At 56.3% G+C, this 139,606-nt stretch overlaps 3 protein-coding genes across 4 annotated transcripts; 1 reads left to right on the top strand and 2 right to left on the bottom strand.

Moving 5' to 3' along the window:
- The first annotated feature begins 54,833 nt into the window (after positions 1-54,833).
- Positions 54,834-108,497, top strand: TBXA2R (thromboxane A2 receptor). Its single transcript, XM_030540712.1, has 3 exons — positions 54,834-55,309; positions 98,814-99,828; positions 108,138-108,497. Exons 2-3 carry the CDS (start codon positions 99,007-99,009, stop codon positions 108,405-108,407), a joined length of 1,092 nt encoding a protein of 363 aa, XP_030396572.1. The 5' UTR covers positions 54,834-55,309; positions 98,814-99,006; the 3' UTR covers positions 108,408-108,497.
- A 2,761-nt stretch (positions 108,498-111,258) lies between these two features.
- Positions 111,259-123,097, bottom strand: GIPC3 (GIPC PDZ domain containing family member 3). The gene is made up of 6 exons (XM_030540259.1): positions 120,140-123,097; positions 118,164-118,349; positions 116,355-116,535; positions 113,521-113,633; positions 112,492-112,573; positions 111,259-111,741 (listed from the first exon to the last, which is right to left on the bottom strand). The coding sequence occupies exons 1-6, from the start codon at positions 120,371-120,373 to the stop codon at positions 111,590-111,592; spliced, it is 948 nt and encodes a 315-aa protein (XP_030396119.1). The 5' UTR covers positions 120,374-123,097; the 3' UTR covers positions 111,259-111,589.
- Positions 123,090-138,745, bottom strand: HMG20B (high mobility group 20B). 2 transcript variants are annotated; one of them, XM_030540257.1, is made up of 10 exons: positions 138,682-138,745; positions 136,701-136,803; positions 131,571-131,676; positions 130,937-131,140; positions 130,354-130,474; positions 130,136-130,188; positions 129,243-129,321; positions 128,372-128,587; positions 127,582-127,714; positions 123,090-126,516 (listed from the first exon to the last, which is right to left on the bottom strand). In XM_030540257.1, exons 2-10 carry the CDS (start codon positions 136,736-136,738, stop codon positions 126,504-126,506), a joined length of 963 nt encoding a protein of 320 aa, XP_030396117.1. In that variant the 5' UTR covers positions 136,739-136,803; positions 138,682-138,745; the 3' UTR covers positions 123,090-126,503. The 2 variants fall into 2 exon arrangements, with proteins under 2 accessions (XP_030396117.1, XP_030396116.1); XM_030540256.1 differs by lacking the exon at positions 138,682-138,745 and adding an exon at positions 136,951-137,753.
- Between the last annotated feature and the right edge of the window lie 861 nt (positions 138,746-139,606).

Below are 139,606 nucleotides of genomic sequence, written 5' to 3'. Positions count from 1 at the left end.
CACAAGCTTTTGGGGGGCTAAAACCCACTGCATCAGATGCACACAGTGGAAAATACAGTAGGAAGATATATATACACAGAGAACATGAAACAATGGGTGTTGCCATACCAACTATAACGAGAGTAATCAGTTAAGGTGGGCTATTATCAGCAGGAGAAAAAAACTTTTGTAGTGATAATCAGGATGGCCCATTTCCAACACTTGACAAGAAGGTGCGAGTAACAGTGTGTGTGTGGGAAAATTAGCATGGGGAAATAGGTTTTACTTTGTGTAATGACCCATCCACTCCCAGGCTTTATTCAAGCCTAATTTAATGGTGTCCAGTTTGCAAATTAATTCCAATTCTGCGGTTTCTCGTTGGAGTCTGTTTTTGAAGTTTTTTTGTTGGGAGTATTGCGACTTTTAGGTCTGTTATTGAGTGACCAGGGAGGCTGAAGTGTTCTCTGACTGGTTTTTGAATGTTATAATTCTTTTGCATAGAGACTGTCCGGTTTGGCCAATGTACATGGCAGAGGGGCATTGCTGGCACATGATGGCATATATCATATGTGCAGGTGAACGAGTCCCTGATGGCATGTTTGATGTGATTAGGTCCTATGATGGCATCCCCTGAATAGATATGTGGACAGAGTTGGCAACGGGCTTTGTTGCAAGGATAGGTTCCTGGATTACTGTTTTTGTTGCGTGGTGTGTGGTTGTTGGTGAGTATTTGCTTCAGGTTGGGGGGCTGTCTGTAAGCAAGGACTGTCTTGTCTCCCAAGATCTGTGAGAGTGAGGGATTGTCCTTCAGGATAGGTTGTAGATCCTTGATGATGCGCTGGAGAGGTTTTAGTTGTGGGCTGAAGGTGACGGCTAGTGGTGTTCAGTTACTTTCTTTGTTGGGCCTGTCCTGCAGTAGGTGACTTCTGGGTATTCTTCTGGCTCTGTCAATCTGTTTTTTCACTTCAGCAGGTGGGTATTGTAGTTTTAAGAATGCTTGATAGAGATCTTGTAGATGTTTGTCTCTGTCTGAGGGGTTGGAGCAAATGCAGTTGTATCTTAGAGTTTGGCTGTAGGCAATGGATCATGTGGTGTGGTCTGGATGAAAGCTGGAGGCATATAGGTAAGTATAGCTGTCGGTAGGTTTCTGGTATAGGGTGGTGTTTATGTGACCATCACTTATTAGCACTGTAGTGTCCAGGAAGTGGATCTCTTGTGTGGACTGAGGTTGATGGTGGGATGGAAATTGTTGAAATCATGGTGGAATTCCTCAAGAACTTCTTTTCCATGGGTCCAGATGATGAAGATGTCATCAATGTAGCGCAAATAGAGTAGGGGCGTTAGGGGACGAGAGCTGAGGAAGTGTTGTTCTAAGTCAGCCATAAAAATGTTGGTGTCCTGTGGGGCCATACGGGCACCCATAGCAGCATGTATAAGAATAACACGAGGAAGAGAAAAATCTGCAGCCAAAATGGGTGTCAGAGTCAATACAAAGAGAGAGACTTCAATACATATCTCCATTGATTCACAAAGGAGACTGACAAAGAAACCTGTATCTCACTACAGAAGAATTTAATAGGATGTTAGAGGAACATATATAAACCACTGCAGTTTTGCCAGCTCCAAGCATTCAGAAATCAACATTTTGGACTCTTACCATAAACATAGCCTATATTTTTGAAGAAAAAAGTGTTTTACTTTACACTGAATTGGTTGGAATAATGCCAGGCCTGCATATCCCGGCTCCATCTTTTCAAGCTTTCATCTTGACAGAGAGGTCGGCAGCATACAGCAATCTGGTGATGGATGTAAGGTGCTCAGCTCCTTGAGAGCTTGGGCCCTTTGGAAAATGGACCTTAGCAGCATGGTGGGGGCACCTCGGTTTGTTGTGTGGTCCCCAAATGCCCCCAAGCCACATGCCCAAGAGGGTTTAGAGTAGTGGTTCTCAAACTTTTGCATTGGTGACCCCTTTCACACAGCAAACCTCTGAGTGCGACACCTTTACATTAAAAACACTTTAAAAATATTTAACACTATTACAAATGTTGGTGGCGAAGCACGGCTTAGGGGTGGGGTTGACAGCTCACAGCCTCCCACATAATAACCTCGTGACCCCCGAGGGGCCATGAGAACCCCTCGTTTAGAGCCCCACTTGCTTCCCGCTAGGCCCAAGGTGCTTGGCTCCCTCCCATGCACTTTGGGGAGGCAGGAATTTACCACAGAAATCAGCGCTGCACTCGGATATAATACCAGCAACTTTCCTTGGGCGAGGACACAGGCCAGGATTAGTAAGAGGGACCCTTCAGCAACACACACAGCACCCCCTCAACAGTGCAATGCACGGAGCCCCCAGTCCTTCAGAGAACTACCACTGACCCATTATGAGTTCATATTGCCCCATCTCAGCCTCGGTCCTGTAGGCCTATTACAGGCATCTCGTCCCTCTCACCAGGATCCCTGGTGCATGGGTGCACGGGAGCTCCCAGTCTCTACCGTATCACAGGCCTCCATTGCTATGGCCACCACTCCAGGCAAGCCTCCCAGGCAAGCCCTGGGCCACTTTCCCAGCCTGGCTGCAGCCCCCTATGCTGCTTCTCCCTAGGCCTGTCCCTAGCCCATCTCCAAGCTACCTTTGGGTCTGTTTGTTCCAGCCTCAGCCACGGGGCACCTCTTTCCAATCCTACTTCTACGCCCACTGGCTGATAAAGTGGCCTCCAGCCAGCCCCCAGCCCCACTTCAAAAGTGCTAAACTTCTACTCTAGATGTGCATCCTCCTCCTCCAACCAAAAGCAGGGAGTGAGGGATGGGATTTCCTCCCAGCCCTCTGGCCAATAGCTGCGTAGGGCCCGCTCTGTTTGCTCACCCCTTAATCAATTATCTGGGCTTTGGGCGGGTAGGCCTGGCCTGTTTCAGACTGACTCCCTCCCCCCCCCGGCAGCCTGCAGAGCACGCAGTAGTGCTCCTAGCACCCCCCCTTGTGCACTATGGCTAAAACTCTCAGCTAGAGCTAGTGATTTGAGGCACTGCGGTTTCAGGGGGCCCAACTTGAGGCACTTTAAAGGGGCCCGATTTTTAGAAGTCCAAAACAACCATAGCTGAATTCATTGGTGCTGCTGATGCTTAGTGGCTCTGGAAAAATGAGGCACCTTTAAAATGTCCCAACTTGGGCACCCAGACCCTGGGGCACCCCAAATAACAGCCATTTCTGAATGTTTGGGCCCACAATAATAGGGAATGGCTGTGCAGGCAGCTTGACTTGTGGAGCAATGGGCAGGAGTGACCAACAGTGTCCTATACGCCACAAACTCCATTGAATAAGTGCAGGAGAGGACTCTGAGGTTCCCCAGGAATGGGGAAAATAAATGTAAAATAGATTAAATATGCTGTAGCATTAACCCCTCTCTAGGGTGACCAGATGTCCCGATTTTATAGGGACAGTCCCGATACTTGGGGCTTTGTCTTATCTAGGCACCTATTACCTCCCACCTCCGTCCCGATTTTTCACACTTGCTGTCTGGTCACCCTACCCCTCTCAGACCCATGTGCTCTCCCATCCCTTGCTCTCCAGAAAGAAGCGTGGGAATTGCCATAACGGACTAGACACATGGACCAGCCAGCCCTGTCTCTGACAATGTCCAGCAACAGATGTTCCAGAGGGGGATTGGTCCTGCTTTGAGCAGGGGGTTGGACTAGATGACCTCCTGAGGTCCCTTCCAACCCTGATATTCTATGACAGTGCAAGAATCCACACAGTATATAGCTGGGAGGCAATAAAATCCTCCCCATGATGTTCCTACCCTAACCACTAACAGAGATTGCCTTTAAAACAGGAGGGTTTATCTCCTGTCCTATACTCTGTTACTATTAACTATTATAACTCTGGAAAGTCTTGTTAACCACATAGATGCCTCATCACTCTTTGAACCTTGCTAAATTCTTGGCCAGCAGGACATCCTGCCAGGAGGAGTGAGCTCTGCAGGGTAGTCACACCTTGTGTGAAAACATATTTCCCTCCTCTATCAGTTCTGAATTTGCCACTTCCCAATGCAACTGAATCTCCCCTTCTTCTGGAGCAGGGAGATACTGAGATTAGAAGCTCCCGTTCTCCCTGCTCTAGACCAGGAGTTTTCAACCGGTGGTCCTGGGACCCTGAGGGTGCCTAAGATTTCTAAATATCAGTGGGGTAGCCGTGTTAGTCTGTATTCACAAAAACAACAAGGAGTCTGGTGGCACCTTCAAGACTAACATTTATTTGGGCATAGGCTTTTGTGGGTAAAAACCCACTTCTTCAGCTGCCAGAATAAATATGTAACCCTTTTGGGGTTTAGAGAGCAGGCCTCTTTAAATCTTTTTCCCATGGGGGAGGGAGAGAGTAAGAAAAAGGGAGGGAAACTCCAGGGGGTGGGGCTGGAGCTCCAGGCGAGATGGGGAGCAGCCTGCAGGCCCTGGCAAAGGAAGCAAGAGGGAACCTGCCTGAAGCCTGGGAAGGGCAGGGTGGCCGATTGGGGACAGCCCAGGACAGGAGCCAGGAGCAGCACTGTGCTGGGTGGAATTGCCCAGGAAGGACAGACCGGAGCTGGACCCAGTATCACGCCTGCCCAGAGCTGCGTGGGGCTCCGAGTTCTGGGGCTGGTGACTCTGCACTGGGCACAAGGAGGGAGGCTGTAGCTAGTTAAGTGGGGAGGGGGTCGCTCTGGGTGGCTTTGCAGAGAGCGGCAGGAGAGGGCACCGGAGGGGTTTGCTGGGGGAAGTTCCCTGGCACAGAAGACGACCAGGAGCACCCAAGACTCACCACTGGACTGGAACTTTGCTCAGGCTTCCTGAACTCTGTGTGCAGACACACTGCTCAGTGTCTGTCCTTCCAGACTGTGCTACCACTGGGCCCGTGGGGCCTTGGTTTGGATGCAGCCCTGTTCTACTGCTCCCCCATCTTCCCCCCTGTTGTATTTCTCCTCTCATCCCTCTGTAAATAAATATCTCCCTTTGTTATATCCATTGTACTTTTCCTGTGGGTGGGTATGTTCACTCGGGGGGGTTGGAAACAGGTGCCCCTGGGTAGAAGGGATTTCTCCTGTTGCATTCCTGTGCGTGCCTTCTCTTGGCCAGAGCTGCCTGCAGAGCAGACTCCATCTTAGCCATGAGGGTGCTAAAGTTACAAATATACTGATACATGAAGAGAAGGGAGTTACCTTACAACTGGAGAACCAGTGTTGACAGGGTGGATGTGGTCCACTCCCAATAACTGTGCTCTCCAGCAAATCATCAACAATCTACAACCTATCCTGGAAAACAATCTCTCACTCTCATAGATCTTGGGGGACAGGCCAGTCCTTGCTTACAGACAGCCCCCCAACCTGAAGCAAATACTCACCAGCAACTACACACCACATCACAGAAACACTAACCCAGGAACCAATCCCTGTAACAAGCCCCGTTGCCTACTCTAGCGACACCATCAGAGGACCCAACCACATCAGCCACACCATCAGGGGCTCATTCACCTGCATATCTACCAATGTGATACATGCCATCATGTGCCAGCAATGCCCCTCTGCCATGTACATTGGCCAAACCGGACAGTCCCTACGTACAAGAATAAATGGACACAAATCAGACATCAGGAATGGTAACATACAAAAGCCAGTAGGTGAACACTTCGATTTCCCTGGCCATTCTATAACAGATTTTAAAGCAGCCATTTTTCAGAAAAAAAACCTTCAAAAACAGACTTCAAAGAGAAACTGCAGAGCTACAGTTCATTTGCAAATCTAACACCATTAATTTGGGTTTGAATAGGGACTGGGAGTAGCTGTCTCATTACAAAAGCAATTTTCCCTCTCTTGGGATTGACACCATCTCGTCAATTATTTGGAGTCTCTCCACACATGGGAGAAACTGAGGTACAGAGAGGTCAGATGGCAAGTGAGAGAGCGAGAGATAGAAAAAAAACACAACCCTGCTCCAACCCCTAGATCCCACTCCCTTCCCAGAACCAGGAGAGAACCCAGGAGCCCTGGCTTCCAGCCTCCCCAGCTAAAAAAGTATACCCCACTCTCCTCCCTGAGCTGGGAACAAAACCAAGGAATCCTGGTTCCATGTCCCCTGCTCTCTGGAAGGGAACTGCCTTGGCAGTGCAGCCTCCCTGCACTAGATAGCACTGGGCTCCCTCTGATTTGGCTCCAGCCCTGGGGGAAGGAGCCCAACTGAGCGGCCGGGGCCGGCTAGCTGACCTTTTCATAGCCAATGGCAATTGAAGAGGGGCATGTTGACTGAGGCAAGCTTGGCGATATTCATGTCCTTCATGGCCATCAGGAGGATCTGAAAGCCACTGGGAGAGCCAGCGGAGCCAGGCACTCTCGGGGTGCTGGGGATCCTCCCCCCGCCAGCTGGCACACTGACTGTATCACTCCCCACTGCCCAACAACCGACAAAACTCCCCTCCAGCATCCCGACACCGCCTGGCACAGTCCCCGGTCTCCCCAAGTGCAGGATCCCGGGGGTACCTCACCTCTTCGCCGTTGATGTCGAGGTGCACCCTGTGCTGCTTCTCAGCGTAGCGGAGCAGCGACGTCAGCGCCCGCAGGCCAAAGTCGTAGTGGTCCTGCTTGGACAGCTGCTGCACTGCCGGCGAGTACAGCGTGTAGATCTTCTCAGCCAGGAGCTGGGACAAGAGCGGAGCCCATCAGCGGGGGAAGAGGCAGCCAGGGGCATACTGGCTCCATTTCAGGGGGCTAGGGAACCAGGCTTCAGAGGTGGCATCTCGCTAAGAGCCCTGGAACCCCCAGCTTATCCCAGGCTGCAGTGCACTAGACTGGGAGCAGTCCGCCAGCCGGGAAAGGCTCTGAGCCAGCCAGTCTTGCCCTGGGGCCAGATCGGAGCCCGTGCCACCCAGATGGGAAAGGTCCCTGTCAAGGTTCCTCCCCCACTCTGAACTTTAGGGTACAGATGCGGGGACCTGCATGGACACTTCTAAGCTTAATTACTAGCTTAGATCTGGTAACACTGCCACCAGCCAGAAATTTCAGTGTCTGGAACACTTCCTGTCCCCCAAAACCTTCCCCTCCCTGGGCAGCCTTGAGAGGCTTTTTCACCAAGTTCCTGGTGAACACCGATCCAACCCCTTGGATCTTAACACAAGGAGAATTTAACCATCCCCCCCCTTTCCCCCACCAATTCCTGGTGAGTCCAGCTCCAATCCCCTTGGATCTTAAAACAAAGAAAAATTTATCAGGTTCTTAAAAAGAAGGCTTTTAATTAAAGAAAGAAAGGTAAAAATCATCTCTGTAAAATCAGGATGGAAAATACTTTACAGGGTAATCAGATTCATATAGCCCAGAGGAAACCCCCTCTAGCCTTAGGTTCAAAGTTACAGCAAACAGAGGTAAAATCCTCTCAGCAAAAAGGAACATTTACAAGTTGAGAAAACAAGAATAAGACTAACACTCCTTGCCTGGCTGTTACTTACAAGTTTGAAACATGAGAGACTGATTCAGAAAGATTTGGAGAGCCTGGATTGACGTCTGGTCCCTCTTAGTCCCCAGAGCGAACAACCCCCAAAACAAAGAGCACAAACAAAAGACTTCACCCCACCGAGATTTGAAAGTATCTTGTCCCCTTATTGGTCCTCTGGTCAGGTGTCAGCCAGGTTTACTGAGCTTCTTAACCCAGGTAAAAGAGGCATTAACCCTAAACTATCTGTTTATGACAGCCCCGTGTCCCATTCTCTGACCCAGCCAGACCCACTGACCAGACCACGAGTACTCCCAGCCAGGGTGACTCTCTGAGCCCCCGCGGCCCCAGGCCTGTGAGTACCTTACGGTTGCTGAACCCTTCTCTGAAGAGGACGATCTCTGCGATAAGCGTGGAGTTTGGCACCACCATGGAGTTGGGACAGAATATGGACTTGAGTTGTCGGGCAGCTCTGCCCCATGGCACCCAGCAGCACATTAGCCCTGGCCACCTGCCATCTCCCACAGCCCCGCTCTCTCAGCTGGAGCTCTGACCAGAGCGTGACAAGCCCCGCGGCCCCGCTCTCCTGGCTGGAGCTCTGGCCAGAGTGCGACAAGCCCCACGGCCCCGGCTGGAGCTCTGGCCGGAGCGCGACAAGCCCCGCGCTCTCCTGGCTGGAGCTCTGGCCGGAGTGTGACAAGCCCCACCGCCCTGGCTGGAGCTCTGGCCGGAGCGCGACAAGCCCCGTGCTCTCCTGGCTGGAGCTCCGGGCCCTTTAAATAGCTCCCAGAGCCCTGGGGTAGCAGGGGACTCTGGGGGCTATTTAAAGGGCCAGGGCTCCAGCTGCCTCTGCCACCCCGGTCCTTTAAATAGCCGCCGGAGCCCCGCCGCCCCCATGCATTCCCCAGGGCTCTCACAGCTATTTAAAAGGTCCTGGGATAGCAGGGGGCTTGGGGGCTTTTTAAAGGGCCAGGGCTCCAGCTGCCTCTGCTGCACCCCCTGCCCTGCCTGCACCAGTCCCGCCCCCCGCTGCCTGCAGCCAACTCTGCACCCCCTGCCCACAGCCAGCCCCTACCAAACCCCCTGCCCTGTCTCCAGCCAACCCCTGCCACACACCCCTGCCCGAACCAGCCCTGCACTGCCCACCCTGCCCTGTCTCCAGCCAACCCCTGCTGCACCCCCCTGCGTGAAGCCAGCCAGTCCCATACTCCTGTCTCCAGTCCTGCCAACCCCTGCTGCACCCCCCTATGGCCCTGCCTGAAGCCAGCCCGCCCCAGACTCCCCTGTCTCCAGCCAGCCCCGCACCCCTTGCCCTGCCTGCAGCCAGACCCTACCTCCAGTCAGCCCCTGCCCTGCCTCGAACCAGCCCCATGTCCACTGCTGCCCTGCAGTTCCCAGGTCAGTAAGCTGCACACCTGCTTCAATGAGGGGGGCAGGAAGCAGCGGGAACCCACACATGTGCACGCCCCCAGGGAGTGGCGGGGACCCACACATGTGAAACGGCAGTCATTAATAACCAATCAACAGCATATATGATGCAATGTACATAATATACAATTTTATAATTTATATAATTATGGAAAGTAAATAATACATGGAAGAAATGAAAGGCTTTTTTTTTACACTTTTTTCTTTTTAAGTCATCCCTGCCAGGGCCCCGCAGAAAGTGTTCAAATTGGGCCCCGCACTTCCTAAAGCGGCCCTGTGCGGTTGAACTCGTCAAAGCAGCCCCAGGCTCCTGTCTGTGGGACAAGGGCAGAAAGGTGAGGGTGTGGGCTGTAACAGACAGGTTCCTCCCATTCACACATGCTCTACATGGACGATTGGCAGGCATGCGGCCATGGCCATCCAGTTCTTTGCAATTGTCCGACCAGACTCAAGTGTGCTTTGTGTCTGTTTTGGTTGGGTTCGATTTACCTGCACCATGAATAAAGCTAGGACTCCTGGGTTCTGTTCCCAAGTTTATATGCTTCTAATACAATTCTGCCATCTCCTGACCCTAAATCCACCATCTTCCCAGAGCATCCTTTCAGCAGTGACATTATACTCTCAACTTGCTTGGCACTTGATGGTACATATGGCACCATATGGCATATGAGTGGCTTTCCCAGCTCTGTGAGAGGAATGGGATCTAGTGGTTAGAACATGGGGGGCCAGCAGCCAGGGCTCCTGGGTTCTGTCCCCAGCTCTGGGAGAGAAGTGGGGTCTAGTGCAGGCCCCAGCCCTGGGAAGCGCCCATGTGCTCTGGAGCCAGCTCAGTGGCCTGTCCTGCATCTCTGACTCCTTACCTGAGCCAGGCCCGAGTACGTGCTCCCCATGGATTTATAATCCAGGCCTTCGGAGCAGTTCAGTATAATCACATACAAGCGCAGGGCCTTACCCAGGTCTTTCACAGTCGCTGTTTTCCCTGTGCCGGCAGGGCCTTTGGGAGATCCTGCCCAGTGGAGATGAAGGGCTGTGGTCAGAGTTATGTAGCACCTGGAAAGAGAGAGGGGAGACCACACATCAATCTCCCTGCTTTCCCTCCCTGCCCCCCGGGCCATCTGCCACTGGGATCTCCTCTCTCCATCCTTCTGGTGTCCACTCTGCTCTTCTCCTGCCCATCCAGCCCCTCTGCCTCTGGAAACAGGCCTAAGCTGAAGCCATGTAAGTGCACTGCCAGTAGCTCAGCACTTAGTCCCCAGCTCTGCTGTAGCCCTTTCCTCAGGAGATCTCAAAGCACGTGGCCTCATCAGTTTCACTGTCAGGAATCAAGCGATCACCTTAGAACCATAGAATATCAGGGTTGGAAGGGACCTCAGGAGGTATCTAGTCCAACCCCCTGCTCAGAGCAGGACCAACACCAACTAAATCATCCCAGCCAGGGCTTTGTCTAGCCTGACCTTAAAAACCTCTAAGGAAGGAGATTCCACCACCTCCCTAGGGAACCCATTCCAGTGCTTCACCACCCTCCTAGTGAAATAGTGTTTCCTAATATCCAACCTAGACCTCCCCCACTGCAACTTGAGACCATTGCTCCTTGTTCTGTCATCTGCCACCACTGAGAACAGCCGAACTCTATCCTCTTTGGAACCCCCTTTCAGGTAGTTGAAGGCTGCTATCAAATCTCCCCTCACTCTTCTCTTCTGCAGACTAAGTAAGTCCAGTTCCCTCAGCCTCTTCTCGTAAGTCATGGGCTCCAGCCCCCTGATCATTTTCATTGCCCTTCGCTGGACTCTCTCCAATTTGTCCACATCCCTTCTGTAGTGGGGGGACCAAAACTGGACACAATACTCCAGGTGTGGCCTCACCAGTGCCGAATAGAGGGGAATAATCACGTCCCTCGATCTGCTGGCAATGCTCCTAGTAATACAGCCCAATATGCCGTTAGCCTTCTTGGCAACAAGGGCAAACTGCTGACTCATATCCAGCTTCTCATCCACTGTAATCCCCAGGTCCCTTTCTGCAATTGAGGGAGTTGAGGTTACGCTTATATGGGCATATTCAGTGGAGACTGGGGAGTTATATCACTGTCTGGGCAGCTGGAACTCACACATAGCAGCCCGGTGCCAGCCAGTGCAGGGGGGTCTGGGACACGGGCACCAGTCTGCTAGGGACTGGAATAAGACAGAGCCATCCCATAGTCTGAGTGCTTCTGAGCCGCTCGCTGTCTGCAGCAGCAGAGACTAGAGGAGCAGGTGTGGGGCCTGCTCCCCCCGGCCTCTCCAGCCCAGCACCTCCCACCTGCTGCAGCTGACGCAGCCTCTGGGCTGACCCATCAGCGGGAGCCGGTCCCTCAGCACCCCGGCCCTGCCCGCTGCTGGTGATGGGTTGGGGCCTGGAGCAGTGGAGGCAGCTTGGCTTCCAAGCTACCCCACTAAGCACCTGCCCCTTTGCCTCCACAAGCTGCGCTGGAACCGGGCCTGTGAACCGATGGGCCTGTGACCAACAAGGGGCTGAGTGTCTCCAGGGAGGCCCCCTTAGTCAGACTGTGGGTTTGTGGGTATTCAGCAGGAGCAGGGCCATCACCAGCCCCCAGCGCCTGGGCTGGGAAGGGCCATAGCAGGACCTGGGAGCTGGCAGGGAGGCGGGAGAGCAATGGCTGCAAGTGCAGCCTGCAGTAAATCCACCCATGCAGCCCAGGATTTACTGCACCAGGTTAATGGTCACTTCCCCACTGGGCGCCCTGCTGCACCTCGTGGACCATCTGGTCCGCCTTCTGGACGGCTGAGTTGTGAGGGCAGAGCCTTTCCTGGCAGGACTGACTGGGAGCAGTGTGCCCGGCGCGGGGCGTCGGGCATGGGGCAGCCCTTCCCTCCTCGGGGGCTCTGGCTGCAGCCGGCCTGTGGGGCTGGGCCTGGTGCAGAGGGCACAAGGAGCCCATGGACTGAGTCCCTGGCTGCAGCAGCCGCATTGGTGTCAGTCTGGGTAAGAGCTAGGCCTGCTTCCCATCCTCCCCTGCTAAGCAGCCACGCAGAGCCATGCTCTACCTATGAGCCAGGAGCTGGAGGAGACATGAGGGCCCGGCAGGTCCCATCCCTCAAGCCCAAGACAGCTCACTTCCTTATTAGGTAAGGGCAGCCCCTCTGCCTGAAGAGAGGTGATGGTGCCTTGGCTGATCCCCTTGGCGCAGGAGGATTTATGTGCCGTTCTCCTGTTCAGGGGCCGTCCCAGCTGGAGGCCCAGTTCTGCTCCCGACTTCGCTCGCCAGCAAACTCCGCGTGCGCCAGAGGCAGCTCAACACGCTCTGGAAAACAGGGCCTGAATTCTGTGCCCAGGCCCCACAGACTCTGCAGCCCCAGTGCGGCAAATTCAAACCAGCACCCAATGTGCTGCCAGCCTGTGGGACTCTCTGCCACCAGCTGGGGTAAGCCCAAGGGCTCAGGCTGCAGAAAAGCTCTGGACATGTCTCTGGCTAACGCGACCATCCAGAGTTATAGCAGTGAATGTTAACAAATAAACAAGAGTTGCTGGAGGGTTAGAAACTCTCCTGCTTCAGGGCACGAGCTGATGGTTGCCATGAGGGTCAGGAAGGAATGTCCTCTGGAGGCAGGATGCCCCATCCATGCAGGGCTCCTCTGAAAGCAGCTGGTGCTGGTCACTCAGAGCCAGGATGTGCCCCGGACCTAGTCTGGCCAGTCCCACATTCCTGTGGCAGGTGGAAAGTCTGTAGCAGACACAGCTGAGTGAAGAGCGGGAGCCTTTGGGGGAATTAAGTGAGGAAAACGCTGCACCCCAGGGCCCTTGACTTGATGTTTCCCCACGGTATCACTTGTCAAGGTGCTACAGCTGCTTGTGCTGACAGCTTGGAGCTGCAGCCCAGGCGTCTGCGGGGGGAGGCTGGAGATGCTGGCAGGTGAGTACCCACAAAGCCCACAGTCTGACAAGGGGGCCTCCCTGGAGATGCTCAGCCCCTTGCCAGCTCTGCAATCATATCAGCCAACTCCTTTAGCACCCTCGGGTGCAGCGCATCCGGCCCCATGGACTTGTGCTCATCCAGCTTTTCTAAATAGTCCTTAACCTGTTCTTTCACCACTGAGGGCTGGTCACCTCCTCCCCATGCTCTGCTGCCCAGTGCAGCAGTCTGGGAGCTGACCTTGTTCGTGAAGACAGAGGCAAAAAAAAGCATTGAGTACATTAGCTTTGAACTTTGGGCATAAGCACCTCATGGGGTGCATGGGGCAATTCACCTTCTCCCTGCTGCAGACTCAGGCAGCTGCACCATGTGGCTTTATGCCTAGTTCACAGTTTGAGGGTTATGTTTGGTGGCTTTCCCAGCCTGCAAGAATTGTTATATTTAAAAAAATGTCCCTGTCCCAAATTGAGCTAAAAAAATCAAAATCTCTTTATTTTCTTTAAACAAACTGAAATTTTGACCCCAAAACCCTAGAGTGAGACTTTTCATATTGTAAGCGGCAACATGGGATATTGCGGCAATTTTGAAATTTGTTGCTGAAAGGATTTTGAGTCAGGAAATTCGTTCAAACCAACCCTTCCCTGCAAGCAGTTTTGGTTTTGACAAATCGGCATTTTCTGGTGAAAAAACATTTTGTTAGAAATCTCACCTGCTTTATTTGCAGCCATGATCTGTGTGTGTGTGTGTGTGTGTGTCCCGCAAATTCCACCCTCTGTAGCAAGCAGCTGCTGGGCTATAGAAGACATGGGCTTTGCTGTCTGCTCCTCCACTCTTGCTCATGGTCTCAGCTGTAATGAATAGAGGGGATTCTGTACTGAGGTTGCTGGGCAGAGGCAGACCCTGGGTTCTCTCTGTCCCTCCAGCTACCAGCCTGTGCTGCCCAGTGTCCCTGCCGCTTATCACCCGATGCACTCAGGGCAGGAGCCAGTGACCACACCCGTCCATTCTGCTACCTGGAGCAGATGCATGAGAGACTGCTGAGCAGGAGTGGGGGGTGTGGATTCTGCTGAGAGATGAAAACTGGGGCTCTGAAGATTGTCTTGGGGCACCAGCTTTTCACCATGTGTCACGGAGTCCCCGGGCGATGCTCTGGAACTGCTCCCCACCAAGCCAGTCAGGACTTTGGGGAGCCTCCTCTCTCTTGGAGCAGACTTGTTCAGGGCAAGAAGCTCACACAGCTTCACCTCCTGGGTCTCTCCTTGGAGCATTCAGCATCCTCTGCCCCTCCGCGTGCTTCCCACAGCGAGTCCACCCCAGTGGGGTCCTGGGGAAGCCACCAGGTTCTGCACCCCCACCTTGCAGTCAGACGTGACTCTCAGCCAGCCAGTAACACAGAGGTTTATTCGATGACAGGAACAGGGTCTAAAACAGAGCTTGTAGATACAGCGAACCGGACCCCTCGGCTGGGTCCATTCTGGGGGGCAGTGAGCCAGACCCCTAGGTCTGCCCTCCACACTTGACCCCAGCCAGCTCCAGACTAACAACCCCTCCCAGCCCCTCCTCTCTCCTCAGCCCCTTTCCTGGGCCAGGAGGTCACCTGATCCCTTTGTCTCCAACACCTTCAACTGGCACCTTTGCAGAGGAGGGGCCCAGGCCATCAGTTGCTAGGAGACAGAGTGCCAGGCATTTAGGTGCACTGGCCCTTTGCTCTGCCAGATACTTAAGAACTGCCATGGGGACACTGAGGCACCAATACAGTATTCAGAGAAAACATTAAGAACTTTCCCAGTTCGTCACACCATGGTTCTGGGCACATTGCCTCACGGGGTTTCTTGTGCTGAAGGTCAGCCATGCATCACCTACTTGGCCCACGAGGAGATCATCCTAACCCACCTCTCCCTGAAACGCCCTTTCAGTGAGCACAGCCTGGAGCTGGGAGGTTGCTCAGGTTGTATTTCAGTCTAGCAGCTCCAGGGTTGATTATCTTACCATGTGTTTACAAGGGCTAGCCCGATGTGTCTACACCTGCAGCGCTGCACCGGTGCAACTGTGTTGCTGTAGCGCTTAGTGAAGAGAGGTGGTAGCTATGACGAAGGGAGAAGCCCTCACATTAACGTAGCGCTGTCTACACCAGAGGTTAGATCACAGTGTAGTTACGTCTCCATAAGTTTGTAGTGGAGACTATTCACATATAGTGTCTGTTCTGTGGCAGCGCCTAGACGAGGCTGGATTTGCCCTTGCTTGGGAATAGATAAAAGATCTTTCAATTTATAGATGGAAAATGCCCATTAGGTCCCATCTTGTTCATCTGCCAGCTCAGGAGGGTCCCCTACTATAGTTATCAGCATCTCGTCTAGTTTTAAATGAGGCTTCTCCTAGTACCCTTAGGAGCTCGTTCATACAGCGGGTCGGAAAACAGAGCTCCCCTTCCACAGAGATTCCATTATTTCTGAATTTCCTTTTGTCCCAAATCAGAACAAAAAGTTGAAATTTACCATGAAATGAAAATTTCAAAATATTTAGTTTTGGAAACATGCCAATGACCTGATTGAAATGTTTCATTTCAGTAAGATCAAAACATTTTCTTTTGACTTTTGTGTTATTTGTATTTTATAACATAATATTAAAGGTCAAACATTTTGACAAAAATGAAACATTTGGACCTTGTCAAAATGCTTTGGTTTGAATATTTCCTTTTGAAAATGTTGACCAAATTGATATGTTGCTGTGAAACTTTCTCACACTGAATTGGTGTTTCCTAATGGAAAAACTGCTCCATCAAAAATTGTTCAGCCAGTTCTAATTTTTACAGACATTTTTCCTCAGTTTACCTCTCCGATCGCCTCCCTTACTGCTGATTATAACACTTTCTTTATTAACATAATGAATCTCTCGCCCAGTGGGACACTGATTCCTTGTTGCAACTGATGATCTAACTTGCACCTGTATCCCAGTTTGGCTTTGCGTGGAGGTGGAGCTGTGCTGAGAACATCTTTGGTTAGTCTGGCATTGGGATATGTTGCTCCTTGGAAACTTTTGTGGGTGTAAAAAATGTTTTAAAGGAAATGCAGGTGCCATAAAACAACATATAATGGGGTGACAAGAGGAGGTGCTGGGGGCCACCTCAGGGCAATTGGTCACACCTGTACTGGCTTGTAAATTCAAAATGCCTTGAGGGGGAAACAATCAACCCTAATTCTTTGTACTGAATCACAAGCTCCTAAGCTCCATTCAGTCCTCTGAGACCCAGGAGGAGCAGTGCCCGACCTTTAACGCCCAGCTGAGGGGCCAAGGGCCTTCGGTATGGAACACAGAGCCACCGGGGGATGTGCCCATGGCAGGGCTGCCCCAGCTATTACCAGCAGGCTAATGGATTAGCCAAGGTCACAGATTGAGGCAAGAGGAGACCCAGGAATGTAGCCCAGGAGCTCAGGGGCCAGCGCGGTGCTAACCACTAGCCCATCCTGTGAGGCTGAGAGAGCTGCTGAGCGTAACCCCAAAAGCCACATTGCTGGGGGCGCTGTGAGCAGCTTAAACCCCCATCTGCGGCTAGAGAAAGGCCCTCCCCTGTAGACTCAAGCCAGAGCCCCACCCCTGGGGCCCTTCCCTCTAGCCCACCTGGCCCCTGAGTTTGCCCTCCAGCACCTGCCTAGGTAGCCACCGCCCGGGCACAGCAGACCTCCCTTGCTACATTCCCCTGGGTCTCGCTGCCCGGTGCAGTTAGTGCAGGGGACTCTCCCCACGGCCCCCTTCCCCCTCAGGGCTGCGGCATGCCCCAGTCCCAGGCTCCCTAGGCTCTGAGAGAGCTCCTATCTCCTGGCACTATACTGGGCCACGATGCCCTCAGGAGCCAGTGCCCTCGCTCCTTCCCCCACCCCGCCAGAGGGCCCGGGCAGGCTCCAGCGTGGAGTGGGGTGAGGCTGCAGGGAGGCCTGCTCAGCAGCTGGGATCTGCACTTGGCTCTCTGGCCAGCTGCAGGCAGGGGAGGGATCTCTGCGCAAGGCCCCTTCTTGGGCTCTTTCCTGCTGGCTCCCGAGAGAGTCTGAATCATCTTTGGTTCCCAGCCAATGAAAAGACAATGGCGCAAGCAGGAATGAACCGAGCATCCTCCCTGCGTCTCCTCCAGCACACATTCCTCCACCCCATACCCAGTCCTCAACACCCTCTCCCTCCACACAGGCCAGGACGTGTAGACGGGCCACAGAGGCCCTGCCAGAGGGGCTGTTTCAGAGCAAGCTGGTGCTGAGGACCCCTTATAAATCAAGGGCGCAGAGTGGGCCTAGAGAATGAGGTGTCATCCCAAAGGGCTCAAAGCACTGCACAGATCCACTGTATTGTACTGCTTGAAAGACTGCTGGCTCTGGGGTGGAGCACAGCCCCTTTAACACCACACAGCAATGCTGCCTGGTCGCTCCATGCTCAGCTCTGCACACTCTCTTCTTTCATTCTGGTTAGGCCAAGCCAGCCTCCAGCTGTTACTCCAGCAGCACCTTCCCATGGGTTTTAGCCCCGATCGCAAGCCTGGGCCTGCGGGCCCTGAATTGAACAGTCGTGCTGTGTTCGTCAGGACCAAACCTTAAATTCCAGCATCTTGCCTGGGTAGCATAAAGAGGGCTCTGCAGCCGAGCAAGCTCCTGCAACCTGCTGGACTCTGGCCCTTTTGCAGTCAGGCTCTAAGAGAGTGTTAAAAACTGACCAAAGGAAATGCTTTTCCACATGACAGAATTGCCCTGCGGAGCTCCCTGCCACAGGAAGTCGCTAGGGCCAAGAAGGTAGCAAGATTCCAAATGGGACTGGATGTTTCTATGGACAGTGAGAACATCCAGAGTCACCATAGTCAATGACAACATGTCGGAGGGATATAAAAGCTGCTTTGGGGCATAAGCTGTTCGCCTAGTACCAGTGATCAGGATGAGCCCGAATGACCCTCTCAGCTAGGGTGAACGACCCCCAGCATAGGGGCGGTGTCAGGCCAGGGACAGGGCATGATGAGGCTAGGGAGGGGCAGTTGGTGCCACTCTGCAAATTCTCAGCTGGTGTGTTCCTTAGGGTGCCATCACTAGCCCCCTTAAGCTAAGTAATTTACACTAGGGCCAGAGCCAGGCAGCTGTAACCTGGCTGAGGGTAACCAGAGCCCATTGTCAGATCTTGGTGCAGGAGAGAATGTCTCCCCTCCCCATTTTAATTAGAGCTTTACCAGTATGATCAGGCCCTTGTTCTGCAAATACTTTGGTATCTGCTGGGAGGAAAGGCTGCTCTAAGTCTCTGTCTGGGCCACCATGGACTGTCACAGCGTTTCAGTGGGTCACAACTGAGAATAGTAAATTCAGGACAAGCTGCTGAGAAACAGGCCTGTCGTAAACAGATGGTTAAGGGTTAATGTCTCTTTTACCTGTAAAAGGTTAAGAAGCTCAGTGAACCTGGATGACACCTGACCAGAGGACCAATGGGGCAGGGCCGCCCAGAGGATTCCGGGGGCCTGGGGCCATCGGAGGCAGGCGGCTCCGGTGGACCTCCCATAGGCGTGCATGCGGAGGGTCCGCTGGTCCCGCGGCTCCGGTGGAGCATCCGCAGGCATGCCTGCAGGAGGTCCACCGGAGCCGCAGGACCGGCAAGCGGCAGGGCGCCCCCCGTGCGGCGAAATTCTAGAGCCGGCCCTGTTCGGCGGTGGGGGGCCCTTCCGTTCTGGGACCCGCCGCCGAAGTACCCCGAAGACCCGTGGCGGGGGCCCTCCGCTGGCGAATTACCGCCGAAGCGGGACCCGCCGCCGAAGTGCAGCCCGCTCTTCAGTGGTAATTCGGTGGCGAGGGACCCCCGCCGCGGGTCTTCAGGGCACTTCGGCGGCGGGTCCCGGAACGGAAGGGCCCCCCACCGCTGAATTACTGCCAAAGACCGGGTTGCACTTCAGTGGCAGGTCCCGCTTTGGTGGTAATGCGATGGCAGGGGGTCCTTCCACCCCGGAGCAGAAGGACCCCCCCGCCGGCAAAGACCGGGAGCGGAAGAAGCTCCAGGGCCCGGCCCCACAAGAGTTTTCTGGGCCCCCTGGAGCAAGTGAAGGACCCTGTTCCAGGGGCCCCGAAAAACTCTCGTGGGGGCCCCTGCAGAGCCCGGGGCCTGGGGCAAATTGACCCTCTTGCCCCCACCCTCTGGGCGGCCCTGCAATGGGGGGACAAGATACTTTCAAATCTTGGTGGAGGGAAGTCTTTGTTTGTGCTGTTGTTTTTGTTCTTTGTTCTCTCTTGGAGCTAAGAGGGGCCAGACGTGCAACCAGATCTTTCTCCAATCTTTCTGAAACAGTCTCTCATGTTCAAAATAGTAAGTACTAGATAGAAGGCGGATTAGTCTTTATGGCTGTTTTCTTTATTTGCAAATGTGTATTTTGCTGGAAGGATATTTTACCTCTGTTTGCTGTAACTTGTAATTTAAGCTAGGGAGGATGGAGTTCCTCTAGTCTATATAAGCTGAAGACCCTGTAAACATTTTCCATCTTGATTTTACAGAGATAATTTTTATTTTTTCTTTCTTTAATTAAAAGCTTTCTTTTTTCAGAACCTGATTGATTTTTTCCTTGTGTAAAACTCAAGGGGATTGGGTCTGAACTCACCAGGGAGTGGTGGGGGGAGAGAAGGGAGGGGAAAGGTTAATTCCTCTCTGTTTCAGGATCCAAGGAGTTTGAATCAGCGTGTCTCTCAGGGAAAGTATGGGAGGGGGAAAGGGGGGGGGAAGGTTAATTCCTCTCTGTTTTAGGATCCAAGGAGTTTGGATCAGTGTATCTCTCAGGGAAAGTCTGGAAGGGGGAAAGGAGGGTGAATGGTTTATTTCTCTCTGTTTTAAGACCCAAGGGATTTGGGTCTTGGGTTCCTCAGGGAAGGTTTTTGGGGGACAGGAAATGTACCAAAACACTATAATTTTGGTTGGTGGCAGCGCTATCAGATCTAAGCTAGGAATTAAGTTTAGAAGGGTACATGCAGGTCCCCACTTTCTGGACGCTAAAGTTCAAAGTGGGAATAATACCTTGACAAGGCCAGACACACCTCAAAGCTGGTGGTTATTCTCTTATAAGATATCCCACACCAGGCAGCAACAAAAGTAAACGTCTCCCTCACCACACTGGCTAACAAGAAGTCAGCAATGCAGCCTCCTTAGGTTTTCCAGTCCTGGATTCAACACCCAGACACTAGGACTTAATGACGAGCGGTTCTTTAAAGCCACCTTCAACAAACAACATAGTTCCTCTGAGCTGAAAGGACCAGCCATGTTCCCAGGTCAATATATTAACTCTGATCTTACCCAATAATCATGCTGTTGCCGATCCTTTAGCATTTATTAGCTGAAGGTTTATTTATAAAAAGAAAGAAAGGTGAGAGTTACAATGGGTTAAAGGAATCAAATACATACAAACAATTGCACAATTCTTGGATCAGGTTTGGAGCAGCGATGGAATAAACTGCTGGCTAAAGTCAAGTCTCTGGTTGGTCCCAAACTGGAAGGTCCTCAGCCCCCTGGTTAGAATGTGCCCATTGGTGTAAGTGCAGAGGTTAGTGCAGGAAAGAAGCAAAAATGGAGATGCCTCAAGGGCCTTTTATAGCTTCTGCCATGTGGAGGGAAACAAACCCCTGAGCACAATGTGTGGAAAACGACAGGCACAAGATGGAGTTTAATGTCACATGATCTAGTCACATGCCCTTGCATGAGTCATAACAGGGGCCGTTACCCGTATTCTAGTTAGGTGGGGATACGCTTTCATGGCCCGTTGTGTTTGTTGACGGGCCATCACTCGAATACTCCATTCACAATGTGCTGGCTAGACTCCTTGTAAACTGCCTGCTGGGCGGTACCACAGGGGCAAACACATTTGAAATACAGGTACATAGTCAATATTCATAATGTCACATACAAAAATGATCCATGCATACAAATAGGATAATCGTATTCAGCAGACCACAGCTTTCCACTGACACCTCACATGACATAGAACAGCGTTTCTCAAACTGGGGTCCGCAGACCCCTGGGAGTCCGCGAGGCTGCTGCAGGGGGTCCATGGGCCCCGCTGATCAACTCCTCCCCCTCCCTCCTGTTCCCTGCATGCAGGAGGCACTGGGAGGGAGGGGGAGGAGTTGGGATGGGGTGCGCTCAGGGGAGGGGGTAGAATCACGTCTGGGGCCACCAGCCCCACTGATCAACCCCTCCTCTTCCCTCCCAGCGCCTCCTGCACGCTAGGGAACATCTGTTTGGTGGCGTGCAGGAGGCACTGGGAGGGAGGAGGAGGAGTGGGGACGGGGTGCGCTCAGGGGAGGGGGCGGAAAGAGGCAGGGAAGAGGAGGGACAAGGATGGAGCCAGGGCAGGAAGAAGTGGGGTGGGGCCTTGGGGAAAGGGGTGAAGTAGGGGCAGGGTCTGGGGCTGAGTGGGGGAGTTGGGGCTCCGTGAAAAATTTTAAATCAAAATGGGGATTGCTAAAGTTTGCAGCTCGCTGATCAGGGGCGGCTCCAGGTCCCAGCACGCCAAGCGCGTGCTTGCGGCAGCATGCCACGGGGGACGCTCTGCCGGTCGCCAGTGCCACCTCCCGCAGGCTTGCCTGCGGAGGGTCCGCTGGTCCCGTGGCTCCACCGAAGCTGCAGGACCAGTGGACCCTCCGCAGACAGGCCTGCGGGAGGTCCACCGGAGCCATGGGACCGGCGACTGGCAGAGCGCCCCCAGCAGCTTGCCGCCATGCTTGGGGCGGCAAAATGTCTAGAGCCGCCCCTGTCGCTGATGTATGAGATTTGTTGCCATTATACACAATGGTGGCAACAATGATCTACAGGGTCATATTTTAATCATATAACGTCACAGCAATCATTGAGATCATCTGGTCTGACCTGTCTAGCCCAGGCCAGAGACCTGCCCCCAGATCATTCCTGGAGCTGGGCTTTTCAGTCATCCAGTCTTGACTGAAACAATGGTCAGTGAAGGAGAATCTGTTCCAGGGGTTAATTACCCTCTTGTCTTGTTCTGCGTGTGTACAGCGCATGGCACCACGGGGTCCGGCTCCATGCCCGGGGCTCAGCGGTGCCACTGCAGGATAAATAACTACTAATAAAGGCACTTTGGGAGTGCAACTGATGATTATCCCTGTCCCTAAAGGCTCAGCCAGCCAATCGCTGCACTCCCTAAGGCTCTGTCCCAGTGTCTCTCTCTGGCTGCTTGTTTGTTAAAACCATGGAGAGGCCATCGAATCGCACAGCTCAGGGCAGCAGGGTTATTTCTGGCCTGCGGAGCAGACCATTGCCTGCATTTCTGTACTGGGGGGCGGGGCGTAAGCTGGGCCTGTGGTTTGTAGGTCAGAGGGAAAGAGCCAAATGAAACTGCACATCACAAACCAAACTCCCACTTGTTGCACAGAGCATTGCAGCTGTGCAGAGCCCGGAGCCCGGCCTGCGTCCTGACAGGGCTGCTGCGGGCCTGTGGGGTGGGAAGCGAGTGCTCCTCCCAGGAGATCCCACAGGCTGGGGCCTATCTGGCTGGATTCTGGAGATGTGTCCAGGTTCAGGGGCCCAGCACTTCAGCACCTGGATCTAAAGGGCTTCACAAAGGGGGTAAGAACCTGGTCCCCATTTTGGGGGTGACGGAAACAGAGGCACCGAGAGAGCAGGGGGAAGGGACCCACCCAGGCAACCCCGCAAGTCAATGGCAATGGGGTGGAATAGGCCCCAGGACAGCTGCTAGCAGAGGGAGGGATGGAGCACTGTGGAGGCTGGAGTAGCAGCACATGTTTTACCCCTCATGTGGGCGCTGTGGCAAATCAGGGTCTCCAGGCAGTGGACGCTGCTGCCCAGCCGAACACGTACACAGCACTATAGCTGGAGCCCAGACCCCTGCCTGCGTGAGCTAGAGGCAGATCTCCTTTAGCCACAGCACTCGTAGGACTTATAACTCGGGGCGGGGGGTGAGCACACTTCCAGGGCTGCTGAGACGCAGGCCACGACCAGCTAGCGGCTGCGGGAAGGTGGGGCCCGGCATTATTGGCAACACAGCTCAAGCTCTTTCCCGCTGAGGATTTCCAAGTGTTTTATAATTATCCATTGATTGAGCCTCCCCCTAGACCCGTGAGCCATGTCAGAGCCCTCTTCCCACGTTACAGCTGGGGAAACCGAGGCATGGAGCAGCGCACTGACTTGACCAAGGTCAGCCAGCTGGTCAGTGTCAGCGGCAGGGCTAGAATCAATGGCCTGCGTCTGGGTTGCTCGGCCCTCTGTGCAGTCATTGGCAGCAGTACAAAGGGAGGGCCAAAGGGGTGTAGAGCCCTCCCCAGTCAGACATGGAGCATTTCCAGCCACTTTGCCCTGGCGGAAGTGACAGCCCGGGGGAGCCAGTCTCTAGCAGAGAGTCCCTGAGGGTACGTCTACGCTACCTGCCGGATCGGTCTGTCGGGGATCGCTCTGCCGTTGAGTCTGGAACTCCAACGTGGCGAGAGGCAGAAGCGGAGTCAACGGGGGAGCAGCAGCGATCGACTCGCCGCCATCCTCACGGCCAGGTAAATCGCCCTAAGATACGCTGACTTCAGCTCCGCTATTTGGAGGTGGGAGGTTATACCAGGGGGAGAAAAGAACCAGGCTTAGCAACAAATGAGAACAAATGGCTAGCAGCTAATTGTCCCAGGAGCAGGGCTGAGAGATTCCTCCATTCCCTAAAGCTGCAAGCCTCCTGTCTGTGCTGCAATGGACATAGAGGCTGCCTCCCCCGTGTCCAGGAGCTCACTCCTACGCGGGCGGATGGAGGCCGTATGTACTGCCCTGCTGTTCTGTAAGGGCCTGGGAATTACCCTTATGAAAACCTGTTTCTGGTCTGAGGTCACCCAGGCTACGTAAACGTGCTGGGAGCCAGGCAGCAGACAGCAGCTCCTTCCCGCCCCCCCGTGCCAGGGCTCAGCCAGCAGCCACTGGAAATCCCAGTGCTCACAGATTCATAGAGAGCAAGGCCAGACGGGACCATTCGCTCCTTGGGTCTGTGCTCCTAGCACAGGCCAGGAGATTCCCCCTCAGCTCTCCCATGTGGGAAACTGCTGCCCAAAGCCCGTCTAGACAGAGGGCTCAGCAGAGAGACTGGGCAGGGCACCAGATCCTGGGAACCTGACCAAATCCAGGAATCGGGCTCCTGGCAGGATCCAGGGAGCTGAGGGGGCCCCGACACAGGAGACACGAAGTTACTAAGTTACCCGCTGTGAAATGCCAGTGATTGCACTAACTGTCTCCTATGGCCCCAAGAGCCTCCAGCTGGAGGAGGCTTTGATCTGACAGTCAAGGGGCGCAGGCGGGAACAGGGAGGCAGAAGTTTCAGGAGTCAGGAGGGACCCAGAGTTTTTTCAGGGGTGCAGAAGGGACCCAAAGTTCTGATGGATCCAGGCCTTTCATAATTCTTCCTCCCAAGCCGGGCGCAGACTGGATCCAATCTGCAGGGCCCCAAACTCATTATCAGATAAGGGAGGTTCGGCGAGGGCTGTGAGCCAGGGACCACTGATGCCCACTGGCAAAGGGCGTGGGTCCATCTGGGTTACAGGGGTCCCCTGGGTCTGGGGTGTAGCTCACCAAAGAGTGTCATGCTGAATGCCTGTGTCACACCAGGCTCATGAGAACTGGGACACGTCTGTGCAGTGAATACGTGCGGCGTTCCGATTCCATACTGAAAACTCGGTTCTTAAAGCCTATGAGATGGGGCTGGTCACCAGAGGGTGATAAACAGATTCCTGGCAGGCAGGAGTGTGCACGGGGTGGGGTGGGGTGGGGAAAGAGGGGCACAGCCCCCCACCCCCCTGTAATCCATGGGGGCATGGAACTCCTCTGGCCGCGGGGCTGCGGCGGGGAGGGCGAGCTCCTCTGGCCACGGGGCTGCGGCAGGGCAAGTGAGCTCCTCTGGCCACGGGGCTGCGGCAGGGCAAGTGAGCTCCTCTGGCCACGGGGCTGCGGCGGGGAGGGCGAGCTCCTCTGGCCACGGGGCTGCGGCAGGGCAAGTGAGCTCCTCTGGCCACGGGGCTGCGGCGGGGAGGGCGAGCTCCTCTGGCCACGGGGCTGCGGCGGGGAGGGCGAGCTCCTCTGGCCACGGGGCTGCGGCGGGGAGGCCGAGCTCCTCTGGCCACGGGGCTGCGGCGGGGAGGGCGAGCTCCTCTGGCCACGGGGCTGCGGCGGGGAGGGCGAGCTCCTCTGGCCACGGGGCTGCGGCGGGGAGAGCGAGCTCCTCTGGCCACGGGGCTGCGGCGGGGAAAGCGAGCTCCTCTGGCCATGGGGCTGCGGCGGGGAGGGCGAGCTCCTCTGGCCAAGGGGCTGCAGCAGGGAAAGCGAGCTCCTCTGGCCACGGGGCTGTGGCGGGGAGAGCGAGCTTCTCTGGCCACGGGGCTGCGGTGGGGAGAGCGAGCTCCTCTGGCCACGGGGCTGCGGCGGGGAAAGCGAGCTCCTCTGGCCACGGGGCTGCGGCGGGGAAAGCGAGCTCCTCCGGCCACGGGGCTGCGGCGGGGAGGGCGAGCTCCTCTGGCCACGGGGCTGCGGCGGGGAGAGCGAGCTCCTCTGGCCACGGGGCTGTGGCGGGGAAAGCGAGCTCCTCTGGCCACGGGGCTGCGGTGGGGAGAGGCGAGCTCCTCTGGCCACGGGGCTGCGGCGGGGAGAGCGAGCTCCTCTGGCCACGGGGCTGCAGCAGGGAAAGCGAGCTCCTCTGGCCACGGGGCTGCGGCGGGGAGGGCGAGCTCCTCTGGCCACAGGGCTGTGGCGGGGAGAGCGAGCTCCTCTGGCCACGGGGCTGCGGCGGGGAGAGCGAGCTCCTCTGGCTGAGGGGCTGCAGCAGGGGTACAGAATGGGCCGCTCCAAAAGCCTTCAAGTGTTTATTCCTGCGCACGCCCTTGGGCAGGCAGGAGCCGCTCAGTTCCCTGGATGGCTGCTTGCAGGCTGCGTGTCAGACTGCACATTGGACACCTATTTACTATCCGAGCAAAATGCTGATCAAGTGATTGGGGTCGCTCCAGGGACGATTCTCAACAAACCCAGCGGCGGGGGCTGGGGCGGTTCCCCCATTAACAAGTGAAAACAATGATGGTTTTTGCATGGAGACAGCCAGTTCACTACGGGACGAGCTGCCAGCTGCCTGGCTCACCACGGGCAATGTGGCTGTTTAACGGTGGTACCGAACCGCTGGGTGAACCAGGCTCTTGAACTGCGGGGAGCTGATTTACTGTGAAACCCTTGTTTCTATTGATTCTGCTCGGATCTGTGCTCTGTGTTAAACGAAGGTCGGCCTGCCATGGGCCTGGTCCTTTGGGAGGAGCGGCTCTGGGAGCCCTGCCTGTGTCCGGAGGCCTGGGGTGCGGGGTGCTCCAGGGGACACTTGGGAATCGGCGTGAGCGCGGGGCCTGAAGCCCATGGCCGGTGGAATCGGGGAGCTGATCCCCAGCAGGCACAGCTGAGGCTGCCTAGCACTCAGGGCGGGTGGGTGCAAGGTGCCCCCAGCACTGGGCACCCTTTGCATGCCCCAGACTGTGATGGAGTAGGGGCTGTCTGTGTGGGGGATGGGAAAGCTGGGGAGGACTTTAGGTGAGGGACAGGTGCTCAGCCTGTAACCTGAGCCAGGTAGGGGGGAGGGGTGTCAGCACCTTTACCCGGGAAGCTGGACAAAGGAAGGGGCCGGCTGGAGGGGGTGGAGTTTTAGTTTCGGTTTTGGGCTGGGTGGTTGGAATTCAGGGTATCCTAGGCTGGGATCCAAGTACCCTGAACCCCCAGAAGGACTCGACTGAGGGGTCCTGGTTGTGCCTCCAAGCTCTGCCGTAGCCTGTGTTCCTGTTGTCCAATAAACCTTCTGTTTTACTGGCTGGCTGAGAGTCACTCTGAGTCCCAGGAAGATGGGTGCAGGACCAGACTCCCCCACACTTTGTAACAACTGGTGTTAGCGGTGGGATCTACTGTACCCAGTGGATGACGCTTCCTGTAGTAAGTGACTGGGGAGCAGCAAAACGAAGGGGAATTGACGGGGACCAGGTGGGCTGAAGAGACAGAGAGCGACGTTTTCAGGAGGCGATTAACCCCTGGGAGTGTGTGACCAGAGCAAAGGACTTTGCAGTAACAGGGTCCCCCGGGGGGATTGCAGGAGCAGTCCCAGGGGCGGAGGAGTCTGCAGCTCAACCCTGGCAGAGAGGGGGTGACCTGGAAAAAGGGCTGGTGCACGAGGAGTCTCCTGGAACCGGTGGGAAGCTGAGAGCACAGGACGTTGAGTGGCCAGCAGGAAGATGTATGCTAAGCACCTTAAGAAAGACCTGGTGGAGCTGTGCAAGCAGAGGGGGCTGTGCATTGGGAGGTCCACCAAAGAACAGCTAATTGCCCAGCTGGAGGAGAAGGATCGCTTGGGTGAACAGAGCTCGGTCCCTGAGGGAAGCCGCCCAGGGGATGCAGCGTGGGCCCCGGGGCCTGACATGGCTGGGAGGGGCCAGACTGCTGCCGGGGACACCCCGAGACCCTGTCCCCTATACCTAGGGGAGGGGTTGGGGGAAGGCCAGTGAATACCGAGGGCACCCTGACCCCGGCGGCCAGCAGGGGATCGTCCTGACGGAGCTCCCCGTCCCTGGAACGGGGCAGATGGAATATGACAGGGAGCTGAGACGGGAAGAGCTCGAGTTAAGGAGGCAAGAACTGAAGGAGCGGGAGAACCAGTGTAAACATGAGGAGAACCGGCATAAACATGAGGAGAACCAGCGCCAGCATGAGCTGGAACTGGCCCGGCTGAGAAGCAGCGAGGCCCTGGCTGCAGTGAGTGAGGGGGGAGCCAAGCCTACAAAGAGCTTTGTTAAGCACTTCCTGGCCCGGCATAAGGAGGTGGAGGACATAGATACCTTCCTGACGGCCTTTGAGAATGCCTGCGAGCTGCACAGGGTTGACCCTGCAGACAGGATCCCATTTCTCACCCCCTTAATGGACTCCACAGCCGTGGAGGTGTACAGCCGACTGAAAGGGGCGGAGGCAGGGGACTACGAACTGTTCAAACAGGCCCTGCTCCACGAGTTTGGGCTGACTCCTGAGATGTACTGGAAAAAGTTCCAGAGTCAGCGTAAAACCCCTGAGGTTACATACCTACAACTGATCAACCGGGCGCAGGGGTATGCCCGGAAGTGGACAGCTGGGGCCCAAACTAAAGAGGACCTGCTTGACCTATTCATACTGAAGCACCTGTACGAGCAGTGCCTGTCCGACCTGAGGCTGTGGTTGATGGACCAGAAGCCGGAGAACCCGCAGCACGCAGGCCAGCTGGCCGACCAATTTGTTGACAGTCGGGTAGAGGATAACAGGGAGGAGTCTCGAAGGAGCAGGCCTGCCTCAACACAGAGGGAGAGTCACCATGGGACCTCCCAGCGGGGGCCTATGGAGAACTCCCACCAAAGGGGAACATCCAGTGTTAGGTCCATCCGACCCACTCAAGGGGACCCATGAGACAAGGGCTGCTATCACTGTGGCCAACGAGGCCACATATGGGCCCAGTGCCCCAAGCTCAGGGACAGACCGAGCAGACTCAACCCGCAGAGGGTTGACTGGGTAAAGACCCAGTCAGATGAGGGGCAACATTCCCAGGAAAGGGAGGCTGGCAGCGTACCACCTGTGAAGGAGGGAAGAGGTCCCAAGGTCAGCTCCTCTGGGGGGCTGGATGCTCCAGGCTCCGGGTTTGTGGTTTACCGGGTGGGCGCGGGACTGCCCATCCGGAGAGAGTGCCTGGTTTCCCTGGAGGTAGATGGGAGGGAGATCACTGGGTACTGGGACACGGGCGAAGAGGTGATGCTGGCCCAGCCCGAGGTGGTGGCCTCAGATCAGATGGTGCCTGACACGTACCTGACCCTGATGGGCGTGGGCGGGGCCCCATTCAAGGTGCCCATGATGAGGGTACACCTGAAGTGGGGGGCCAAGGAGGGCCCCAAGGACGTGGGGGTACACCCACATTTGCCCACGGAGGTGTTAATGGGAGGGGACCTTGAGGACTGGCCAAGTAACACCCGGTCGTGACTCGTAGTCAGAGTCGGCAAGGGGCACTGCGCCCTGACAATGGGGAAGGAACTCTGCCCGAGGCGCAGGACCCTAACCTGGTGGGGAGGGAACACCCAGGGACACAGCTCAGAGAGGCTGCAGAGAGGCTCAGAGAGGCTGCGGCCTCAGACCCATCCAGCAAGAGAGAACAGGTCCCCATCCCTGTCCCAGCTGCTGAGTTCCAGGCTGAGTTGCAGAAAGATCCCTCCTTGCGGAAGCCCAGGGACCGGGCTGACCTCAGTGCGGTACAGACCATGAGGAGAGGTTGCAAGGAGAGGTTCCTGTGGAAGAAGGGGTTCCTATACCGAGAATGGGCTCCCCCAGGGGAAGTAGAGTCATGGGGGATCAGGAGGCAGCTGGTGGTTCCCCAGAAGTTTTGCCACAAGCTGCTGTACCTGGCCCATGACATCCCTCTCACAGGGCACCAGGGAATCCAACGCACCAGGCAGAGGCTGCTACAGAACTTCTACTGGCCTGGTGTCTTTACCCATGTTCGACAGTACTGCCAATCCTGTGACCCCTGCCAGAGGGTGGGAAAGGCCCGGGACAAGGGGAAAGTGGCTTTGAGGCCTTTACCCATCATAGAAGAAACTTTCCAGAAGGTGGCCATGGACATAGTGGGACATCTCAGCAAGACGACCCGGTCAGGGAAAAAATATATTCTGATGGTGGTAGATTTCGCCACTCACTACCCCGAAGCAGTGGCCTTGTCCTCTGTCGAAGCAGACACCGGAGCAGATGTGCTGCTGACCATTTTCAGCAGGGTGGGGTTCTGCAAGGAAGTCTTAATGGGCTAGGGGTCCAACTTCATGTCGGCCCTGCTCCGGTCCTTATGGCAGAAATGTGGGATCCAGCACAACTGGGCCTCAGCATATCACCCTCAGTCCAACGGGACGCTGAAGATGATGCTAAAAACATTTATGAACCAGCACCCGCAGGACTGGGACAAGTGCTTACCTCACTTGCTGTTCGCGTACAGGGAGGTACCCCAGGAATCTACTGGGTTTTTGCCTTTCGAACTGTTGTATGGAAGGCGGGTAAGGGGGCCCCTAGACCTGCTGAGAGACGAATCAGAGGGGAAGGCCACTCCCGAGGGAGAGTCGGTGGTGGAGTATGTCCTGACCTTCCGGGAAAGACTGGCCGAGCTCATGGGCCTGGCCAGGGAGAATCTGGCCCAAGCCCAGAGGAAGCAGAAAGTCTGGTATGACCGCATGGCGCGGGCCCGCGCCTTCGCCACCGGGGATCAGGTGATGGTTCTCATCCCCGTGAGGAAAAACAAACTCCAGGCTGCCTGGGAAGGGCCCTTCAAGGTTATCAAGCAACTAAATGAGGTAAACTATGTGGTGGAGCTGTCAAACCGGGCACATCACTGTTGGGTGTACCATGTGAACATGATGAAACCATACTATGACAGGGGGAATGTGGTGTTGGCCGTGTGTGGACATTGGGAGGAGCAGGGAGTTGACCCCTTAGTGGATCTATTCCCTGGGACAAAAGCTGGTTCCCCCCTGGAGGCGATTCCCCTCTCTGATCAGCTGACCCTGGCCCAGCACACTGAGATCAGAGGGATGCTGCATCCGTACCGACAGCTGTTTTCCAACCAGCCTGGACGCACTAATTTGACTGACCCTGCCCTTCAGCCTCAAGGGAGCGCCGGCCACCTTCCAGCGCCTGGTGGATCAGCTACTGCGGGGGATGGAGAGTTTTGCCGTGGCGTATATTGATGACATCTGCGTCTTTTGCCGGACCTGGGAGAACCACGTGTCCCAGGTTAAACAAGTGCTGGACCGACTCCGGGAGGCTGGGTTAACTGTAAAGGCTGAGAAGTGCAAGGTGGGGATGGCTGAAGTATCTTACCTGGGCCATCGGGTGGGGAGCGGCTGCCTGAAGCCGGAACCAGCCAAGGTGGAGGTGATCAGAGACTGGCCTGCTCCCCAAACCAAAAAGCAGGTCCAGGCCTTTATTGGGATGGCGGGGTACTATCGAAGGTTCGTGCCCCACTTTAGTGCCATAGCCGCCCCCCTCACTGAGCTGTGCAAAAAGGGGAAGCCAGAAAGGTGGTCTGGACCGAGCAGTGCCAGCAGGCTCTCCGGGCGCTGAAGGAGGCTCTGGTTAGTGGCCCAGTTCTGGCAAACCCAGATTTTGACAAGCCCTTTATGGTGTTCACTGACGCCTCAGACGCGGGACTTGGGGCAGTGTTAATGCAGGAGGATGAAAAGGGAGAGAGACACCCCATCACGTACCTGAGCAAAAAGTTGCTACCCCAGGAGCAGAACTATGCGGCCATCGAGAAGGAATACCTGGCCATGGTGTGGGCCCTTAAGAAACTGGAGCCATATCTCTTTGGGCGACACTTCACCGTGTACACTGACCACTCTCCCCTGACCTGGCTGCACCAGATGAAAAGAGCCAACGCCAAGCTCCTGAGGTGGAGCCTGCTCCTGCAGGACTATGACATGGACGTGGTCCATGTGAAGGGAAGTGCCAACCTGACAGCGGACGCATTGTCCTGGAGGGTGGGGCTCTGAACTTCCCCAGGTCGCTAGGCAGAGTGACCCTGCTCAGTTCAGTCTCGAAGTGGGGCGAGATGTGATGGAGTAGGGGCTATCTGTGTGGGGGATGGGAGAGCTGGGAAGGACTTTAGGTGAGGGACAGGTGCTCAGCCTGTAACCTGAGCCAGGTAGGGGGGAGGGGTGTCAGCACCTTTTACCCGGGGAAGCTGGACAAAGGAAGGGGCCGGCTGGAGGGGGTGGAGTTTTAGTTTCGGTTTTGGGCTGGGTGGTTGGAATTCAGGGTATCCTAGGCTGGGATCCAAGCACCCTGAACACCCAGAAGGACTCGATTGAGGGGTCCTCGTTGTGCCTCCAAGCTCTGACGTAGCCTGTGTTCCTATTGTCCAATAAACCTTCTGTTTTACTGGCTGGCTGAGAGTCACTGTGGGTCCCAGGAAGAGGGGTGCAGGGCCGGACTCCCCCACACTCCGTGACACAGACACATTCGGGAAGCAGCTGAGTCTGCTGAGATCAAGCTCCCGGCTGCGTCTCATTAACCCAAGCTGGAGCCAAAATGCCAGCGAGGCACGGAGCTGGGGCAGCCAGGGGGCAGGACCCAGGGGCCACAGGGCAAAGCAATAAAGGCGCCTGCGTTATAAGGGTGGGAGGCTATGCCCCAGAGCCCTTCATGCCAACCACCACGGGGCAGCGATGGGGGGAAGGCTGAGGGGAGGGGGCAGTGATAGGGGTGGGGGAGCCCAAGGGGGCAGCGATGGGGGCAGGGCTGAGGGGAGGGGAGGAGGGGGGGAGGAGCCCAAGGGGGCAGTGATGGGGAGAGGGCTGGGGGGGGAGGGGTGGAGGAGCCCAAGGGGGCAGCAATGGGAGGAGGGCTGAGGGGAGGGAGCACTGATTGGAGTGGGGGAGCCCAAGGGGGCAGTGATAGGGGGAGAGCTGAGGTGAGGAGGCAATGATAGGAGTGGGGGAGCCCAAAGGGGCAGCGATGTTAGGAGGGCTAAGGGCAGGGGGCAGCAATGGGAGTTGGGGGAGCCCCAAGGGGGCAGCGATGGAGGAGGGGTGAAGGGAGGGGGCAATGATAGGGCTGGGGGAGCCCAAGGGGGCAGTGATGGGAGGAGGGCTGAGGGGAGGGGAGCAGCGCTGGCGGTTGGATGAACCCCTCAGCCCCTACCCCTATCACCAGAACCATCCCAGGCTCCCTTGCTGCTTTCTGGGACCAGGAGTAACCAAATCAGGGCTAAGTGTGTCTGGCAATTTCCTGTCCCTAGGCTCTGATTACAGGCCCCTCTACAGAGCTGAAAGGCTGGTAAGTTAATCAGAGAGTCTCCGAAGTTCTTTGCTCTCTTCCATCCCTGCAGCTGCTGCCCCACCACTCTCCGCGGGCGCAGATGCCTTGCAGGGGGCTGACACACTGCGCGCATGGGACAGTGCTTGTGGGAGCTGTTTAACATTCCTGCTGCTGCATTTCCCACGACTTTGGGAACTCCATGGAGCAAGGACAGCCCTGCCGAGCCCCTGGGTATGGACATGGGCTGCTAGGCCTGGCCACTGCCTTGCTGCTATCTGTACGTCTGCCTGTGCTGGGACTTACGCCTCCCAGCTGCTGCGTACACGTCCGCGCAGAGACAAGGGGCTGGGCAGAGACTGCAGTCAGTGTCCCCAGGCCAATGGCCAGTGTGTTACATACCATGAACCTCTTAAAGGTACAGTTCCCCACACCTCCCATTTCCAGAGGGTCTATGAGCAGCTCCCAAATCCCTCCACTAAAAGTTCCCTTAGGGCCAGTGCCAAGGAGCGTTCTGACTAGCACCGCATGGCTGCAAGGTCCGTGTCCTCTACTGATCCCTGCTCCTCAGCGGGTACCTGACAGCCTAGCGGAGGGAGAGGGTGTCACGGAGTCCCCGGGTGATGCTCTGGAACAGCTCCTCACCAAGCCAGTCAGGACTTTGGGGAGCCTCCTCTCCCTTGGAGCAGACTTGTTCAGGGTAAGAAGCTCACACGGCTTCACCTCCTGGGTCTCTCCTTGGAGCATTCAGCATCCTCTGCCCCTCCATGCACTTCCCACAGCGAGCCTGCCCCAGCGGGGTCCTGAGGAAGCCACAGGGTCCCGCTGTCACAGAGTGTGGGGGAGTCCGGCCCTGCACCCCTTTTCCTGGGACTTACAGTGACTCTCAGCCAGCCAGTAAAACAAGGTTTATTGGACAACAGGAATGCAGGTTACAGTAGAGCTTGCAGGCACAGTCAGGACCCCTCAATCGAGTCCTTCTGGGGGTTCAGGGAGCTTGGATCCCAGCTTAGGATACCCTGAATTCCAACCACCCAGCCTCAAAACGAAACTAAAACTCCACCCCCTCCAGCCAGCCCCTTCCTTTGTCCAGCTTCCCGGGTAAAAGGTGCTGACACTCCTCCCCCCCACCAGGCTCAGGTTACAGGCTGAGCACCTGTCCCTCACCTAAAGTCCTTCCCGGCTCTCCCATCCCCCACACAGACAGCCCCTACTCCATTACATCTCTCCCCCCTTCGAGACTGAACTGAGCGGGGTCCAGTGACCTGGGGAAGTTCAGGGCCCCCTCTCCAGGACAACGCATCCGCTATCAGGTTGGCACTTCCCTTCACATGGACCACGTCCATGTCATAGTCCTGCAGGAGCAGGCTCCACCTCAGGAGCTTGGCGTTGGCTCCTTTCATCTGGTGCAGCCAGGTCAGGGGAGAGTGGTCGGTGTACACGGTGAAGTGTCGCCCAAAGAGATATGGCTCTAGCTTCTTAAGGGCGCACACCATGGCCAGGCATTGCTTCTCGATGGCTGCGTAATTCTGCTCCCGGGGTAGCAATTTCTTGCTCAGGTACATGATGGGGTGTCTCTCCCCCTTTTCATCCTCCTGCAGTAACACCGCCCCAAGTTCCGCATCTGAGGCGTCGGTGAACACCATAAAGGGCTTGTCAAAATCTGGGTTTGCCAGAACTGGGCCACTAACCAGAGCCTCCTTCAGCGCCCGGAGAGTCTGCTGGCACTGCTCAGTCCAGATCACCTTGTCTGGCTTCCCCTTTTTGCACAGCTCAGTGAGGGGGGCGGCTATGGCGCTAAAGTGGGGCACGAACCTTCGATAGTACCGCGCCATCCCAATAAAGGCCTGGACCTGCTTTTTGGTTTGGGGAGCAGGCCAGTCTCTGATCACCTCCACCCTGGCTGGTTCCGGCTTCAGGCAGCCGCTTCCCACCCGATGGCCCAGGTAAGATACTTCAGCCATCCCCACCTTGCACTTCTCAGCCTTTACTGTTAACCCAGCCTTTCGGAGTCGGTCTAGGACTTGTTTAACCTGGGACATGTGGTCCTCCCAGGTCTGGCTGAAGACGCAGATGTCGTCAATATACGCCACGGCAAAACTCTCCATCCCCCTCAGTAACTGATCTACCAGGCGCTGGAAGGTGGCCGGCGCTCCCTTGAGGCCGAAGGGCAGGGTCAGAAACTCGTAGAGCCCCAGAGGGGTGATAAAGACCGATTTCAGCCTGGCCTCTGCATCCAGCAGCACTTGCCAGTAGCCCTCTGTAAGATCCATGGTGGTGAGGTACCGAGCACCTCCCAGCTTGTCTAGGAGCTCGTCAGGCCTGGGCATGGGGTAGGCATCAGATACGGTGATGGCATTGAGCTTTCGATAGTCCACACAGAACCGGACCGACCCATCCTTTTTGGGGACCAGCACCACTGGCGAGGCCCAAGGGCTGGAAGACGACTGGATCACCCCCATGACCTCCCTTTCTAGGTCCCGGGCAGTTTTCCCGGTGACCCGAAAAGGGGAGCATCTTATAGGGGGATGTGATCCGGTCTCCACCCGGTGGACAGTCAAATTAGTGCGTCCAGGCTGGTTGGAAAACAGCTGTCGGTACAGATGCAGCACCCCCCTGATCTCAGCGTGCTGGGCCAGGGTCAGCTGATCAGAGAGGGGAGTTGCCTCCAGGGGGAAGCCAGCCTTTGTCCCAGGGAATAGATCCACTAAAGGGTCATCTCCCTTGTCACGGAGTCACCGGGCGATGCTCTGGAACTGCTCCCCACCAAGCCAGTCAGGACTCTGGGGAGCCTCCTCTTCCTTGGAGCAGATTTGTTCAGGGCAAGAAGCTCACACAGCTTCACCTCCTGGGTCTCTCCTTGGAGCATTCAGCATCCTCTGCCCCTCCGTGCGCTTCCCACAGCGAGTCCACCCCAGCGGGGTCCTGGGGAAGCCACCGGGTTCTGCACCCCCACTTTGCAGTCAGACGTGACTCAGCCAGCCAGTAACACAGAGGTTTATTCGATGATAGGAACAGGGTCTAAAACAGAGCTTGTAGATACAGCGAACCGGACCCCTTGGCCGGGTCCATTCTGGGGGGTCAGTGAGCCAGACCCCCACATCTGCCCTCCACCCTTGCCCCAGCCAGCTCCAGACTAACAACCCCTCCCAGCCCCTCCTCTCTGCTCAGCTCCTTTCCCGGGCCAGGAGGTCAGGGCCGACTTTAGGCCTATTCCCCAATTCCCCCGAATCAGGCCCCGCGCCTAAGAGGTCCCCGCGCCCAGTGAGAATCCCATCCCTGGCTAGAGGCGCCTTTTTAATTTTTACTCACCTGGTGGCCCTTTGAGTCTTCAGCGGCACTTCAGCGGCAAGTCCTTCACTCTCTGCGGGTCTTCGATGGTACTTCAGCAACAGGTCCTTCGCTTACTCTGGGTCTTTGGTGACACTTCGGCAGCGGGTCCTTCAGTGCTGCTGAAGACCTGGAGTGAGTGAAGGACCGACCGCCGAAGTGCCACCAAAGATGCAGAGCACCGCCCAGTGAATACAAGCCCCACGAGGTTTTTTTACATGTGTTTTTTTTTTAAAGTCATCTCTGCCAGGGCCCCGTGGAAACTGTTTGAATTGGGCCCCACACTTCCTAAAGCCGGCCCCGCAGGAGGTCACCTGATCTCTTTGTTCTCCAGCACCTTCAGTTGGCACCTTTGCAGAGGAGGGGCCCAGGCCATCAGGTGCTAGGAGACAGTGCCAGGCATTTAGGTGCACTGGCCCTTTGCTCTGTAGCAATCACACACCCTTATTCCACCACGTAGATACTTAAGAACTGCCATGGGGGACACTGAGGCACCAACACAGTATTCAGAGCAAACATTAAGAACATTCCCAGTTCGCCACAGAGGGTAGGGCTAGGGCAGGTGGCTGCAGAGATCATCCTGGGGCTAGAAGACCAAAAACATCAAGACACTTGATCACAGCCTTGGATAAGCCAAAAGACTACTCACACTTGATCTGAGCTCACAGAGCTGAGAAGAGATGTAATGTGCTTGGGTAATGTGAAGGCTTTGCCTGAGCTCTACTCTGATTAACCCATTACCACCAGACATATCAATATGGTGCCTGTTAAATGGACCAAGAGCTGGCTGACATATAGCTCTCTGACAGTAGCTGTCAGCAGGGAATTGTCACTCCGACTGTGAGCTCTTAGGGGGTGGGGACCATCTTTCTGTGCTGTGTCTGTACGGCACCTCCGGAGTTCTGGTCACTGACTGGGGCTCCTAGTGCTACCGCAATACCAATAATAATTACTAATCAGTGACTTGGGGCCGGGGGGGAGGGGATGTTCTCTAGGGTTCCAATGGGAGAAAATCCCAGGTACTGAAGGGCTTTTCCATCTAGCAGAGGGGCAGAACAAGAAGCTGCTGCCGGATAGATTCCAACTGGGATTAGGGCATAAATGTTTAGCAGGGAGGGTGATCAATCTCCCCAGGGCTGTGGTGGACTCCCCCACCTTCTGGAGGTGCTGTAGCCAGACACAAACTGGGCTCAGCACAGGGTGCCGTGGAAGGGCCTGCGTGATACAAGAGGTCAGATGGGCTGAGTTCTGCCTTTCCCAGCTCTGAATTGGCAGGGGACCATGGAAATACAGTGAGGGGAAAATCCCGGCCTCATGTCCTGCAGGTCCAGCTAGCCCTGTTCCACTCTGTTGCCTTCAGCTCAGTTAGATGAGAGATGAACTCAGCCCTCGGTTCTCTAGCCCCCTGGCAGCCAGTGGAGTCACCCCAGGGACATCCTATGAGGCAGGCAAGATTTGGGGTGAGAATTTTTCCCCTTCCCCTCGCAGGCCTGTGAAGACAGGATGACTCTAGAGCTAAGTCAGGGGTCTCCGTGACGTAGGGTGGCCCCCCCATCTGGTTTTCACCAGGACAGTCCGGGTTTCGGCTTGTGTGGATGGGTGCCCAAGCCCTGATGGCCATTTTATTTGCTCTGTGGAAAAGGTGGCAAGGCCTAAGTGGAAGGGAGGAGGTAGTGCAGCAGCAGCTGCCTCCGGGCCAGGCTGTTCCTATGCCTCAGGGTGGCACCTGGCCCTGCACAGCCGCAGGTGGTGGGCAAGCTGGCCTCTGTTGTGCTGGTGATCAATGGAGGCGGGGCTTTGGGAAGAGGTGTGGCAGGGGCGGGGCCTTGGAAAGAGGCATGGCAGGGGCGGGGCCTTGGGAAGAGGTGTGGCAGGAGCGGGGGCTTGGGGGAAGAGGTGAGGCAGGGGCGTGGCCTTGGGGAAAGAGGTGGGGCAGGGGCGGGGCCTTGGAAAGAGGCGTGGCAGGGGCGGGGCCTTGGGAAGAGGTGTGGCAGGGGTGGGGCCTTGGGAAGAGGTGTGGCAGGGGTGGGGCCTTGAGGGAAGAGGTGGAGCAGGGGCGGGGCCTTGGGGGAAGAGGTGAGGCAGGGGCGGGGTCTTGGGGAAAGAGGTGTGACAGGGGTGGGGCCTTGGAAAGAGGCGTGGCAGGGGCGGGGCCTTAGAAAGAGGCATGGCAGAGGCGGGGCTTGGGGAAAGAGGTGGGGCAGAGGCAGGGCCTTGGGGGAAGAGGCAGGGCAGGGGGACCAGTTACCAACCATTAGATGGGTGGCGACCCTACAGCGACTGGACACACAGAGATGGTCTCCTAAGTTCTGAGAAAAGTGAGGCCTCAGGACAGTGCTCTCATGTGAGCCTGTCCATGCATCTCTCAGTTCCTCGCGTGGGGTCGGCACCTGCTCAGCGCCCTTCGCCTGCCTCATTGCCTGCTCCCTTGCTCTGGTTCTGGTTGGTTTACACACTGTCACGGAGTCACCAGGCGATGCTCTGGAACTGCTCCCCACCAAGCCAGTCAGGACTTTGGGGAGCCTCCTCTCCCTTGGAGCAGACTTGTTCAGGGCAAGAAGCTCACACGGCTTCACCTCCTGGGTCTCTCCTTGGAGCATTCAGCATCCTCTGCCCCTCCATGCGCTTCCCACAGCGAGCCCGCCTCAGTGGGGTCCTGGGGAAGCCACAGGGTCCTGCACCCCCACTTTGCAGTCAGATGTAACTTTCAGCCAGCCAGTAACACAGAGGTTTATTCGATGACAGGAACAGGGTCTAAAACAGAGCTTGAAGGTACAGAGAACCGGACCCCTCGGCCGGGTCCATTCTGGGGGGCAGTGAGCCAGACCCCCACATCTGCCCTCCACCCTTGACCCCAGCCAGCTCCAGACTAACAACCCCTCCCAGCCCCTCCTCTCTGCTCAGCCCCTTTCCCGGGCCAGGATGTCACCTGATCCCTTTGTCTCCAACACCTTCAGCTGGCACCTTTGCAGGGGAGGGGCCCAGGCCATCAGTTGCCAGGAGACAGAGTGTCAGGCATTTAGGTGCACTGTCCCTTTGCTCTGCCAGATACTTAAGAACTGCCATGGGGACACTGAGGCACCAACACAGTATTCAGAGAAAACATTAAGAACATTCCCAGTTCGTCACACACACCCATTCAGTTCTGGATGTGCCAGGCCAATTCCAGGCCTTCTGGCTGCCTGGCTGCTCCCTGGCTGGGTGAACCTGGCTCTTGGCATCCCTCTTTTCTCACCCACATGGAAGCCAATAAGGCATCAGAATGGGAAGCGTTAATCTGGTCATTTCCGCCCCCCCCCCCTTTGCAGTTCTACACTCCGCCAGAGTCTCACTGACACAGAAATGCCCAGACACCCACGTATGCACCCACCTACACACACACATAGGTCAGGGAAAGTGTGGGACCCATACTGAACAGAGGAGGCAACCTAATGACAGATGTGGAAAAAGTTGAAGTACTCAATGCTTTTTCTGCTTTGGTCTTCACAGACAAGGTCAGCTCCCAGACTGCTGCACTGGGCAGCACAGTATGGTGAGGAGGTGAGCAGCCCTCAGTGGTGAAAGACCAGGTTAAGGACTGTTTAGAAAAGCTGGACATGCACAAGCCCATGGGGCCGGATTAAGTGCATCCAAGTGTGCTGTGGGAGTTGGCTGATGTGATTGCAGAGCCATTGGCCATTATCTTTGAAAATGCCATTATTGTAGCAATCGAGGGAGGTCCGGGATGATTGGAAAAAGGCAAATGTGTGGTGCCCATCTTTAAAAAAAGGAAGAAGGAGAATTTGGGGAACTACAGACCAGTCAGCCTCAGCTCTGTCCCAGGAAAAATCATGGAGCAGGTCCTCAAGGAATCCATTTTGAAGCACTTGGAGGAGAGGAAGGTGATCAGGAACTGTCAGCATGGATTCACCAAGGACAAATCATGCCTGACCAACCTGATTACTTTCTATGACAAGATAACTGGCTCTGTGGATGAGGGGAAAGCGGTGGATGTGATATGCCTTGACTTTAGCAAAGCTTTTGATACGGTCTCCCACAGTATTCTTGCCAGCAAGTTAAAGACGTATGGATTGGATGAATGGACTATAAGGTGAATAGAAAGCTGGCTAAATCGTCGGGCTCACAGGTAGTGATCAATGGCTCGATGTCTGGTTGGCAGCCGGTATCAAGCGGAGTGCTCCAGGAGTCAGTCCTGAGGTTGGTTTTGTTCAACATTAATCTGGATGATGGGATGGATTGCACCCTCAGCAAGTATGCAGATGACACTAAGCTGCTGGGAGAGATAGATACACTGGATGATAGGGATAGGGTCCAGAGTAACCTAGAAAAATTGGAGGACTGGACCAAAAGAAATCTGATCAGGTTCAACAAGGACGAGTGCAGAGTCCTGCACTTAGGACGGAAGAATCCCATGCACTGCTACAGGCTGGGGACCGAATGGCTTGGAAGCAGTTCTGCAGAAAAGGACCTGGGGATTACAATGAATGAGAAGCTGGATATGAGTCAACAGTGTGCCCTTGTTACTAAGAAGGCTAACGGCATATTGAGCTGTATTAATAGGAGCATTGGCAGCAGATCGAGGGAAGTGATTATTCCCCTCTATTCGGCACCGGTGAGGCCACACCTGGAGTGTTGTGTCCAGTTTTGGGCCCCCCACTACAGAAAGAATGAGGAAAAATTAGAGGGAGTCCAACTAAGGGCAACAAAAATGATTAAAGGGTTGGAGCACATGACTTATGAGGAGAGGCTGAGGGAACAGGTCTTATTAGTCTGTAGAAGAGAAGAGTGAGGGGGGGATTTGATAGCAGCCTTCAGCTACCTGAAGGGGGGTTCCAAAGAGGATGGAGCTCGGCTGTTCTCAGAGGTGGCAGATGACAGATCAAGGAGCAATGGTGTTAAGTTGCAGTGGGGGAGGTCTAGGTTGGACATTAGGAAACACTATTTCACTAGGAGGGTGGTGAAGCAGTGGAATGGATTACTTAGGGAGATGGTGGAATCTCCTTCCTTAGAGGTATTTAAGGTCAGGTTTGACAAAGCCCTGGCTGGGATGATTTAGTTGGGGTTGGTCCTACTTTGAGCAGGGGATTTGACTACATGACCTCCTGAGGTCTCTTCCAACCCTGATATTCTATGATTCTATGTATCCACTCAGGGCTACACACAGATATACACACACCCATGTATGCACCCCCCTACACACAAATACACACACAGACTCACATACACATCCACCCAGGGCTACACACACAAACACACACACACACACACGTATCCACCCAGGGCTACACGCAAATACACATACACCCACGTGTGCAATCTTGGCTACACATGGCACCTTGTTCAGAACTGGATGCTCTCTCCTCCCCCACCTGCCTCTGGAGATTCCTCTCTGAAGCAGGCATCCTAAGAGGCTGCTGCAAACTCCTCTGCCATGGGGTAACAACCCCATTCCAGACAGCAGCATGAGCCTCACTCCCCCTTTCGCCCTGTGCACAAGGGCGAGCTGGCACTGCTGGAGCCAGCGTCCCCAGTACACTGTCTACACTGGCACCGGCTTCCTCCTGGTCCAGCCAGAAACTCTCCAAAGGCCCCGAATCGTGATTCTCACAGGCCTTTCCTGCAGGATGGGGAGCAGCCTCCTGGGCTGTTCTGGAACCTAGGCCAGATGCTGCTCTGGGGCGTAAGGTTAACGAGGAACCTTACCATGCCACCAAGCCGAGTGAAGGTAGTGCCATGCACAGAGCCAGTCCGCTCCCTGCCCAGGGTTGGAGTCCTGGAGCGAGTAGGATGTGGGTGCGGTGAGCAGCATGGGGCCGAATCCCCTTGTCAGCTGTGTGCAGTGTATCTGATTGCTCTTGTATCCCCTCTGAGCTCCACCACTCGCCCTGGGAGCTGCCTATTCGCTCCTCTGGCCCCCTTCACTCTCCCCACAGTCCTCTCCGGGCCTCTCAGCTCTCCCCTACCAGCTTCTCTGGGCCACCCAGTCTCCCCAATGCCTCCTTTGGGTGTGTCTGCCTGGGGACCTTCCGCTCACCCTTCGGCTGGGCCAGCTTCATGCCCTGGAGTAAGAGCTGGATCCCTTCCAGTCTCTTCCGAAACAACCTTTTCATCTCGCTAGACTTGACTGCGGATGGGAGGCTCACCAGGGAGCAGCTGGCTCCAGGGCCTGGTGCCAGGATCTCTTCCATCACCATTAGCGAATGATGCTGGGAATCATTATACACACAGGCTTTGGCTCTAAAACGCTCCTGCTTGGAAACCATTTTTCTGTTTCCAGTTTCAGTGTTTGCAGAGTGACTGTGAGGATCTGAGGGGGTGTGTGCAGGGGGGGGGGCAGTTTCCATATTGTCCTCAGGCAGCATGGAGCGTTCAGAGAAGTTGGAAGAATAGGAATGATGTGTCACACAGACACTAACACAGAGGTCGGCCACCTTTCAGAAGTGCTGTGCCGAGGCTTCATTTATTCACCCTGGTTTAAGGTTTCTCGTGTCAGTCATACATTTTAATGCTTTTAAAAGGTCTCTTTCTATATGTCTATAATAAATAACTAAACTGTTATTGTATGTAAAGTAAATAGGTTTTCTAAATGTTTAAGAAGCTTCATTTAAAATGCAGAGCCCCCTGGGCCAGCGGCTAGGCCCTGGGCAGTGTGAGTGCCACTGAAAATCAGCTTGTGTGCCATAGGTTGCCTCCCCTGTGCTAACACCACCAGCATTATGAGGATCTCAAAGCAACTTACAGGCACCAGCCCTAGCAGGGTCCCAGTCCCCCAGCAAGGTGGGGAAATAGTATCATACAGGCAACATCCCATGATCACACACAGACCCTCAACTCTCTAGCGCCTCCTCTGGGCACTCGACCATAGTCCCCTCCCCAGGCCTCCGCAGAATGCAGAAAGCCTGACTTGTGGTCCTCTGTCCTCATCACCAGTCACCTCCCTCTCCCTGAGCAGAGGCCTAGAACCCAGCATGCCCGCTCCTAGGCCTGGCCTCGTCCCTAGGTTACACATCATCCTGGTTACAAAACTGACCCGCTTTCAAAGTGATCATTCCTAGCTGCCCTCTCAGTCTGAGCTTCAAAGGAAATCTGCCCAATACCCTCAAAGGTCAGCCTGGGAGCTTCAGTTCCTACCTCTACGAGGCACTAAAACCATGGACTCAAGAGAGACCCTGCTCCTAGGCGCGTTACAACAACTGGGAGCACACCCTGCTGCCCGCTGCCTTCATTGCCCACTTCACTGGAAGGGTCTCCTATACATGGGTGAACCCCTCATGCTCAACAACTGTTCCCCCCTTGTATTTAAGTCATGGTGGGCGTTTGCTATAGAGGACCAGACCGGGGGGGATGAGGCTTTCCCCAGGCAACTAACAGAAGTTACTAGATCACCGGCCCTGGTTCTCATGGGGGACTTCAATCACCCTGACATCTGCTGGGAGAGCGATACAGCAGTGCACAGACAATCCAGGACGTTTTTGGAGAGTGTTCGGGACAACTTCCTGGTACAAGTACTGGAGGAACCAACTAGGGGCCGTGCTCCTCTTGACCTGCTGTTTACAAACAGGGAAGAATTGGTAGGGGAAGTAGAAGTGGGTGGCAACCTGGGCAGCAGTGACTATGAGATGGTCGAGTTCAGGATCCTGACAAAAGGAAGAAAGGAGAGCAGCAGAATACGGACCCTGGACTTCAGAAAAGCAGACTTGGACTCCCTCAGGGAACTGATGGGCAGGATCCCGTGGGAGGCTAATATGAGCGGGGAAGGAGTCCAGGAGAGTTGGCTGTATTTTAAAGAAGCCTTATTGAGGGTGCAGGAACAAACCAACCCGATGTGCAGAAAGAATAGCAAATCTGGCAGGCGACCAGCTTGGCTAAACAGAGAAATCTTCGGTGAGCTTAAACACAAAAAGGAATTTTACAAGAAGTGGAAATTTGGACAGATGACTAGGGAGGAATATAAAAATATTGCTCGAGCTTGCAGGGGTGTAATCAGGAAGGCCAAGGCACAATTGGAGTTGAAACTAGCAAGGGATGTGAAGGGAAACAAGAAGGGTTTCTACAGGTATGTTAGCAACAAGAAGAAAGTCAAGGAAAGTGTGGGACCTTTATTGAATGGGGGAGGGAACCTAGTGACAGATGATGTGGAAACAGCTGAAGTACTCAATGCTTTTTTTGCCTCAGTCTTCACAGACAAGGTCAGTTCCCAGACTGCTGCACTGGGCAGCACAGTATGGTGAGGAGGTGAGCAGCCCTCTGTGGTGAAAGACCAGGTTAAGGACTATTTAGAAAAGCTGGACATGCACAAGCCCATGGGGCTGGATGCACTGCATGCGAGGGTGCTGAGGGAGTTGGCTGATGTTGGAGCAGGTCCTCAAGGAATCCATTTTGAAGCACTTGGGTAGGGGAAGGTGATCAGGAACAGTCAGCATGGATTCACCAAGGGCAAGTCATAGCCACAGGGGCGGCTCTAGGTATTTTGCTGCCCCAAGCATGGCAGGCAGGCTGCCTTCGGCGGCTTGCCTGCGGGAGGACCCCGGTCCCGTGGATTCGGCGGCAACCTGCAGGAAGTCCGCCGAAGCCGTGGGACCAGTGGACCCTCCGCAGGCATGCCGACAAAGGCAACCTGCCAGCTACCCTTGTGGTGACCGGCAGAGCACCCCCTGTGGCTTGCTGCCCCAAGCATGCGCTTGGCGTGCTGGTGCCTGGAGCCGCCCCTGCATGCTTGACCAACCTAATTGCCTTCTGTGATGAGATAACTGGCTCTGTGGATATGGGGAAAGCAGTGGATGTGATATACCTTGACTTTAGCAAAGCTTTTGATACGGTCTCCCACAGTATTCTTGCCAGCAAGTTAAAGAACTATGGGCTGGATGAATGGACTATAAGGTGGATAGAAAGCTGGCTAGATTGTCGGGCTTAGCGGGTAGTGATCAACAGCTCCATGTCTAGTTGGCAGCCGGTATCAAGCGGAGTGCCCCAGGGTTTAGTCCTGTGGCTGGTTTTGTTTAACATCTTTATTAAAGATCTGGAGGACGGGATGCATTGCACCCTCAGCAAGTTCGCAGATGACACTAGGCTGGGGGGAAAGGTAGATATTCTGGCGGGTAGAGATAGGATCCGGAGTGACCTAGACAAATTAGAGGATTGGGCCAAAAGAATCTGATGAGGTTCAACAAGGACAAGTGCAGAGTCCTGCACTTAAGATGGAAGAATCCCATGCACTGCTACAAGCTGGGGACCGACTGACTAAGCAGCAGTTCTGCAGAAAACGACCTGGGGATTACAGTGGACGAGAAGCTGGATGTGAGTCAGCAGTGTGCCCTTGTTGCCAAGAAGGCTAATGGCATTTTGGGCTGCATTAGTAGGAGCATTGCCAGCAGATCGAGGGAAGTGATTTTTCCCCTCTATTCAGCACTGGTGAGGGCCACACCTGGAGTATTGTGTCCAGTTTTGGTTCTCCCACCACAGAAGGGATGTGGACAAATTGGAGAGGGGCCAGGGGTAGGCAACCTATGGCAGGCGTGCCGAAGGCAGCACACGGAGCTGATTTTCAGGGGCACTCACACTGCCCAGGTCCTGGCCACCAGTCCGGGTGGCTCTTCATTTTAATTTAATTTTAAATGAAGCTTCTAAGCATTTAAAAACCCTTATTTACTTTACATACAACAATAGTTTAATTATTTTTATAAACTTATAGACAGAGACCTTCTAAAAATGTTAAAGTATATTACTGGCACGTGAAACCTTAAATTAGAGTGAATAAATGAAGACTCGGCCCAGCACTTCTGAAAGGTTGCTGGCCCCTAATCTAGGCTGTTCTCAGTGGAGGCAGGTGACAGAACAAGGAGCAATGGTCTCAAGTTGCAGTGGGGGAGGTCTAGGTTGGATATTAGGAAACACTATTTCACTAGGAGGGTGGTGAAGCCCTGGCTGGGATGATTTAGTTGGGGTTGGTCCTACTTTGACTAGGTGACCTCCTCACGTCTCTTCCAACCCTAATCTTGTATGATTCCATGATTCTATGTTGGCTCTGGGTTAAAGCCGCTACTGGGGAGGCTCGTTGGAGTCAGCATCTCAGTCTTTCAGGAACCCAGGAATTACTCTTCTGTCTTGGTTCTGGGCTCCCTATGGCTTGTCGCTGCAGACACGAGAGTGGCCAAAGGGGAGGGAGATGTGATGAATGAAGCAAGGAGTGATGAATGAACAGAGCCTGTGGGGGGCAGAGACACCTCTTTGACTTCACTAGAGTTTCTGGAGTGAATCTGAGAGGATTCCAGGCTAGACTCCTCTGCTGGATTTGCCAAGGGAAGCGAATGGTCTGAGACCTTGCATGGGCGGGAGCTGATCCTGGGCCCCCCTGGGCAGGATTTCAGCCCTGAGCATCCAGGATCATCTTGCGAGGGTCTCAAGTCCTGGTGGGTGCTAGGGTTTGGACTCCCTGGGTACGCATTCCAAAGTGACGAGTGAGTTCGGGGGACGCAACCTGAGATGCCCTCAAGGGACCTTAGCACCCGCGTAGAGGGAATCAGGCTCCTTTAAAGGGTGGCAAGTTGGGCCCCCAAAACCACTAGTCGCCTTGGGAACCTGGGCTACTCTGTCTGGACTCCAAACCCACTGCGCTCCCATTCACCCCACCCTGAAGCCAGTTTCCCCAGCTGTGGCAGTCAGCTCCTTATTTGTGCCTTCGCCCACTGGGAGCTGGGCCCTCCCGCAGTTCATTGATGCCCAGGCCAGATGGGACCAGCCTGTCCTTCTGGGTTCCCCAGGCCGCCCGCTCATTCCTTGGCTTGCCCAGGGCTCGTGCTGAGCTGGAGCGTATTTTTGTGAGTGAGTCCTTACGTAAGGATCCCAAATGATGGCGAATTCCCCACCTGCCTCGTTCCCATGGGCTAATCATCCTCCCACGTGAAACAGTCCTCGGATTTCTAGTCTCAACTGATATAGCGTCAGTTTCTAGCCCCTGGATCTCACTCGGCCTTTGTCTGCTTCATTAAGGACCCTCTGCTCTCAGAGATCTTCCCCCAGGTAGGAGCTTAACCTCCTCCCAGCCCAGGAAATAGCGTGTGTATCTTCAGCCTCCCACCGTGAGGCAGGTTCTCCAGACCCCAAATTGTTCTTGTAGCTCTTCTGAACCTTCCCTGGTTTTCCACTCCTTCTCCTCCCTTTCAGAAAGGATGGATTTCAATGGTTTTTAATTAGACAGCTGAATTCTACACTGCCCAGTGACTGAGCCACCCAGCGTGTCCACAGTTCTTCTCCTCCTTTGGCTCTGCTCATCTGCCTCTCTGCAAGGCTCCCTCTGCCCTGCAGTCTCATCATTTAGAGAGGCTGAGTCAGCTGGGCCAGCAGGCATGGGGACAAGCCTGGTTCTGGAGCCAGGCCTGGATGTGGTCTGAGTGGCCAAGCAAGTCTCTCGATGTACGAGGGCGTGTTCAGGGACAAATGTGTCCTTGGCTCTGCCAGGGCCTGCTGACATGCAACACATTTCCCGGCCATTAGCCAAAGCAGCCCAGCAGCTCCCAGAGCCCAGCTGGATCTGCCTAGGATCCCATCAGGGGCCTTGTTTGTTGCAAACTGAACCCGTGGGCTTGGGGTGTGTGAGAATGAGCACTGGGGAATTGTTGGAGTCGACCCTGAGTGAGGGGCTCTTCCTGATGTGTCTGGTCCTACAATCCCCGCAGAGGAGACCACCCTCTCGGCCTGCTCGCCTGTCCCGAGGACAGCAGGGTCAGCCCACGCAGAATGGTGCTTGGCACCGCCCATCGGATTGTGCTCAGAGGTCAGCTTTGTCCCCCATGGGCATAGAGAGGTGAAGCCACAGAGCTGGGACTAGGGCTCGGATTGTCTAGCAGCCCTGCTCCCGTCTCTCAGCCACAGGGCTGCTTGGCCGTTCTCCAGTGAGCCCAAGGGGCAGGTGGCCGGTGGTGAGTAACAGGTGCACTGAGAACTTCCCATTTCACTGCACCCATGCGGGCACCTCCCTGCTAGCTGCTTCTGCTCCGGCCCGGCTGCAGCAGCCAAGGGAGAGCAGCTGGGAGTGAATGCACCAGCCCAGGGGGTCGCAGGCTGGGAGCACTGCAGGGGACCTGGGACAGACAAGACTTGATGGGAGCAGAGATACCAGGCAGGGATGAGACCAAACTGCGGGGCGAGGGAGTGGTGAGCACTGGGCTAGCCTGGGGGAAGGGGGCAGGCGACGTGAGAAGGGGTGAGTGAGAGAGCTCGGCCTGACACTGGGGACAGAGCTGGCCAGGGGTTCGAGCCCCGACCCAGGGGCTGTGAGTTGCTAGTGTCCTGCCAGCTGCCACAGCATCACAGGCTGCACTGTTCACACGGCCCCTGCTCAGAAGTAACATTTCCAGAGGGGGCTGGGCGCCTTCAAAGCAAGGCAGATCAAAGGGGGCCCATCCATCTGCGCCGGATGCCTTGGCTGCTTCTAGTGGCTGGTTTCTGGCGGGGGGCTGCAGAGCGTCAGACCTGACAGCTAGGGAATGAGCGGAAACACCCGGGTTGCTAGGCTAGGCCAGATAAACAGGCGCAGCATCCAAAGCAGAGTGACCTAGGAGTGCGGGTTGGGCTGCATCTCCGTCAGCATCAGCCCCCCGGGCGCTGCGACTGCGTTGGGAGTCCCACGCTGCGAAGGGTCAGGGCTCGGTTGGGAGGGTGCCATGGAAAAGCTTGCAGGGGGGCGGAGCTGCAGTAGGCACCCTCCTAACTTTGAGCCAGTGGCATTAGGGGGCGCTGTGGAGTCATTGGCTGTGGAGTATTGCCCAGTCCCGGTCATTAAAGAGCCCAGAACAGCAATATTACGCTGGGGTCCTGGCCAAGTTCCCTCCAGCCTTCCTGTGCACAATCCCCCTGCAGTTTCACTAGCATGCACTACTCTGCAGTTCCTGGCTTAAGCTGTGATGCTGCTGTTCAGCAGCTGACAAGTCCCACCCCAGAGGCAGCTGCATGTCAGTGGTAGGCGCTGTGATTCACCTGGTTTATAAAACCCCTGGGGGAGGGTGACGTTTGCTAAAAAATTGGATGCTGTCACTCTAAATCTCGTAGCTAAGGTTGTTATTTGCATTACCCGCACCCTCGGCACGAACAGTTGTGTTTGGGTCTTCAGGCTGCTCACAACAGCCCCGGCCTAAGGGGGTGAGGAACACTCGGTCCACAAGCCCCGCAGGAGCCCAGACAGTCAGCGCGTTCTCCAGAGAGAACTCATTCCATACTGTGTGGCCCGCTCCGAGCTGCACTGGCCAGCTGGGCCTGTGGGGCCTTCCTGGCCATCTTTAACTGGCCCCAGGGGTTAGCGCGCTCGCTTGGGACGTGGGACACCTGGGTTCATGTCTCTGTTTCATTGCAGACTCTCTGGATGACCTTGGCCAAACCACTCCTGATTTCAGTTCCCCAGTTACACAATGGCCCTGCCCTGCTTCAGGTGCTCATGGGGTGTGCTCATATTACAGACCCAAGCACCCACAGGAATGGAGGCCAAATAAATACGAGTGCAAACCTATTTTCCTTGCCCCTGGTAGTGGCAGCAGCTCAGGCCTGCCTGCTCCCTAGAGTTGAGAGCACCCAGATCTTCACTGTGCTGGCCCCAGGGTGCTGCCATCCTGCAACCCCTCCACGGGGAATGTGAGTGTCAGGGCCCAGGTCAGCTGCCTGGGCCTTGCGCAAGGGGGCTAGAAATAGCAGTGAATGTTCCCATTCGGGCTGGAGCCGGGCTCTGAGACCCTCCCCTCTCGCCAGATTGCAAAGGCCAAGCTCCAGCCCAAGCAGGCAGGGCTACACTGCTGTTCTAGCCCCGTAGTGCCACCTGACCGGGCTCTGAACCTCACTGCCAGGGGTTTCTTCTCTTGCAGTGCAGACAAACACCGGGTCATTTGCTCAGAATCCAGTCCCTGGGCTTTTGGACCCAGGGGAAAGTGGTGCAATGCAAGGTATGATAATGGAGGCGAGTGTGTATGCACGCCACCACTTGCTAATGGACGGGACCAGGACTGCTGGACTGTGTGTCACAGATCCTGCACAGCTAAGGGGGATTCTCCGTGAGCCCAGCTAGCTGGGACCTGTGCTTTTGGAGCAGGAGGATCTGAGCTGTGTTTGAGCTGCTGGGAAGACGCAAACAGCCACAGGGTGTGTGGAAAATTCCCAAGCCTGGAATGCCCCAGCTGCAGTGGCTTTCTGCCAGGGCGGTGAGAGCAGAGGGACTCTGATCGGAAAGCCCCCAGGTGCATCCCAGAAGCGCCCTGCTCCATGCCGCGGTGGGTGCAATGTGCAGTGAACGTGGCCAGCAGATGGTGGCTCGGTTTCATCTGAGTGCCCTGGCTTGGGCGGAGCCATGCCTGTGGGTAGTGCGGCTCTCTCCTGGGAAGAGAGCACCCTCCCTCCCTTTGGGAAAGCAGCGTTTATAACTGCCTGGCTCCTCTGGGAGTCACTGCCCGGCCAGGAGAGGCAAGGAGCAGCTACAGGCCTCGCGTATAGTCCCAGTCCCAGGCACTCCTGGCCGCTGGGCATTATGTTGCCCTCCGGTGCAGCTTGGCCCCTGACCCCAGGACGTGCTGACCAATGGTCAGTCGTTCCCTGCTCAGCTTGGCTTGGGGCTTCCCAGCTGCAGTGACCTGGCTGCTGACACTCCGGCTGGCCGAGTCATCCATCTGTCATCCGCGGGCGGCCTGGCCCCAGCCCGCAGGGACCGTGGGGTTGGACAGTGCTAGGGGTGGACACCCCTGCCCCATGGCAATGGAATTCACCACATCGTAAACAAGTGACTAACCCAGATTAAGATGCCCAGTGCTACTCCCTGTCGAGTTCAGAAGAGGGAAAATGGGGGGAGGGCGGAGGCGGGGAGGGAAGGTTACAGCGAAGTGATGGTGAATTATAAATACGAGGGTGAGATTAGATACAGTGTTAATCTGCCTACTGGGCCATCGTCCAGCGTCTCCCTAGTCACCCGCCTTTCTGTCCAGGCTGATCTAGCCAGCTGCCCATCTGACACACTGCCCAGCGAGCTGCTCGTATCTATTCCCTCGCCCACCCAGCCTCCAGACAGGGGAGCGCTGGGACTGTGGCAGCCCTGAAGAGCTGGGCTCTCTCCCCAGCTGGCTGGGTGACCTGGGGCAGATCAGTGTCTCAGGCCTGCTCAGTGTGTAGAACTTAGCTGGACATAACGCCGGTGCCCCGGGGTGTGAAACGCCCGCACCCCTCAGCATTGCCGGCCTAACCCAGTGTCAGCACGGCCAGGCTGACGGCCGCGTCCTTCCCTTGCTCAGGGAGGTGGGGTTACTTCCTCTGCCAGGGCCCTGCTCCGTGAGGCACTCGGGTGCTAGTGGGCTCCCACCTGCCACCCAGTCACCCCCTAGCAGGGCCAGAACTAGAAGCTCAACTCGGGCAGGGGACAGGCGGAGCTCCGGAGTCCTGACTGCATCTCTGCGTGTATTTAAACCGAGCGCAGGAAATTGTCCACGCAGCTGGGATCCCCCTGCTTAGGGCTGCTTCCCTGGCGGTGCTCCTGCTGCCTGCCCCGGGGTCTGCCCTCTGGCCTGTCGCTGGATACCGGGGTCTCCTGGGATCTGACCCAGCCCGGTCACTAGGTCGTCCTGGATGTGCCGTCATTACACATGGGGATACCTTGGAGCTCTGCCACCGTAACCTGGTCGTGCAGACAAGCAGCATCGCCAGCGATAAAAGCGACATGTCTCATTGTCTGAGTTTTTGTAAAACTCAGTTAATTCCTGTTTGTTAAGTGTTTGGAGATCCTTGAGTAGCAACAGGCAGGGCCGGTGCAACCATTTAGGCGACCTAGGTGGTCGCATAGGGCGCTAGGATTCGGGGGGAGCCATTTTCTTCGGCAGCAACCGCGGTGGCCGGATCTTTGGGCGCCTCGGTAGCCGCTGGCATTTAAGGGGAAGGAGCTGGGGCAGGGGAGCGCGGGGAGGGCCGCCTGCAGCAAGTAAGGGGGGGGCGACATGCAGGGGAACGCCCCGCCCCAGCTCACCCCTACTCCGTGCACAAGCACCCCGAGCACGCCATGGCTGCTTCACTTCTCCCGCCTCCCGGGCTTGCGGTGCCTAAGCTGATTGGCACTGGGAGGCGGGAGAAGTGAAGCAGCCATGGCGTGCTCGGGGTGCTCGTGCGCGGAGCAGGGGTGAACTAGGGCGGGGGGGTGCCTCAAGGCAGAGGGTGGGGGATGGGGAGCTGCTGCGGGGGGAGGGGAGCCTCAGGGCAGGGGCTTGGGACCTGGTGTGGGGTGTGTGTAGAGTCTGGGGGGGCTGAGGGTGGGGGTGGGGGTGTGTAGGTGTGTGTGGGGGTGGGCGCAAGGTGGAAGTTTTGCCTAGGGCACGAAACATCCTTGCACCAGCCCTGGCAACAGGCAGGCAATGTATTTATATAACAACACCCAGAGCTTGTGTGTGTGTGTGTGTGTAGGTGTGTGTGGGGTGGCATAGGGTGTGTGTGTGGGTGGTGTGGGGTGTGTGTGTGTGAGTGGAATGTGTGTGGAGCATGTGGGTGTGTGTGTAGGGTCTGGGGGGGCTGTGCGTGTGTGTAGGTGTGGGACGATAGCATGGGTGTGGGGGGGTCTGGTGGGGGGGTGAGAATGTGTAGGTGTGGGGGTGAGGGGTGTGCATGGACTGTGGGGGGCTGGAGTGTGTGTAGGGGGTGTGGGGGCTGCTCGTGTGTGTATGGGTGGGTGTGTGGCGTGGGGCTAGGGGGCGTGAGGGTGGTGGTGTGTAGGTGTGGTGTATGTGTGTGGGTAAGTGGGGTGTGTGCATATGAGTGGGGTGTGCGTGGAGTGTGTGTGTGTAGGGTGTGGGGGGGCTGGGGTGTGTGTGTAGGTGTGGAGTGTGTGTGAGTGTGTTTGGATGGGGGAGTCTGGCTGTCCAGACACACACATGTGCAATGTGAGTTTGGGGTGTGTGGGATGTGCACATGGGGGGGTATGTGTGTGTGTAAGGTGTGGGTGGGGTGGGGGTGTGTAGGTGTGTGTGGTTGGGTGGGGGTGTCTGACTGGCCACACACACGTGTAATGTGAGTTTGGGGTGTGTGGGGTATGTGTAGGGTCTGGGGGGGGGCTGAGAGTGGGGGTGTGTAGGTGTGGGGTGTGTGGGGTGTGTGTGTGTGGTTGGCTGGGGGTGTCTGGCTGGCCACACACACATGTGTAATGTGAGTTTGGGGTGTGGGGTGTGTGTGTAGGGTCTGTGGGGGGGGTGGGGGTGGGGATGTGTAGGTGTGTGTGGGGGTGTGGTTGGGTGAGGGTGTCTGGCTGGCCACACACACATGTGCAATGTGAGTTTGGGGTGTGTGAAGTGTGTGTAGGGTCTGGGGGGGCTGAGAGTGAGGGTGTGTAGGTGTGGGGTGGGTGGGGGAGTGTGTGGTTGGGTGGGGGTGTCTGGCTGGCCACACACACATGTGCAATGTGAGTTTGGGGTGTGTGAAGTGTGTGTAGGGTCTAGGGGGGCTGAGGGTGTAGGTGTGGGTGGGGGGGGGGGGGTGTGGGGTTGGGTGGGGGTGTCTGCCCTGCCACACACACACACACGTGCAATGTGAGTTTGGGGTGTGTGTAGGGTCTAGGGGGACTGGGGGTGGGGGTGTGTATGTGTGGGAGGGTGTGTGGTTGGGTGGAGGTGTCTGGCCTGCCACACACACACACATGTGCAATGTGAGTTTGGGGTGTGGACACACCGTGGCTCAGAAGCCAGACAGTTCTGTCCCCAGACATGGCCATTCCGAACAGCTTCAGCTGAGCCTCCAACCAGCGACCCCCGTTAAATTAATGCCGATTGCAAAGTGATAGGAGTGCCGGGGACCAAGGCTCTGTCCCGTGCCCCCAGGGGAATACTCTGGGGAGGGGGCTTGCCCAAGACCAGGTTGCTGGGATTGGAATGTAGCCCTGCAGCCCCGCTCTAACCATTCAAACCACACAGCCTCACTCGCTGCAAGAGACAGCCTCTGTGCCAACCTGTGATCCTGCTCGTTTATCAGCGATGTCACCTGCACTACCAGGGCCATCTCTGCCCAGCCTGCTGCCTTCCCTGGGGAGACCTTGACTGTTGCCTTCACTGCCTTAGAAAGTCAGGGTGCCAGGGCTCGCCTGCTGCGGAACACGCTCAGGCGACAGCGTGAGGAGTTTCTGGCTGATAAATTTAGCTCTAGGCAAACGCTCTGTGTCCTTGTTCCCACGCAGCTATAGCAATGGGGACAGCGGTATTCAGGGTGCTTGACCCAGCTAGAAGATCCCGAGGACAGAGACTCCAACCCCACCCGGAACCTGTCTCTTCTCCATCGGCATAGAATCCATTCTGATGTCACTGAACGTCCTGGGCTGTGCAGCGCCTCATACAGAGCGACCTCTCTTCTCCCAGGGAATTAATCACAGCGCCAACTGCTTGTGCAGAAGGGTGGCTGCGTAATTCATGATCCTTAACTCGCTGAAGTCATTGGTAAAACTCCCCGTGACTTCAGTGTGAGCAGGAGCAGGCCTTTGCTCATTTGTTTTCAACGGGGCAGGACGTGGGGGACAGGAACCAGGACTCCTGGGTTCTGTTCTCACCCTCTGCCAGGACTCACTTTGTGACTTCAGACAAGTCACCTGGGGCCCAATTCGGCAGCCTGTGATCATCTGAGTGATCCTTACTCAAGAGTTGCAGAATCAGGCCCTCAGCTGCTCTGTGCCTCAGCTTCCCCTCTGCCCAATGGGTTTAAGGATACTTCCCCATCCCATTGAGGGAGGGGGTCTGAGTGATTGGTAAGTGCTTTGAGATTCCTGGCGCTTTGGAAAGCAGTACTTCGCTATGATACCTTGGTTCCTTAACTGCTTTCACCAGCTGTTTTTGCTGGGGGATGGTGAGGGGAAATGAACGCCTCTCTTCCGTTCTGCAGGATGAGGCTCTGCAGTCTATGTAGTGCACTCTGTTTCCATCCCACCCCCTCCTGTGCTGCAGATGGGCAACTATTTATGGTCTTGTGATGCCTTTCTGAGTCATTTCCCAGCTCCTTGCCCCCCAGGACCCTCCACTAGGGTCTGCCCAGGGGTCTGGGGTCCTTTTTCCTGTAGGCGGTGGCATGTCACCACTGTGGGACAGCCCCAAGAGTGTGCCTGAGCCTTCCCATGCACCTCCCTGCTTGGTCCACAGCTTCAGTTCCCATCCTCGGCTCCATCGCTGACCCCTGACCCTCGTCTGCCTCGCTCGCTGGCTCAGGGGAAGGAGCCAAGATAGCGGTTAAAAAGCTGCAGCCTCTCTTGGTCTGTCTCTCCTCCCCTCTGCACAGTCATTTCTCCCCCCCCACATCTGTGCTTCCATCAGCTGGGAAAGAGGTTCTTCAGCCAGCCACCCGCCAAGCAGGAGCACTTCTCCTTCATTGCACCGCACCCCTTCTTTCCAGGGATCCCCCTAGGACCTAGCACTGCCAAAGGTAAGTGGAAAATATAATTGATTGGCACAGCGCGTTGCAAACGAAAAAGGGCTTCGTTTAAAAAGAAACTTTAATTGTGAGTTACAGCCATGGCGTGTTAATTTCACTCAGCATAGAAGTTAACAACAGATGTTTGTGGGGGGGGGGGGAAATACAGATAGAAACCAAGTCTGTGTGAGATTAGAGACTGAACCCAAGTGTGTAGGCAACCCCTGCCTGGCATCCCTTCCTCACCAGCTATAAAGATCTTCCACTTTTCCCTTTTATGGAAAAGATACAAAATAAATAGGAATTCAGTCTCTTTCCATCACTGCCCGCCTGGCTATCAGCAGCATGGCTCTGTCAGAGGCTGGGATGAAGTGACTGGGTTTGGGGGAAGTGGCTTGTGACCAGCCCGCCTGGGCTGTGTGTGTAGCTGGTCTCTTGCAAGCTAACCACAGCTGTAGCTGTCTGTCTGTAGCTGAATTAAAGATGGGCTCAGGAGCATGGTTTGTGTCTGGAGCCAATTCCAGACTTCCACCGAGTTCTGATGTGCTTTGTTCTGGCCCCTCTCTCCACGGAATCGAACAACTGAAGAGGAAAAGGCCTATTCAGGGTTATTCCCTATGACACGTTCCCTTAAGCTTTGCCAGCCTTTGTTATAAAAGTCCCGTCACTCCAAATCCACAGTGATCACAACCGCAGGACATACGTCCTGGTATCAAGTCTGAATTTCCCTTCACTTAACTTCAGCCTGCAGCCCTGAGCATGAGCTGATCCCCCTCCAGCCTCAGCGCTTACAACCTTCAAATACTTGCAGGCTGTTATCATGTCCCTTGGAGTCGTCTCTTAGCCAAACCATAAACATTTTGCTTTTGTAATCTCCCATCGGCTGTCAGCCCTCCAGCCCCAGAAGGAGTTTTGCTGTTCTCCTCTGTGCTTGCCCCTGGATCTAGGCAGCAAGATGCCCTTGGTCAAGAGAGTGGAGACTTTCTCTCTGGTTCTGAGGTCGGCAGCCACCAGCCGAGCGGAGCGAAAGGGGCTGGTTTGTACCAGTGGAAGCTGGCGACCCAGTGCAGGCTTTGAAATGCCAAGGTGGCTCATTGCAGGCAGGCACTTGGCTATGCCCCATGGAGGACGATGCACGGAGGGTTCCCGGGGGAGGTTGGTGTGGCTGCTGTCTGTAATGGGCTTCGATGCGATCCGGCTGGTTGAAGGCCATGGAGCCTGTGGGGCCAAGTGCTGCCCTTGGGTGTATCCCCGGGATGAGCAGGATTTGGCTCAGACCGATGCACGAGAGCAGGACATCAGCTGCTCTGGCTGGCTGACAAGGGGCAGCGAGTGCTGTGCTGCTCTGAGCCCACAGGGCTGGTTCACCCACACAGCCCAGTGTGCTCGCCCGTGTGCGTGGCTTCTCTCTGATGTACCTCTCAGGACGGAGCCGCGGGCTGTGGAGGGAGAGATGGCCCAGGCTAGCGGGAAGCCAGATCCCAGCATGTGTCAGATGCTGCAATGGCCAGGGCTAAAGGACCCCAGAGATGAGTCCAAATCAAAGCCCCAAGCCAGGCTCCTGCTGCTTGTACGGCAGGTTTGGCACTCGGCAGTTCAGAGACAGGCTGCACAAGAACCTGGGGCCGAACCCTCTGGGGTCTGTGGTTTGGTCCCTCCCTGTTCAGCACATGGCCCCCAAACGCTGGTTCTGTCTCCTGCCCTGGCCAGGCAGCTCCTGCTGAGGCTGTACCATGCTGGGCTGTCACGGCTGGTGTGGACTCCTCTTGGGAGCAGGACGCCAGCCCACAGGTAGGGGAGGGGATGTCAAGTTGGTCATGCCTTTGTGCCTTTATTTTTCGCTTGGCAGTGGAGGGCAGTGGTCAGAGCAGGAATGCTTTGGGGGGTGTCTCCTTCCCCTCTGGTGAGACCCCTGCCAGTGCCTTCCCTCCCCATAGCGAGTGCCCACGTCCTACTCCCCTCTTAGCCACCAGGGCCCAAAGACACGGCCAGGCCAGGAGCCCACGAGACATTTCCCCAGGGCTGGTGGAGGAACTGCCCCCAGGCCCAGGCCGACCTGCAGAGAGCTGGGGACAGAGAGCTCTATGGAGCTCCATCATGGGCATCTACCTGGCGCTGGCTGGCCAAGCCCTGCATCAGCGAGGGCAACTGAGAGAAGGGGCCAGCCCACCCCAGCCTCTCCCCGGCTTGACTTGCTGCTCCTTAGCTAGGACCTTTGCAGGGGCCGGGGTCAGATTCTCCTGTTGGCCTGGAGCACGTGCACCGGCTCCGCTCCCCCTTTGTACCTGTGGAAACGAGAGCAGAATCCGGCCCAAGATGTGCTGTCCCTTGAGGTCGTCTGCCTGTGGGGCCTCCTGAAGTCACCAGGGTGCTCAGCAACATTGCAAGGGACAATGAGGCACAAGAGAAACCAGAGACATGAGAGGAACGTCCAGAGATCCCGGCAGCACATGCGCACGTTCACGCTCACACTCGCTCTCTGGGCTTTTCTGTCGGTCGGTGCCCATCCACATAGTAGCTGAGTGCCAGTGGAGCCAGTAGAACTGTGGCACGAGGTGTCCAGTGCACCCGACCGACGCCTTTATTGGAAGAAAAGCGATTTAGAAAAGCCCACAGTGGCTGATAAAACAAACCTGAGTCTGTCAAAGCCAAAGGCATCAACACCAGCTGCAGCAGCGCAGTGAAAATTCACCCTGGCTCTGTGTTTTATTGATATTAGAAAAACAGGGAGCCCCTGCGGCAAAGCGCCCACACCTCTGCGCTGGGCTGCCGAGCCAGAGAGTCACACTCTGCCCTCGGGGATCCTGTTTCTGCAACGGGCTCTGCGCAGGTGGAGCCTCGTGTCCGTGGCAGGGATCCGACGCCAAGAGCCGGGCAGGGTTCGCATTGTCTCTGCCAGCCCGCAATGAAACACAGCTTAGGGCAGCCTGTGAGGTCTCACCTGCAACGGATCTGTTCTTGCTGCTGGCAGTTTGCACGGACTGCATTACAACGAGCTCCGGGGTGCGTGTGTGTGTGTCCTAGTAACCCCAGCTAACCAGGCAGAACCAGGCCTTTGCGATAGCTTCCAATTACAAGTCATAACAACAATCCTTCCAAATACGTCCCCAGGCCCTTTGCAGGGGCTGTCTGGAGGCTGGCCCCAGGGCAATGCAACGATGGGTTGGGGCATGGAGCTCCATTGGGGCACTGCAGGGCTGAGCGGTTCTACTCTAGCCAAGGTCCCTGTGGGGGCCATGGGGCCTGCTCCGCCACCTCCTCACCCAGCCTGCAGGAGCTGGTTCTCATTCCGTACTCAGGTCCATGTGGAGCTGAGCCGGGTGAGGATCTGCCATGGTGCAGCCAGCAGGGTGCAGGGAATGACTCTGTCGGCATGCAAAGGGACAGCAGGGGAGTGAGACAGCTCCCACGGGGGCAGGGCTGGCCTACCCCACGCAGGGTTACGCGTCCCCCTTGTCACTGTCGGGTCTAGAGCCAAGGACTGGCTGTTCTGAAGCACAGGGCCCTCTCTGCCATGGGGCTCGGCGTCAGGCCCAGGTTTTCCGCCTCCCAGTGTCACCCCTGGGGCCTCAGCTCCCGGTCTGTGAAATGGGGCTACGGATCCTGTCTCCACCTGGCCGGGCTGTTGAGCGTGTCAGCAGTTTGGGGGCAGGGCTGTGTGCTCGTGCGGTGCTGTACCAGGTGGCTCGAGGGGCTGGGACTAGCCAGCCCTGACCACTCAAGAGGCACGCCTGGGGAGTCCCCAGAATGGGCAGCAGGTGGGTGCCCAGGAAGTTGGCAGAGAGTCTTCACAAAGTGAGGAAAGTCTCCTGCAGGGAAGCTGCAGACCAGGGGCTGCCCCACGCAGGGAGGTTGGGGAGGAGGAAGGGAAACCTTGTCTTGTGAAGCCTTGGGAATGGATTTGTGACTCTTGTTTGCAGTTAATTTGATATTAAAAGCCTAGTCCCCAAGGAGGGGTATTTTTGACCAAGGGAAGTGTTATTTAAACAATCCAAGAAGGGAAACCGAGGCTGGCTGCTGGTAGTGTGACCTGTGGCTATGATGGGGTGCATGGGCCGCGGCCGACTCCATTTCCAAGTGCCCAGCACAACGGAATTTGAGTCTCCACTGGGGCACATACCAAGGTTGCTATCGTGAGCCATGGCTACACTGCTACTGGGTACGCAGCCGGGGGGCAGGCGGGTTTGTACCTGGGCATCTAACCCCCAGTGCTGCTGCCACACTGCTCCCTGGAACTGCTAGCAGGAGCAGAGCTAGCGTGTGTCCGGCTCCCTGTGCTGGGGATGGCACGTCCTGGTAGGCAGAGGGAGACTGGACCAGGTCGACACTTAAATGTTTTGCCAGCTGAAAAACCTCCCAGTCCTAACTGACATGGCGCTGCTGGAAAAGCCCTGGTGGGGCCTCAGTTACATTTGCTGGGATCACTTGTTCTGTTTGGGCACTGGGATAAACCGTGCCACAGATGCCCTCTTGCTGTGTCTCCACTGCAGGGTTTGCCAGGATAGCACTGGGCCCTGTCTAGTGCAGACAAGGCTCTGTAAACACCTGAACTAAACATCCCAGCTCATTGCATGGCCTCTGTGCTCCTGTTCTGGGGGTGACTGCCTGCCAACCCTGACTGCCCGGTAGGAGATTTGGACAAGAGTGTGCAGCGTCCAATCTGTCTCTCTTCCCGCAGGCTCTTCCCAGAAAATTTGAGCAGTGGGGAGCCCCCAGAAAAGCCCCTGCTATGGTGCTAATCAGGAATGACAATAAACTGTGACTTGTTTATGGGCTGCAGCTGGGGAAAGAGGGTCGTGAGCCTAGCAGAATTTCTCTTTCGGAGTGACTTAAACGCGAAGTTCAGGTCCTTTTTTAAGCTCTGAAGCAATGAGGGCAGGAAGTGAGCTTGTGGTGGAGAAAACCAACCAAGCAAAACCCCAGAGCCTTAAGAGGACACGATCCAGTTAAATAGCATGGGCCCCATTTCCCTTGCACCCAGACACAGCTATAGTCACAGCTGTGACTCCCAACTTACCCCAGAGTGGGGGAGATCGGAATCAAGCCCCTAATTTTGCTGTAAACATATTTCTCCCCCCCCCCCACCCAGGGTACTAGCACCTAGCAATTCAAATGGGCAGAATTTTAAAAATGTCAGTTCCCTTCTTCCTGGCCCAGCTGTTTGTTTCTGCATTTGCAGGTGAGCTACCTGTCAGTTTCCCTTTTGTGTAGGGTTAGTTTCACTTTTTGGCTTGTAAATACCACAGGGGAAGGTTTGTTTGTTGAACAATAACCATTTCCATTGCCATAAAACCAACCGTTTCTGTCTGAGCTTCGTTGTCTTGTCCATTCTTTCCAAAATGCGGATTTCAAACCATGACCATGTGCTATTAACTTAGGGATCCCTGGAAAATCAAAGTGCCCTGTCAAGCCTGGTAAACCCCGTAGGCCGTGAGTGTGGGCAGGCCCACGCAGATGTATAGTTCATGGATGTTGTTCGGGTTAAGTCGAAGCCTGAAGTCACTGCTCTTCCAGGAAGTCCGTGCCTGCTTGTCAAACTGGCCTCCTGGCCTGCGAGGCCCCAGATCTAGGAAGAAGACAATGGGCAGAGCGCTCCCAGGGAGTTTGGACTGAGGGGCAGTTCCTTCTGGTAAGTGCCATGCCTGGTTTTGAACCTTACCCTGGAATTGCTGCGGGCGCAGTTAAACCAGCAATAAAGTGCTGGCTGTAAACCTGCTTTCGTTTGGGATTAGAAGGGCTCTGGGATCCGGGGCCTCGGCCTAGGCTCTTGGAAAGCAGCCACCGGGAGGCTCAGTAATTAGCAGGTCGGAGGTGGCTTTGGTGGCTGTGGCTGAGGCAGCCGGAGGTCCCAGCAGAGCCCGTGAGCACGGGGGTGTTTGGGCGGAGTAGGAGCTGCACCTCCCGGTAAGCGTCCGTTCCTTCGCTTGTGCCTTGCTGTGCTGGGGCTAGACACCACGGGCTGGGTGAGGGGCCGTCGCTGCGGCAGGAGCAGATAACAACCATCAAACAGGCAGATGCACCGACTGTCAAATGGGTGTCGCTGGGCTCTACGAGCGAGGCCTCCTGGGGGGGGCCTTGGCACCAGGTGTCAGGAGACCAAGCTCAGCCCAGGCTGTAAGCGGGTGCGCAGAGTGAGCATGGGGGGGTCCCACATGAAGTGAGCACGGGGGGGTCCCACATAGAGCGAGCACCTGGGGGGGTCCCACATGGAGTGAGCACCTGGGGGGGTCCCACATAGAGCGAGCACGGGGGCATTTGCACTGTGTGGGCCAGGCACGGCAGGGGGGGCAGCTCCGTTAACAGTTGGGTCGACTAAGGGGTTGAAATCTGGACAATAAGAAAACCCTGTTACCTGAATAACTAGCAGCCCACGACCGAGATCCGGCCCTGCTCCATGCAGGGTTAAAGCCCAGTCTGACTGCGCAGTGTGGAGACCAGCTGCGGACTAGCTTGCGGCCACCTGGCTTATGGAAGTACCTGGTGCCAGCAGCTCGGGGACCTCAGAGCCCAGGGGCAGCATCGGGAGGGCAGAGCTGCTGGCCTGAAGGTGCAAAGGCTCCGGGCTCTTTACTGACCTGGCACAGGAGGGCGTTGTGGAGCGGGTTCGTCTCAGGACTAACTTCCCTCATTCTCCCGCTGGGGAAGCCTGTCTCCTGACGAACGGGGCTTCAATGTGTCTGGCATCAGGAAACATTCTGGGGAAGGGGGAGCCTCTGCTGAAGGGATGGGCTCCCCCTAAGTCTGGGTGGAACCGGACATCCCTCAGACTGGGGAGGAATGTTTGACCCAGGAGCTGGTGGAAGGATGGCAGGAGCTGAGGAGCTCCCAGGTCGCAATGGTGTCTAGGCATCCAATTAAAGGGGTGGTGCAAAGTGCCCCTGAACAAGGGCAGGAACAGGTACCAGTGCAGGGGTCAGAAGTCTGTAACTCAGACCAAAGGGTTAAATAAAAACTGGCACCTGATCAAAACTAAACCCTAGAAATGCCTGAGTGCAAATGCAAGAAATGGCAAAGCAAACCCTGGGGCCCTGGACTGCCTGGGGACGGACTGGGCCCATTGCGGAGATGGGGCAGAATGACACAAAGCCGGGAAGTAGCTGCCGGGGAGATTCAGGTTGAAACGCTCAGGCTAGCTCAGCATTGCCCAGGTGACCGAGGCAGGCTGTGGAATCCCCATTGCCGGAGGTTTTTCGGGCAGGTTGGACAAGCTCCTGTGGGGAGGCTCTAAGTTGACGTGGTCCTGCCTCTGCGCCGGGGGATGGATGAGAGGACCCCTCGTGATCTCTTCCAGATGAGCATTGCTGTGAAGACCAATGGCCATGGGTAATACCTGGCTACAAGCCAGAGGAAGCCAAAGAGGTGGGGGCGCAGTGCGGAAGCATCAAGCATCCACAGAATCGCATGAGAGAGGAATTCTGAGCGGCGAGGTCTGCACATCCCCAGCTGTAGGAATGTGTCACTACATCAGTGGGGCCGCACGACCGGGCTCCAAATCAAGGAACTGAAACTAGGGACAAGGCAGCAAAACAATAGTAACAGGAGACTTCAGTGACCCGCCTACGAACTGGTCACCCAGCCCAAGGGGACGGGGCGGGAGAAACAAATCTGGACACTTTCTGTGATTGTGCCGTGGAGCAGCGAGTGCCAGAGAGAGAGAGGAAAGGTTCTCCTTGGTGAGGCTGAGGTAACTGACATGAGCTCATTCGAGAAGTGACAGGAGCTGAACCACTCGGGACCCAAGACCACGATATAATTAGTCAACACCCCCGGGGCGGGGAAGAGCCAGACGGTGAACTGTGAAAGGGCGAAGGGCCCAAAGCTGAAAGTAACAGAATCGAATCCCTAGAGGTGGCCTGGATACAATACTCGAGTCTCAGCAGACACGTGTCCCACCCAACCAACAGAACTACACGGCAGGCTCCAGAGCCTATTTCAGGCAAACAGAAACCCTGCCAGATTCGGAAACCTGTCCCCATGAGTCCACCAATCAGGAGCACAAAGTGCAGCAGGCGACAGGAGAGGGGGAAGTCAGAGGGGCCAAATAGGTAAAGGTGTAAAAACCAGGCTCAAGCAAGTCTTTAGGTCTATCAGAAGCAGGAAGGCTGGAGAAGAGTGGGTGAGCCTGCTGGATCACCAGGCGTTAATGGGAGCAATCAAGGGAGATAAGGACATTGCTGAGAAGCCAAATGATTTCCTTGCATCAGTCTTCATTGCTGAGATGTCATGGGAATTCCTACCCCGGGGCTCATCTCTGGCTGCTAGGAGGGAGCTGCTGGAGCAAACGGATCATTTAAAATGCAATACGGGCCCAGACCCAGATGGGCCAGCCAGAGGTTCTGAAGGGACCGAGGTACGAGGGAGCTGAGCTGCTAACCAAACCGGGAAATCACTTATTCAAAACACCTGCTGTTCCAGAGACTTGGAGGGGGCAAATCTTGGACTTGTATTTTGAAAAGGCTTTGGGGTGCTCCATATAGACCGGTCAGCCTCACCTCAGCTAAGAAGCTAGTTAAAAATAGAATGACAAAACATTGTGGAGATCAGGCCACGACAGCGTCAAACCAGGAGGGGTTCAGCTAAGGAAAATTGTGTTTCACTGATATCTTAGAATTCTTTGCCCATGTTGGTACAGTAGTGAGTAAAGAAGAACCAACTGACCATAATTTATTTATACTTCCAAGTAAAGCTTTTTTAGCTGCTATAGAAGCTAAATCACTAGGGGGCAAGAGGCAAAACATTGCCATGGATCAAAAACTGGTTCAAAGTCAGAAAACAAAGACTAGGATTCAATGGTGAATTTTCATCATGGCCGGAGGTGAACAGCAGGAGCCACGGGAGTTCTGTGCTAGGTCAGCGTATCCAGTATGTTTGTTAGTGATGTGGGAATGCGGGGGGAGCAGTGTGTGTGGGGGGGATCTGCCCAGGACAAACAGTAATTTAGGTGAGGACAAACAGTAATTTAGGGACCAGAGAACACAGTCAGGGAACTTCAGAGAGGAACCCTGGCAGGGAAACATGCCACACAATTAACTAGGGAGGTGGAATCTCCTTCCTTAGAGGTTTTAAGGTCAGGCTTGACAAAGCCCTGGCTGGGATGATTTAGTTGGGGTTGGTCCTGCTTTGAGCAGGGGGTTGGACTAGATACCTCTTGAGGTCTCTTCCAACCCTGAAATTCTCTGATTCTAATTACAAATGAAATTCAGAGTCGACAAATGCAAAGCAATGCGGATTGCAGGGGGAAAACAAACTACCCGTGCTCCATGCAGGGTCCAAATGAAGTGTGTCAGCTCAAGAAAGAGCCATTGTAGACAGCTCAGGGGAGACTCCTGCTCAATGTACAGCTGCAGTCAAAAGAGCGAGCACGGTGTGAGGCTGCATAAGGGAATAATGCAGAGAATTTTCTAACGCATTTATGTAAATCAATGGTGCAGCCTCCCCTGGACACTGCGTGCAATGCTGGTCACTGCGGCTCACAAGGATATAGCAGAACTAGAGGGGGCTCAGACAAGGATGAGGAGAATAAGCAACAGCTTGGAAAAACTCTCCTTGAAGGAGAAATGGACAACGCTGGGATGTTACCCCAGCAAGGAGCCGTGATAAAGGTCTGTGAACAAGGCCTGCTCTAGAGAAGGGAGCCCAGGAGCCCTGTTCTCTTTCCCTCACTGTCACACAAGAACAAAGGGGCATTCAGTGAAATGAAACGGTGGGAAATTCCAAACCAATCAAAGGAAATACTGTCTCAATGAGTGATTAAACTGGGGAACTCACTGCCGCAAGAAGATGATGTGGCCAAGAAACAAGATTAACAAGATTCAAAAAGAGATTGGGCCTTGAGTGAAAGTGATCAGGACATGATAGCTTTCATGATTCAAAAGAAAGGCATGAGAACAGCAGAATGTCTTTGTCCTCTGGGAGCCCTGTTGCCCCCCACCCCAGGCTCTTGGCTACCTGCTCCCAGCAGGCTGCTGCCTGGGCTCCCCCCTCATCACTGGGGCTCCCCACTCCGAGCATGGCTGCTGGTTGCTCCGAGCCCTCCCTGAGCAGAGCCAGTAGAGGTGTGAAATGGACAAGGGTGTCAGTTTCACTGCTGGTGGGCTCTGTGCTGGGAAATGGAGCTGGAGCAGGGCTCACAGCAGGGGCTGTCACCTTGGGGAAGAGTGGGGGCTCGAGTGGCTGCCAGTGCCCCACACTCGGCTCTCAGTGCCCCACAATGCCCCACGGCACTTGATGCAAGCGCTCTTGAGCGGATGCGCCCCACTGGCAGGAGGAGAGTAGGATGGACACCAATGGCCGATTGAATGACCTCAGTGGCTGTAGGTCAACCTCAATTAAGTCCGCCTAGTTTTATAGTGTAGAGAAGCCCCTAGGCCCGTAATGGGTCACAGCGAGCAAGGAAGATAAAAGGCCGTGAGAAGAGATTATTGAAGGGTGTCACGGAGTCACCGGGCGATGCTCTGGAACTGCTCCCCACCAAGCCAGGCAGGACTTTGGGGAGCCTCCTCTACCTTGGAGCAGACTTGTTCAGGGCAAGAAGCTCACACGTCTTCACCTCCTGGGTCTCTCCTTGGAGCATTCAGCATCCTCTGCCCCTTCGTGCGCTTCCCACAGAGAGTCCACCCCAGCGGGGTCCTGGGGAAGCCACCGGGTTCTGCACCCCCACTTTGCAGTCAGACGTGACTCTCAGCCAGCCAGTAAAACAGAGGTTTATTCAATGACAGGAACAGGGTCTAAAACAGAGCTTGTAGATACAGCGAACCGGACCCCTCGGCTGGGTCCATTCTGGGGGGCAGTGAGCCAGACCCCCACGTCTGCCCTCAGCCAGCTCCAGACTAACAACGCCTCCCAGCCCCTCCTCTCTGCTCAGCCCCTTTCCCGGGCCAGGAGGTCACCTGATCCCTTTGTCCCCAACACCTTCAGCTGGCACCTTTGCAGAGGAGGGGCCCAGGCCATCAGTTGCTAGGAGACAGAGTGTCAGGCATTTAGGTGCACTGGCCCTTGGCTCTGCCAGATACTTAAGAACTGCCATGGGGACACTGAGGCACCAACACAGTATTCAGAGAAAACATTAAGAACTTTCCCAGTTCGTCACAAAGGGAAAGACGAAGGAAAGTGCAGGTCCGCTCCTTGGGGGGAATGGGGTCTGTTAACTGATGACATCACAATGGCTGAAGTGTTTAATGCCTGTTTTGCTTCATTTGTCACTATAAAGGTTAATGGTGACCAGATACTCAGCACAATGAATATTAACAACAACGGGGAAGGAAAGCAAGACGAAATAAGGAGAGGACAGGTTGAAGAATGTTTAGGTATATTCGATGTATTCAAGTCGGCATGGTCTGATTAAATTCAGCTGACTTTACTTAAGGAACTAGCTTTTAACTTGGCAATTAACTTGGAGACCTCCTGGAGGATAGATGAGGTCCCAGAGAACTGGAGAAGAGCAAACAAAGACTTACCTTTAAAAAGGGGACCAGAGAGAATCTGGGGAATTATGAACCAGTCAGAAAGATACTGGAATAAATTATACTAGATGCATCCGACGAAGTGGATATTCGCCCCCGAAAGCTCATGCTCCAATACGTCTGTTAGTCTATAAGGTGCCACAGGACTCTTTGCTGTTTTTACAGATCCAGACTAACACGGCTCCCCTCTGACACTGGAATAAACTAGTGAACCGTCAGTTTGTGAGCACCTAGAGGATAACAGAGTTATGAGGAATAGTCAGCATGACAGAGCAGCCTAATTTCCTTCTTCGACAGGCCTAGTGGCTGGGGGGAAGCAGGAGATGTGCTAGGTCTGGATTTTATAGGGCTTTTGACCCAGTCCCACATGATATTCTCCTAAGCAAACTAGGGGAACACAGGCTACAAGAAATATCTATAACGTGGGGGCACAATTGGTTGAAAGACGGTAGTCAAAGTGAACCACTGATACCTAATCTATCAGCCTAGGAGGGCGTATATAATGGAGTCCTGCAGCAGTCAGTCCTGGGTCTGGGACAAGTTAATATTTTCATTAATGACTTGGATAATGGAGCGGAGAGTGTGCCGTGCAGATGACACCCAGCTGGGAGGTACTTTGGAGGGCAGGATTAGAATTCAAAATGACCCTGACAAATTAGATCATTGGTTTGAATTCAACACAATGAAATTCCATGACAAGAAGTGCAAAGTGCCCTTAGCAAGGACAGCTCAGGTGCGCAACTACAGAATGGGCAGTGCTGGCGAGGGGGTCGCACGGCTGGACGGATCTGGGGTTTGAGTGGATCCCAAATCGAACGAGCCAACGCTGGGAGGCAGTTGCACAACAGGCTCCTATGATTCTGAGGCGTATTAGCAGCAGTGCTGTAGGTAAGACCTGGGAGGTAATTGTCCTGCTCTGCTCGGGGCTGGTACAGCCTCAGCTGGAGAACTGCGTCCAGTTCTGGGTGCCACACTTTAGGAAGGATGAGGGCAAATTAGAGAGAGTCCAGAGGAAAGCAACCCAAATGAGAAAAGGTTTAGAAACCCTGAGCTATGAGGAAAGATTCCAAGCTGGACACGTTTAGTCTTGAGAAAAGACTGGGGGCCGGGGCCGACGGTGGTGGTGCGGGAACAATCCGATCATTGTCTTCAAGCATGCTAGGGGCTGTTCTAGAGAAGACAGTGATCAAGTGTTCTCCATTTCCCCTTAAGGCAGGACAGGAAGCAATGGGCTTCATCTGCAGCAAGAGAGATCTAGGTTAGATCTCAGGAGAAACTTCCTAACTGTCCGGGGAGTGACGCTCTGGAACGGGCTCTGCTGGGAGATGGTGGCGTCCCCGTCATTGGAGGTTTTTAAGATCAGGGTGAACAAACACCTGTCCGGGCTGGTCTCGGGTTACTTGGCCCTGCCTCAGCGCAGGGGGCTGGACTCAAGTGTCCTCTCGAGGTCCCTCCCAGCCCCACATTCCGATGGCTCTGTGCTTTCCAAGGCTGTGAAGACTATCACCGGTGATCATAATGAATTACAACAGAACCTCTGGCAGGGACGTTGAGCGTCATACTTCAGGATCTCAGCCAATCTCTCAACAGGAGAGCGCGGGATGAGACCTGTCGGAGCAGGGGGGAGGGAAGGCACGGCAGCTTATCCCACTTCTGCTCCGAGGGGTTCTTACATCTTCCTCTGCAGCAGCTGGTGTTGGACGCTGGCAGAGACAGGATCCTGGGCTAGCTGGACCTGGGCTTTGAGCTTGTCTGGCCCTCCGTCTGGTCCTGAGCAGGGTGTCGGGGGCAGCGTGTTCTGTGCCATGCTCCCCAGCACGACAGTCTGACAGGATGGGAGGCTGACTTCCCAGAGAAAGATGGGACCTTTCTGTGGCATGTGTTTTCCCAGGCTGGAGCAGCTCCTGGCATCCAGAATGAAAACAGTAAATTCCTAGCGTTCAGCCCGGAGCCAACAGGACTCCTGGGAGGACTGCTGAGCACCGGGATGGGATGAGGCCTGCAAAGAAAATATCATAAAATTCAGAAATGCTTTCCCATTCACCAACTGACATATTTTTTGACATAAGTTTTGCTTCCAGTCTTCTAATTATTTCCAAGGCCCCAGAGGTGGGAGGGGTTTAGGTCCTGGGTTCTGGCCCCACTCTGATTTAGCAGGGAAGTGGTCTCTCTGGGTGAAGCAGAACTCTGGGGAGGCTCCAGGCCAGTGAATTCCTTTGCCATGAATATTGATGGGGTTAAAGATGTCACAGGAATTTCAGCATGTAACTTACCAATAAGGCCAGTATGTAAGCAAGTGCCATCCCTGGGAGTAATCAAATTCCAGCAGCCCCAAGGGCTACAAGTCACCATGCCCACCTAGCCACGTGCGACTGCTTCAGGCTGGTCTGGATTGGGGGTGGGGGGCAGAGGGCAGTGTCCTTGTCAAGGGATGGTGTTCACAGCACGTCTGCCCTTCTCTGGCTCCCTTTCATGCAAGAAGCTCAACACATTTTACAAGGCAGTATCATTATCCCCGCTGCACAGCTGGGGAAACTGAGGCACGGGGCAGGCCCGTGAATTGCTCCAAGGTCATGGTAGAGGCGGGAGTGAAACCCAGGAATCCGGATCATCCTCACAGCCTCCTGCCTGACTCGGTGCAACCTTAACCTGCTCACGTGTCAGCAGAATGTTTGCTCCATGAGCGAGGCTGCGAGCGAGGGTTTGCGTTAGATTATGAGAGAGGCTCGTGTGTTGTGATTCCTTATCTAGTGAATGGGGCAGGCGGTCTCTCGTGATGATGTGGGTCCGGCCCTGACAGTGTAGACTGACAGGTGGGCATTTGGGTGAAGTGAAGAGTGGTCCCAGCATTAGGTATTTCCTTGCTGGTGAGGGTTGGTCGTGGGCGGGGGGGAGGAAGGGCCTGTCCTGCTTTCTTGATCCCTCTTTGTTTGTGCATCAGCCAGACATATCAGCCACAGTCCTCTTCAGTAACACTCCCCTGTGGCTCTATCCCCGGAGCTTCCATGTCAGTGTCCAAACTCTGCTGTACAGAGGGGCATCATGCCAAACACTCAGACACTGGCCGACAAGTTGCAGAAGCCAGGGTCTAGCTCCAGTTCAGCTTCAGGAGGGCTGTGGGATGACAGCCAAGTCATTCCCCTCTCCATGCCTCAGTTTCTCCACCTCTAAAATGGGGCTAATGGCACTGACGTTCCCTGGTAACACACTGTGAGCACTCAAGTACTCATCTGGCCTCTCAGAACAGTATCTGAGCATCTTTAACAACCCCGCCATGAGGCAAGACAGGGGTATTCACCCCATTTTACAATGGAGACTGAGGCACAGGGAGATTATGTGACTTGCCCAAGGCACATAGGAAGTCTGTGGCAGAGCTGGGAATTGAACCCCTCTTTATTGATTCCCAAAACAGCTCCCACATCACTGGGCCATCCTTCCTCTTCTAGGGAGGCCCACGGATGAAAAGGACTGAGCATGACTTTAGCAAAGCTTTTGATACGGTCTCCCACAGTATTCTTGCCAGCAAGTTAAAGAAGTATGGGCTGGATGATTGGACTATAAGGTGGATAGAAAGCTGGCTAGATCGTCGGGCTCAACGGGTAGTGATCAACGGCTCCATGTCTAGTTGGCAGCCGGTTTCAAGTGGAGTGCCCCAAGGGTCGGTCCTGGGGCCGGTTTTGTTCAATATCTTCATTAATGATCTGGAGGATGGCGTGGGCTGCACCCTCAGCAAGTTTGCAAATGACACTAAACTGGGAGGAGTGATAGATACGCTGGAGGGTAGGGATAGGATACAGAGGGACCTAGACAAATTAGAGGATTGGGCCAAAAGAAACCTGATGAGGTTCAACAAGGACAAGTGCAGAGTCCTGCACTTAGGACAGAAGAATCCCATGCACTGCAACAGGCTGGGGACCAACTGGCTAGGCAGCAGTTCTGCAGAAAAGGACCTAGGGGTTACAGTGGACGAGAAGCTGGATATGAGTCAACAGTGTGCCCTTGTTGCCAGGAAGGCAGCAGATCGAGGGATGTGATCATTCCCCTCTATTCGGCACTGGTGAGGCCTCATCTGGAGCACTGTGTCCGGTTTTGGGCCCCACACTATAAGAAGGATGTGAAAACATTGGAAAGAGTCCAGCGGAGGGCAACAGAAATGATTAGGGGGCTGGAGCACATGACTTCTGAGGAGAAGCTGAGGGAACTGGGATTATTTAGTCTGCAGAGGAGAAGAATGAGGGGGGATTTGATAGCTGCTTTCAACTACCTGAAGGGGGGTTCCAAAGAGGATGGATCTAGACTGTTCTCAGTGGTGGCAGATGACAGAACACGGAGCAGTGGGGGAGGTCTAGGTTGGATATTAGAAAAAGTTTTTCACTAGGAGGGTGGTGAAGCACTGGAATGGGTTCCCTAGGGAGGTGGTGGAATCTCCTTCCTTAGAGGTTTTTAAGGCCCGGCATGACCAAGCCCTGGCTGAGATGATTTAGTTGGGAATTGGTCCTGCTTTGAGCAGGGAGTTGGACTAGATACCTCCTGAGGTCCCTTCCAACCCCGATATTCTATGATTCTATGATTAGCCCATCTCCCTGCATGTGCATTGTGTGTCTCTGTGAATGGTGTGACTTTCCAGCCAGCTGCGGTGGGGCTGGGGTTTCCGGGATGCACACAAAGAGAGGGCGGGGGGGCTGCAGCTCGCACGTGTGTGTGTATGGCCCTAGCCTTATTTTTCAAACAACATCAACTGTAAATTCTGTGGCTGAAACCCTGCATGAGCCTCAGCGTCACCAGGCTTCACAGTGTGAGACGGTTTCCTCTGAGAAAGGTTCTAACGCCTCTGCCTGGCACACTGGACCTTTTTTCCTATGAACTTTTTTATTACTTTTTTTAAAAAAAGACAGAGAGAAAAAACAAGCAGAAGAAAATCCACACCAGCAGCTCATAACGCCTTAGTCGGGTGCTGCGTAACCTTAGCTCTAGTTCAAACCTTGAGTTATAAACACTATGACTGGTTAAAATATAAATCAGTGGTTTGTATTACACAGTTTACAAACAAACACATTTGGCTTCTACAATTCCAGCCAGGGGGAAAAAAATGATTCAGATAAGATGTGACATTCCAAACCTTGGAGGAGCATCCTGTAACCCCCACATTCCTCCTGTACAGATCATTGACCTGGCATATAAAGCAGGCCGAGTGAGGTATCGGGGAGAGGTTCTGATTGGCTGAAACCCACTGCTCTATCTAATCGGTGTATTGTTAGTGCATATGAAGTTATATGATTGTGTTATATGGTCGGCACTAAAACATGCAGGAAGTTGGGGAATCAAGTTAATTATCAGCTAATGATATAGGGAAATAAGGAAAGTAACCAATGCCGGGCAGGTGTCAAAACAATCACCACCTGCCATTGTCCAGCAAGGGAGTTACAACTCAAGGACCCCTGCATGAGGCCACGCCAAGGGAATTGCTCAGCTTGCCTGGGGACTGAGCAGTGTCCCCCAGACACACTGGGACCTGTGTTCTCCAGGCACATGGGACTGAGGGTATAAACAGAACACAGGGGCCCCATGCTGGGCCTTTCTCCTGCCCCCACTTATGCTGCGCACAACAAGGACACTGAGAAGACTGAAGACTCCAACAGAGGAGTCTGGTCCAGGTTTCAAGGGTGAAATCTGTGTATTATGACCTGCAATATCCAGTGGGGTAGGAAAAACTGCTTCATCTAGATGTTGCCCAGTCTAACAGAGCTGAGAGGTTAGATGAGCGGTGTATTATCGCCTAGGCCAACAAGGCCTAGGCCTAGGGTGGCAAATTTGCAGCGGCCAATTTGCTCGCACCCTCTCCCCCACTCCGCCCCTTCCCCAAATCCCCAACCCACCTCCTCCCCCAGGCGCACCGGCTTCCCTCGGTCCACCTCCCTCCCAGGAACGCCGCGCGAAAGCACTGGGAGGGAGGGAGAAGTGAGTAGCAGCACGCTCGGACGAGACAAAGCAGAGGTGAGCTGGGGCCGGCGGGCGTGGGGAGTGACTCTTGGGGGGGGCAGGGAACCGCTCCCTGCCCCAGCTCATCTCCGCTCCACCACTGCCATCTCCTGAGTGTGCTGCAACTCCCCTTCTCCCCCCTCTCTCCCAGGCTTGCCGTGGGGGAGCGGAGGTGAGCTGGCTGGGGGGAGGAGGGTGGCAATTTTTTGAGGGCCTAGGGGCAGAAAATTTGTTAATCCGCCACTGGGTTAGACTGCATGCTTATATTTAATTTTATTTTGGTAACTAACTCTGACTTTTTGCCTATCACTTAATATCACTTGAAATCTATCTTTAGTAGTCAATACATTTGTTTAACTGTTTATCTTTACTAGTGAATTTGCCTGAAGTGTTTGGTAATCTGCTCCGGTTTACAGAGGCTGGTGTATATCCACTTTCCATTGATGAAGAGGTGAACCAATTAATAAATTTGCACTGCTTGTCTTGAGCAGCGCAAGGTGGTATATTCCTGAGGTGCAGTGCTGCGAGCTGGGGGGATTTGGCTCTGGTGCTTTTGTCTGTGTGATTCGTGAGTGGTCTGGGACATTCATGCAACCTAGCTGGGTGTGAGGCTCCACATGCTGTTGGGCTGAGAGATCACAGTGCCTGGAGGGGTTTGCTGCTTGTCACTAGCAAGGCGTTGTGAGAGACGGCCCAGGCTGGAGAGAGTTCAGGGGCACAGTGGTCCCACAGGCTGCACCCTGGGGATCCCGTCACAGAGGCGCAGTGAGCAGGGTGAAATACGCAGCTTGTTGTACTGAGCAAGAGTCGCACTTCATACACTAGTGTAAGATTTTCAGTGCAGTGGCTGAGGACAGTCAGGAGAAGGCTACCAGTTTGTTATTTCCTGTTTGCTTCTATCGGGAGCAGGAAGTAGAAACAGAAAAGCAAATGAGTGAAAGCAGTGAAGCCGTTGTGAAGCTGGAGCTTTTTAGGGCTTGGCTACACTGGAGAGTTGCAGCGCTGGTGGTGAGCTTACAGCACTGCAACTTAGTAACTGTCCACACCTGCAAGGCACATCCAGCGCTGCAACTCCCTGGCTGCAGCGCTGGCTGTACACCTGGTCTGCTTGGGGTGTAACGATTGCAGCGCTGGTGATGCAGCGCTGCTCCGCAGGTGTGGCCAACAAAAGCGCTGGTATTGGCCTCCAGGGTATTAAGAGGTATCCCAGAATGCCTGTTCACAACAAACCAGAAGAATGGCTGAACTCCGAGCTCCCCGGAGCAACTTATCTAAAAAACAAACACAGCTGCTCTTTGCTCCAGCCAGCAACAAGCGGAGGCAGGGGAATTGCTTTGGAATGTTCACAGCTGTTTGCTTGAGGAGAGAGGGGAGTCCGTGCTGAGCAGCTGCTTATGTGGTCAGAAGGCTATTTAGGAGTGCATAATTTGCATTTAGTGAATAAGAGAGGGGTGGGGGAAGGAGTCAAAACTTTTAAAATGATTCAAGGTTGGTGCTGTGTATCTTCCAGTCCTTAGAACTTGCAAGGCAGGGAGCTGAGAACAGTGTCAGCTCCAAAAATCCACTCTCTCTGTCTCCCCCATGCTCCCTGTCACACTCCACCCCACCCCCCTGTTTTGAAAAGCACGTTGCAGCCACTTGAATGCTGGGATAGCTGCCCACAATGCACCACTCCCAACAGCATTGCAAATGCTGCAAATGTGGCCACACTGCAGCGCTGTCCCTACACAGCTGTACGAAGACAGCTGTAACTCCCAGCGCTGCACATCTCCAAGTGCAGCCATACCCTTAGACTGCAGGTTGCAGAAGAAGAAAACGAGCACCAGAGACCACTGGAACGGAAAGAGCTGTTGCTAAAGGAGAAGCAGGAAGAAAGAGAGTGGGAGGAGAGAGAGAGAGAGAGAAAGAAAGTGAAAACACCAGCTGGACCTGCGAGAGAAGCAGCACCAGAGCCCAGCGATTTCCATCACTCTGAAAATCCGCAGTTGGGACCATTTATGTCCTGCATACAATGAGGCAGATGATATTGCTGAATATCTGACCACCTCTGACCACCAGGTTGTGTGCAGTGCATGAAACCCTTAAGGCCAAGAAAGTTCCTACCCTGATTGCAAAAGTAACTGGTAAAGCTCTGAATGTATTCAATGAAATGCCTATTGCGAATGCTTTAGACTATTGTAAATTCAAAACCACTGGTTTGCAAAGGTTTCAGATTACGCCTGACACACAGAGTTACATTTAGGAATCTGAAGAGGGATATTGGTCTGAGTAATGGGGAATATGGGAATAAAATTAAAGCTTTGATGGGAAAGTGGGTGAGGGGCAAAGATGTTACAGGCTTTGAGGGACTGTTTGATCTTGTGGCTTAAGAGCATTTCCTAGGCATATGCGAGGCTGATGTCAAGCCGTGTCTATGACCCCAAAATGTCAAGGCTGTGGGTGAGATGGTGACGCTAGCTGATGCCTTTGAACAGACCCAGGCAGCTATTGAAAGCAAACCCGCAGAACAGGAGTTTAAAGGTAGTGGGAAAGGAGGATCCCATTTTATTCCTAGCAAGAAGGAGGGTGGCTGGGAGGCTGGATACTCACCTCCCCAAAACCATTCCTCTAACCCTCGTCCCAAATCTCCTGTAAAAAACAGACGAGCCCAAAAGGTGCTATTGGTGTGATTCCACTGATCCCCTGAGGAATAAATGCCCTGTGCTGGGAGGAAGCAAGCAACCAACAGCTCATGTTAGTTTACTGTCCTCAACACAGAACCCCCTGGCAATCGAAACCTAGCATATTGGTTCTGTGAGGTTAGCCTCTGCAGAACCAGATACGGAGCATGTTAAGGCTGTCAAAACTGATGGCAGGGAATGCTTGGGGCAGAGGGATACAGGGGCCCAGATCTCTCTGGTTAAGCAGCGTGTGGTCCCAAAGGCCAGTATGTTACCTGGCCAAATGGCAGAGATTGTGGGGTGGGCGAAAGCAGATTCCTCATACCGCAAGCTAAAGTCCATGTGGAGTGGGAAGGCTTGGGAAGTGTTTTGACGGGGGGTGGGGGGAGTATGGAACACTCCTAGCTGACTTGCTCCTTGGCAATGACATTTTCCATGTAGCTCTGGTTAAAGTATTTGCCTGCAGCAGGAGAGAGTTCTGGGCTGGGACCCCGGAGGGAAAGGGTCAGGGCTCAGGAACTGCTGAGAGAATGGCAGAGAGTCTCCTAGATTCTTCTGCAGCAGGGGGAAGCCACATGCTTCTAGGTGTGGGGGTGGCTGAGCCCAGCTCCTGCACTGCAGCTGGAGGCAGCCCCACCTCAGGAAGCGGTGGGGGTGTGATGCCGGCCAGGGAGAGACCTGTCCAGGTTGTTAGCTGCCAGCAGTTTGCAGCTGAACCAGAGACAGATCCCACGCTAGGGAGCAGAGAGAAATGTGTCCCAGAGGGGAGCCTAGAGAAGAGACAGGGAATCTCAGACACCACTGAGGTGGGTGGGGATTCCTGTGGCTCTGTAGCACAGGGGAGCCGGGTGCTTCCAAGTATGGGAGGGGCTGAGGCCAGCTCCTTTCCTGCAGAAGGCAACATGCCCTGAGGCGCAGGGGCAGGCGAGGGGTTGTCAGTGACTAAGGAAACTGCCCCAGGTAGTAGCTGGCAGAGCTCTGCAGCTGTCATGGTATAATTCCCCACTCTGAACCTTAGCATCCAAAAGATGGGGTACCAGCATGAATTCCTCTAAGCTCAATTACTAGCTTAGGACCTGTAGCGCTGCTACCAACCAGGAATTCCAGTGCCTGGTACACTCTGGTCCCCCCATAACCTTGCGCAGGGACCCCCAAGACCCAGACCCTCTGGATCTTAACACTGTCATAAACAGATAGCTAAGGGTTAATGTCTCTTACACCTGGAAAGAAGTAACCTGAAACACCTGACCAGAGGACCAATCAGGAAACCAGATTTTTTCAAATCTGGGTGGAGGGAAGTTTGTGTTGGAGTTCTTTGTCTTGTGCCTGTTTCTCTCTCGGCTATGAGAGGATTTCTGTTTCCTGCTTTTCTAATCTTCTGTTTCCCAGTTGTAAGTACAAAAGATCAGATAGTGATTTATATGTGTTTTTTTTTGTATTTACATGTGTGTAGTTGCTGGAATGTTTTAAATTGTATTCTTTTTGAATAAGGCTGTTTATTCATATTTCTTTTAAGCAATTGACCCTGTATTTGTCACCTTAATACAGAGAGACCATTTTTATGTATTTTTTTTTCTTTTTACATAAAGCTTTCTCTTTAAGACCTGTTGGAGTTTTTCTTTAGTGGGGAACTCCAGGGAATTGAGTCTGTGCTCACCAGGGAATTGGTGGGAGGAAGAAGTCAGGGGGAAATCTGTGTGTGTTAGATTTACTAGCCTGACTTTGCATACCCTCTGGGTGAAGAGGGAAGTACTTCTATTTCCAGGACTGGAAACAGAGAGGGTGGAATCCCTCTGTTTAGATTCACGGAGCTTGCTTCTGTGTATCTCTCCAGGAACCCAGGGAGGAAACACCTGGAGGGGGGAAGGGAAATGGTTTATTTCCCTTTGTGGTGAGACTCAAGGGATTTGGTTCTTGGGGTCCCCAGGGAAGGTTTTTTGGGGGACCAGAGTACCCCAAAACACTCTAATTTTTTGGGTGGTGGCAGCTTTACCAGGTCCACGCTGGTAACTAAGCTTGGAGGTTTTCATGCTAACCCCCATATTTTGGACGCTAAGGTCCAAATCTGGGACTAGGTTATGACAAACACAAGGAAAGTAAACCCTTTCCTTCACCCTTGCCTCTCCCAGGCTTCCCCTCCCTGGGTTACCCTGGAAGATTACTGTGATTCAAACCCTTGAATCTCAAAGCAGAGAGGAAAATTCACCTTCCCCCCTCCTTCTCTCTCCCCCTCCCAGACTCTCCCTGAGAGAGAAAGCAATCCTAACACAGAGAGAAAATTAACCTCTCTCTCCCCCCTTCCCTCCTTTCTTCCCACCAATTCCCTGGTGGATCCAGACCCAGTCCCCTGGGGTCTCACCAGAATAAAAAAACAACAATCAGGTTCTTAAACAGGAAAAGCTTTTAATTAAAGATAAAACAGTAAAAATTATCTTTGTAAATTTAAGATGGAATATGTACAGGGTCTTTCAGCTATAGACACTGGGAATACCCTCCCAGCCTAAGTATACAAGTACAAAGTAAAATCCTTCCAGCAAAATACACATTTGCAAATAAAGAAAACAACCATAAGCCTAACTCACCTAATCTACCTAGTACTCACTATTCTGAACTTATAAGTGCCTGTATCGGAGAGATTGCAGAGAAACCTGGTTGCATGTCTGGTCACTCTCAGAACCCAGAGAGAACAACCACCAAACACTAACAGCGCACACACAAACTTCCCTCCCTCAAGATTTGAAAGTATCCTGTCCCCTGATTGGTCCTCTGGTCAGGTGACAGCCAGGCTCACTGGACTTAAACCCTTTACAGGCAAAAGAGATATGAAGTACCTCTGTTCCATTAACTCTTACTTATCTGTTTATGACAGCAGCTGAACAAGGGATGGATCCCTTCTCAGGGAGCACAGAGCAGTGTGTCTTTGGGGGGGCCAGGGGAGGAAACGGGGGAAGGAATAGTGGGGGTGCAGGCATGTCTCCTCAGTGGTCATTTGGGAGAGGATGCCCAGGACAGAATGGCTGGGTCAACAACTCAGCCCATGACCCAGGTTTGGAGGGGGACCTCCTGCAGGGGAGCAGTCACACAGCTGCCTGCTCCGGGACAGAGAAAGGGGTGGCAGAGGGTACCCCAATCCAGGTCCAGGTTTTTCAGGATGCTATTTCTGATAAGATTTTGGACAGTAACTGTCTTTTTAAATCAAGATGCAGCTCCAAGGCATGTGATAACAGCGGAGTTGAGACCAGGAAATTGCCAGGTGGTGGTTTATGAGAAAGCAAATGACCCAACTGACAGAGAGGGAGGTGTTTTCCCCCCGCCAATTGGGGTGATGGGCACGAGTGAGTGAGTGAGTGTGCTGAGACAGAGAGCAGTTATTGGAGAACTGCTGGAAAAAGATGCAGCTGATCAAAGGATAAACACACCTCATCCAGAGAGCACAGCTCACAGTCCTGGTTCTCAAACTTTTGTACTGGTGACCCCTGTGTTATATTCCTAAGTGTGACCCCCCCCTTATAAATTAAATCACTTTTGTATATATTTAACACCATTATAAATGCTGGAGGCAAAGCAGGGTTTGGGGTGGAGGCTGACAGCTTTGGACCCCCCCCATATAATAACCTCACAATCCCCAGAGTGGTCCCAACCCCCAGTTTGAGAACCCCTGCCCTAGGGGGCAGGACTCAGTGCTGGGAGCGGGGAACACGGGAGGGAGCTGGATTTTTTGCATATATACAGTCCTGGGGTGGGGAGACAGCTCCCCAAAGGGCAGCCAATGTGCAGGATCCCCCAGGCCCCTATCTTGCCGGACCCTGAAGTACCAAAATCCCAGCAAGTAGGTTCCATTAAGAGCTCACACAGAAGGGGACACTGGAGAGAAAGAAAAGCCAGTGACTGATTACAGGGGAGAGTCAAAGGTCATCCTGGGAAATGAAGGACCCAACCTCAAACCAGGCTGCGGTGTCCTAAAGATACTTGTAAACACTCATCTGAGATACAAACATTGGTATTAACGTTAAGTTTTGGGATAAGAATTTTGACACTGATTTTAAACCTTCTGATAACGCTACTTCTCAGTTAACACCATGAACAGAGGTAGAGCTCAGCACAGCAGAGAAACCATAATAAACCCCAGGGATCCCGTCACATGATAAGACACAGATGAGAAGCTAAATTCTGAGGAGGGGGCTAGAGCTGGACAGGAAGGAAGTAGGTAGAGCAGAGGGGGAGGTGTGGGGGGTCCTTCAGATACTTCCAAGAAAGAACCCGTGATCCCGGAGAATTTGTCTGGAATGTCTTTGTACGATTCTTCCCAGGCTGGCCAAGCTCCCAGCGGCCGGGCTCCGCTCTTCGATTGTGGGGCCTTGTTGAGTATCCAGTTTTGCAGAACTGGTATTTTACCCATTACTGGTGCTCTGCTTAGCACTAATACATGGAGTAGCATTTCACATTTACTCAGCTTCTTGCTAACATAGAATCATAGAATCTCAGGGTTGGAAGGGACCTCAGGAGGTATCTAGTCCAACCTCCTGCTCAAAGCAGGATCAATCCCCAACTAAATCATCCCAGCCAGGGCTTTGTCAAGCTGGGCCTTAGAAACCTCTAAGGAAGGAGATTCCACCACGACCCTAGGGAACCCATTCCAGTGCTTAACCACCCTCCCAGTGAAATAGTGTTTCCTAATGTCCAACCTAGACCTCCCCCACTGCAACTTGAGACCATTGCTCCTTGTTCTATCATCTGCCACCACTGAGAACAGCTGAGCTCCATCCTCTTTGGAACCCCCCTTCAGGTAGTTGAGAGCAGCTATTAAATCCCCCCTCATTCTTCTCTTCTGCAGACTAAACAATCCCAGTTCCATCAGCATCTCCTCATAAGTCATGTGCTCCAGCCCCCTAATCATTTTTGTTGCCTTCTGCTGGACTCTTTCCAATGTTTCCACATCCTTCTTGTAGTGTGGGGCCCAAAATGGGACACAGTCCCGCAGGGTTCAGATAACCTGGTTAGCCTGTAACACAATGTTATGAGAGAGGAAAAAATTAACCAGACCCTTCAGTTCTGCCTCAAACCACGGCGTCTAGGAGCCTTCCCCTGCCCCTGCCAGGTCACTGCGGCATTTGTCGGACTCAGCAGCACCTGTGTGAAGGGGGGGGGCAATGCGTCTGCCAGAGACGGGGTTCTCAACCTTTCTCTTTAAGAGGCCCCCCAACATGCTATAGAAACTCCACAGCCCAGCGGGAGGAAGGCTCTAGGAGTCTGCCCCAGGGGGCTGGAGGGGGGCTGGAGAGCCCCGTGGGGGTGCTGGGGTTCAGGGCTCCGGGTGGCCCTGCTTGCTGGACCCCCTGAAACAGCTCACAGACCCCCAGTGGGCTGTGGTCCCCGGTTGAGAACTGCAGCTCTGTGCCATAGGATTTTCTGCTGGATTAATCTTAGCTGGAGGCCGAAGGAGCAGGTCGGTGCAATGGCTGAAATTTGTGTCCATTGCTTAGCAGGAAACAATCTGCTTAGTTCCTCCGGCCGTTTCTTTGTAAGGGATCCGGGTTTAGTTCAGATTTGCTGGCCCCGGTTCACGCGTAGAGTGGCCACAGGTCCTGGCAATCGGGGAACTACTGGAGAAGTGGGAGCAGTTGAGGGGGCCAGGGGCCCTGCAGACTGTTTTGAAACAGCCTCCGTGCAGTTCTGGGGCGGGCGAGAGGGCTGATGAGGTTCAGCCAGGCCCGCCCTGGGGTGGAGTTTTGGCTCCACGGAAGGTGAGTGGTTTGCAGGGGGTGAGGCAGAGGAGGATCAGGCCCCACGTATTTCCAGTGGAGCGTTGCAAAGACAGCAATGCAAGGGGCAGAACTGCTGGTCCGGACGAGGGTGCTTCCAGGTGTCATGGAGCTGCAGGGCCGGAGGAGGCCCTTGCACTGGCAGTGCCAAAATGGTGCAGAGAGCCAGCGTGGAGGCTGGGGGCAGAAATGAGAGAGACCGACTGCGGTGGGGCTTCACTTCCTGCTCCAGGGGCCCTAAGGCTACAAGGGGCTGGCAGAGAATCCCGACGTTCTCTCGGGTTCAGCCTGGCCATGGAGATGGCTTGGAGGACCCGTGAGGCCCTTCTCCTCTCTGACTCCCTGCCAGGCTCTGAACTGGCCTCTGTCTCTGCAAGGGGCTAAGTCAAAGCCCCTCTGATCTCTGCAGCTGCATTTTGGGAAGGTCAAAATCTGGCTCCAAGATTTGTGGCTTGGACCAGTCTCTGGTTCGGACGTCTGGGGTCTGCTTCTCCATTGCCTGGTCCCAAAGGCTGCACAAGACACAGGGCAAAGAGCGCACATGGCACCAGTGAACCAGAAAATCACCTCCTTTGCCCTGGTGCCAGGGGCCGGGAAGCGGCAAATCAGGCCCAGGCTTTCTCTCCAAATGAGCTTTCCTGAGTAAATGCTGATTAAGAGCCTCAGGTCCTGGCTCGACTTTCATAGCCAGATCCTTCAGATAAAGCTGCTGCCGGCTGGAGGTGGGTGCGGGGAGCAAGGCGGCTCGTGCCCTGGGGGTCAGGTGAACGACGGGATAGGATGCTGGACAGGGACAGACGCAACTCAGTATGATAATGCACTGGCCAGCAGGTGCTAAGCACCCGCTCAGCCTGCAGTTCCGGTAACAGAGCAGGAGCAGACACTCCACGCCGTGCATTGTCGGGGTGGCAGCCACACTCGGACAGGGGGACAAACGGCTGAAATGTGTTGCATTTTGTTGCATTTTCCTGCAATTGAGGGAGGATAAAGGTTTTGAACTGGAGACCCCATGGGTAGGGCTGTTTTCTCACTGGGAGAGTTCAGTTTCTTTGTAAAGAAAATTAGAAAAACAAAGGCTATTGCATGCCGCCATGACACGCATCTCCCAGCATCACCAGCCTGCTGTGACGGTAAATCCTCAGCTTCTCAGCTTGGACTGTTATCACGTGGATTACACAGTATTTGCAGCTTTGCTGGGGACCAGCCCTCAGGGGTGACTTACAACATGCATTGCCAAGTGGGGTGAGCGCCTGTGTGCCAGACATCAATAAAATAGAATCATAGAATAATAGAATATCAGGGTTGGAAGGGACCTCAGCAGGTCATCTAGTCCAACACCCTGCTCAAAGCAGGACCAACCGCAACTAAATCATCCCAGCCAGGGCTTTGTCAAGCCTGACCTTAAAAACCTCTAAGGAAGGAGATTCCACCACCTCCCTAGGGAACCCATTCCAGTGCTTCACCACCCTCCTAGAGAAATATTGTTTCCTAATATCCAACCTAGACCTCCCCCACTGCAACTTGAGACCATTGCTCCTTGTTCTGTCATCTGCCACCACTGAGAACAGCCGAGCTCCATCCTCTTTGGAACCCCCCTTCAGGTAGTTGAAAGCAGCTATCAAATCCCCCCTCATTCTTCTCTTCTGCAGACTAAACAATCCCAGTTCCCTCAGCCTCTCCTCATAAATCATGTGCTCCAGCCCCCTAATCATTTTTGTTGCCCTCCGCTGAGCTCATTCCAATGTTTCCACATCTTTCTTGTAGTGTGGGGCCCAAAACTGGACACAGTACTCCAGATGAGGCCTCACCAGTGCCTAATGGAGGGGAATGATCATGTCCCTCGATCTGCTGGCAATGCTCCTAGTGATGCAGCCCAATATGCCATTAGCCTTCTTGGCAACAATGGCACATTGACTCATATCCAGCTTCTCATCCATTGTAATCCCCAGGTCCTCCTCTGCAGAACTGCTGCCTAGCTATTCGGTCCCTAGTCTGTAGCAATAGATGGGATTCTTCCGTCCTAAGGGCAGGACTCTGCACTTGTCCTTGCTGAACCTCATCAGGTTTCTTTTGGCCCAGTCCTCTAACTTGTCCAGGTCCCTCTGTATCCTATCCCTACCCTCCAGCGTATCTCCCACTCCTCCCAGTTTAGTGTCATCTGCGAACTTGCTGAGCGTGCTGCAACAGTGGAGCGTAGAAACTTGGGCTCTCAGAGCAGCATGTGGTGCAGCGGTTGGACGTGGCCTGACCACAGCACCTATCCCTGACAGGCTCCGTCTGAAAGGCTCGGCTCTGCCGTCTTCGCGAGCTGCATCCGGCTCTGCTTGGAAGGACCTTGTGCAATCGCCTTGTTCTTGTAAAGTGGGGTGGGGGCTGATCCACGTGTGTGGGCTCGTGCTCGTAAACAGGAGCTGGGAAGTGAAGGAAATACAAGCAATGCTCAGAGGAGGGGACCCCGTGCTCCCTGCGCTTCCAACCCAGCAGCCCTCCCTGAGGCTCCATTGGGGGGGGGGCTGTGTCTGTTTCTGGGCAACAGTCAAAATGCAGCACATCCCACAAAGTCTGGTACACTCGGGAGGTCTGGGTTCCTCTCCCCTCTTTGCCCCCAGAGCAGCCCCCCACCTGGGCGGGGTCTGGGACTCTCCGCCGCACATCTGTGCAGCTGTGCTCAGCGCTGCCACGCCCAGCAGATCTAGGAGACGAACTCCCATTTCCCACAAGGATTCCAGCACTTTGGCATGTGCACACAGGACCCTGGGTACTCACCGCTCGCCGGGCCTGGGGCCACGGCCAATGGCCAGGCCAGACGCAAGGTAGAGAAAGGAGAATTGTCCCATCCCCGCTGGCTCCCCCAGCAAGAAGCAAAGTGAAACTCGGCTCTGACAATGGCTGGGCCACCGGTGACCTCAGCCCGCTGCTTGGGGTGCAAAAACCTGCCAGGCTACTGCTGCCCGCCCATCTGTTTCACCCCCTCGTGTGTCTTGTCCTAGACCAAGACTGAGCTCCCTGGGTAGTGATTCCTTTGTGTGGGGCCTTTGTACAGCTCCTTGCGCGGTGGGCCCTGAGCTAGGACTGTACTCGCGATGCTGAAGCAGACACCCTGAGGCGGGTGCCAGACTGACACCTGGAGCGAAAATGAAGCGACTGGTGTCAGCTCAGAGCTCAAAGGCAGGATGGAAACCAGCGAAAAGGCACCAGCATGAGTTGAAACCGAACAGTGACTGTCCGTCCGTGGAGAATAGGGCCAGCAGGCTCCCGGCTCTGAGCTGAAGCAGGACATGCAGGCTGATTCCCCGCGCAGGAAGGAAATGCCCATGCCCTGCCTGTCCTGTGATGCGAAGGATACTTGGGACCTTATTCCAAAAAGTCAGGGAGATTTAGTCAGCTACAGGGGGCTGGACATGAACCAAAGAGCATCAGCATCAAGACAGACACGTGGAGTTAGACACATGACCTCTGAAAATCAGGAGAGGAGCACCCGTGCCCGGGCTGGCGCGTTGGTGCGTGGACGCTGGGCTGGGGTCAGTGCCCTGTGCCCTGGGCTGGCATGTTGGGGTGTGGATGCTGAGCTGGGGTCAGTGCCCCATGCCCAGGCTGGCACATTGGCACGTGGAAGCTGGGCTGGGGTGGGTACCCCATGTCCAGGGGGCACGTCGGGGCATGGACGCTGGGCTGGGGTGGGTGCCCCATGTCCAGGGGGCACGTCGGGGCATGGACGCTGGGCTGGGGTCAGTGCCCCATGCCTGGGCTGGCACGTCAGCGCGTGGACACTGGGCTGGGGTCAGTGCCCCATGCCCAGGCTGGTACATCAGCATATGGACACTGGGCTGGGGTTGGCGCCCCATGCCCGAGCTGGCACATCAGCATGTGGACACTGGGCTGGGGTCGGTGCCCCATGCCCAGGAGGCATGTTGGGGTGTGCAGATTAAGATGGGAAATCCAGCACGTGAGAGTGACCGTGTTTTGACCTGGCGGCGTGTGCCCGTGTGGTCCCAGCCAGGCTGTGGTCACTCACAGAAGGCCATGTGGGTGCCTGGCCTAATGGATCTGGGGATATTTCAGCACTGAGGCAGCATCTGAACTAATCCCAGCCTGTTCTCAACGCAGTGAGGGGATTAGCGAGCTCGTCCTTCTCTAAACAACAGCAGCCGCCTTAGTCCCGGGAAAGACAGGCAGCTGGCTTGCCCCTTGTCTGCCCCAGGCAGAAGTCACCAGTGCCCGGAGAGCTGGGGACTCTGGGGGGAGGGCTGGCGGGCAAGGATTATGGTGTGGCCCATATGCCAAGGGCTGTAGCCCCATGTGGGAGCTGTCCAGGGGTCCTGGTGCCCCCAGGGGCAGCCCAAAGTGAGAGCCGTCGGGGTTTGGCTTTCACTAGGTTGGATAAACAATAATCGCTGTAACTGGCTCTTCTCAAGCACCATTTGTCCCAGGATCGCACAGCACTTTTCAGGGGGATACATAAGAACGGCCGTACCGGGTCAGACCAAAGGTCCATCCAGCCCAGTATCCTGTCTGCCGACAGCGGCCAGGTGCCAGATGCCCCAGAGAGAACGAACAGAACAGGCAATGATCAAGTGATCTCTCTGCTGCCATCCATCTCCACCCTCTGACAGACAGAGGCCAGGGACTCCATTCCTGACCCATCCTGGCTAATAGCCATTAGTGGACTTAACCTCCATGAATTTATCCAGTTCTCTTTTAAACTCTGTTATAGTCCCAGCCTTCACAGCCTCCTCAGGCAAGGAGTTCCACAAGTTGACTGTGCGCTGCGTGAAGAAGAACTTCCTTTTATTTGTTTTAAACCTGCTGCCCATTAATTTCATTTGGTGACCCCTAGTTCTTATAGTATAGGAACAAGTAAATAACTTTTCCTTATCTACTTTCTCCACATCACTCACGATTTTATATACCTCTATCATATCCCTCCTTAGTCTCCACTTTTCCAAGCTGAAGAGTTCTAGCCTCTTTAATCTTTCCTCGTATGGGACCCTCTCCAAACCCCTAATCATTTTAGTTGCCCTTTTCTGAACTTTTTCTAGTGCCAGTATATCTTTTTTGAGATGAGGAGACCACATCTGTACACAGTATTCGAGATGTGGGTGTACCATGGATTTATATAAGGGCAATAAGATATTCTCAGTCTTATTCTCTATCCCCTTTTTAATGATTCCTAACATCTTGTTTGCTTTTTTGACTGCCTCTGCACACTGCATGGACATCTTCAGAGAACTGTCCACAATGACTCCAAGATCTTTCTTCTGACTCATTGTAGCTAAATTAGCCCCCATCATATTGTATGTATAGTTGGGGTTATTTTTTCCAATGTGCATTACTTTACATTTAACCACATTACATTTCATTTGCCATTTTGTTGCCCAATCACTTAGTTTTGTGAGATCTTTTTGAAGTTCTTCACAGTCTGCTTTGGTTTTAACTATCTTGAGCAGTTTAGTATCATCTGCAAACTTTGCCACCTCACTGTTTACCCCTTTCTCCAGACCATTTATGAATAAATTGAATAGGTCTGGTCCTAGGACTGACTCCTGGGGAACACCACTAGTTACCCCTCTCCATTCTGAGAACTTACCATTAATTCCTACTCTTTGTTCCCTGTCTTTTAACCAGTTCTCAATCCATGAAAGGACCTTCCCTTTTATCCCATGGCAGCTTAATTTATGTAAGAGCCTTTGGTGAGGGACCTTGTCAAAGGCTTTCTGGAACTCTAAGTACACTATGTCCACTGGATCCCCCTTGTCCACATGTTTGTTGACCCCTTCAAAGAACTCTAATAGATCAGTAAGACACAATTTCCCTTTACAGAGACCATGTTGACTATTGCTCAACAGTTTATGTTTTTCTATGTGTCAGACAATTTTATTCTTTACTATTGTTTCGACTAATTTCTTCGGTACCGATGTTAGACTTACCGGTCTGTAATTGTCAGGATCACCTCTAGAGCCCTTTTTAAATATTGACGTTACATTAGCTAACTTCCAGTCATTGGGTACCGAAGCCGATTTAAAGGACAGGTTACAAACCATAGTTAATAATTCTGCAACTTCACATTTGAGTTCTTTCAGAACTCTTGGGTGAATGCCATCTGGTCCCAGTGACTTGTTAATGTTGAGTTTATCAATTAATTCCAAAACCTCCTCTAGCGACACTTCAATCTGTGACAGTTCCTCAGATTTGTCACCTACAAAAGCCAGCTCAGGTTTGGGAATCTCCCTAACATCCTCAGCCATGAAGCTTAAAGCAAATAATCCATTTAGTTTCTCCGCAATGACTTTATCGTCTTTAAGTGCTCCTTTTGTAGTGTGATCGTCAAGGGGCCTCACTGGTTGTTCAGCAGGCTTCCTGCTTCTGATGTACTTAAAACACATTTTGTTATTACCTTTGGAGTTTTTGGCTAGCCGTTCTTCAAACTCCTCTTTGGCTTTTCTTATTACATTTTTACACTTAATTTGGCATTGTTTATGCTCCTTTCTATTTACCTCACTAGGATTTGACTTCCGCTTCTTTAAAGATGCCTTTTTATCTCTCACTGCTTCTTTTACATGGTTGTTAAGCCACGGTGGCTCTTTTTTAGTTCTTTTACTGTGTTTTTTTTAATTTGGGGTATACATTTAAGTTGTATTGTGGTGTCTTTAAAAAGCATCCATGCAGCTTGCAGGGATTTCACTCTAGTCGCTGTACCTTTTAATTTCTGTTTAACTAATCCCCTCATTTTTGCATAGTCCCCCTTTTTGAAATTAAATGCCACAGTGCTGGGCTGCTGAGATGTTCTTCCCACCTCAGGGATGTTAAATGTTATTATATTATGGTCACTGTTTCCAAGTTGTCCTGCAATAGTTACCTCTTGGACCAGCTCCTGCGCTCCACTCAGGACTAAATCGAATGTTGCGTCTCCCCTTGTGGGTTCCCATACCAGCTGCTCCAAGAAGCAGTCATTTAAAGTATCGAGAAATTTTGTCTCAGCATTTCGTCCTGAGGTGACATGTACCCAGTCAATATGGGGATAACTGAAATCCCCCACCGTTATTGAGTTCTTTATTTTGATAGCCTCTCTAATCTCCCTTAGCATTTCATCGTCAGTATCACTGTTCTGGTCAGGCGGTCGATAATAGATCCCTAATGTTATATTCTTATTAGAGCATGGAATTACTATCCATAGGCATTCAATGGAACATGTGGATTCACTTAATATTTTTACTTCATTTGATTACACCTTTTCTTTCACATATAGCGCCACTCCCCCCACCCACTTGCACGATCTGTTCTGTCCTTCCGATATATTTTGTACCCCGGAATGATTGTGTCCCATTGATTGTCCTCACTCCACCAGGTTTCTGTGCTGCCTATTATATCAATATCCTCCTTTATCACGAGGCACTCTAGTTCACCCAGCTTATTATTTAGACTTCTAGCATTTGTGTACAAGCACTTTAAAAACTTGTCCCTATTTGTCTGCCCTTTTCTGATGTGTCAGATTCTTTATTGTGAATGTTTCTCGTCTGATCTGGCCCTTACATTATCCTCTTCCGTCCTCTGCCCCTGACTATAACCTGGAGATTCTCTATCATCAGACTCTCCCCTAACAGAAGTCTCTGTCCGATCCACATGCTCCTCTGCAGTGGTCGACTTTCCCCCATCTCCTAGTTTAAAAACTACTCTACAACCTTTTTAATGTTAAGTGCCAGCAGTCTGGTTCCACTTTGCTTTAGGTGGAGCCCATCTCTCCTGTATAGGCTCCCCACATCCCAAAAGTTTCCCCAGTTCCTAATAAACGTAAACCCCTCCTCTCTACACCATCGTCTCATCCACGTATTGAGACTCTGAAGCTCTGCATGCCTACCTGGCCCTGCGCGTGTGTCACGGAGTGTGGGGGAGTCCGGCCCTGCACCCCTCTTCCTGGGACTCTCAGTGACTCTCAGCCAGCCAGTAAAACAGGTTTATTGGACAACAGGAACACCGGTTACAGCAGAGCTTGTAGGCGCAGCCAGGACCCCTCAATCAAGTCCTTCTGGAGTTTCAGGGTGCTTGGATCCCAGCTTAGGATACCCTGAATTCCAACCACCCAGCCCCAAACGGCCCCTTCCTTTGTCTAGCTTCCGGGGCAAAAGTGTTGACCTGCCATCCCCCTTGCCTAGCTCAGGTTACAGGTTCAGGTGTAGCCCATCCCCTAAAGTCCTCCCCTGCTCTCCCACCCCCCATGCAGACAGCCCCTACTCCATCACAGCATGGAACTGGGAGCATTTCTGAGAATGCCACCATAGAGATCCTGGATTTCGGTCTCTTCCCTAGCAGCCTAAATTTGGCTTCCAGGACATCCCTCCTACCCTTCCCTATGTCATTGGTACCTACATGTACCACGACCACTGGCTCCTCCCCAGCACTGCACATAAGTCTGTCTAGATGTCTCAAGAGATCTGCAACCTTTGCACCAGGCAGGCAAGTCACCATACGGTTCTCCCGATCATCACAAACCCAGCTATCTATGTTTCTAATGATCGAATATCCCATTACTAACACCTGCCTTTTGCTAGTGACTGGAGTTCCCTCCCCTGGAGAGGTAACCTCAGTGCGAGAGGCAAGCCCAGCACCATCTGGAAGGAGGGTCCCAACTATGGGAAGGTTTCCCTCTGCTCCCATTGACTGCTCTCCTTCCCTGGGCTTTTCTTCCTCCTCAGCAGCGCAGGGGCTGTCTGAGCAGAGGTGGGACAATTCTACGGTGTCCCGGAAAGCCTCATCAACATACCTCTCTGCCTCCCTTAGTTCCTCCAGTTCCGCCACCCTGGCCTCCAAAGCCTCCACATGGCCAGGAGCTCCTTGCTTTGACTACACACATACGCCACCCGCCCACAGGGTGCACTACACTAAGCGCAATCAACTGGATAGCGCCCACCCTGCTGCTGAAATCAAGGTTTTGCTGAAATCAAGACGTTTTGAATGTAGTTTAGTTTCCAGGTTTTAAAGAACAGCAAGTGAACCTTGCCCCCTTCCCGCTCCCCTTCGTACTCCTTTGCGAAACTCCCTGTTAGCAGCCCTGTCCCTGATCCCATTGTGGCGATGGGGAAACTGAGGCACAGAGCTGGGAACAACTTTCCCAAAGTCACACAGTGAGTCAGCAGCTGCGCTCTCTGCTCCTGCCGTGCCAGCCGCCAGCAGCAGGAAGCAAGGCCTGGGCTGGGGGAAGTTCCCTGCTGCTGGACTCAGCTTCTCCCAGCAGGCGTCATTTCACAAAGGGCCAGGGCTCAGCTCAGCCTTCAGCCTGGATTCCTCACATTCCCCAGCCGTGAGCCAGATGACAACTTTCAGCATCGACCTCCCTCCAAAGCGATTGGCAGCCCAGCGTTCTGGGGGCTGTGTCAGGCTGACGAATTCCAGATGGGGCTGCTGGGGAATCGGAGCTGCGCTAACGAGGTGCTGCATCCTCGCCAGGAGACGTTCGGGCACCTGATCCCTCAGCCTGGTTTCTATCCTGGGAGCCTGCACTGCCCCTGGAGACCGGGGCTCCTCAGCGAATGGGGATCCCTCGCTAGGTCATTAACGACCAGGTCTTTGCTCCCTGAGCAGCACGTTCTCAGATGCGGGGGACCCCGGTCGCAGGCCCCGAAGTTCAGCTGCACAAACATTGAGGGAAGGGCAGGAGACTCCAGAGATGGCTGCTGGAATCAAAGCACCGGTCCCTGCCTGTGGGACCGAGACGGGCTGCTGGGGGCTCAGGGAGGAGCCAGCCCAATGCGTGGCCTTTGCTCCGTCAGGGCCCCTTGTCTGACCTTGGGGTCTAGCTCCCAGCTAGGTTTGGCTTTGGAAATCCCTCCAAACCCCTGCTGTTCATCGTATCGCCATGAATAGCAGCACCACCCAGAGGTGCCAGGGGCCGGGCTGTGCTGGGTGCACGCTCGCCTAGCACGCCCCAAAGAGCTCGCTGGCCAAACAGCACCGGCTGCTTGGCTGGAGGAGCTGTGAACATTTTCAAATGACGCTTATCAGTTCTGACCCCCCACGTGCCCAGGGATGTCACCGGTGCCGATCGGTTGCAGTTTAGAGCTGGGCACAGGGAATTAAGAGTCTTGCTTAATGAACAGGCCAAATCCGTGCCAGAGTAGAGAATGGAATCCAGGCATCCTGGCCCGCTCTGCTCTAACCATTAACTCCACTTCCCCTCTGTCCTGGAGCTGGGGTCACAGGTCACCCACTGTTTGCACAGGTAGAGTCTCAGCAGCCTGGATTTCAAACCCCTCCTGCTCAGGGGAGTTTGCCCTGCAAGAGACACAGGCCTGTTTCTGATCCGACCGCCAGTGGATTCACGCCCAGGGCCGGTGCAACCATTTAGGCGAACTAGGCGGTTGCCTAGGGCACCGAGATTTGGGGGCGCCAAAAAGTGCCCCCAATTTTTTTTTAAATGGTTGAGCAGCCGCTGCTGCTGGGACAGAGAGGGAGTCTGAGCTGCCAGTGGCAGCTGGCAGCCCAGGGTGTCCCCCGGGTCAGGGCGCCACCGCGGCAGCCGGCAGCCCAGGGTGTCCCCCGGGTCAGGGTGCCACCGCGGCAGCAGGCAGCCCAGGGGGTCCCCCTGGTCAGCACACCATTGCCGGCAGCCCAGGGCTTCCTCTGGGTCAGTGCGCCAGCAGGGCCGCCCAGAGAGGGGGGCAAGAGGGGCAATTTGCCCCAGGCCTCGCAGGGGCCCCCATGAGAGTTTTTTGAGGCCCCTGGAGCGGGGTCCTTCACTCGCTCTGGGAGCCCCGGAAAACACTCGTGGGGCCCGGGCCCCTGGAGCTTCTTCTGCTCCCAGTCCTTGCTGGCAGGGGGTCCTTCCGCTCCGGGGCGGAAGGGCCCCCCGCTGCCTAATTACCGCCAAATTGGGGTCCCTCTACCGCCGAAGACCCCAGGCTCCCAGAGTCCTCTGGTCTGCCCTGGCGCTCCACTGGCAACCCAGGGAGGTCCCCTGGGTCAGCACACTGCTGCCAGCAGCCGCCAGCCCAGGGGTTCCACCGCGCAGTCCTGCTTGGAGAGGACGCGGAGCAGAGGTGAGCTGGGGTGGGGAGGTACCGCAGGGCTCCTCAGGCCAGGGGGTGGGGAGCTGCCACGGGGGCGGGCGGCACACTTCAGGGCGGGGAGCTGCTGCAGGGCTGAGGGGGCTGCAAGGTGGAAGTTTCACCTAGGGCACGAAACTTCCTTGCACCAGCCCTGTTCAAGCCCGAGTATGTCAGATCAGAACTAGGCCCGGGAAGTTGGGCTCTGAGACATCAGGGCAGGGCCGTTACGTCACACGTGGTATTGTGGTCAAATTGCTGCTGCATTTGCAGCTGCAGCTGTGGGAAATTTGGTGAACAAATATTCTTCTGGGGAAAAATGCCGCTTTGGTGACTCTGAAATGTTTCACGACTTCATGCCGAACCTGCCAAATCATTTAGGTTGGAGACACCAACACTCCAACACCCCCTCCCGATCTGAACAAATGTTTCAACTTTTTTATTCAAAAACTTTTCATTTGAAAATTCCCTTTAATTGTTTTTAAACGCTCGACTTGTAAACAAAATGTTTCCCTTGAGCCGAAAGGGATTTAAAATGTTTTGCTTTGTTAAAAAATGTTGTTTTTGTTTTGACCTCAAACAACTTTTGCCCATTTTTTCAAAAAATCCATTTTGTCCGGCCTTCAGCTGCAGCCCACCCTCCTGCCCGCAATCTGCTCCCTCCTGGCTCCAGCAGTGTGGCTCAGCTGTTTCTCCCCATGACTTCCGTGGGGCACACACGGCACCTGGCTGGATTCAGTCCACTCCCTTTATGGGAAGGATTTATTACAGCAGCGACAGGATTTATTTATCCCTCCTGATGGGGAAGGGGGGCGGCATAAATGGAAGCAGATGCTGCTCGATTTAAGGCAGAAGCGGCTGAATATGGTCAAAACCCGGCTCCACTCCCGCCTCCACGGGACCTGGTGTTTTGCAATCGCTGAGCCACGGAGGGTCACCAAGTGCAGGATGAGCTCAGGCTCCGGGCTGACACAGGGGCCCCTTGAAACGGGCAGGACAGTTGGCACCATGGGATCGTTTTCTGCCCCCTTTGCCCGGGTGTAAATGAACCAGTTCTGGCTCCGCTGTGAGCAATGCGTCAGCAGAGCAGTGTGAGGCCCCTGTCAGGAAGAGGTGGTCGCACTGCATCGCCAGCAGGAGTCAGCTGCTTTGTGCCCAGGTGGAATTCCCCCTGCGGGGCACTTGGATGCAGCAGCCTCCTTCCTTCTTCACTGGGCTGCCGTGCAGTGTGGCCGTGCTGTGTTCCAGCCCAGAGGTGGCTGCATGGCCGAGGTGCACGGAGCTAATCCGGCAGGTGCAGACCGGTGTTGGAGGTGTGCACCGAGCAGGGTGAGAGCCAATGATGGTAGGAAAACCTGGGTCAATGTGGCCTCTAAACACCAGCAAGGATCTGGAAAATCTGAACCAGCGGCACTGCCCAGAAACTGGGTCCCAGCGCCAGGGATCCTGCACTTCACAGAGAAGCTGCTTCCAAAGATGAAGAACCAAAAAGTGACTTCTGGGCACAGCTGCTCTGACGGCCTCCCCAGGCGCCGCTCTGCTCTCCAGCCCCAGGTAACACCTCTGGGTGCAGCAGGGGAGTCCTGGTTTACCGCAGACCGTGGGCCTCCAGGAGGAGCTGGCTAGTCCCACCCCTGCGAACCACTGGAGAACAGCGTGCCTGGGGCAAGCCTCATCTGCAGGAGGGGGCTGGGCTGGGCTGGAGCTGGCAGAATGGCACCAGGGTGCTGGGCAGGGTGGGCTGGCTCAGAGGCAGCTGGTCCTCCCCTACATCCGCTCCCACCCCAAACTGGTGCCTAACCAGGGCGCCACAATGGCTCCCTGAACCCCCTCTCCTGGAGCCCGTGGAGCCACGTGTTCTGCACACAGCCCTTTGAAAGAGCTCTGCAAAGCCAGGCTGCCATTGCGCCTTCTCTCGGTGCAGAGAGGAGCCGCTCACACTGCGCTCTCTCCCCTCGCTACTTTCCTGTTCTCCTCCCTCCTCCGCTGGCTCTCTCGAGCTGCGGTGATATGGGCGTTCAGACAGGAGGCATCTCTTGGCTCCTTGTTTATGAAATGACAGCCCGGGCCTGGGGCAGCCAGAATATGATGCTCAGACTCGTTGGCATAGGACAATCAGAAAGATTCATGTATCCAGCGGAGCGTCCTCCAGAACAGAGCTTTCCCCAGGAAAGCTGCTTCCAACACCCACACAGCCTGCCACTACCAGATCATTGGCTTTGAGAGACACGAGAGGGCAGGATGTCGGGGCTGCTGGGCGCCGGAGGACCTGATGAGCCCTGGATTGCCCTGTAAAGGGACACTGGGGTCTTACTGCCAGGCCAAGTTTGGTTCTGTTCAAGGACAGATTTACAAGGCTGGGGTCAAAACTGAAACCTCGCAACTACAGATTAAAAATCCACTTAATGAACCTGACTGAAGAGGGAGGATTTGTCTGCATGGGGAAATTGACCGGAATCGCTCCCTGGAAGGAGACGCTGTTCCAGAGGGGGTTAAGCTAAACCAGAAAAAGGCACTGATCAGCAGAATGAGTGTGTCCACATGGGGAGCTATTCTGGATTTGCGCTAGCGGTTTAAATTTGAACCCCACCCTAATGCGGATTAATTTCCCCAGGTTCCTGAATCAGATTTTAAAATGGGGACAAATTCGGGGAGCCGGCAAAGATTTCTGCCCAGTTAGTTTCTCTGCATCCTCTTGTCCAGCCCTTTAGCCTGGCTTGAGCTCCGGGCTCTCCTGATGACTGCATGGTCTTGGGCAAGTCACTGTCCTGCTCTCTGCCTCAGTTTCCCCATCCGTCCTGATACTTGACTTCCTAGGTCACAGGACTTTGCCAATGGATGTTCATAAAGAGTTTTAAAGGCCTTGTGAAAGCGCAGGCAGCGCTGTCCAGCACGTTAACTGGTCAGACCCGCCGGGGCCGGTCCTGGGCCAAGCCAGGAGAGTCGGTGTTGGGCCTCAGGTGCTGCAGCAGGGCTCCCCGAGCCCCCCAGCTGGCACCAGGTTATTGCGGTTGATCGCAGCAGGCCAGAGGAGTGAAGCAGCCGCCCTCCTCCAGCGAAGAGCCCCTGAGGGAAGCCGGGCCACAGGCCACAGGGCTTGGGAACTAAACCGGGGTAGGACCTGGGTTTTTTTCCCCCTCTCCTGCTGGGCCTGCCTTAGTGCAATCGCAGGGAGCGGGGCTTGGCCCGAGCAGCACCCAGCACCACTGCTCTGGGCTGGGGCTAGTGTCAGAACCCCCCACCCATGGACGGGTCCCACCCCAGAGCCCTGCTGCGCTCGAGACCCCAGGCCTGTGTTGTATAAGTCGCGCCCCAGCCCCCAGGCCCCAGGCCGGGCTAGAACTCGAGGAGCAGCTCCGTCCCTGGCAGGCCCTGCGTGCGGGAGGGGCCCAGCCCCTGCAGGCGGAAGGTCTCTGCCCAGACAGGCAGGCGGCCAAGGGTGACGCTTGCCATGTCCTTGAGCCAAACCCCCAGGGCTAGATTGGACCCATGCGGGGTGGCAGGGGAGAGGCTGCCAGGGGGGCAGCACTGGGCCCCTTCCCCGACTGGAATCCTCTAACCCAGCAGCAGCAGGTCACTGGCTGAGGGTCCAGCCACACCTCCCCAGGAGTCTTCGATGCCTGGGTGAGGAGAGGGGTAAACAGGAGCAAGGACCCCCCGGATCGAGCCCAGGTTTTCAGCCTGTCTTTGCAGGTGTCTCCTGGTGGCAGCTCTTGCCTCCAGCCACTGCTCCGGTGCTGGGCAGGGAGAGGCTGCAGCCACACCCCTCTTCTCTCGCCCAGGGCCCTACGTGGGGCACTGCTGTACCCCGTACCCACAGGCCAGACCCCCAGTTCCTGGGTCTGAGCCAAGGGCTGCAACCTGCTGGAGACTCGCCACCCCAATCGCTCTGGCTGGCCCCCTTCACCGTGGTGTCTGGGTGCTAGACAGCCCCCCAGGTATTCGACTCCTGAGTAGAAGATACAGCCTCACAAACCTGGCACTGATCTCGGCTCCAGTCGGGCTCCGAGCTTTGCCAGGCATCAGGCGCCAATGGCTGAGCTCTGCGTGGCCCCTGCTCAGCCCAAGCCCATCTGTCCGAGGCTTGGCCGCAGCGCTCAGGGAACTTGGGCCTGACATGATGTGCAGGGTGCAGTTTGGTGTGGCCATGGCGTTCGATTAATCGACCGGTTCCTAGCAGGTGAGCTGACCTGCTCCGAACAGACCCTAAAATCCTGCCCCCAATAGATCCCCTGGAGGACTGGACTTCCCACGCTGACACCCCTCACCCCGGGCACCCTCTGCCTGCATGTGACCCGGCTTTGGCCCTTCTGGCTACTCCCTGACACCCCTTTCTGGGACATGGGCTCCAAGGAGGCAAATGGAAAGAAACGGCTGGTGAGCGTCCCGGGATGGGCGCAGGAGCTCGGCCGGAATCCAGGCGTCCATCACGGCGAGCAGCCTGGATTATTTAGTGCTGTTTGACAGCAGATGAGCTGAAAACAAGTTTCTTTAAACAATGCACCAGTGGGGATTAGTGCAATCGTGTAAACATCCCCAAATGACTTTCCTTCAGGGAATGTGCTGCGTGTGCAGGAGTGGGGCTGCTAATGCAAACCAGCTGCCCAGCATCTCCCAGAGAATCACCATCTTCCCGGGCACGAGCACGCGGTGCCGGGTCGGAGCCCCAGCCCCACGGCCCAGCAGCGCAGAGCCCCTCTCTGGAGCCCCTTTTCCAGGAGGCTGCCCAAGGGAGCCAGTGCTTTCCATGATGCTGAGACAAAGGGACTAGACTGAGATACCCTCCCCCAAACTCATCCCACATGGGCCCAAGAGGCTCAGATCTCGCTCCTTCCGGCTGTAGCTCCCAACTGCTCCAACTGGCTAGCCAACAGGAGGGGACATTGATGCTGAAGGCTGGTGCTTCTTTTGTGGAATCCTGTTTATTTACAAGGGGATGTACAAAGTCCTGTTTCCCTGCACACTGCAGGAATCAAACAGCGGAGGACCATTTCTTTGGTCACAGTTCCAAGCCCTTCTCAGCCAGCACTCTGCCCAAAAACTCCCTCTTGGCTTTTTGCTCCTTCGTGTGTTTCTGCTGCTTCTCTCAGCTTAATCAGTTTCCCACTCTTGTGTTTTGTTATCTGATCCCTGGGAAGCCCCGGTGCACCTCCTACTCCAGCCTTCCATGTGCCTGTGCTTTGGGTTGTCGCTCTGATTGCTTCATAAAGGAGCTGAATTGTTTCTTACCTTTCTCCTGAATGAAGGCAGCTGTTATGCCTGCCAGTTTCAAGGAGTTTGCACCCAACTACCAGCATAAAAGGCCTTTTCAATGGCAGCCTAGCACCATCTCCACTGCACAGCGAGGAAGTGGCTGGAGCGAGGCCACACAAGTGAGCCCGGCTCCAGGCTGTGTGTGTGTAGCTGTTATTGCACTAGCACCTACAGGCCAGCTGAGGACGGAGCCCCGTTGTGCCTGGCGCTGCACAGGCAGAGTAATCACTAGAGCTGGCCTTGGCTTTGAAACAGACCCAACTGGCCTGGGGCAGGGGAAGGGGTGTGACAGGCGAACAGAGCAATGGTTGCAAATGTCATGTTAGTGCCGGGATTTTGGGGGTGGGGGTCACTAGATGGGGAGGAAAGGAGGGATCGGGGCCATGGTGGGGCTGAGGGGAGGGAGGGAAGGCAGGGCAGGGAATCGGCACCAGCAGCTAGTCAGCACAGGGACAGAAGGCCAGTTGAAGCTGCTGGATGGATGGGGCATCACCTGTGCCCAAAGGTCCCTGCTGCAGAATCTCCCTCTAGGGCTGCTCTGGGAGGCAGCCCTCTGGGCTTGCTTTCTTCCCCAGCTCGGGGCTCGTGGGGGGCTCATTGGGGTGAGGAAAGACGGTGCCTCCTTGTAGCTGGAGAAGGTGGCACTCTCCGGGCAGACGCTGCTGTTAGGCTCCAGCCCAAGGCTGCTGGCGCTCACCCACGGCAGCGAGCGCGTCTCGGAGCACTGATCCGCAGGCTCTCTGGAGTGACCCCAAACTGGAGCCATCCCCTGCGCTTCCAGCTCACTCCCCACCTTCCCCAGCGCAACAGCCTCTCCCCTCCCGCACCCTCAAGGCAGTGACTCACCCCCTGCGCTAGGGCATCGGGGTACCAGTGGGCACACAGACGGGGCTGCGGCTAAGTTTGCATAGTCAATGTGTGGAAGAGAACCCAGGAGTCCTGACTGACCCCTAAACCCAACCTCTCCGGGTTGACACTGGGGCCCGAGCACGGAGCTCTGTAATGCACTGGCTGAGTGAGGTGGAGACCCAGCTAGTGGCTGGTCCCGCTAGGGGATAAGAGCCTACTACTTCTGCCAGCAAAGGAGCTGTTCCGTGAGCTGAAGTGGCAGAGCCCTGTGCTTTTGGTGCCAAAGATCCTGCTGCCGGCACTTGACTGTGGGGTTCATGACACTTCCACCCACTGTGGGGTATCACCCTAGCGGTGCCTCGGGGACTGAGCCCCAGCCCTTGGCATCTAATGGCACAAGCTGGCGCTCTGGGAGCCACCACACTGGGCCAGCGGGAGCCATGTGAGGAGGGCACCATGGGAGTGGTGCTGGGTGAGCCAGACGTGACACTGACTTGTCCCCTTTCTCCCCAAAGGGCTGGCGGAGCAACCTGGGCACCTCCTGCTGCTTCTCTGGCGAACGAGTGAGGCTGGCGTGGGGCAGTGCCCAGCCCCCAGGAGAAGGCCCCACCAGGCTGCGGCACCGTGGAGCCCAGCTGTAGGGAAGCCTGAGGCTGGGCTGCAGAGGTGCCGTGTGTGTTGGGGGAGCCACCCTGCCCGTGGCCAGGGATGGGGGCCAATGGCAGCCCGGCCAGCGAGCTGGGCTCGTGTTTCCGCAGCACCAACCTCAGCACCACCCTCAGCACCACCCTCAGCGCCAACCTCAGCGAGAAGCTGATCGTCTCGCGCTGGTTCTCCACCGCCTTCGGCAGCATCGGCCTTGCCTCCAACCTGTTTGCCCTCTGCGTGCTGGTCAGCTCTTCCCGGAAGATGCACAGCCGTGCCCGCTCCTCCTTCCTCATCTTCCTCTGCGGCCTGGTGGTGACGGACTTCCTGGGCCTGCTGGTGACCGGGACCATCATCATCTCCTACCACTTCACCAAGTTCAACTGGATGGTGGTCGACCCCGCCTGCTACCTCTGCAACTTCCTGGGCCTCTCGATGGTCTTCTTCGGCCAGTGCCCGCTGCTGCTGGGTGCCACCATGGCTGGGGAGCGCTTCTTTGGCATCAACCGCCCCTTCTCCCGCTCCACCAGCATGTCCAAGCGCCGAGCCTGGTTCATGGTAGGCCTGGTCTGGGCCTTCTCCTTCTCCCTGGGACTCCTGCCCATCCTGGGCCTGGGGGACTACACCCTGCAGTACCCCAACTCCTGGTGCTTCATCACGCTGCTGCATGACCCCAAGAACGTCACCTTCTGCCTGATCTTCGCCCTGCTGGGCATCCTGGCCGTCGGCCTCTCCTTTCTCTTCAACACGGTCAGCGTGGTGACGCTGTGCCGGGTCTACCACGACCGCGAGTCGGTGCAGCGGCGGCGGGACAGCGAGGTGGAGATGATGGTGCAGCTCGTGGGCATTATGATCATTGCCACCGTGTGCTGGTTGCCCTTGTTGGTAAGGCCCCCACCGAGCGTTGGCTTCGCGATGGTCACGGGTGCGTTCGCCTGCTGAGTCCCCAGCCCCTGCCGTGCTGGGCCTCCCAGCTGCTGGCTTTCGAGCTGGCATTCGCTGCCATGGGCCAGGATGTGAAGGGATCAGCAGGGGCCTTTATGACCTTAGTTTAGCATTCCAGTCAATCCCGAGCTGCAGCCCCCATTAGCCCAGCCCTGGGCTCCCCCCCAGCTCTGCCAATGCCCCTCACTCCTGAACTGCAACCCCCCGTTAGCCCAGCTCTGGGCTCCCCCCAGCTCTGCCGGTGCCCCTCACTCCTGATCTGCAGCCCTCATTAGCCCAGCCCTGGGCTCCTCCCCAGCTCTGCCAGTGCCCCTCACTCCCGACCTGCAACCCCGTTAGCCCAGCCCTGGGCTCCCCCCACAGCTCTGCTGGTGCCCCTCACTCCTGACCCGCAGCTCCCATTAGCCCAGCCCTGGGCTCCCCCCAGCTCTGCGGGTGCCCCTCACTCCCGACCCGCAGCCCCCATTAGCCCAGCTCTGGGCTCCCCTCAGCTCTGCCGGTGCCCTTCACTCCCGACCTACAACTCTCCGTTAGCCCAGCTCTGGGCTCCCCCCAGCTCTGCTGGTGACCCTCACTCCCGACCCGCAGCCCCATGCTAGCCAAGTCCTGAGTCTACATAACAACAAAGCTCCAGGGGCAGCACGTCTCAGAGTCTGGGGCACATGCGTGGGGCTGTGGGGCTGCACACTCAGGCTAAACCAAGCCACGTGGATGTTCCCGCTGGGACTGGAGCAGGGCTGTGAGCCCCTCCCGCCTCCCTGGGTTTCAGAGCCAGGGTCTGCCCTGAGCCCAAATGGCTTGGCCCCGTGACAGGTGCCTGGCTGGTGCTGAGCCTCAGTGCCACGCGGGGTGTGTGTGTGTGGGGGGGCTGCAGTGTTTGTGTGTGTGGGTTGTAACGTGTGTATGTGTGTGTGAGAGGTTGCAGTGTGTGGGGGGGATTGCAGTGTGGGTTGCAATGTGGGGAGGGAGGTTGCCGTGTGTGGGGGGGTTGAAGTGTGTGTGTGGAGGGGGGGTTGCAGTGAGGGGGGGTTGCAGTGTGTGTGGGGGGGGGTTGCAGTGTGGACGAACCCTTGGAGCTTTGCTCAGCACAGAGCCCTTGGTGCTCCCCCCAGCCTGCTCTTACCAGAGCTCCCAATGCCCCTCGCCCGGCCTCCCTGCAGCCAGGGCCAACGACAGTGGGTTTGGGCCCCGGTGAAAAAATTTTTTCGGACCTCCCCAGCAAGGGCAGACCAGCTAAACAGGGCCGACGAAGCCGGGCCCTGGGCCCCGGGAATTTGTACCAGCTCCCCCCTCATTGTCGGCCCTGCCTATGGCTTGGCCCCCATCAGCCCTGAGCTGCCCCCCACTTCTCCCCCCCCAGTACAGACAAGCAATAAACAGCATCAGGATCTGGCTCCCCCCCCCACATTTCCCACCCCCACAGCCGCTCCCTTGGCTTTAGCTCACCTCTCCTCACTGGAACACACCAACCCCTGCCCCACCTCCTACCCCATCCTGTCCGCCAACCCCCCCCAGCCTCTCTGACCTCCCCTCTGACCTCTGCCCCATCCTTGTCTGCCCAACAGCCACTCCCTTAGCCTGGCCTGACTGACCCCTCCACCCCCACACACACCCCCACCCCCTCCTGGCCTGACTGACCTCCCTGCCAGGGGCGGCTCCAGGCCCCAGCACGCCAAGCACGTGCTTGGGGCGGCATGCCGCCGGGGGGCGCTATGCCGGTCACTGGGAGGGCAGCAGGCGGCTCTGGTGGACCTCCCACAGGCGTGCCTGCAGGAGGTCCACTAAAGCCGCGGGTCCAGTGGACCCCGGGACCAGTGGACCCTCTGCAGGCACGCCTGCGGGAGGTCCACTGGAGCCGCCTGCCGCCCTCCCAGCAGCTGGCATAGCACCCCCCGCGGCATGCCGCCGTGCTTGGGGGGGCGAAATGTCTAGAGCCGCCCCTGCCCCCTGCCCCCTTCTGGCCTGACTGACACCCCCCACTCCGCTCCAGCACACCCACTCCCGCCTGCACTATCCCATCCAATGTGGACAAAGCTGAGCACCTGATGGTCCCTCCGGGGCTGTTCCCAGCCCCTCCCTCAGCCCACAAAGGGGGGTTCACCTCCTCTCCCCCACGCTTCATAGCCAGGCTGTAGCCTTCACCCCATTTCCAGGATCCCCGCCCGACTCCTCTGTGCCTGCCTGGGTTACAGCAACGCCCCTTTCCCCTGCTGCAGCCAGAGCCGCTCAACTCCCCTCCTGCCCCCCATGAAATCTTCCAGCCCCCCCCCCCGACACTTCTAGTCCCTGCACAGCCCCTCCAGCCCTGGACTGGGCCATTTGCCTCCCAGTGCCCAGCCGTGCCGGCCTCGAGATCCCCACAGCGCAGCCCCAGCCCCTCCTCCAGCCCCCAGCTCTGGGCGCCTGCCCACCCCCCTGCCCCCAGCTGGGGCTTGATTTATAACTGCCCAGCACCCTTGGCCACTGTGCCCCCCCCCACCTAGTGTGCTCTGACCCATCTCCCCACCCACAGTGTGCCCTGCCTACCCCTCCACCCCCTCCCTGCTGTGCCCTGCCTACCCCCATCTGACCCCCATCGCTCTGCCCTGCCTACTCCCATCCGCCCCCACCTGGTGTGCTCTGACCCATCTTCACCCTCCACTGTGACCTGCTGTCATGGAGTCCCCGGGCGATGCTCTGGAGCTGTTCCCCACAAAGCCAGGCAGGACTTTGGGGAGCCTCCTCTCCCTTGGAGCAGACTGTCTGCAGGGCAAAAAGCTCACCCGGCTTCACCTCCTGGGTCTGGGAGGGGTCTGACCTTGGAGCATTCAGCATCCTCTGCCCTCCATGTGCTTCCCCCAGCGAGTCCGTCCAGGGGGGGTCCTGGGGAAGCCACAGGGTCCTGCACCCCCACTTTGCAGTCAGATGTGACTCTCAGCCAGCCAGTAACACAGAGGTTTATTAGATGACAGGAACAGGGTCTAAAACAGAGCTTGTAGGTACAGCGAACCAGACCCCTCAGCCGGGTCCATTCTGGGGGGCAATGAGCCAGACCCTCATGTCTGCACTTCACTTCTCGGTCCCAGCCAGCTCCAGACTAACAGACCTCCAGCCCCTCCTCCTCTGGCCTTTGTCTCTTTCCTGGGCCAGAAAGTCACCTGACCTCTTTGTCCTCCCACACCTTTAGCACCCCCTTGCAGGGGGGAAGGGCCTGGCCATTAGTTGCCAGGAGACAGAGGATCGGCCAGAAACTGAGCCCCCCCCCGCCCCCCAGTATTCAGAGGAAACATTAAGAACAGTCCCACTTCGTCACATCTCTCCCCCCTTCGAGACCGAACTGAGCGAGGTCACTTCAGCCAGTGACCTGGGGAAGTTCGAACCCACCAAGGTTCCCATGGATGCCCCAGCATCTCTCCCATCCCTTGGTGTGAGTTACACCAGGACAGTCCAGTCTCACGCCCTCCCTTAGGTCGGGTGTGCTTGATGGCACTTGCAGACCGCATGTGGGAAGGTTTATGCAGCCCACACCCTTTTGCTACCCCAGTACCCCGGGGTTCAAACTGGGATGGGGTCTTCTCCCAGCACTCTGGGCTGCGATTCGGGCTCTCTTGGTTAAGAGCCCCCATCTTGGCCTTGGCCAGCTCTGGGCTTGGGCAGCTGCTCCCCACCTTGTGGCCCAGATACAACACCTCTGCCGTCCCCCCTTACACTTTCCAGCTTTTACCGTCAGTCCCACCTCCTTGAGGCAGCCCAGCCCCCTCTTCACCTGGGACACCGGTTCCTCCTAGGTCTGGCTAAAGATGCACGTTATCAGTGTCTGCCAGGGCCAAGTCCTCCATCCCTCTCAGCTTGTCTAGAATCTCCCCAAGCCTAGGCATGGGGTCGGCATCGGACACTGTGATGGCTTTTAGCTTCCGAAGGTCCCCACTAAACCAGATCATCCCATCTTCCTGGGGGACCAGCCCCATGGGTGAGGCCCATGGGCTGTAAAACGGCTGGATCCCATCTAAAGCCAGCATGTCCTTGACCTCTCTCTCTAGGTTCTGGGCTGCTTTCCCAGTGACTCTGAATGGGGAACAACTGATGGGGAGATTGGCTCCCACCTCAGGGAAGAGATCCCCCCGGGGGTCTTCTCCCTTCTCCTCCCAATCCTCCCCCTTCAGGTCCAGGGGTCCCCTCACTCTCCTCCCATCCAGCAGCTCGAAAGGGAAGAACCCTGTGGATTCCTGGGGCACCACCAGCTGCCTCCCGATTCCCCCCAGTTCTACTTCCCCTTGGGGAGCCCATTTCCGGTACAGGAATCCCTTTTCCCGCAGGACTCTGTCCCTGCAGCCTTCCCCAAGGGGGTTTGCAGCGCTGTGGCCAGCAAGTTCCCTCAGCTTCTCCAAGGAGGGATCCTTCCACAGCTTGGTCTGGGATTCAGCTGCTGGGGCAGGGAGTGGGACCTGCTCCCTCTCGCTGGCTGGGCCTGGGGTCACAGCCCCCCTGAGCCCTGTCCCTGGTAGCTCCTTCCCGGCTGTGCAATCACTTCCCAGCAGCACGTCTGGACCAGGCAAACCTGTTTGGCAGCTGACCTGCCCTGCCTGGGTGTCCCCCCACTCAGCTGGGGTCTCAGCTCCCCCCGTGCCCAGCACTGCCCTTGCTGTCCCAGTGGGGGCAGGCAGCGAGCTCTCTGCTCTGGTCCCAGCATCAGAGCCAGTGTGAGCCCCCTCTCCGGTGTGCAGGGGGGCGGGGAGCATCTCTTCCTCCCACCCAGTCCCAGGGAGCTGGTTACAGGTAGGCAGGTATCCTGAGCCCAGCAGCCCCTCCCCCCTGCCAGCCAGGTCATTTGCATTTTCACTGACCATTTCCATCCTAGCCAATTGGTTCCCTGGATTTGAATTCAAACCCTCGGCCATTACAGGAGCGGGGCCTGGATCCTGTCCCAAAGAGACACAGTCACCCCCCAACAGGGCCTCCCAGCCAATATCCTGGAGAACCCCAACTACCAGCCAGCCCGACCCCTCCTGGGTCTGCACAGGGGTCGGGCCATAGGCAGGGCGAGGGGCTTCACCCCAGGGACCTTCACCCAGGTCCCACAGCCCCTCAGCATCTGCGGCTGCACCACCACAGTTCCCTCTGTCCCAGGGTCTCGCCACCCCAGGCGTGTTTCCCCACTGACCCCTGGGCAGCCCCCTATGTCTCTCTGCTCCACCATCGCCAGTCCATGCTGCTGCTGCTTCTCATGCAGCTTTTCCTCGGGCTCTTGCTTTCTCTCACGGTCCTCTCGCTCTCTCGGGCTCTGCTCCCATCCCATCCGTCTCCGATCCCCTAATGGGGAATCCGATCATGAAGACCCTCGTCTGGTTGGGGACCAGACTCCCGGGGATGCCTGGCTGTTGCTCCAGCTGCTCCCAGATCTTCTTGTAGCCCCATCTGGGCCAGGAATCTGCTCCTCAGAGCGGTCCTCCTCCTCCAACTGCACGATTAACTGGGCCTTGGTGAATTTCCCCATGCGTAACCCTCTCTTTGTGCACAGGATCACAATGTCCTTCTTTAGGAGATGGTGATAGGCCATCACTTCACCGTTCCCAAGTGGCTCTGGACTCACAGGCCTGTGTGCTCTTGGCTCCCCCATGGTTTCCAAGAAGAACCTCTGGTGTGCCAGCCCTTCTCGTGATCACCACCTCTTTGCCAGGGTCGAGCTGCAGACTCCTCCACCCCGGGGACTGTTCCTGCAATTCCCAGGGGAACCCTGCTACTGCAAAAATCCTTCTCTCTCCCAGGATCGAGCGGCAAGCTCCTCCGCCCCTGAGACTGCTCGCTGCAGTCCTCAGGGGGACCCCGTTACTCCAACAGTCCTTCTCGCTGGTCACACACTCCCAGAGGTTAACTGCCCCCTGAAACCGTCTCTCTTTGAGCCTTCAGCACGCCTGGTCCTCATTATCCCTCCTTTGTTTTACTGCTCCCCAGTCACTTACTGCAAGCAGCGCCATTCATGGGGTGTAGCACATCCCAGTGCTACCACCAGTTGTCATGGAGTCCCCAGGCGATGCTCTGGAACTGCTCCCCAGTCAGGAATTTGGGGACAGTCTCCTCCCTTGGAGCAGACTTGTTCAGGGCAAGAAGCTCACACGGCTTCACCTCCTGGGTCTCTCCTTGGAGCATTCAGCATCCTCTGCCCCTCCGTGCGCTTCCCACAGAGAGCCCGCCCAGGTGGGGTCCTGGGGAAGCCACAGGGTCCTGCACCCCCACTTTGCAGTCAGACGTGACTCTCAGCCAGCCAGTAACACAGAGGTTTATTCGATGACAGGAACAGGGTCTAACACAGAGCTTGTAGATACAGAGAACCAGACCTCTCGGCCGGGTCCATTCTAGGGGGCAGTGAGCCAGACCCCCACTTCACTCCTCGTCCCCAGCCAGCCCCAAACTGACCCCTCCCCAGCCCCTCCTCTCTCGGCTTTGTCTCTTTCCTGGGCCAGAAGGTCACCTGACCTCTTTGTCCTCCCACACCTTTAGCATCCCCTTGCAGGGGGGAAGGGCCTGGCCATTAGTTTCCAGGAGACAGAGGGTCGGCCAGGAACTGAGCCCCCCCCCCCCCCCCCCCAGTATTCAGAGGGAACATTAAGAACAGCCCCACTTCATCACACCTGCCTACCCCCATCTTACCCCACCCGCCGGGCCCTGTGTACTCCGTCTCTGCCCCCTGCTCTGTCCTGCCTACCCTCATCTTACCCCCCTCTTCCCCAGTGTGCCCTGCCTGCCCTGTCCGGCTATGTCCCCCTCCTACCCAGCGTGTTCTGCCTAGTGCCTACCCCCATCTCCTGCCCCGCCTGGCTAGGCACACCCCACCCCATGTGCCTCAGCCCCTCAGGCGGGCAGACCGGCTCCCCCATGTAGAGGGGGAAACTGAGGAACAGGGCGGCCAGGGGGCTCGTCCATGGAGGCTGGCAGACCAGGGTCCCAATGCGGCTGAGGCCCAGCCCCATGCACGAGCCACAAAGCCCCCTCGTGTCAGTGAGCGGCACCGCACTGGGCAGGACCCGATCCTCGGGGGGGGGGGCTTTGTGCACAACCAGAATAGAGAAAAATAATAAATCCAACTGCAGGGGCACCAGCATCCCCAGCCACAGCCCCACTGAACCATAGTGGAAGGGCTGGATGGCCCTTTCGCCAGGCCCGGACTCAGAAAGACCCTGTGCAGGGACCCCCGGTTGGGGGCCAGAGCCAGGGAGAGCCCAGGGTCTGGGTGCACCCAGCAGACGCCCCTGGGAGTCCTTGGCCAGGGAGATGCTGCGCGGCCAGGGGCGGGGGTGGGGGGGCGGACAGAAGGAAGCTGCGCAGCCAGGGGCGGGTGGGAAGGGACAGACAGACAGACAGACGGATGCTGTGCGGCCAGAGGGGGATGAGGGAGGATGGACAGACTGACGGATGCTGCATGGCCAGAGGCAGATGGGGGGATGGACAGACAGACGGATGGATGCTGTGCGGCCAGAGGGGGATGAAGGGGGACAAACAGATGGATGCTGCGCAGTCAGAGGCAGGTGGGGGGGGACAGACAGACAGACGGACGCTGCGCGGCCAGAGGGGGATGAGGGGGGACGGACAGACGGACGCTGCGCGGCCAGAGGAGGATGGGGGGGGCGGACAGATGGACGCTGCACAGCCAGAGGGGGATGAGGGGGGATGGACAGACTGACGGATGCTGCGTGGCCAGAGGCAGGTGGGGGGGACAGACAGACGGACACTGCGCGGCCAGAGGGGGATGAGGGGGGATGGACAGACGGATGCTGTGCAGCCAGAGGCAGGTGGGGGGGGGCAGATGGACGCTGCGTGGCCAGAGGGGGATGGGGGGGACAGACAGACGGATGCTACGCGGCCAGAGGCAGGTTGGGGGGACAGACAGACGGACACTGCGCGGCCAGAGGGGGATGAGGAGGGGACGGACAGATGGATGCTGTGCAGCCAGACGGATGCTGTGCAGCCAGAGGCAGGTGGTGGGGGGCAGACAGACGGACGCTGCGCGGCCAGAGGGGGGATGGACAGACGGATGCTGTGCAGCCAGAGGCAGGTGGGGGGGATGGACAGACAGACAGGCACTGCGCGGCCAGAGGGGGATGAGGGGGTGATGGACAGATGCCGCGTGACCACCCCCCCCCGTGGCGGGCTGGACAGATGGACAGACACTGTGTGGCCCCAGGCAGGTGGCGGGACATGGGCCAAGGTCGCAGGCCCACCAAGATCCCCTGCCCGCACCTGTTCCTCCCCCTAACCTCTCCCCTCCCCCTCAGATCTTTATCATCCAGACGGTCCTGCAGGCGCCCGCCCCTGGCTTGCTGCCCCGCCAGATCCCGCGGCAGACGGAGGAGATGCTGCTCATCTACCTGCGCATGGTCACCTGGAACCAGATCCTGGACCCCTGGGTCTACATCCTCTTCCGCAGGGCCGTGCTAAAGCGCATCTACCCCAGCCTCAAGGCACGGCCCTCCATCGTCTCCCTCTACCCCATGCTCAACCCCTCACTGCGCCGCAAGCTCACCCAGGAGTCCGTGCTGCAGTAGCAGGGGGCATCTGGGCGGGCAGCGAGCAACGGGCCCAGAGTGGGCACTGCCAGGGCCACCTGCTCAGGGGGGCATGAGGGAGAGACAGGCCCCAGCCTGGACTCAGGCTGCCCCGGGGACAGATGGTTTGGGTTGGCACCTGAACTGATGTTGCCTCCAAGCTCTGGGCCCAGCCCGCCTGGCAGCAGGGAGCTGTGGGGCTGAGCTCCCTGCCTGACCCCTGCCAGGAAGCATGAGGTTGGATGCCACAGCCATGTGCTTGCAGAATGGGGATCTCAGCACCAGCTCCAAAAGCCACACCCCATCCTGGAGGGAGCCAGCACCCATGGCGCTCCTGGGGTGGGTGCTGAGAGCCCCGGGATGGAGATTCTCTCCCCCCCCCCAGTCCAACTGCCCCGACTCTTGGCTTTCCCACTTGGGCAGAAAAACCTCATTTAAAAACGCACAATTGTTGGAGTAGAAGCTGCCCCTCCCCCCGCACACCCCAGCTGCACCCACTGCCAGTGCCTCTCCGCCTCCCCCAGACTGTAAGTGCACCCACTGGCGCGTGGCTACCGGTGTCTGCCGAGATGCTGCACCCGGCGCCACACGGGCCAGGGGTCACGGCTGGAATTTCCTGCCTGGGCCTTGGCTGGGTGTTTGATTTGGCCCCATGGACAACAGCCCTTGCTGCTGCTTGGAAGGGAGCCATTGTCCCTGCAGCCTGGGGTGGGGGCAGGAGGGGGCTGGGGGCTGTGCAGGGGGCAGGAAGGAGACGGGGCTATGTAGAGAGGCAGGCAAGGGCTGGGGCTGTGCAGGGGGCAGGAAGCGAACAGGCTGGCTGGGGCGGGGGGCAGGACAAGGATGGGGGCTGTCTGGAGCATGGGGCTGGGACAGGCTGGCTGGGGGAGGGAGACAGAGGCAGGAAGGAGACGCGGCTATCTAGAGGGACAGGACAGGGATGGAGGCTGTCCGGGGGCACAGAGGGGCACAGAAAGGGGCCAGGCTGGCTTGGGGAGGGGGACGGGGGCCAGGACTGCTCTAGACATTTTGCCACCCCAAGCACAGAGGGTTCGCTGGTCCCACGGCTTCGGCGGACCTCCCGCAGGCGACCGGCAGAGCGCCCTAGTGGCTTGCAGCCCCAGGCATGCGCTTGGAGCGCTGGTGCCTGGAGCCGCCCCTGACGGGGGCTGTCCAGGGGCAGGGGGCTGTTGGGGAGCATGAAGGGGAGGCCAGCTGGCGGCACAGGGGGGCACAGAAAGGGGAGAGGCTGGCTGCGGGAGGGTGACAGGGGGCTGTCCAGGGGCAGGGGACTGGAAGGGGAGGTTGGCTGGGGGACAGAGGCTGACAGGGGGACAGGGGCACAGGAAGGGGCCAGGCTGGCTGGGAGGCAGGCGATCATCTTGGCACCCCAGCAGCAATCTGCACACTCATTCCAGCAATAAAAGCCTGGTTTGGCCCTGCTCTCGGCGCCTGGCTCTGCCTGGGGAAGGTGCGTGGCAAACACTGGGGAGTTTGTTTGTTTTTAACACGGGCTGTCCGGGCTCCGGGCCCTGGGAGACTCTGTGGCCGACTGGAGAGTGGCCGGGCAGGTGCAGCCCTGGCGTGCCGCACGGGGAAGGGACTTTAATTCACACCCCTGAAAGCTCGTTGAGGTTGGCTTGTCAGGAGAGAGCTCCCGGCCCCCAGCGGCCCTTCCATGTTTCCCCACAACCACAGGAGCCAGAAACTGACCTTGTTTGTTTGTTTTTAATGAACGCCCAGATTGTCCCACGATCCTGGGACCCCAGGAGCTGCGGCTCTGAGAAACTCGTCACATATCATGAGACGTGAGCTCACATGGCGACTCCTCCCTGCCCCAGCTCTCTCCCATCAGCTGCCACCCCTCATCTCAGCCCTCCCCAAGACCCAAAGGGCCCTGGGCTTCTGGGGCAAACGAGCAGAGAAATATGGAGGCTTTGAACAAACCGAAGCCGCCTGGTTCTGCCCCGATCACTGCCAGTGGGCCTGGCTCCTCCATTTGCAGGGGTAGGGCTAGGGCCTGCAGGTGGGGGGCAAGGCGGCCAGTGCTGAGCAGCCTGCGGCCAGGGTAGCCCTTCCCCCTCATGGCCTCCCTTGAGGCTGCCACCCGGAATGGTCCCTGCCTGGCGAGGAGCCCAGCTGGGCCCAGCAAGCAGGCTCCATGGGGCTGGCCAGGGGAGGGGAGGGTGCTGGGGCCCGACTGGCCCCTCAGCCGCAGGTCCCCACAAGAGAGAGCCCCCAGCAGGCCTGCGGAGCCGGCATCCCCACCATGATCTGCTGCGGGGGCCGAGTCTCCTCCCTCCCCCAATTGCCCCCCATGCCAGCAGGGGCTGGCTGCTGCCTTCATGCTGCTCCCCACCTCCACAGGGCCCCAGACGATGGCAACAGCCGCTGAGCCAGGTCCCTGGGCTCCTTCGGCCCCGAGCAGCCAGAAAGTGCCACCGCTGCACGAGGACACCTTGACCCCGCCCTGTGAATGACCAGGGGTCCCGCTGCTGCTCCCCGGCCCAGTCTGGGGCACAGCCCGGGCTTGCCATGGGCCCAGGGGTGGTGGGCAAGAGACCCCCACAGAGACGTTTGGTTGTGCAGCGGCCAACAAGCCCAATGGAGGAAGCTGCTGCACTGACCCAGCTGCCCCCAGAGCCGGGCGCCTGCCTCCCTCACCCCCCAGAGCCAGGCCCCCCTCCCCCAGAGCTTGGCCCCCAGAGCAGGCCTCCACCCCTCTCGCCCACTGGCTGGGGGTGGGGGAAGTCATTGGTGCAAAGGGTGAGGAAAGGGTCAGAGTCGCACCAGCCCCACATCCCCGCATGGGTCCTGGCCTGTCCCCCCTTCCCCAGGGTTCCCCCAACTGCCCCCTGGGCTCAGCCCCAGCCCTGGCCGCTATGCAGGGGGCAGAAGAGGAGCCCTGAGGAGCTGCCAGCTCTTGGGCTCATAGCCAGGATGGGCACCATGGCCTGGACTAGCCCCCCCGGGCCCACCACCCCATCTAACTAGGGCCTGGGTTCCTCGGAGGGGCCCTCACCAGCCCTTGCCCAGCTCGGCGTGGGGCCTCTCCGGGGCAGGAGCTGGGCCCAGGCACCGCAGGGCTCCCCCCCAGAGCAGGAGGACGGGGGCTGCAGCTGGGGTGGGAGGGAGCACATGGCCGGGGGGGCAGACGTCACAGGCCAAGTGCTCCGCGCCCCCTATTTCCTGCCCCCCTTGGCTCCGCTGATGGCGGCCCAGACCTCGTCCACGAACTCGCCCGGGAACACGAACTCGCCCAGCACCGAGTCCAGGCTCTTGGCAAAGTCCGCAGGGCTCAGGCACTCCCGGGCCACCTCCACCATGGTTGAGGCTACGGAGAGAGGACAGAGGTTATGGCTTGAGGCCGGACCCCAACACCCCTGAGACAGGCCCTGGGGCCAAGGGACCTGCTGAGAAAGGCAACGAGGCACTGGCCCAGCCTGCCCTTCCCCGAGTCACCCGAGCTCGGCCCCTGCCCTCCCCCCATCTCCAGAGCCCGGCCCCTGCCCTCCCCCCATCTCCGGAGCCCAGCCCCTCCCCCGCCATCACAGGACCCAGCCCCTATCCTCCCATCACCGGGGCCCAACCCTTCCCCCCCATCACTGGGGCCCAGCCCCTATCCTCCCATCACCGGGGCCCAACCCTTCCCCCCCATCACTGGGGCCCAGCCCCTGCTCTCTCCCCATCATCGGGGCCCAGCCCCTCCCCCCACATCACCAAGGCCCAGCCCCTGCTCTCCCCCTTGTCACCCCAGCTCAGATCCTGCCCTCCCCTCATCACCGGGGCCCAGCCTCTGCCCTCCCATTGCCAGGCCCCATCACCAGGCCCCAGCCCCTGTCCTACCATCACAGGGGCCCAGCCCCTGCCCTCCCCCGAGTCACCGGAGCTCAGCCCCTGCCCTCCCCCCATGACCAGGGCCCAGCCCCTCCCCCTCATCACTGGGGCCCAGCCTCTGCCCTTCCCCCATCACCGGGACCCAGCCCCGGCCCTCCCCCATGCCAGCCCTTGCCCTCCCTAGGACCCTAGAACCTGCCCCCCACCCCCGCAATCCCTCCCCACCCCGGGGCCCAGCCCTGCTCACCCAACTCCACGTCCCGGATGCCCATGTAGCTCTCCAGCAGGTCGTCCACACTCCGGGCAGCCGCCTCCTCCCAGGTGCTGGGCTGTGGGCAGGGCCGGGTCAGCAGGGTCACTGGTGGCTCAACCATCGTGGCCCCCAATTGCCGCAGGGAGCCTGGTGTCAGCCCTGGGCTCCATGGGAGGGGCCTTCGTGGACTGGGGCGCACCCCCCACGGGCACAGGGGCTGGTGGAGGGGAGCCCACTGGGGGGGAAGGGGCTTTGGCCAGGTGGACCCGACTGTGCATCAAGGGGGTTCCCTGGCCCAACCCAGACCAGCTTTTTGCTCCTTGCTAGTTTGGGACCCCTCACAGGCTCACCTCCCGCCACCCCAGGATCCGGGCCCCCTGGCATGGACAGCGGCTGCTCTGGTCAGGCCCTGAACGCCTCCCCCCTAGGTGGACAGCAGGAGGCCCAGACAGGAAACAGCCTCTTTGCAGTACCAGGGTGGGGTGGGGAGCAGGTACCCGCCACCCCAGCCCTGCCTGGCTTCATGACAGCCAGCCAGTGAGTATACACGTGTCTGTGCGTGCACATCCAGGCGCACGCGTGACTAGGAGCATCTCTGGTGCCGTGCATGTTTTCACATGACTGTCCACCCCCCAGCATGGGCTGGGGGTGGCGACTGCGTGTACAGCACCATGCGCGCATGGGACTGACTGCACCCACCTGTGTGACCACGTGTCACATGTGCACATGCAATGTGTAGTCACTGGCAACCGTGCCCAGGCCCCTGGCTCCCTCGCCCTGCAGGTCCTGGAGCTGCCTCCTCTCGCTAGGACGCCTGGGTCCCTGGGCAGAGCTCCGGTGAACAGCGATTCCAGGTGGGGGGCTGGGCCAGGGGGCGGGAGTGGCAGCAGCCTGCTTTGGGGAATGGCAGTGTGAGCCAGCCCCCCTCACAGGCCCCCGGGGGATTTCACTCCTTATGTGTATCCTCCCTCTTTGCCTCCTCCCCCAATCCAGTTGTGAGGAGGGGACACCCCCCCAACTTACCAGCTCCTCGAGGCTGGCGGTGCCCCAGGCACGCAGCCGCAGGGTTTCCTTGCCACTGGCCACCTTGCCCTCACCCAGGCACTTGCTGCTTTTGGTCCTCTGCCCGATCATATCTGGGACACAGGTGAGGGGGCAAGGGGGCTGTTCAGAGCGGGTACCAGGGTGGGCACAGGGTCCGGTGTCTTTCCCTAGTGCCAGGGCACCATACCCACCAGGGGAGCAAAGACACAGCTCCACCTGGACACCCCCTGGGGGCCAGGCAAGCCCTGGGCAGTGGGCCTCTGGCCCAACACCCCCCATCCTCCCGCACAGGAAGTGACTGATCTCTGGCAGTGGGTGGATCAGCCCGCTGGGCTCTAATGCACTCTGGGGCACAGAAAGCGACTCTTGTCAACTGGACTATCCTAGGTCTGGCCTCAGATGGGAGCCCGGGGCACCTCAGGGAGAACAGCTTAAGCTCCATTGAACGTCACCTCAATACTAGAGCACAGAGCCCTTCTCGCTGCATCACTGGAATGCTGCCACCTCTGGGGTGGAATATGGCAGCTGATCCACAGCAGCCCATTGTCAAGGGCTGCGTGAGGACCAAGTATCCCTTGGATGCCTGCAGCCTGGGGGTGATGAGCGGCAGTGTGGAGGGCATAAGGGGGAGGGCAGTAGTGGGTGGTAAATCAGTGTCGGCGATTTGGGCTGTGGTGAGTTGTAGGCTGGGGCAGGGCAGTTGGGTGCTGGAGGGCAGTGGGAAGGATTAAAAGATGCAGCAAGGCTGAGAACAGCATTAACTCGTTCTAGCGATAGCTCAGCCAGTGCAGGCAGCCCCCGGCCCCAACGGGATGCACAGTCGCCTTGATCCCCAAGCTGCGCAGGGGGTGGAAGCAGAAAGGCCCTGAGCTGGTCCCAGGCCTGAATTAATGGGATCTGAGCTCCTTTCCCCAATTAACACAATTAACTCCCACCTCAAACTAGGGCTGCCCACTTTCTAATCACAGAAAACTACACATCCTTGCCCACCCCCTGCGCCCGCTCCCTCCATCCTTCCTCCCTCCTTGCTCACTCTCCCCAACCCTCATTCACTCGCTCGTTTTCACCAGGCCGGGGCAGGGTTGCAGGAGGGGGTGAGGACTCTGGCTGGGGGTGCAGGCTCTGGGCTGGGGCTGGGGCAGGGGGTTGGGGCACAGGAGGGATTTGGGGTGCAGGCTCTGGCTGGGGTAGGGGGTTGGGGCACAGGAGAGATTGGGGTGCAGGCTCTGGGCAGGACTTCCCTCAGGCGGCTCCCGGAAGTGGCTGGCACATCCAGCTCCTAGGTGAGGGATGGCCAGGGAGCTCTGCATGCTGTCTCCACCTACAGGCGCCGCCCCCACAGCTCCCATTGGCTGAGATTCCCAGCCAATGGAGCTGCAGAGCCAGCGCTCGGGGCGGGGGCAGCGCAGGGAGCCCCCATGGCTACCCCTGCGCCTAGGAGCTGGACATATCGGCCACTTCCGGGAGAGCAGGCAGGGAGCCTGCCAGCCCCGTGCCAACTGGACTTTTAATGGCCCAGTGAGCAGTGCTGCCCGGAGCCACCTGGGTCCCTTTTCGACTGGGTGTTCCGGTCGAAACCTGGATCCTGGCAACCCTACCTCAAACCAGGGGCCAATGGCCAGGCCCAGCCCCGGGGGAGTCACTTGGCCCCCAGCAGTGCCCCCGGAGGCAGCAAGTCCCATGCCGGGTACGGGGCTAGCTAGGCTTCAGCATCGGGCCCAGCTGTGCTGTCAGCACCCCCTGGTGGGAGACACTGACATGGGCTGCCCGACGTTCCCCAGGGGAGCAGGAGACGGGCAGGTGGAGGCCGGGGGGGAGGAGAGGGGAAATGAAAGACCCCAGGGCTGTACCACAGCTTCCTGGCTCCCTCCCTTCCCACCAGAGCAGCCCCCACGGCTCAGATACAGCAGCCACATTCGGGGGGCGGGGCCAGCAGGGCTGGGGGAGGCTTGGGCACATCATGAGAATGTCACGCTGCCCAGCAGGGCGGCACCCCTGCTCCGGAAGGTCCTTGGCTTGAAGAGCAGAGGGTGACGTAGGCCGGGGCCGAGAGGCACTGCTAGAGCTGGGCTGGAGACCCCAGGCTGGAGTGGGCAGGAGGGGGCTGTGGGTCAGGAGTGAGGAGTGCCGGCAGAGTGGCGGGGCTGTGAGTCGGGAGTGAGGGGCACCACAGAGCGGGGCGCGGCTGCGGGGCGGGAGTGAAGGGCACCGCAGAGCGGGGTGGGAGTGAGGCGCACCAGCAGAGCAGCGTTTGGGGTGCCCAGGCGGCGGCTGTTTAATGTTCTCTGTACCATTCACTGGGAGATGGGCTGCAGGGGCTCAGGGCTTTCCCACCTCTAACATCAATGGTCCTACAAACCCAGGCCAGATGTAGGATGGACTCAAGGGGCAGACACTCCGGACTCGGACCCAGGATCGGGACTCAGTGCCTAGCTTGGCCATAGACTCGCTGTGACCTCAGACCACATCCCCTCCCTGCACCCATCTGACAATGGAGACACTGCCCCACAGTCCCAAAGCCTGCCACAGTAATGCCCCTCACTCCCGACCTGCAGCCACTGCCAGCCCAGTCCTGGGCGCCCCCACAGCTCTGCCAGTGCCCCTCACTCCCGACACACAGCCGGGGGTCTCTATTGACGAGTGATTCCCAGTTATTCTGAATGCTGGTTCTGTGATAAGGGCAAATCTGCAGCAAGGCCAGGGGCAGCAAACACTTGACCCTGCGGGGCGTAGAGTGTCTGTGTCCATGTCTGCGCTTGTACTTGTGCATGTGTGCTTGTGCACGTGTGTGCTCGTGCACAGGTGTAGCTCACCAAAGGCCCGTTTGGGCTGCACTAGCCGCAGGGTGAAGGGCCGGGCCCTGGGCAGCTCCCGCAGCATCTTGGCAACTTCATAGTGGCGGCAGCCCACGATGCCCTGGTCATTGATGGCCTCGATGCTGTCGCCCACGTGCACGGTCTGGACGCGGTTCATGATGCTCCCATCCTTGATCCTCTGCAGCGCGGGACACACCGGTCAGCGGGGACGGGGGAAGTACAGACAGGTCCAGGCTGAGCTGCTCCCGGTCGTTACACATAAGGGGGCCACACAGGCACCTCCCAGCCCTCGAGGCGGCGCTGCTGGGCAGGGGGTGACCCAGATCGGCACCCTGGGGCGGGGGCTGACAGCAGCAGCCCGTGTTTCTCCAGCCCCGGTGGCTGGAAGGACCTGACCCCGCTCTGCCAGACTGGATGAGCCCAGCGCTGCCTGGAACAGCCGGAGGAAGCGACCGCCCCGGCTGAGAACGTGGCTGTTGGGTTCGGCTCTGGGTCTGGGCAGCACCTGGTGCCGTGGGCTGGCTGAGATCGGGGGCCCCAGGCCCTGCCCTGCCTCTGTGTGAGCCTGGGCTGGACTGGAGAGACCCGCCAGGGGAAGGGCAATGGTGGGGGACGACTCCCCTCCCTCCTCTGCAGGGGGAAAGGGCCATGTCCAGCTGAGCAAAGCTTCAGGATACTTTCCCGGGGGGTGGGGTATTTGCCTTCCTCCCCCCAACTCCAGAACTCTGTGGGAGGGGGACACTCCGCAGGGCTGACCCCCCAGCTCTCATACAGAAAGCAGCTCCCTGGGTATTTTTGTCTTTAGCTGAGGTTCCTGGCCCCTCAGGCATCACCTCACTGGCCCCACCCAGCCCAATCTCCCGGGACTGGCACCAGCTACTTCCAAGGAAGGTGCAAGCAGCCCTGCAGGCAGCCCTACAGTAACCTGTCCTGGGCCAGGTCCCTCCTGACCCCAGCTCCAGGCTGGCTCGTGCCCTGAAGCAGGGGGGCTGCAGGTGAGATCAGAGGCCTCCACTCTGCTTTCTCCACAGCAGCCCTGCTCTCCGAGCCTTTCAGCAATGCTCAGCCGCTTCCTCCAACCAGGCGCGCTCTGTTTGGCGCCATTTCGTCCATGTCCCCATTCATCCCCATCTGACTCCATGTGCTGGGGGATCCCCTACTGCGTACAGTGAATGGGACAGTTACATGGTGTGGGGGGGTGATTTGAATGAGAAGAAATATCTGTAAACTCTGCTCCCGACTCAGCAGTCCCCGGGGCCATCTCCTGGAAACCAGCCTTCCCCATCCTGGACTGTCTGACCTGAAAAGTCCCCTTGCTTCCCCCTCCCCTGAGTTTTGACTTTTCAGCAATAGAAAACAGAAACACCACCCTGTGCCTCATGGGAGTTGCAATTCAGTGATTGTGGCTCCCACCCTCTTCTAGGGGCGGCTTTCCTGGTTGGACTACTACTTCCATAATGCACCAGGCTCCCCCCACTTGGTGAGGCATCATGGGAGTCTGGGTCACAGTGCATCATGGGAGATAGAGTCCAGCTGGGGAGTAAGGCGAACGGGAACATGAAACACCTAAACTATGACTCCCAGGAGGCACCATGACAGGGTTCCCAACTCGACAGTTTGGGTGTCTGGGGTGCAGGTTTTTAACGAGACTGGAGGTTTCCCACGAGAAGCCAACAGCCACTTTTCACCAAAAATCCAATTTTCCATTAAAAAAACCCCATCACCCCCCATGGATAATTCTTCGCTGTCCCTGGCACGATTCCCCCACCACCACTGCGGCTCCTCCAGCCCATGGCCCTCACCCACCTTGATGAAGGCATAGCCTGCCCCATTGTCGGTGATGGTCAGCCCCAGCGCATCCTCCGTCTTGGTCACCTCCACCTCCTTGGTCTCGCCCCGCACATGTGCGAAGATGAAATCCTCCAGGCCGATCTGGCCGCCCAGCAGCTTCTGCATGTCCACCTTGTGGGTGTTGAGGGTGCAGAAGAGGATCTGCCAGAGAGCAGCGCCCTCACCGTTCTGCCCACCGGAAGCTTGGAACGCACTCTGCCCTACAGCTCAGCGGGGCCGTGGCTGGCATGCACCAGAGGGGCACAGAGCACCCAGAACCATGGCGCCCCCACCCGCGTGTGGGAAATTACCCCTTTTTGCCCATTTTGAGTTGCAGACCTGGAATTCTGCTTTTTGCCTGGGCGGGACAAGCTGGTTCCGGGGCTTATTCTATCTATTTTTGTGCATTGATGATCACGTGAAAGGCACTTGCCTCAAGAAAAGAGAAATGGGCCAGTCGGGGAAGTGAACCTTGTGTTTGTTGGAGATGTTCCCGTTCCCGACTGCAGCTGCTTGTGAAAACGGAGGCCCACAACCACACACGACAACCCCACATTATTCCTGAGCAGCACCCTGAGCCAAACACCCTTTAGGTGATCATCACTGTGCAAAAATAAACGAACCACCCACAGAACTGAGCTGTCCCCATGCAGCCTTCAATGGAACTCCAGGGACTGCAACTCAAAATGGGCAAAACCAGGTGCATTTTCAAACCACAAACATGACAGGATTTTGTTGTTTTGTTATTATAGAAGCAGGTTGGCTGTCGGTTAATTAACCAGACTGGATTCAGTACACCTCCTGATTCTGACAGATAAGGCAAATTGCTTAGTTGCTCTGTGCCTCAGTATCCCCATCTGTAAAATGGGGAAAACCATCCTTCCCTGTCGCGCTTGTTTGGATTTCACACTCTTCGGAGACAGGGCCTGGCTGATGGTGTTTGTGCAGCACCCAGCACAATCAGAGCCTGGGTTCGGTTGGGGCCTCTTGGATGCACTAAAGAATAACGAGGGTGAATTTCTGAGACATGGATCTGGTGTCTCCTGTACATTATGCTGACAGCGCCACAGCTGAGGTCGGAAGCTTGACCCCGACAAGATGGAGGGGCAGGGGCAGGCTCTCAGAGAGCACCCACAGCAGCATGGGTTCCTGCGGCCCTGCCCAGGAGTAGTGAACTAGGCGTGAACAGGAACACAAGGGAACTGACGGACAGTCCCAGCTCTGCCCACACGAGAGCGACCCCCATTTCAGGCAAGCTCCTGAGCAGCATCAGAGGGTAACAAGTGAGACTCACAACTTGCCTGGGCTGGATCAAACCAGGTTAAAGGTGAGAGGTCCAGCAGCCCATCACTGACACCCCCCAGGCCACCAGTACCCCCACGGGACTATCCCTAGCGCCGTTCAGCTCAAAGCACCTGTGCCAACTGGTCCTGATAGTCCCACGTTTCTTGGCTAAGGAACAAACCATCCAGAGTTCTTATCACCCGTACTGATTTCGCAGCCATTTCTGGGCGCAGATCTTTTGAAGGGTGGGTGAGATGGGGAAGTCGAGGCACTGAGGGAAGCCGTGTCTTGCCCAGGGTCACAGAGAGCCCAGGGCTCCAGCCCACAGGGGGCTTGACAATGACCATTCCAGAACGGCATGTACCAGACGGACCCTGGCACATTGCTGAGGACCCGGGGCCTGGAAAGCAGCCCAGGCCCAGGTAAATGCTCCATGGCGTCCTGCAGCGTAACCAGAGAGCTTGGCATTAACCCTCTGGTGACCAGAGCCAGCCAGCTGAAATCTGCAGGGCTCCAACGGCGAACAGCAGACACCCCTCCCCCCCGATCGAGGGCAGTGAGGAGCCTCAGCACTGGCACAGGTGCGTCAGGCTCAGGTATCCTGGCTCTTCGACTGGGTTAGCCGCTGCGCGCCCCCCCACCCCAAACACACACTGCTCCTGCCTCACCTCAGTGGGAGAGATGTCGAAGACCTCGGCGATTTTGGCGTACAGCTCCTTCACGTTGGTGAAGCCCTCGATCTTGCCCGTGGGGCTGCCATGGGCAAGCTGTGTGTGGAAGACCAGCCTGGGCCGGACCCGCGGGGATGGCTGTGAGCAGGCAGCGGAGGCACCATCCCCAGCTCTCCCCACTTCAGGCGAGGCCTCTGTGGCCCCCTGCTCCGGGGACACCCCGTTCTCCATGGGCTTCTCCTCCTCCTCCTCGCTAGCCTTCTTGCTTCACCGGCCTGATCTCCGCAGCATCCTGCCGCCCTGCTTTCAGGGCCACAATGGTAGCTGCCCCCACTGAATTATAGATGGCTCCAGCTCCCAACCCAGCGAATCTGATCCCTGGAGCGCAGGTAATTTGAGGAGTGTCAGATGAGCTCCCCTCCACGAGGCAGGGCTCCAAGCTGCAGGGACCTGAGGGGTGGGAAGAACCAGCAAGCAACCCCCCGGGAAGAGCAGCTGTGCCGAGGGGTTACGAGGGGAAACAGGGATTTGGCTGTGCCACCACCGCAGCTTCCAGCTAATGGTCAGAGTGTGTTTACCATCAGGAGAAAGACCCTATAAAAACAGCACCTTCTGCAGCACTTACGATGGGCCACTGCCAGGGACTGAAGCAGCAATTTGGGGATGTATGTGCACAAGCTTTGGCACCTGGGCGCTGGTCACTGCAAGGCAGCAGCAGTCACACACCTGGAGGGGAACAAAGGACCATGCTAGGTTCCCAGGGGTTACATACTTCCCCTGGCCAGGGGCACTGCGCCTGAGGCCCGGAGACGGGCAGCTGTTCAAACCCCACTGGCCAGGAAATGCACAGGCAGCACTGGGCCCCAAAGCAGCCTCCACTCCTTCTGCTCCAGGGCCAGGCCGGAGGCAGTAGCAGACTCCTAAGCCTCTTACAGCGACTAGCCCCTGGAGGGTGCCCCCGACCCCTGGCCAGTGTTAGCAGGAGCAGCGTGGAAGTTATCTGCATCAGAAGGCAGTGTCTCCGGTCCAGCGCTGGGGTTTTCTCTCGGGTGGGAGAGCAGCAGCTGAGCTTTTTGCAAAACCCAGACCAAGGAAATCTAAAAAAGAACTTTGAGTTTGGTGAGGGTGGGGGGATTTTAATGATAAGGCAAATATTTCACATGGCTGCGCTCTCTCTCTTCATGCCAGACCTGCTGCCTTGGCTGACACTAGCAAGTCCTTAGCCCTGCACGAACTGCCTGGCTGCTAGGAGGATTCTGTTCCATCTTGTGCACCAGCAAAAGGGACAGCCAGGGTCCTACTGCAGAACCAGCATTGCTGTGGCTGCTGAAGGAGGCAGGGGAACCCAGCTTGACTTTCAGATCCTAGGAGGAGTTTGGGAGAAAATAAAAGGCTCTTCCACCATGTGAGTTGAGTCGCATTGATTTGGAATCATGGAGACTCCCATCCATTGTCCCAAGGGGACATTTGTGTTGCATCACCAGGACAGCCACTTAGACGGGGTCCCTGCCTGCCAGGGTAGGTTCTCCAGTTTCCCCACAGGCAAAGTGCGAGCGCGAGGCCTAAGCCACTCGAGGAGCATGGAACTACTGCAGGAGCGAACTCCTGTGAACAGCGGTGACTGAACTGGGTGCTGGTCACTGGTTCTGAGACACTTTGAAGCTCTATGGAACTGTCCCCTAAGGGGCACTTGCCCCTGCAGTATCTGCTCTAGAATCACATTCTGCTCATAAACACTCCACTTCCCTCACCCTGATCCTGTGCAGCAGCCAGGTCTCTAATCTCAAGTCATGTGTCTTGCCCAAGGTCACACAGACGTCTGTGGCACAGCCAAGGAGGGGCCCAGATCTGCCAATTCCCAGTCATGGGCTTTAGCCACAAAACCTTCCAGCCTCTGGGATGCTCCTCTTCAAAGCCCTTCACAAATATTGTCATTCACCTCTGAAAGAGGGTTAGTCAAGCTAGACACATGCTGGAAGCCTCACTGCTAGGGCTGCTGAAAGCGAGCTCAGAGCAGGCACTGCTAAGAATGACTGGCTTATTTCTGGGTGTGCACCAGCCCTTCGAAAGACACCCTTGGTGCCCAGCTCGGAGACTAGAGATAACAGCAGCCAGAGGAGCAGCTCAGGAACAGGGGGTGTAGTGGGACCGGAGCAAAATGGCGGCTCTTAGTTCTGTTTGTAATGTAGAGCAGGCCCCCGCATCCCAGATTCGCCCGCGCCAAAGGAGGACAGCCAGGGGCTGGGCTGCTTCGTGGTGTCCCTGCAGAAGCGCAAGACACCGAGGGTTTCGGTTGTTCCAGCAGCCAGGTATCACTCAGTGACAACACGGGGACCACGGCAGTGCTGCTAGGGTGACCAGATGTCCCAATTTTTCTTATATAGGCTCCTATTACCCCACATGACATCCCGGTTTTTCACACTTGCTGTCTGGTCACTCTACACCCATCCAACACACTCTGCCCACAATCCCACCCCTACCCCAACCACTTTCACTCAGGGAACACACTGGCTCTCTGCCCCATTTTTATTTGTATAAAATGTCTCCCTGGCCATTTCCAGGCACTGCAGGCTGCGGCCGAAGCACCGCGACATGGAGACGCTTACATAAACCAGAGCAGTTCTTGCTGTCGCTCCATAGTGGACAGAGCATTAGCCCCAAGGGAGAGGCGACTGCTAATTGGAAATCGTGCTTTGTTATGTAGTGCTAGTAAGAAAATAAGTCTCTCTAATTACATGATCGAGATCAGTGACTAATCCCACTTCAGGAGGACACTGAGTTAAGACACAGAGACCCCCGAGCTCTGCAGAACAGGAATGGTGCTGCAGGCATGAGGGCAGCTCCTACACAAGGGGAACTTTTAAGCCACTGACCTTACTCTGGTTTCAGAGTAGCAGCCATGTTAGTCTGTATCTGCAAAAAGAACAGGAGTCCTTGTGGCACCTTAAGAGACTAACAAATATATTACTCTCAAATACATCTGTTAGTCTCTAAGGTGCCACAAGTACTCCTGTTCTTTTTGACCTTACTCAGGAGACGTAGAAGGAGAGGCACTGAAAATGCTGCTCAGCAGGCCTTCGTTGGTGCAGCTCCTGGAGCGCGCTGAGCACAGGGGAGGGGGTAGCTAGGTGCTCCCACAGCCCCATCACTGGAGTATCTCAGCACCCTGCTGAGACTGGGGAATCTGGCCTCACACCTCCTCGGGAGGTAGGAAAGGGAGCCGCTCCTCCCTGCACCACTGGAGGAAGGCAAGGGGCAGACAGCGGTATGATGTGCCCAGAGCTGGGAGTTTACCCAAAGCTCCCAAGCCAAGGCCCAGCCTCGCGACCACAAGGGCACAGCCCCTTGTAACTCAGCAACTGTTCTCAGCCAAGCCAGACCTGCTATTCCAGGGCTTTGCAACCTCTTCTCATTTATGGACCCCTACAGAATTTCAAATGCAGGTGGAAACTCCTTGGGAAATCTTACAGTCTGGGGGCCCCCAAGGATTTGTGGGCCACTGGCTGAAAAGCACTGGGCTATAGTAACGGCACCCTTTCATGGACCCCTTAGACAGTCAGCGGCTCCCCAGGGGTCTGCGAAGCACAGGCTGAAAAGCACCGTGCTGCTGGCTGAGCAGGGTTGGGCTGGGCTGCTGCCAGATGCCATGGTTGCGGACAGGTGTTTCCAAATGGCAGCACACACAGATAGTCCATCCCCAGGGAAGGACGGATCCTGCCACAGATACCCACAGTGCAGAGCATGCACCGTACTCCTCCCACAGACACCTAGCCCTCCTTGCAGAGGAAACCTGCTCTCTGTGACCGGTGTTGGCAGTGCCTCGTGCAAGGAGCTGCAGGAAAGTTGCCAGCACTGCCCTTGGCCCAGCAGTTTGGTCCCTACTCTGCCCACCAAAATGCCCGGAGAGGTGCTGTGGTCGGATCTAAAACCCTCAGTGCAGAGTGTCACACTCCAGCGCCATCTCTCACAGGCCAGCCCAACAGGAGGCGGCTCCGGGAGGGAACTGAGCGACTCTTCGCTGCACACCCAGAGGTTTGGTCACAGTCAACTTCCGCCTGGAATACATAACTTCTTTGTAAAAATGAATTAATTGTCCAAGCCGGGCCAGGCCTCCTGCCTCCAGCTGCGAGGACGTTTGGAGCCAGACCACATCTCTGGCCTTTATGGCTGACTGGCAAGTGTTAAGAGGTGAGCCCGTGTCTGCACTGCAGTTAACAACCCGTGGCTGGCCTGGGCTGGCTCACTTGTGCTTGCAGGGCTCAGGCTAAGGGGCTTTCAGGCTCAGTGCTCTGGGACCCTCCACCTCAAATGCCTGCAGCGCAACTACACAGCCCTGTAGCCCAGGCCCCGTGAGCCCGAATCAGCTGGCATGGTCCAGCCACGGGTTTGAACTGCAGTGTAGACGTGCCTTCAGTGGCCATCTCTGGCGTGGTGTCTGCAGGATTGGCCAGGATGGAGTGGGGCTCCCACCCCTGCCCACGCACAGAGAATGGGGCCCCCTGCCAGGGCACAGCTCTCCACTGCATTGCTTCACCTTCCCAGAGCTCCGGGCACCTACTGGGCAATGAAATGGGTGCTGTCTCCCCACCCTCTGCCCCTCACGACTCCTGTGGGCTCAGGACAGGATGGCAGGGAATTGAACATGATAACCCTGGAGACTTCGTGGGATATGACTACACTGCAGAGCAATGCAGGTGGTCTGAGCCCAGGCCAGCCCAGCCAGGGCGAGCAGCACCCGACCTGTTACTCTGCCTGTGCCGGCATGGCACTCGCCCGGGTGTCACTAGGACTTCAGGGGCTCTTCCCAGGTGCTTTGTGCTGCAGTGAGCTGAGCTGCTCTAGGGGGCTTTCCCAGTGAATTGTGGGAAGCTTGTCTGTCCTCCCGGGCATGCGAGGGAACTGTGGGAAGGCGCTGGAGGACTATCTGAGTGAGTTAGCCTGCACCCTCACTGCAAAGTGGGCAGGTTCCCAGCTGAGTGAAAGTGGCACCCAGGCCAGCTAGCCGGGGTTGAGAGCACCACCAAACTCAGGGGACAGGGTTGTGTGTGGACAGGAGGGGGTTGAGGTTCCCCTGGGTTAACAGCCTGGGTTAACTCAGCAGTGACCAGACAAGGGCCCATCTACACCATAGACCCAAATGCAGGCAGGGACCTGTTCCAGGCAACAGGACTGTAACCAAACTGACCTAGCTGGTCCCATCCACGCCCCTTAGCTAACTAAGGCAGAGGACACCATGCTGAGAACAAGAGAGCTGGCCTGACCCCAGCCTGCAGACATGGCTTCCCCAGGCCCCCTCAGGCAGGGCTCAGCAGGGACTGGAAGGGCCAGCCCCATAATACTCAGTCATGCTATTTTAGGGATGGGGAGCAGAGTTCCCACCCACCACAGAGTGCCAGGATTGCAGCGCTCATCAAAGAGCGACAGCCCTCATGTGACTTAAGCATGAACGCCTGAGTCTGCAGACAGCCTGAAACAATTGCTCCAAGAGCGGTGAACAGCCCCCTTCACGGCAGTTGGTTAACTTTGAAACCTAATGATGGTAGTTTAAATGCCAGCACTGAACCATTTCACTGCTGAGAGCTCAGGCTGGGTTTACAGACATTTTTCATGTGGGGGGAAGAGGGAACCCATCAATTTTTGCCTGACCACTGATTCAGCTCTAGGGGAGGCTGTGCTAACATGAGCAGGACATGGCCTTATCATTGCTGTGTCCTCTTTTGTTCAGCGCAGGTCCAGGTGACACAAGGGTAGGGACAGCAGTGCCTGGTCTACACCAGCACCCTCCCAGTGACAAGCGCTTCTGCCCTGCCTTGGCAAGACAGACTTCTCCGTCACCTTGACAGCTGGAGGGTGGGGCCAGCCCGAGACACCCTGATTTACTGTCACAGTGAGCTGCCAGGAGCAGCTTTAAGACTGTGGTTTAATTTAACGCAGCTGCTGCAGGATTTCCAGCATTGCTGCACAATCTTGGGGCCTCGCTGCAGAATCAAGGGCCAGCTTGCAATGGGGCCTGCAGCGCATCCAGTCATGCTGCCGGGGCACTGCACTGAGCCCCAGCCCTGCCACTCAGCGAGCCGGGGCACAGGAGGAGCTGAGAAGTGACCCCACAAGCTGCCTTGCTGTCCCTGCTTGTCGGCCTGCCCCTCAAGGCCCCACGGGGGCCTGGCCCACAGTTCTCAGCTGCACGGAAGGACCAAGAGTTACTCAACCCGCTCAAAGCCCTTCTCCAGCAAAGATCTGTGCACGGCAGAGGTGCTGAGCCGCAAGGCTCCAGCGGATTCCAGGTGTCAGGGCGGGTGGGAGGAGGTGGCTGAGGGTCCCAGTCCAAGTCAGCGCTGGGCCGCAGGACACACCAGGCCTTTCATAAGTGTTCACTAAAAACAGGAAGGAAAAACACGGCTTGCTTCAGCACTCTCGGCTCATTCAGCAGCTCGGGGAGTGGGGGAGCAGTGGTGTGGGGCCGGAGGGGCTCTTCCTCCCCAGAACAGGCAGTGCCCATTCACTGCCACAGGAGCCTGCTTCCAGCCCACCCTGGAGACAGGGGGATTTCGGTCTCCATGGGACTGCCCACACAGGCAACAGTTAACCCCAGGGGCAGATGCTGCACAGCAGACACCTGCCCTCAGGAAACCGAGAAAGAGCCAGCAGCCCACTTCACATGAGTCACCTGTCGGGCAGCTATGGGGCAGCGGCCACGTCCAGTCCCTACCAGGCAGGGCCGACTCCAGCCAGCAAGCAGGAGCTCAGGACATCTCTAGCGGTCAGCATGCCAATTCCCTGCGCCCCAGGTCAGTGAGACAGGGAGGAAATCCCAGCAGGGAGAGGGACCCCAGGACATACCGCTGCCCCACAGTGGCCATTTAAAATGAGGGCCTCCCCTGGCCACGTGGCCCCCAAAATGTGAAATTGCAAGCACCACGCAAGGACGCTTCCAGTCACAGGTCTGCTCAGCCCCGAGCTGGCCTGCGGGTGCCCTGGGGGCCTTTGGGCTGTTCTACCTGCATCCCAGGAAGGGGTGGTTGGCTGTGAGGGGCCGTCAGAACAGGTTTGGGGCCTAGGCAGAGCATAGCCATGCAGCGAAGATCCCCCCGCAACCCCTGGCACCAGGGGTTTCCCCACTGGCGGCACCACCAGTGTGACATCCTGCAAGGGCCCCACATGCCTCCCTCCTCCCCCAAGAATGGTCCAGGGGGAAGCCAAGCATCAGGGCAGCCTGGGTCAATCCCACCACATCCCCCTCTCACCTGCCGAGATCTGACTCACCTCCCTCCCCGCATCAATCCTGGCCTCATTCCCAGAGTTCTAGGTGCTGAGCACCTGCCAGGATCAACCCACAGCTGTCATGGCTTACGCCCAGGCCAGGCGGGTCCCAGCCCCACCAGTCACCAAACCCTGCAGCCCCCCGCCCTCAGGCCTGGTGGGGAAGAGCCCCCACTCACCTGGCTATCCGGGAGAGGATCTCTTTGATGCGCACGACCAGCTTCTCATGCTGGAGCGGGTTGCTCTCGATGGCGCTGTGCAGTTTGGCCATGTAGAAATCCAGGGTGCCCAGTGTGGGGGTCTCTCCGGTGCCTGGGGACAGGGGCCTGGTTAGCAAAGCGCAGGAGCCTGGCTGGAATCCCAAGCCCAATGCCCCCAGAGGCCAGCTGCAGCGATGCACAGGCAGCCCTGGAGGGGTCAGGACTGGCACTCTATGGAGGGAGGCAGGATGCCTCCACTGTGGCCTTTTCCAGCGCGTTTCTAGGCTGGGTGGAGGGTTCAGTTCTCAGGCCCAACCCCTTCGTCCCCTGCACCCTCTGGGTCAAACCCCAGCTGGCTCTTCACCCCCGGAGTGAGTTTACCACATGTGGGCATGTTGGGGAGACCCCCACACTGCGGCCATGGCTGCTCTGCCACAGACACTTTCTCCGCCCTCTGCCCACACCTGCTGGCTGCGTGCTGAGCCAGCCACACTCCAGCCCAGGCCGAGCTACACTGCCACGGTGCCAAAGAGACACCTTTCTTCAGTGCCACCATGGGGTGCTTTGGGATCCTTGGAGATGCGAGCGAAAAGGAGGGAGATTTCTGAGGCCCCATGCTCCATCTCCAGCCCCCCTCATGTGCAGAGTATCAGACTCCCGGGCTCCCCCTTCTAGTGTCAGCCCAGTCGAGGGCCAGAGGACTGCTCAGGGAGGGGCTCTCTGTAGGCTGTGTTCCCATAATCCTCCTCTCTCTGCCTCCTGGGCTCACCTGGGATGGGGAGGGAAGCGAAGCTGGTGGTTAGGGCCTGACGGACGGACTGGAGCTGCTGCTGCAAGGCCAGCGTCTGCCTCTCCTCCAGTGCCAGCTCCTGCTCCAGCTTCTCCTTGGCACAGCTCATGCTCTCCGTGTGCTTCTGCAGGATGGAGTTCTGCTCCTCAAACTCCGTGTTCATCTTCCGCAGGCGCCGCAGCTCGGCCTCCCGCGCTGCCCCACCGCAGACAGGAGGGAGGGTCATTGCAGAGGATGGGGGAGAGGCCAGCTTGGGCCAGGCCTGGGGCCAATGCAGGGCTCACACAGCAGTGCCATCAGCTACTTTGGTCATGGCAGAGCCCAGAGGCCCCAGCCAGGATCAGGGCCCCACGGTGCTAGGTTCTGCCCGTGTTCTTGGCCCATCAGCCCCCGCACCTGGCCCCTGCTGGGCCAAATGAGGTGGAAGTCGACTCTGGGCAGGATGCTGGGATCAGCAACTCTGTTCCGAGGGCTGCCTGGCACCCTGCCGTGACACTGATGGGATCAGCAGGCGCAGGCCAAGTCCACAGGCTGCGACCCCCCGCACCCCAAACTTGCCTTGGGGCATTTGGGGTTGCGTGTGGCTTGCTGGGAAGGATCAGGCATTGCCCAGCCACATGGGCCAGAGTGGGATCACCTACGGCAAGCACCAGGGGTCTATTTACACCAGGGATCCTGGGCCCGCCCCCCCCGGGAGGTGAGAGCACTGGGCACCATGGTCTCTAGCCTCCCCGTCCCCTGGCCTGGGCTGTGTCGCTGACAGTATTCTAGGCGCTGTGCAAACACAATGCAGGATGGTCGCTGCCCCACCAAGTTAAACACCCCCCCCGCCCTCCCCCAGGCGCAGTACCTTTGTTCTGGTCCAAGAACTCCTCGGTGAAGACGGGTACGTCAAACGTGGAGAAGCCGTCCCCATCGCAGTCCTCGCCCTGGGCAGGAGCAGATGCAGGTTAACAGCCAGTGGCCAGGACAGGCTGACTCTAGCCCGAGGGATGAACTTCCCTTGGCCTGGGTGGGGTTCCTGCCTCCCCTGGGCTACACACACACGGCCTCTGCTCTGCTTCAGCTCAAGGATGGGGGAAGGCAGTGGGGCGTAAGGGCTCCTTCCAGTCCCAACACATGGCCTCAGGGGAGCTGGTGGGTCCCGCACAGGCCAGGTGATAGCCCCGGGCTCCCCTCAACAGGCCAGGCCAAGCCATAGTCCCCAGCCGTGGCAGCTCCACATGGCACGGCTCAGCAGCTCTGTCTAATCCCAGTCTGCAGCCAAGACCCCCTCACGCCCCTCTGCCAGGGCAGGGTCACATGCAGCAAGTCTGCCAATGGCCTGAAGGACATTAGGGAGGTGGCAGGGGACAGACAGGCAGCCCCTGGCACGGTCAGTGGATTTGTGGGCACAGGGTGGGACAGACATGGACAGAGTAAGCAGCATCACCACGGAGAGGAGGGGGCATGACACAGGCACTGAGCTGAGGGCCATACAGCATGAGCTGGACACGCCTCACACCAGCCTAGCCTGGGCAGGAGCTGCCTGTGCCCTGCATGGAGTCAGGCCCCACTTCACCACTGCCACCCATCAGCTCGTGGCAGCCCTGGCAGGGCCCATGCAACTGGACAGGATTTACTACCTCATGCTCAACGAGGGGCTCTGTGCTCTGTTGCCTCACTTCCCCCAGCTGGCACCTGGCACCCCGGCCCCTTCCGTGGGCACTGCCCACCCTCCCAGAGAGCTGCCAGGGTCCTTACCTTGTGCGGGTGCCCGTTCAGCAGAGTGTTCACGGACACAGAACCAGCATCCTCTGGGGGCACAAAGGGGTCACAGCTTACTCATCTCATCCTGCTGTGCCAGGCCCACCCTGCCAGCCCCTTCCACACCACGGTGTCAGTGGGGGGCAGGGCAGAGCGCATCATGCTGGGCTCAAGGGCCCTGCCAAAGCCCAGCCCCACACGCCCCCAGCACTAACCTTTCTTGATCTTCTTCTCCTGGATCTTCTCTGTGCACATCTTGTAGGCCTCTGACTGCTGGTACTCCCGCAGCTCCTTCATGTACTGCTGCTTCTCGCGCTCCGCCTCGTCTAGGTACCGCTGAAATCACTCGGGGTCAGGTGGGCACACCCCACAGCGCAGGGAACGGGGGCGAGGACCAGCCCAGAGCCTGGATCCCAGCGAGGGGCCCAGCAAATACTCCAGGACATGACTCCACGAGTCAGGGCCCTGCTCCCCTGGATCAATGGCAGCTGAATCAGGCAGCCACAAGGAGTTCACTGCTGGCTGACACCCCAGCCTCGCTGAGCGGCCAGTCAGGGGGCTCCATGTATGCCCTGCAGTTATGGAAGGGAATGGACCCCACACCCACTGCACAGCAGCCAATTAGGGTACGTCCCGCAGACCCTGGCCCAGATGCAGCCTCCCCTACTCAAGGTGCAATCCTCAACCGGCCTAACAGCCTGAGCGGGTCTGGAGTGCGACTGTGACCCAGGTTCCAGCTGGACGTGGCTGGGCTAACGCCAGGTGTCTCCTCGGATGCCCCCCCACCTCCCGCAGTACCTGTTTGTCCGTGGGCTGCAGTTTGCTCCATTCAGCTCCCAGCATCTTGGTGATCTCTGGGAAGGGCAGGTCGGGATGCTGCATGCGGATCTGCTCGCGGCGTTCATTCAGGAAGCGGACGTAGCCGGTCACTGGGGCCTTGGGGCCATTGGGCAGGATCTTCTTCCTCTTCTTCCCTTTGGGCCAGCCCCTCTTCTTCACTGGCTGTCGCCCCACGGCAGGAGAGGGAAAGAAACAAACCAACATGCTGGACTGGAGCTCACTAAGTGACTGTGTCCGCAGGGGGAAGAGGGGGACAGAGCACCATGCAGCCCCCTGCAGTTAGCCCTCCCGAGCCCAGGACTCCTGGCCTCTCTTCCCAGCCCCGTGCTGCAGCCACAAGGCTCCCGCACCATCTGCGGCAGCCTGGCATGCTGCACGGCTACGTTAGGACTACTGCAGGGCAAGCAAAAGCATTTCTGTGGCACAAAACCCCAGCAAAGCAGCTCCCTGCAGCGCTGTAAACCCAGCTGTCCCAGCACTGTCCAGCTGCATTCGAGCCAGCAGGACAGCCTGGACGAACCACAACAGGGATCCTGTGCCCAGGGCAGGCCGGGAAAGCAGAAGAGCCAGATTACATCACAGAGGTGCTCACCTCCTCCTCGCCGTGGGGCTTCTCGCTGCTGGTCCGGGGAACTTCTCCCTTCTCCTGCTTGATGGCGACCAGGAAGTTTCCATGCTGGCCTTTGCCGGTGGCATGTCTGCAACCAGAGAGCTCGTGTCATACTGCAGGGAAGGAAAAGGGTGAAGTGCAACTGCAGAGATACTACTGGGATGGCACTGCTGGTGCACACCGCTAAGCTCTTCGGCGCCTCCTGCTGGGAGCACTGAGCTTCCCACGCAGCCAGCACTCTCCACAGCCCTTCACAAGAGCGACTCCTACTGGGTGAAGCTGGGTTGAGGTAGCTGATGGCGACTTTCTCCCAATGCCAGAGCTCCCACACCCTTCCCCACAGCAGCCCTTGCTGGGACCAGTTAGCATTGTAGTAACTAAACCCCACCAAGACCAGCACGGCCTGGGTAATCTGGCGCACTCCTGCACACACTAAAGCCCAAGTCATGCCCTCTGCTGGCAGGTCAAGCAGCTGCAGAGAAGAGTCAGAACGAGAAGGGTTCTCACATGACTGAGAACTGGATCTAAAGTTGTACTCCTCTGGGTGCCAATTCCAAGGACCATCCATCAGTCCTTGTACCCAGCGAATCCACTAATCTATGGCTGGAGACAACATTCCATCCCCCACCCCCTGGCACAGTATGGAGAGAAGGAACGGGCTGGTGCTAGTGCATCATACAGCAGAACTGTGCCTTCATCTGGAGCATCTTACACAAGCCACAGTCCAAGGAAGAACCGCAAACTAGGGCCCAGCTCCCGCAATCAGATATGCCCCCAGGGAGCCCCAGAGGTGCTCCACCTGAACAAGTCCAGTTACTGGATCAGGATGAGTGAAGGCAGGAATTAGAAATCAAAAAGCAATCCATAAGAAATGTAAAACCAGGGAAGTAAATAGCAGCAGATATAACTTAGCAGTTATGAAGTAGAGAAAATTAATAAGGGAAGCCGAAGACATCACGGAAAAATCCATGGCTGGCAACGTTAAAGACAATGAGAAGGAATTTTTCTAAGTATATAGGGACAAAAGAAATCCTAGCAAAGGTACAGACCCATTACTAGATGGAGAAAATAAAACTGTTAATGATGATGCAGAAAAAGGTTCTATATTTCTGCTCTGCAGCTGGAAAGAGGTAGTATGATATTGAGTATCGTAGGAGCATGATTAAGTACTTTTTAGTCCTGTAGTAACTAAGGAGGATGTTAAACAACATCAGCTAGGGATAAGTATTTTTAAATAAGCAGGCCTGGCGAACGTGCACCTAAGAATCTTAAAAGAGCTGGCTGAGGAGATCTTGGAGGAGATGTTAATTTTTAGTACGTCTTGGAATACTAGGAAATTCCAGAAGACTGGAAAAGAGCTAATGTACCAATATTCCAAATGTGCAAGTGGGATGACTCAGACAAATATAGGCCTGTTAACCTGATATCAATCCTATGCAAAATAACAGAAAATACAAAGTGATTAAGGCCAGTCAGCATGGGTTTATGGAAAACAGGGCCGGTCAGCAAGCCTGATTTCATTCTTTGAGATTACAAGCTTGGCTGACAAAGATAACTCTGTAGATGTAACAGACTTTAGTAAGGTCTCCGAGTTACTACTGCATGACATTCTGATTGAGAAACTAGTAGGATCCACTATCTATAAAGCACTAAATGGATTAAGAACTGGCTAAGTGACAGATCTCAAAGAGTAGTTACCAATGGGGAATCACCATCAAACAGGGGTGTTTCTAGTGGGGTTTCAGAGGGACTGGTACTAGGCTTGATGCTATTCAACATGTTTATCAATGATCTAGAATTAAATATAAAATCAGTGCCAATAAAGTTTGCGCATGACACCAAGACCAACAGAGTGGTAACGAACGCTGAGGACAGGGCAGCCATACAGAGTGATCTGGAGTGTCTGGTAAGCAGGGCCCATTCAAACAAAACACATTTTAATATAACCAAATCCAAAGTTATTCATCTAGGAACAAAGCAAGCAGTGTTTCCAAAAGGGTTTAGGGGTCATAATGGAGAAGCGACTCAACACGAGCTCCCAGTACGAGACTAAGAAGACAACAAGATCTTTGATTCGATTCTTGGACGTACAAATGGGGAGTAGCAAGCAGGACAGGGAGTTGATTTTACCTCTATATGTGGTACTGGTGAGACCGACACTGGAACTCTGCATCTAGTTCTGGGGTCCACATTTTAAAAAGGCTCTTGAAAAATTGGAGAAGGTGCAGAAAAGAGCCACAAAAAATTATCTGGAAAAATGCCTTGCAGTGGGAGACTTAAAGAGGTCAATCTGTTTAGTTAAGAACATAAGAACGGCCGTACCGGGTCAGACCAAAGCTCCATCTAGCCCATATCTGTCAGTGGCCAATGCCAGGTGCCCCAGAGGGAGTGAAGCTAACAGGCAGTAATCAAGTGATCTCTCTCCTGCCATCCATCTCCATCCTCTGATGAACAGAGGCTAGGGACACCATTCCTTACTCATCCTGGCTATTTGCCATTTATGGACTTAGCCACCATGAATTTATCCAGTTCCCTTTTAAAGATTGTTCTAGTCCCAGCCTTCACAACCTCCTCAGGCAAGGAGTTCCACAAGTTGACTGTGCGCTGTGTGAAGAAGAACTTCCTTTTATTTGTTTTAAACCTGCTGCCTATTAATTTCATTTGGTGACCCCTAGTTCTTGTACTATGGGAATAAGTAAATAACTTTTCCTTATCCACTTTCTCCACATCACTCATGACTTTATAGACCTCTATCATATCCCCCCTTAGTCTCCTCTTTTCCAAGCTGAAGAGGCCTAGCCTCTTTAATCTTTCCTCGTAAGGGACCCTCTCCAAACCCCTAACCATTTTAGTTGCCCTTTTCTGAATCTTTTCTAGTGCTAGAATATCTTTTTTGAGGTGAGGAGACCACATCCGTACACAATATTCGAGATGTGGGCGTATCATGGATTTAGATAAGGGCAAGAAGATATTCTCTGTCTTATTCTCTATCTCCTTTTTAATGATTCCTAACATCCTGTTTGCTTTTTTGACCGCCTCTGCACACTGCATGGACATCTTCAGAGAACTATCCACAATGATGCCAAGATCTTTTTCCTGACTCGTTGTAGCTAAATTAGCCCCCATCATATTGTATGTATAGTTGGGGTTATTTTTTCCAATGTGCATTACTTTACATTTATCCACATTAAATTTCATCTGCCATTTTGTTGCCCAATCACTTAGTTTTGTGAGATCTTTTTGAAGTTCTTCACAATTTGCTTTGGTCTTAACCATCTTGAGTAGTTTAGTATCATCTGCAAACTTTGCCACCTCTCTTTTACCCCTTTCTCCAGATCATTTATGAATAAATTGAATAGGACTGGTCCTAGGACTGACCCCTGGGGAACACCACTAGTTACCCCTCTCCATTCTGAGAATTTACCTGTAATTTCTACCCTCTGTTCCCTGTCTTTTAACCAGTTCTCAATCCATGACAGGATCTTCCCTTTTATCCCATGACAGCTTAATTTACGTAAGAGCCTTTGGTGAGGGACCTTGTCAAAGGCTTTCTGGAAATTTAAGTACACTATGTCCACTGGATCCCCCTTGTCCACGTTTGTAGACCTCTTCAAAGAACTCTAATAGATTAGTAAGACACGATTTCCCTTTACAGAAACCATGTTGACTATTGCTCAACAGTTTATGTTTTTCTATGTGTCTGACAATTTTATTCTTAACTATTGTTTCAACTAATTTGCCCAGTACCGATGTTAGACTTACCGGTCTGTAATTGCCGGGATCACCTCTAGAGACCTTTTTAAATATTGGCGTTACATTAGCTAACTTCCAGTCATTGGGTACCGAAACCGATTTAAAGGACAGGTTACAAACCTTAGTTAATAGTTCTGCAACGTCACATATGAGTTATTTCAGAACTCTTGGGTGAATGCCATCTGGTCCCGGTGACTTGTTAATGTTGAGTTTATCAATTAATTCCAAAACCTCCTCTAGTGACACTTCAATCTGTGACAGTTCCTCAGATTTGTCACCTACAAAAGCCGGCTCAGGTTTGGGAATCTCCCCAACATCCTCAGCCGTGAAGCCTAAAGCAAATAATCCATTTAGTTTCTCCGCAATGACTTTATCGTCTTTAAGCGCTCCTTTTGTATTTTGATTGTCAAAGGGCCCCACTGGTTGTTGAGCAGGCTTCCTGCTTCTGGTGAACTTAAAAAACATTTTGTTATTACCTTTGGAGTTTTTGGCTAGCCGTTCTTCAAACTCCTCTTTGGCTTTTCTTATTACACTCTTGCACTTAAGCTGGCAGTGTTTGTGCTCCCTTCTATTTGCCTCACTAGGATTTGACTTCCACTTTTTAAAGGAAGTCTTTTTATCTCTCACTGCTTCTTTTACATGGTTGTTAAGCCACGGTGGCTCTTTTTTAGTCCTTTTACTGTGTTTCTTAATTTGGGGTATACACTGAAGTTGGGCCTCTATTATGGTGTCTTTAAAAAGGGCTCATGCAACTTGCAGGGTTTTCACTTTAGTCACTGTACCTTTTAACTTCTGTTTAACTAACCCCCTCATTTTTATATAGTTCCCTCTTTTGAAATTAAATGCCACAGTGTTGGGCTGTTGAGGTGTTCTTCTCCCCACAGGTATGTTGAATGCCATCATATTATAGATCAAGAGCTGACTTGATAACAGCCTACACATACCTGGGGCGAAAATACCAGGGACTAACGGGCCGTTTAAACTGGCAGAGAGGGGCAGACCAAGAACCAATGGCTGGAAACTAAAGCCAGGCAAATTAGAAATTAGGCCCAACATTTTAACAGTGAGGCTTATTAACCATTGGAACAAACTACCAAGGGAGCCTCCAATTGCCTTTCTGGAAGATGCATTAGCCAAACAAGCTATTGGGCTCAATCCAGGGTAACAGGGTGAAGGTCTCTGGCCCTTGCTATGCAGGAGGTCAGACTAGATGATCTAATGGTCCTATCAGGCTTAAGCTCTATGAAACTATTACCAGATTTGATTGCTGTCAGGCACTATGGGGCCTGTCAGCAGCACCATGACCACAACAGTCGGCCTGTTGCAGTCTCGTAAGGGGAAAGAACCAGCAACACTTACAAGATCCCAGCGGCCAGCTGTTTTGCACCATGCGACATGATCAAGTTCTGCAGACACCAGCTAAGAGCACCAGGAAATGCTCAAGTAGCTCAGACCAGGCCACCTGTAATGTGCAATCAAGTTTCATTAAGGACATTTCAGCAACTGGGCAGCAGGGAGAAAGGTTATTGGAAACTGGAGGTAGCAAACCTCAAACCCAGCAGCAACTGAGCAAGCTACAATCCAGCTGAAACAAGGCCCCAGTGCCCACCTGACACATCCCACTTAAGAGCAAGTATTGTCTCCTGCTCTGATGGCTCAGGACTCCTGGGTTCTATTCACAGCTCACATACTGGCTCATTGTGTGACCCTGGTCAAATAACTTCCCTTATCACCTCTAGAAGCAAAATGATAAATGTGAAAAACAAAACAAGGTTATTTAAATTGCAACCTTAACACTGTACTGAAAAGAAAAGATATTCAAGAGATACAATAATTTAAAGCAACATTGGCACAGCACTTCACACTTAACAGTCTGACCAGCAGCTGCTTTTCTGTGCAGGCCAGGAGAGTGGAAGTTGCTTGGGGAATTTCCCGGTTGAATTATTTCAATTTATATAAGAAAAAATGCTCATTGGAAGCTCTAGGTGCCCTGATCCACAACCCTACTGAAGTTCACAAGCATAACACTATAACGTGAATTACAATTTGCACCCTCAGAGTGCTTCATGGGCTTCTTCAACCGGGGGCACAGAGGCAGGGAATGACTTGTGCAAGGTCACCCAGTGAGTCAGTGGCTAGAGCAGAAAGAGAATCCAGGCCTCCTGGCTCCCAGGCCCTACACTGAGCAAGGGACACAAGTGGTCACTGCAAAAGGAGTCACGGAGACACCCAGGAGAGGGAACTGGGGCGAGAGGGGCGGGATGGGGAGCTCTGCCCCCGCCCTTATTATAGCCCTTTATTGACTAACAAGGTCAGACCAGGGGAAGAGCGCCCAGTCTCGGCTGGATATTAGGAAAAACTTTTTCACTAGGAGGGTGGTGAAGCACTGGAATGGGTTCCCTAGGGAGCTGGTGGAATCTCCTTCCTTAGAGGTTTTTAAGGTCAGGCTTGACAAAGCCCTGGCTGGGATGATTTAGTTGGGAACTGGTCCTGCTTTGAGCAGGGGGTTGGACTAGATACCTCCTGAGATCCCTTCCAACCCTGATAGTCTGTGATTCTACAAGCAATGCCCCCCCACCACCATCTGCAGCAGCTCCTTCCCCAGGGCTCCCTTATAGCCCCCCAACCCAGGACCCCCAGGACCCCTGTTCCCCCTCCAACCCCCCAGCCCCTCCAATCTCCCCGCCTCCTTCCCCAGCCCCTCCTCCTCTCCCACCCCAGCCCCCCCACCTCTTCCCCCAGCCCCTCCTCCTCCCCCACCCCAGCCCCCGCCCCCCACCTCTTCCCCCAGCCCCTCCTCCTCTCCCACCCTCTCACCCCAGCCCCCGCCCCCTCACCTCTTCCCCCAGCCCCTCCTCCTCTCCCACCCCCCGCCCCCCACCTCTTCCCCAGCCCCTCCTCTTCTCCCACCCCCCGCCCCCCACCTCTTCCCCAGCCCTTCCTCCTCTCCCACCCCAGCCCCCGCCCCCTCACCTCTTCCCCCAGCCCCTCCTCCTCTCCCACCCCAGCCCCCCGCACCCCACCTCTTCCCCCAGCCCCTCCTCCTCTCCCACCCCAGCCCCCGCCCCCTCACCTCTTCCCCCAGCCCCTCCTCCTCTCCCACCCCAGCCCCCGCCCCCCACCTCTTCCCCCAGCCCCTCCTCCTCTCCCACCCCAGCCCCCGCCCCCCACCTCTTCCCCCAGCCCCTCCTCCCCTCCCACCCCAGCCCCCGCCCCCCACCTCTTCCCCCAGCCCCTCCTCCCCTCCCACCCCAGCCCCTGCCCCCCCACCTCTTCCCCCAGCCCCTCCTCCCCCCCCACCCCAGCCCCCGCACCCCCACCTCCACTTCCCCAAACTTCCCTGGCTCAGCAACCCCGACTCTCACTCTCAACCGCCCTTGCCTGCTCCCTCCACCCCGCCCGCCATCGCTATGCTAATGAGCTACCCCAGCTAGGACTTGGATTGGCCATCCTGGGGGCGATATGTAGATAAGGCAGGCGGTGATTGGTAAGAGAAGCCTCCGTCAGAGACAGAGGGAGGGGCTACGGCTGTGCGCGCCTGGCTGCGTCAAGTTAGGTTGCGCGCGACAGGGGCCCTAACCAATCAGAAATCGGTTTTCGGAGCCTCAGAGAGAGGGGAGGGTCTTAAAGGGCCAGTTTCCAAATGTAATCGACTCCCTTCCCCCTCCCCCAACCCTAGCCAGAGTCTGTGACCCCCCCACACCCTACATCCCCCAGCCTCCCTCCCCCAGGCAAGTTCTGTACCCCCCACATACCCCCAGCCAGGGTCTGTACCCCCCCACATACCCTTACCCCCAGCCAGGGTCTGTACCCCCCCACACACCCCCGCCCTCCCCTCCAGGCAAGTTCTGTACCCCCCCACACACACCCCCAGCCAGGGTCTGTACCCCCCCACATACCCTTACCCCCAGCCAGGGTCTGTACCCCCCCACACACACCCAGCCAGAGTCTGTAACCCCCCACACGCCCCCAGCCCTCCCCTCCAGGCAAGTTCTGTACCCCCCCCACGCACCCAGCCAGGGTCTGTACCCCCCGACACGCACCCAGCCCTCCCCTCCAGGCAAGTTCTGTACCCCCCTCACGCACCCAGCCAGGGTCTGTAACCCCCCACACACCCAGCCCTCCCCTCCAGGCAAGTTCTGTGCCCCCCCCACACCCCCAGCCAGAGTCTGTAACCCCCCACATGCCCCCAGCCCTCCCCTCCAGGCAAGTTCTGTACCCCCCCCCACGCACCCAGCCAGGGTCTGTACCCCCCGACACGCCCC

Source organism: Gopherus evgoodei, chromosome 22, assembly GCF_007399415.2.
Source record: "Gopherus evgoodei ecotype Sinaloan lineage chromosome 22, rGopEvg1_v1.p, whole genome shotgun sequence".
Classification (NCBI taxonomy): Eukaryota; Metazoa; Chordata; order Testudines; family Testudinidae; genus Gopherus; species Gopherus evgoodei.
This window is presented reverse-complemented; position numbering and strand designations above follow the sequence as displayed.

Excerpts from the sequence above, each read along its gene's own strand:
- GIPC3 (XM_030540259.1), bottom strand. The coding sequence starts at position 120,373 with ATGGAGAACGGGGTGTCCCCGGAGCAGGGGGCCACAGAGGCCTCGCCT. Across the intron at positions 112,574-113,520 it reads CCGCCAGCCTCGAGGAGCTG|CCCAGCACCTGGGAGGAGGC; the intron begins GTAAGTTGGGGG and ends CCCTGCCCACAG. Across the intron at positions 111,742-112,491 it reads CATCCGGGACGTGGAGTTGG|CCTCAACCATGGTGGAGGTG; the intron begins GTGAGCAGGGCT and ends CTCTCTCCGTAG.
- HMG20B (XM_030540257.1), bottom strand. The coding sequence starts at position 136,738 with ATGTCGCATGGTGCAAAACAGCTGGCCGCTGGGATCTT. Across the intron at positions 131,141-131,570 it reads AGCCCCACGGCGAGGAGGAG|CCAGTGAAGAAGAGGGGCTG; the intron begins GTGAGCACCTCT and ends GTGGGGCGACAG. Across the intron at positions 128,588-129,242 it reads GTTCTTGGACCAGAACAAAG|CGCGGGAGGCCGAGCTGCGG; the intron begins GTACTGCGCCTG and ends GCGGTGGGGCAG.
- TBXA2R (XM_030540712.1), top strand. The coding sequence starts at position 99,007 with ATGGGGGCCAATGGCAGCCCGGCCAGCGAGCTGGGCTCGTGTTTCCGC. Across the intron at positions 99,829-108,137 it reads TGTGCTGGTTGCCCTTGTTG|ATCTTTATCATCCAGACGGT; the intron begins GTAAGGCCCCCA and ends CCTCCCCCTCAG.